General features: G+C 43.0%; 5 protein-coding genes across 15 annotated transcripts in view; 3 read left to right on the top strand and 2 right to left on the bottom strand.

The window, feature by feature from the left end:
• The window catches only part of LOC124010172 (laminin subunit alpha-3-like), a 117,136-nt gene extending 88,507 nt beyond the window's left edge, over positions 1 to 28,629 (bottom strand). For 2 of the 5 annotated variants that reach the window (XM_046322562.1, XM_046322564.1), the window contains exons 1-3: positions 28,085 to 28,626; positions 27,966 to 27,992; positions 27,072 to 27,224 (exon numbers count right to left, since the gene is read on the bottom strand). In XM_046322562.1, the coding sequence (XP_046178518.1) occupies positions 27,072 to 27,224; positions 27,966 to 27,992; positions 28,085 to 28,348 (444 nt within the window). In that variant the 5' untranslated portion in view covers positions 28,349 to 28,626. Of the gene's footprint in view, positions 1 to 27,071; positions 27,225 to 27,965; positions 27,993 to 28,084 lie in introns of all 5 variants that reach the window. The other 3 variants (XM_046322563.1, XM_046322566.1, XM_046322565.1) reach the window with 2 other exon arrangements.
• Positions 28,630 to 40,012: 11,383 nt separating this feature from the next.
• Positions 40,013 to 71,122, top strand: LOC124009524 (vacuolar protein sorting-associated protein 4B-like). Of its 2 annotated transcripts, XM_046321384.1 has the most exons (14): positions 40,013 to 40,365; positions 40,948 to 41,059; positions 42,139 to 42,239; positions 42,601 to 42,645; positions 63,273 to 63,384; positions 63,557 to 63,707; positions 63,991 to 64,049; positions 64,286 to 64,405; positions 64,663 to 64,819; positions 65,096 to 65,244; positions 67,208 to 67,289; positions 69,897 to 70,116; positions 70,248 to 70,388; positions 70,492 to 71,122. In XM_046321384.1, the coding sequence occupies exons 1-14, from the start codon at positions 40,333 to 40,335 to the stop codon at positions 70,591 to 70,593; spliced, it is 1,584 nt and encodes a 527-aa protein (XP_046177340.1). In that variant the 5' UTR covers positions 40,013 to 40,332; the 3' UTR covers positions 70,594 to 71,122. The 2 variants fall into 2 exon arrangements, with proteins under 2 accessions (XP_046177340.1, XP_046177341.1); XM_046321385.1 differs by lacking the exons at positions 40,013 to 40,365; positions 40,948 to 41,059; positions 42,139 to 42,239; positions 42,601 to 42,645 and adding an exon at positions 49,322 to 49,679.
• Positions 71,123 to 72,646: 1,524 nt separating this feature from the next.
• Positions 72,647 to 80,264, top strand: kdsr (3-ketodihydrosphingosine reductase). Its single transcript, XM_046321846.1, has 10 exons — positions 72,647 to 73,063; positions 73,560 to 73,649; positions 75,063 to 75,119; positions 75,299 to 75,364; positions 75,465 to 75,560; positions 76,393 to 76,584; positions 76,710 to 76,793; positions 76,893 to 76,976; positions 77,146 to 77,247; positions 77,506 to 80,264. Exons 1-10 carry the CDS (start codon positions 72,875 to 72,877, stop codon positions 77,623 to 77,625), a joined length of 1,080 nt encoding a protein of 359 aa, XP_046177802.1. The 5' UTR covers positions 72,647 to 72,874; the 3' UTR covers positions 77,626 to 80,264.
• A 972-nt stretch (positions 80,265 to 81,236) lies between these two features.
• LOC124009817 (apoptosis regulator Bcl-2-like) lies at positions 81,237 to 130,769 on the top strand. The gene is made up of 2 exons (XM_046322005.1): positions 81,237 to 82,375; positions 129,592 to 130,769. Exons 1-2 carry the CDS (start codon positions 81,836 to 81,838, stop codon positions 129,724 to 129,726), a joined length of 675 nt encoding a protein of 224 aa, XP_046177961.1. The 5' UTR covers positions 81,237 to 81,835; the 3' UTR covers positions 129,727 to 130,769.
• Positions 130,770 to 136,239: 5,470 nt separating this feature from the next.
• LOC124009151 (5'-AMP-activated protein kinase subunit gamma-2-like) overlaps positions 136,240 to 144,179 on the bottom strand; it is a 37,545-nt gene continuing 29,605 nt past the window's right edge. For 5 of the 6 annotated variants that reach the window (XM_046320668.1, XM_046320669.1, XM_046320670.1 and 2 more), the window contains 11 exons: positions 144,045 to 144,151; positions 143,547 to 143,628; positions 142,843 to 142,901; positions 142,683 to 142,728; positions 142,545 to 142,599; positions 142,290 to 142,416; positions 139,719 to 139,884; positions 139,568 to 139,605; positions 139,303 to 139,449; positions 138,932 to 139,025; positions 136,240 to 138,133 (listed from right to left, as the gene is read on the bottom strand). In XM_046320668.1, the coding sequence (XP_046176624.1) occupies positions 138,102 to 138,133; positions 138,932 to 139,025; positions 139,303 to 139,449; positions 139,568 to 139,605; positions 139,719 to 139,884; positions 142,290 to 142,416; positions 142,545 to 142,599; positions 142,683 to 142,728; positions 142,843 to 142,901; positions 143,547 to 143,628; positions 144,045 to 144,151 (953 nt within the window). In that variant the 3' untranslated portion in view covers positions 136,240 to 138,101. Of the gene's footprint in view, positions 138,134 to 138,822; positions 139,026 to 139,302; positions 139,450 to 139,567; positions 139,606 to 139,718; positions 139,885 to 142,289; positions 142,417 to 142,544; positions 142,600 to 142,682; positions 142,729 to 142,842; positions 142,902 to 143,546; positions 143,629 to 144,044; positions 144,152 to 144,179 lie in introns of all 6 variants that reach the window. The other variant, XR_006834232.1, reaches the window with a different exon arrangement.

Raw genomic sequence — 144,179 nt, 5'->3', positions numbered from 1 at the left:
ATAAAAAAGTGAACTCTGTCTTTGTACAGGTATAAAACATGGATTACTTCATAGAATAAAAGCAAATCCTGTCTGTGGATTGGCATCAGGGTTGGGCTCAATTCAGAATTTTGGAATTGAATCACGGAATCAGTAGGCTATTAAACAAACATATATCGCTACAGAAATAAGGCCGATCCTGCTTCTGTTTGAATGTTTGTTAATGTTAATAGCCTACGGAATCAATAGGCTATTAAACAAACGTTCAAACAGAAGCAGGATCGGTCTTATTTCTGTAGCAACATGGTCTAGGAAAAGGCATCAATTCAACAGCACACTGATGTGTTTCAGAACCGTGGACAGCGACCGCTATCCAACGTGGGAGAAACGCATGTTATAAAATAATATTATTTTTTTATTAGTGTTGAACCATTGTTCTTACGTAATATAACCCTATACAACTTCAGTAGCACGTGTCTTAGTGATGGAATGTGCCATCCCCATGACCTCCACAATGGATTAGTCCACTAAGACTGGCATGAATCAGACAGGTGTCTTAGTGATGGACTGTGCCATCCCCATGACCTCCACAATGGATTAGTCCACTAAGACTGGCATGAATCAGACAGGTGTCTTAGTGATGGACTGTGCCATCCCCATGACCTCCACAATGGATTAGTCCACTAAGACTGGCATGAATCAGACAGGTGTCTTAGTGATGGACTGTGCCATCCCCATGACCTCCACAATGGATTAGTCCACTAAGACTGGCATGAATCAGACAGGTGTCTTAGTGATGGACTGTGCCATCCCCATGACCTCCACAATGGATTAGTCCACTAAGACTGGCATGAATCAGACAGGTGTCTTAGTGATGGACTGTGCCATCCCCATGACCTCCACAATGGATTAGTCCACTAAGACTGGAATGAATCAGACAGGTGTCTTGTACTAAAGAAATCTCGGTCGACCAACAGCCTATCAACCAAACAATCAAACAGTCAACCAATGAGGTATAAAGAAGTCAAGTCTGACCGTTGTTTTTTTTTAATCATCTACTCACGTTCGCATATGCCAATTCATGGACTGTCTATAAACGGGTTGCATCCGGTTTTGACAGACCAACATCGCATTTGTGTCATCACGTCATCCAAAAACATGGCAGACATTGGGTGAATATCAAATGTTAATGGGTGATGAAGAAAAAAAAACTGCCTCAGCAACAATTATTTGAATTATTATGTATTTTTGGTGCACAAAGATGACAACTAAAGTGTTTTATTAGGAATTTTCTAATCTGACTTCTCTATGTGATCATCTATGGAAATAGTTTTTCTGAGCCAGGCATCACTTAAACTGCAATACCTGTATATATCAATGATGATGCTCTTACTGCGGGCGATTCCCTGATCCACCTCTACGCAGACGACACCATTGTATACACTTTCGGCCCGTCATTGGACACTGTGCTATCTAACCTCCAATCGAGCTTCAATGCCATACAACACTCCTTCCGTGGCCTCCAACTGCACTTAAACGCTAGTAAAACCAAATGCATGCTTTTCAACCGATCGCTGCCTGCACCCGCATGCCCGACTAGCATCACCACACTGGATGGCTCCAACCTTGAATATGTGAACACCTATAAGTACCTAGGTGTCTGGCTAGACTGCAAACTCTCCTTCCAGACTCATATCAAACATCTCCAATCGAAAATCAAATCAAGAATCGGCTTTCTATTCCGCAACAAAGCCTCCTTCACTCACGCTGCCAAGCTTACCCTAGTAAAACTGACTATCCTACCGATCCTCGACTTCGGCGACATCATCTACAAAATTGCTTCCAACACTCTACTCAGCAAACTGGATGCAGTTTATCACAGTGCCATCCGTTTTGTCACTAAAGCACCTTATACTACCCACCACTGCGACTTGTATGCTCTAGTCGGCTGGCCCTCGCTACATATTCGTCGCCAGACCCACTGGCTTCAGGTCATCTACAAGGCCATGCTAGGCAAAGCTCCGCCTTATCTCAGCTCACTGGTCACGATGGCAACACCCATCCGTAGCACGCGCTCCAACAGGTGTATCTCATTGATCATCCCTAAAGCCAACACCTCATTCGGCCGCCTTTCGTTCCAGTACTCTGCTGCCTGTGACTGGAACGAATTGCAAAAATCGCTGAAGTTGGAGACTTTTATCTCCCTCACCAACTTCAAACATCAGCTAGCTAAGCAGCTAACCGATCGCTGCAACTGTACATAATCTATTGGTAAATAGCACACCCATTTTCACCTACCTCATCCCCACAGTTTTTATTTATTTACTTTTCTGCTCTTTTGCACACCAATATCTCTACCTGTACATGATCATCTGATCATTTATCACTCCAGTGTTAATCTGCAATATTGTAATTATTCGCCTACCTCCTCATGCCTTTTGCACACATTGTATATAGACTCCCCTTTTTTTCTCTGTGTTATTGACTTGTTAATTGTTTACTCCATGTGTAACTCTGTGTTGTCTGTTCACACTGCTATGCTTTATCTTGGCCAGGTCGCAGTTGCAAATGAGAACCTGTTCTCAACTAGCCTACCTGGTTAAATAAAGGTGAAAAAAAATAATAATAAAAAATAAAAAAAATACAGAAGCAAGACTGTAGGGGCAGTTGAAACCGTGCTTCTAGAGCGGAACCCTGGCCCCTTGCATTCAACCAGAGAGGAAGAGGCGAAGCGAGAGGGGAAACTCAGTCCAAAATCTGTCTCCTCCAGCATGTGGTGTTTTTTTGTTTTACACCCACCAAACAATCAGGTTTTGTTTTGAGGTCAATGAGAGAGTGTTGAATTTAGTTTTTAAAAAACACTATGGTTTATTTGTAACATGAGACTAATTTGATATAATAGAAGTTTCGTAAGGCTTAGGTTGTGACGAGTGTACTGATATAAGTAGGACACGTGACATCCCGCCAACGTTAATAAAAAACACTTTATATTGGAGATGCGTTTGGGGTTGTGCCTGTTGTTCACAGGCCTATCTGCCCTCTCAATGGCTAGAATTGTCCCACCTGATCTCACCTCCTCCCAATGAGGTCATGTATTTCCATTGTTAGAGTGGCCACTCAAACATCTGGTCAATCAATATGATGGATAATCTGTGATTCATTCGATTCAAACTGGCCACACCCCAAAAGATATAGAATTTGAATATGAGTTTGAGTGACGGGATGTAGAATTTAACTCAGTGCAATTCAAAGAAATTCCACTCAGTCATAGAACATTTTCATTTCATTAAATCTGACAGGACACATTTCCAGATACCAAAGAATATATCACTTTTCTCTGTAAACAATGTTCATATACTCTTTTAACCTTAGTGCTTAGAATAGCAAATTATATTTCCACCAACCATGTAATTTGCTTTGCTTCTTTTTGAAGGCCTCGGGGTCAACTTGAGGATGTTATGCATTCTGAAAAAAGTGATTCATGAAATATAATAACTTTGAAAAATTGCATACAGGTTTTGCTTTACTTGATCATTTAAGGGGTTTGCCCTGAAAATCAACTGTTCCAACAATAGTTTAGATGCATGTACAGTACCAGTCAAAATTGTATTTTTACTATTTTCTACATTGTAGAATAATAGTGAAGACATCAACATTATGAAATAACACATTTGGAATCATGTAGCAACCAAAAAAATTGTTAAACAAATCTAAATATATTTGAGATGGAATCATGTAGTAACCAAAAATATATTTTAGATTTTAGATTCTTCAAAGTAACCACCCTTTCCCTTGATGGCACACTCTTTGCATTCTCTCGACCATGTTCATGAGGAATGCTTTTCCAACAGTCTTGAAGGAGTTCCCACATATGCTGAGCACTTGTTAACGGCTTGTCCTTCACTCTGCAGTCCAACTCATCTCAAACCATCTCAATTGGTTGAGGTCGGGTGATTGTGGAGGCCAGGTCATCTGATGCAGCACCATCACTCTCCTTCTTGGTCAAATAGCCCTTACACAGCCTGGAGGTGTCGTTGAAGTCATTGTCAACTAACATCAAGGCGGTGGCCCGTTCCTGTAGGTTCATGCTCTACAACATCCGCAGAGTACGACCCTGCCTCACACAGGAAGCGGCGCAGGTCCTAATCCAGGCACTTGTCATCTCCCGTCTGGATTACTGCAACTCGCTGTTGGCTGGGCTCCCTGCCTGTGCCATTAAACCCCTACAACTCATCCAGAACGCCGCAGCCCGTCTAGTGTTCAACCTTCCCAAGTTCTCTCACGTCACCCCGCTCCTCCGCTCTCTCCACTGGCTTCCAGTTGAAGCTCGCATCCGCTACAAGACCATGGTGCTTGCCTACGGAGCTGTGAGGGGAACGGCACCTCAGTACCTCCAGGCTCTGATCAGGCCCTACACCCAAATAAGGGCACTGCGTTCATCCACCTCTGGCCTGCTCGCCTCCCTACCACTGAGGAAGTACAGTTCCCGCTCAGCCCAGTCAAAACTGTTCGCTGCTCTGGCTCCCCAATGGTGGAACAAACTCCCTCACGACGCCAGGACAGCGGAGTCAATCACCACCTTCCGGAGACACCTGAAACCCCACCTCTTTAAGGAATACCTAGGATAGGATAAAGTAATCCTTCTCACCCCCCCCCCCCCCTTAAAATATTCCACTGTTCCACTGGATGTCATAAGGTGAATGCACCAATTTGTAAGTCGCTCTGGATAAGAGCGTCTGCTAAATGACTTAAATGTAAATGTAATGTAAAAATTGTCTTGTTGAAAAACAAATGATAGTCCCACGAAGTGCAAACCAGATGGGATAGCATACCGCTACAGAATGCTGTGGTAGCCATGCTGGTTAAGTGTGCCTTGAATTCTAAATAAATCACTGAGAGTGTGACCAGCAAAGCGCCCCCACACCATCACACCTCCTCCTCCATGCTTCAGAGTGGGAACCACACATGCGGAGATCATGGTGGACACAGTGGTTGGAACCAAAAATCTCTGATTTGGACTCATCAGACCAAAGCATAGATTTCCACCGGTCTAATGTCCGTTGCTCGTGTTTCTTGGCCCATGAAAGTCTCTTCTTATTATTGGTGTCTTTTAATAGTGTTTTTTTGCAGCAATTCAAAAATGAAGGCCTGATTCATGCAATCTTCTCTGAACAGTTGATGTTGATATGTGTCTGTTACTTGAACTCTGTGAAGCAGTTTTCTGGGCTGCAAATTCTGAGGCGGGTAACTCTAATGAACTCTGCAGCAACGGTAACTTTGTGTCTTTCTTTCCTGCGGGGGTCCTCATGAGAGGCAGATTCATCATAGTGCTTGATGGTTTTTATGACTGACTGACTTTATTGTCTTAAAGTAATGATGGACTGTCATTTCTCTTTGCTTATTTGAGCTGTTCTTGCCATAATATGGACTTGTTCTTTTACCAAATAGGGATATCTCTATATACCACCCGTACCTTGTCAAAACACAACTGATTGGCTCAAACGCATACTTCTGGCGCTGACAGAGATGGTCGCCTTGCTTCGCTTTCCTAGGAAACTATGCAGTATTGTCACGCCCTGACCTTAGAGATCTCTGTTTTCTATATATTTTGATTAGGTCAGGGTATGACTAGGGTGGGTACTCTAGGTTTTTGCATGTCTAGGTTTTTTTTGTATGTCTATGTTGGCCTGATATGGTTCCCAATCAGAGACAGCTGTTTATCATTGTCTCTGATTAGGGATCATATTTAGGCAGCCCTTTTCCCCCACTTTCTGGTGTGGGATCTTGTCTACAGTTAGATGCCTGTGTGCACACTAGTAGCGTCACGTTTCATTTGGTTGTTTGTTGTTTTGTTTTGGTGAGTTTAAGTACATTAAAAATATGTGGAACTCTATTCATGCTGCGCCTTGGTCTCACTCATACGACGATCGTGAAAAGTATTTTGTTTTCTTATGTATTACTTATTATATTGTTACCCCATGAAATCTTAAGTTCTATTACTGGAGAGGATCTCAGCCGGTGACCCAAAACAATGGCGCCGCAGAAGGGGCAGACTGAGCGGTCTTCTGGTCAGGTTCCATAGACGGGCACATCGCTCACCGCTCCCGAGTATACTACTCACCAATGTCCAGTCTCTTGACAACAAGGTAGAAGAAATCAGAGCAAGGATTGCCTTCAAGAGACACAGAGATTCTAACGCTCTTTGTTTCAAGGAAACATGGCTCACTTGGGATACGTTATCAGAGTCGGTACAGCCACCTGGTTTCTTCACGCATCGCGCCGACAGATACAAAAATCTCTATGGTAGGAAAAAGGGCGGGGGTGTATGCCTTATGATTAACGAGAAGTGGTGTGATCATAACAACATACAGGAACTCAAGTCCTTTTGTTCACCTGACCTAGAATTCCTTACAATCAAAAGCCGTCCGTATTATCTACCAAGAGAATTCTTTTAGATTATAATCACAGTCGTGTACATCCCCCCGCAAGCAGACACATCGACGGCCCTGAAATAAATTATTGGACTCTATGTAAACTGGAAACCACATATCTCGAGGCTGCATTTATTGTATCTGGGGATTTTAACAAGGCTAATCTGAAAACAAGGCTCCCTAAATTTGATCAGCATATCAAATGTATTTTTTTATTTCACCTTTAGTTCACCAGGTAGGCAAGTTGAGAACAAGTTCTCATTTACAATTGCGACCTGGCCAAGATAAAGCAAAGCAGTTCGACACATACAACGACACAGAGTTACACATGGAGTAAAACAAACATACAGTCAATAATACAGTATAAACAAGTCTATATACTATGTGAGCAAATGAGGTGAGATAAGGGAGGTAAAGGCAAAAAAAGGCAATGGTAGCAAGGTAAATACAATATAGCAAGTAAAACACTGGAATGGTACATTTGCAATGGAAGAATGTTCAAAGTAGAAATAAAAATAATGGGGTGCAAAGGAGCAAAATAAATAAATAAATTAAATACAGTAGGGAAAGAGGTAGTTGTTTGGGCTAAATTATAGGTGGGCTATGTACAGGTGCAGTAATCTGTGAGCTGCTCTGACAGTTGATGCTTAAAGCTAGTGAGGGAGATAAGTGTTTCCAGTTTGAGAGATTTTTGTAGTTCGTTCCAGTCATTGGCAGCAGAGAACTGGAAGGAGATGCGGCCAAAGAAAGAATTGGTTTTGGGGGTGACTAGAGAGATATGCACGACACTGGCAGGTAAAACCCTGGATCATTGTTACTCTAACTTCTGTGACGCATACAAAGCCCTCCCCCGCCCTCCTTTTGGAAAATCTGACCACGACTCCATTTTGTTGCTCCCAGCCTATAGACAGAAACTAAAACAGGAAATGCCCATGCTCAGGTCTGTTCAACGCTGGTCCAACCAATCAGATTCCACGCTTCAAGATTGCTTCGATCACCTGGACTGGGATATGTTCCGCAAAGCATCGGACAATAACATTGATAAATACGCTGATTCGGTGAGCGAGTTTATTAGCAAGTGCATTGGTGATGTTGTACCCACAGCGACTATCAAAACCTTCCCCAACCAGAAATCGTGGATTGATGGCAGCATTCGTGCAAAACTGAAAGCGTGAACCATTGCTTTTAATCAGGGCAAGGCGACCGGAAACATGACCAAATACAAACAATGTAGCTATTCCCTCCGCAAGGCAATCAAACAAGCTAAGCATCAGTATAGAGACAAAGTAGAGTCGCAATTCAACGACTCAGACACAAGAGGTATGTGGCAGGGTCTACAGTCAATCACGGACTACAAAAAGAAAACCAGGCCAGTCGCCGACCACGGTGTTTTGCTCCCAGACAAACTAAACAACTTATTTTCTCACTTTGAGAATAATACAGTGCTACCGACACGGCCCACTACCAAAACCTGCGGCTTCTCCTTCACTGCAGCCAACGTGAGTAAAACATTTAAACGTGTTAACCCTCGCAGGGCTGCCGGCCCAGACGGCATCCCTAGCTGTGTCCTCAAAGCATGCGCAGACCAGCTGGCTGGTGTGTTTACGGACATATTCAATCAATCCCTATCCCAGTCTGCTGTTCCCACATGCTTCAAGAGGGCCACCATTGTTCCTGTTCCCAAGAGAGCTAAGGTAACTGAGCTAAACGACTATCGCCCTGTAGCACTCACTTCTGTCATCATGAAGTGCTTTAAGAGACTAGTCAATGACCATAGCACTTCCACCCTACCTGACACCCTAGACTAACTCCAATTTGCTTACCGCCCCAATAGGTCCACAGATGATGCAATCGCAATCGCAATCACACTGAACACTGCCCTAACCCATCTGGACAAGAGCAATACCTATGTAAGAATGCTGTTCATCAACTACAGCTCAGCATTTAACACCATATTACCCTCCAAACTCGTCATTAAGCTCAAGACCCTGGGTCTCGACCCCGCCCTGTGCAAATGGGTCCTGGACTTCCTGACGGGCCGCCCCCAGATGGTGAGGGTAGGAAACAACATCTCCACCCCGCTGATCGTCAACACTGGGACCCAACAAGGGTGCTTTCTCAGCCCTCTCCTGTACTCCCTGTGGCCATGCATGCCTCCAACTCAATCATCAAGTTTACAGGCGACACTACAGTGGTCGAATATATTACCAACAACGATGAGATTGCCTACAGGGAGGAGGTGAGGGCCCTCGGAGTGTGGTGTCAGGAAAATAATCTCACACTCAATGTCAACAAAACAAAGGAGATGATCGTGGACTTCAGGGAACAGCAGAGGGAGCAGCCCCCTATCCACATCGACAAGACAGTAGTGGAGAAGGTGGAAAGTCCCTCGGCGTACGCATCATGGACAAACTGAAATGGTCCACCCACACAGACAGCGTGGTGAAGAAGGCGCAGCAACCTCAGGAGGCTGAAGAAATCCGGCTTGTCACCAAAAACACACACAAACTTTTACAGATGCACAATCGAGAGCATCCTGTTGGGCTGTATCATCGCCTGGTACGGCAACTGCTCCGCCCAGAACCATAAGGCTCTCTAGAGGGTAGTGAGGTCTGCACAACTCATCACCCGGGGCAAACTACCTGCCCTCCAGGACACCTACACCACCCGATGTCACAGGAAGGCCAAAAAGATCATCAAGGACAACAACCACCCGTCCCACTGCCTGTTCACCCCGCTATCATCCAGAAGGGGAGGTCAGTACAGGTGCATCAAAGCTGGGACCAAGAGACTGAAAACCAGCTATATCAAGGCAATCAGACTGTTAAACAGCCATCACTAACATTGAGTGGCTGCTGCCAACATACTGACTCAAATCTCTACCCACTTTAATAATTAAAAATTGGATGTAATAAATATATCACTAGCCACTTTAAATAATGCCACTTTATATAATGTTTACATCCCCTACATTACTCTTCTCATACAGTATGTGTATACTGTACTCTATACCATCTACTGCATCTTGCCTATGCCGTTCGGCCATTGCTCATCCATATATTTTTATGTACATATTCTTATTCATTCCTTTACACTTGTATGTATAAAGTAGTTGTTGTGAAATTGTTAAGTTACTTGTTAGATATTACTGCATGGTCAGAACTAGAAGCACAAGCATTTCGTAACACTCGCATTAACATCTGCTAACCATATGTATGTGACAAATAGAATTTGACTACTACATGATTCCATAAGTGTTATTTCATAGTTTTGATGTCTTCACTATTATTACAAAATGTAGAAAATAGTAAAAATAAAGAAAAACCCTTGAATGAGTAGGTTGTCCAAACTTCTGACTGGTACTGTATATAACAACATGTTTGATGTTTTATCTACAAAATATTTGTATAGACTACACCAAATATAAAATACAATTTCACTGAATTCAAATTCAAATTGCAATTCTGTATCCTGTTTACTACTTCAATTCAAATTCAAGAATTGGAATTTGAGGCATTCTCAATTCAACTGAGCCAAACCCTGATTGGGGTTTAAACCACGATGACTCAACCTCACAACCTCACAAGAAACCAACCCTTCAGAAAGACAGAACAAGAGTTAGGTCTAGTGGCTGAGGCTGCTGCCTCAAACACACATACAGTACACAGTATGTGCCCCTACCTGTGCTACCTGTGTGGGATCGAATCCTGGCCCCACTGGCCTTCTTTAAACAAGTATTTTCCCTCTGTCTCTCTCTCCCTATTAATAAAACAATAAAATACGAAAGGACAGAGTGTATAATCCATAGAAAAAGTATAATGACTGAGAAAAGGCTTAGAGACAACCTGTCAGAAGAATACAACTGTCTCCTGGCAGACAGAGAGAGAGAGCGAGAGAACAAGAGAGAGAGAATGGCCTGGCAGTGCTCTGTTCTTTTCTGTCTCAGGGCTCTGTTCCATCCCCCCGTCCTGCCAGTCTAAATATTCATACTTGACTGCTATCCAGCACTTTCTGTTTGGAACAGCCTGAAATATCTTGGTGACATGATAACAGTACCGGTCCAGACTCCTGGTATGTGCTGCAAAGACATGAAGCAGAATTGAATAGACAAGCCCCGTGAACAATAAAACTCAACGTAAACTGGGATATTGGTCTTATTCATCATAACACTTGAAGTGATCTCCACCCTAAATCTAAAGGCCTGGGCCACAGGAACAGGAGTGTTAGTCATATCTATGGAGGACGGTGGGTGTGGAGGGTCAAAAAGGTTGAGTTGTCACATCTCACTCCTTCGGCTTTTAGCCCCAGTCCAAATTCCTGCTGGTGACTCCCATAAACAAGCCATATACACAGGGCGTTAAGTGTCCAGATCTCTCATCTAAACTCCAGTTATCACCCCAGAGAATAGAGCAGGCAGAGGCCTCAGCAACCTCCAACCATTAAACCGTTCTCACCATCACTCCCCAGTGTTGTCGCCTTCCTCTCACTGCATGTTTACTGAGTGTTTGCACCATCATGCCTAGGCTTGGGCGGTATACCGTAAATGCCGTTTCCAAATACCAGGGTATTTGGAAAAAGACACAGGATGGTTTTTCAACCACGTCAAAACCATCAAAACTATTTATTTGAAGTTTTTCAAAAAATGTGAATATTTGTAGCTTTTTAAGTTAATTCCGGCAGTCAACTTGGGCAATACATCAGGAGATGAAGCAGATTGCGTTCTTCATTTCACCTGTCACATTATTTTACAATATGAAGCTTATCGTAGTTCCACAGAACAGTTGAGCCTGTCACGTGTTTGTTTGTACATAGCAGACGTCGGGAGCTGGTGAGTCCATAGCTGTCTATATCCATCAGCGAGTCTCTATTGTGACACGAGATGATGAAGTTACTCTTGTATTCTCTCATTCACTTTTACTTGTTAATGTCCACTCACCGAAAATGACATTCAGTAGCTACTAGCTATGCTTGTGTAACTTTATGAGCTGGATTTGCCTGTCTTTACAATTAGTTTCTGTTCGTTTTCGCTTGTTAGCATTTAGCTAACAGCATCTATGTGATTGTTAGTTTGTGTAACAGAGGTCCAATGGGCTTTCCTTGCATTTTAAGCGCCCACTCATGAGCCATGCCGTTAATACCGTAAATCCCGAGGAGGGTATGAAGGAGGGAATGACCATATGAAAATCTGGATACCGGCCAAGCCTAATCACACCCTCGTGTTCTCACTTTCCTCTCACTGCATGTTTACTGATAAAAAAAATACAGTTCTGATAAATGTAACACAATGGAGTGAGATACTCAATGTTTAATTGAGAGAAAAAAATATTGACTGAATTATAGCACATTAACAATTGTATAATGACGGACAACTGCCGTGTTGTTGGCTCCATGCAGAATTCCTGCCCCGACTTCACACATGCCTGTGCTTCAGGTAATGGAGCCTGGCAGTCAGGGTTATACTCCCACTGAACAAATAGTCTACACTTAGAAACTAATACAGTATTATAGCCTATGGAAAATAGGCTGGTTGCGTGACTTTATGACTTAATGCCATGTCTGCCTTGTGGACCTGTCCAATCATACTGTAATCTAACCATGTTGATCAAATGAACTCAATGAACTGGGTTGATATAGTCTTTCATTCATTTAATACTGAGTACTCTGTGAGATTGTTACATTAAGACACCACCTACTACGATGTCTGCTGCCAATAGGTCTATTACTGGGCTTAAAGAAGTTCAATTAAATGAACTAATAGAGTTGAAATCCTAACGTCTATGGTCTCTAGATAACATTGTTTGTCATTACATGTGCTTGTTATTCTAAAAATGTAGGACAGACAGGTGTTCAATTGCAGCCCAGAAACAAATCATCTCCAAGTCTTAGGCAGGAAGGAGCCAGTGAGCCAGGAGGGTTCAGGAGGGCTACTGTCAAAAGCAAAAGCCTAACAGATACAGTAGAATCTATCTGACAGAGATCTCTTTGTGTCTGATGTTAGGGCAGAGGAATGCACCACGGCAGAGCTAGGAGCCATCGCCTTCTGTTGGAGCGGATCAGGCCCTGCCTGCCAGCCTGCCTGCCAGCCTGCCAGACAGACAGACAGACAGACAGACAGACAGTTGCAGCGCAATGGGGCTGGGGTGTTTTTAGTCTGGATTGAAACAATGCAATCTACAACTGTTTGTCTGAAGTGGAACAGGTGGTGATAGTGGCGAGGGGGGTGGGTCATGGGGGTATTTCTCTCTGTCTCCATGGTGGGCATACATTCCACCTCTTTCCAGGGACTCAATGATCCTTTTTAAAGCTATATACTCAAAATAGTCTCTCCAAACATGTGGGCTTGGCCCAAAGATAGTCACAAGAGGTAATTGTATGCACTGTGAAAATGTGACGAATGCAAGTTTATACAAGCAAGGAACCTATTGTAAAAGGTACAGCTGCTGCTCTGCAATTGACTGAGAATGTTTCCTGTATGTTTGTTCAGTAGGTATGATTGTGTTGGTGGCTTACCCATTATAACGGCTTGTTCAGAGTTCACGTTTAGTAAATGGATTACATTTAAACACCTGATTACAACATATTGTGTTTGTAACCAGCACCACAATAAAACTATAACAACCGATCAAAATTAGAACAAACAGGACGCATCAGTGATCGTGTATCAAGAATACATATCGGAGAAATCTTTGCCCACACCTGCGTCAATGACTGTATCAGTAGGTCTACAACCTCTGATAAGCATTTCTATGTAACACTATGTATACCGCCTCCACGGGCATTGAAAAGGTGGGTTAAGATAAACCCATTCTGCTTTTCCACAATGGAGCTCCAGGTTTAGGAGGTAGTGGCATTCCTGTCCAACAATGTGATCCAGACATGAAGCCAGGGTGAGGTTGCTAACCAGACTGTGTGGGCTGCCTGCAAGGCCGAGCCCAGGGAGCGGGGCTGTAAATATGTTCAACAGACACCCGACTGCAGCTGGCATGGCGCCCACCACAGAGCGGAGCAGAGCAGAGCCCACCAGCTAAACACAGCTACTTACATCACCTCCATCATCACCACAGCAACAGCTAGGGAGCCAAACATGTGTCCCAAGAGTTAAGACTATGCCAGCTATACAGTAAACACTGACAAAGGTATAGGAATTATATTGGAAGCCTATTTAGACAATGTATCATCAATATTACCACCACCGACATAAGGAAAGGATATTCAATTTAAGATTTTGTTAAGAACCAAATAATGATGACACTGTATTTGAACAAAATTGGTAACATGCCGTAAGTGGTAACACAAGTTATTCCATTCCAAATATGTTTTTGATTATTTTGATTCTTGCTTTTTATGATCTACGTTCTGATTCCATTCCATGTATGATGGAGTACTTGCGCCTAAAAGTATTCTGTGGTTTGATAAGCACCTGGTTCTTTCCAGGGCCTAATTGTGAAGTTCTGCTGCTGATATATGCATGTTGAGTCAGTACCAAGGCTGTCAGGGAAATAGACTGTAGGAGCGGTCAGTGAGAGAACAAAACCCTGCTCAACTCAGCCCTGTACGCTCACCTTAGCAACACAACAAACACATATACAGTTAATACTGCAGGCTGCTGTTGCAACAACATCACACTACACATATCTATATATCTGCTATAACACAATCCTCTGAACAATCCATTTGATCACTGTCTATGTATCATTTTGACTGTTAGCATTAGCTGTTTGCTACTGCATCGCATTAGAAGGCATTTGCACCATGAATACTCAAACACAGAACCAGACACACAGGGAATCATATTTTATTCCATCATATGCAGCTATCATGGAAGGTGGGTAGGTATTCAGGGTGGGGTGGGGATGAAGAATTCTGTATGAAGTTGTGTGTGTGTGTGTGTGTGTGTGTGTGTGTGTGTGTGTGTGTGTGTGTGTGTGTGTGTGTGTGTGTGTGTGTGTGTGTGTGTGTGTGTGTGTGTGTGTGTGTGTGTGTGTGTGTGTGTGTGTGTGTGTGTGTGTGTGTGTGTGTGTGTGTGTGTGTGTGTGTGAAGACGGGGAGGCAGACAGGAGGGTCTTTTCCACACAGTCTGCCCAATTCACTGCACCTCCTCAATCCATTTACCCACTGTAAAGAAAAGGCCAGATCACTTTCAGAGAAGCCTTGAAAAGAACCAACCCTTTGTGAAAACAGCACAGATGTCACACAATACAGCCTACATCAGCCTACTTCGATTCCAGGACAAATGTGGGTATAAAACAATCAGACAAAACTTCAGTGGGAGGCAGCAGGGTCTGGAAAGATAGAGAGTGGATTAAGTTCGACAGGAAGTCTTCATAACTTACAATAAATTAACCACTACTAGCAAGCTTCAGAAATGCGGTCATCCTAAACTATATACAGTGGGGAGAACAAGTATTTGATAATGTGCAAAATCGGCAGTGAAATAGTTGTTCTCCCTACTGTATATATATCCTGATATAGTACTTTCTTATCTTACCATCAAGTTACTCAGCCATCCAGCAATAAGTACCACACACTCATTACCAAACCCTACAGAGTAGAGAACAAGTACAGCATCTGTCATGTTTTGTCTTATATTGTCTTGTCATTTTGCTTTCCCTTCTGTTCGTTTTCCCCCTGCTGGTCTTATTAGGTTCGTTCCCTTTTTTCTCTCTCCCTCCCTCTCTCTCTTCTCTCTATCGTTCCGTCCCTGCTCCCAGCTGTTCCTATTCCCCTACTCAATCATCTAATCTTTTCACACCTGTTCCGTATCTTGCCCTCTGATTAGAGTCCCTATTTCTCCCCTTGTCTTCCGTTTCTGTCCTGTCGGATCCTTGTATATTGTTCGCCGTGCTGTGTCTTTGTCTCGCCCTGTCGTGTCTTGTTTCCCTCAGATGCTGCGTGTGAGCAGGTGTCTGAGTCTGCTACGGTCGGTGCCTTCCCGAGGCAACCTACAGTTTATGGTCGAGTCTCCAGTCTGTCCTCGTCACTACGAGTGGAATTAGTTTTTTATGTTTTGTTTTCTGCTCTGATTTGTCTAGGAGTATTGCCTATTTCCTTTACTGGAATAAAGACTCTGTTTTCGCCAAGTCGCTTTTGGGTCCTCATTCACCTGCATAACAGAAGGATCCGACCAAGAATGGACCCAGCGACTACAGATGCTCGTAACACTGCCGTCGAGATCCAAGGAGCCATGCTCGGCAGACACGAGCAGGAATTGTCTGCTGCTCGTCATGCCGTGGAGAACCTGGCCGCTCAGGTTTCCGACCTCTCTGGACAGTTCCAGAGTCTTCGTCTCGTGCCACCTGCTACTTCCTGGTCTGCCGAGCCTCCGGAACCTAGGGTTAATAACCCACCTTGTTACTCCGGGCAGCCCACGGAGTGCCGCTCCTTTCTCACCCAGTGTGATATTGTGTTCTCTCTCCAACCCAACACATACTCTAGAGAGAGAGCTCGGGTTGCTTACGTCATATCACTCCTTACTGGCCGGGCTCGAGAGTGGGGCACAGCTATCTGGGAGGCAAGGGCTGATTGTTCTAACAATTACCTGAACTTTAAAGAGGAGATGATTCGGGTTTTTGATCGTTCAGTTTTTGGTAGGGAGGCTTCTAGGGCCCTGGCTTCCCTATGTCAAGGTGATCGATCCATAACGGATTACTCTATAGAGTTTCGCACTCTTGCTGCCTCTAGTGACTGGAACGAGCCGGCGCTGCTCGCTCGTTTTCTGGAGGGACTCCACGCAGAGGTTAAAGGTGAGATTCTCTCCCGGGAGGTTCCTTCCAGTGTGGACTCTTTGATTGCTCTCGCCATCCGCATAGAACGACGGGTAGATCTTCGTCACCAAGCTCGTGGAAGAGAGCTCGCGTTAACGGTGTTTCCCGCTCCGCATCGCAACCATCTCCCTCCTCTGGCTCAGAGACTGAGCCCATGCAGCTGGGAGGTATTCGCATCTCGACTAAGGAGAGGGAACGGAGGATCACCAACCGCCTGTGCCTCTATTGCGGACTTGCTGGACATTTTGTCAATTCATGTCCAGTAAAAGCCAGAGCTCATCAGTAAGAGGAGGGCTACTGGTGAGCGCTACTACTCAGGTCTCTCCATCAAGATCCTGTACTACTATGTCGGTCCATCTACGCTGGACCGGTTCGGGTGCTACATGCAGTGCCTTGATAGACTCTGGGGCTGAGGGTTGTTTTATGGACGAAGCATGGGCTCGGAAACATGACATTCCTTTCAGACAGTTAGGGAAGCCTACGCCCATGTTCGCCTTAGATGGTAGTCATCTCCCCAGTATCAGATATGAGACACTACCTTTAACCCTCACAGTATCTGTTAACCACAGTGAGACTATTTCCTTTTTGATTTTTCGTTCACCTTTTACACCTGTTGTTTTGGGTCATCCCTGGCTAGTATGTCATAATCCTTCTATTAATTGGTCTAGTAATTCTATCCTATCCTGGAACGTTTCTTGTCATATGAAGTGTTTAATGTCTGCTATCCCTCCCGTTTCTTCTGTCCCCACTTCTCAGGAGGACCCTGGCGATTTGACAGGAGTGCCGGAGGAATATCATGATCTGCGCACGGTCTTCAGTCGGTCCAGAGCCAACTCCCTTCCTCCTCACCGGTCGTATGATTGTAGTATTGATCTCCTTCCGGGGACCACTCCTCCTCGGGGTAGACTATACTCTCTGTCGGCTCCCGAACGTAAGGCTCTCGAGGATTATTTGTCTGTGTCTCTTGACGCCGGCACCGTAGTGCCTTCTTCCTCCCCTGCCGGGGCGGGGTTTTTTTGTTAAGAAGAAGGACGGTACTCTGCGCCCCTGCGTGGATTATCGAGGGCTGAATGACATAACGGTTAAGAATCGTTATCCGCTTCCCCTTATGTCATCAGCCTTCGAGATTCTGCAGGGAGCAAGGTTCTTTACTAAGTTGGACCTTCGTAACGCTTACCATCTCGTGCGCATCAGAGAGGGGGACGAGTGGAAAACGGCGTTTAACACTCCGTTAGGGCATTTTGAGTACCGGGTTCTGCCGTTTGGTCTCGCCAATGCGCCAGCTGTTTTTCAGGCATTAGTTAATGCTGTTCTGAGAGACATGCTGAACATCTTTGTTTTTGTCTACCTTGACGATATCCTGATTTTCTCACCGTCACTCGAGATTAATGTTCAGCACGTTCGACGTGTACTCCAGCGCCTTTTAGAGAATTGTCTCTACGTGAAGGCTGAGAAGTGCTCTTTTCATGTCTCCTCCGTCACTTTTCTCGGTTCTGTTATTTCCGCTGAAGGCATTCAGATGGATCCCGCTAAGGTCCAAGCTGTCAGTGATTGGCCCGTTCCAAGGTCACGTGTCGAGTTGCAGCGCTTTCTAGGTTTCGCTAATTTCTATCGGCGTTTCATTCGTAATTTCGGTCAAGTTGCTGCCCCTCTCACAGCTCTTACTTCTGTCAAGACGTGTTTTAAGTGGTCCGGTTCCGCCCAGGGAGCTTTTGATCTTCTCAAAGAACGTTTTACGTCCGCTCCTATCCTCGTTACTCCTGACGTCACTAAACAATTCATTGTCGAGGTTGACGCTTCAGAGGTAGGCGTGGGAGCCATTCTATCCCAGCGCTTCCAGTCTGACGATAAGGTTCATCCTTGCGCTTATTTTTCTCATCGCCTGTCGCCATCGGAACGCAACTATGATGTGGGTAACCGCGAACTGCTCGCCATCCGCTTAGCCCTAGGCGAATGGCGACAGTGGTTGGAGGGGGCGACCGTTCCTTTTGTCGTTTGGACAGACCATAAGAACCTTGAGTACATCCGTTCTGCCAAACGACTTAATGCACGTCAAGCTCGTTGGGCGTTGTTTTTCGCTCGTTTCGAGTTTGTGATTTCTTACCGTCCTGGTAGTAAGAACACCAAGCCTGATGCCTTATCCCGTCTCTTTAGTTCTTCTGTGGCTTCTACTGATCCCGAGGGGATTCTTCCTTATGGGCGTGTTGTCGAGTTGACAGTCTGGGGAATTGAAAGACAGGTTAAGCAAGCACTCACGCACACTGCGTCGCCGCGCGCTTGTCCTAGTAACCTTCTTTTCGTTCCTGTTTCTACTCGTCTGGCTGTTCTTCAGTGGGCTCACTCTGCCAAGTTAGCTGGTCATCCCGGCGTTCGAGGTACTCTTGCTTCTATTCGCCAGCGCTTTTGGTGGCCTACTCAGGAGCGTGACACGCGCCGTTTCGTGGCTGCTTGTTCGGACTGCGCGCAGACTAAGTCAGGTAACTCTCCTCCTGCCGGTCGTCTCAGACCGCTTCCCATTCCTTCTCGACCATGGTCTCACATCGCCTTAGACTTCATTACCGGTCTGCCTTTGTCTGCGGGGAAGACTGTGATTCTTACGGTTGTCGATAGGTTCTCTAAGGCGGCACATTTCATTCCCCTCGCTAAGCTTCCTTCCGCTAAGGAGACGGCACAAATCATCATCGAGAATGTGTTCAGAATTCATGGCCTCCCGTTAGACGCCGTTTCAGACAGAGGTCCGCAATTCACGTCACAGTTTTGGAGGGAGTTCTGTCGTTTGATTGGTGCGTCCGTCAGTCTCTCTTCCGGGTTTCATCCCCAGTCTAACGGTCAAGCAGAAAGGGCCAATCAGACGATTGGTCGCATACTACGCAGCCTTTCTTTTAGAAACCCTGCGTCTTGGGCAGAACAGCTCCCCTGGGCAGAATACGCTCACAACTCGCTTCCTTCGTCTGCTACCGGGTTATCTCCGTTTCAGAGTAGTCTGGGTTACCAGCCTCCTCTGTTCTCATCCCAGCTTGCCGAGTCCAGCGTTCCCTCCGCTCAAGCGTTTGTCCAACGTTGTGAGCGCACCTGGAGGAGGGTGAGGTCTGCACTTTGCCGTTACAGGGCACAGACTGTGAGAGCCGCCAATAAACGTAGGATTAAGAGTCCTAGGTATTGTTGCGGCCAGAGAGTGTGGCTTTCCACTCGTAACCTTCCCCTTACGACAGCTTCTCGTAAGTTGACTCCGCGGTTCATTGGTCCGTTTCGTGTCTCCCAGGTCGTCAATCCTGTCGCTGTGCGACTGCTTCTTCCGCGACATCTTCGTCGCGTCCATCCTGTCTTCCATGTCTCCTGTGTCAAGCCCTTTCTTCGCACCCCCGTTCGTCTCCCCCCCCGTCCTTGTCGAGAGCGCACCTATTTACAAGGTACGTAGGATCATGGACATGCGTTCTCGGGGACGGGGTCACCAATACTTAGTGGATTGGGAGGGTTACGGTCCTGAGGAGAGGAGTTGGGTTCCGTCTCGGGACGTGCTGGACCGTTCGCTGATTGATGATTTCCTCCGTTGCCGCCAGGAGTCCTCCTCGAGTGCGCCAGGAGGCGCTCGGTGAGTGGGGGGGTACTGTCATGTTTTGTCTTATATTGTCTTGTCATTTTGCTTTCCCTTCTGTTCGTTTTCCCCCTGCTGGTCTTATTAGGTTCGTTCCCTTTTTTCTCTCTCCCTCCCTCTCTCTCTTCTCTCTATCATTCCGTCCCTGCTCCCAGCTGTTCCTATTCCCCTACTCAATCATCTAATCTTTTCACACCTGTTCCGTATCTTGCCCTCTGATTAGAGTCCCAATTTCTCCCCTTGTCTTCCGTTTCTGTCCTGTCGGATCCTTGTATATTGTTCGCCGTGCTGTGTCTTTGTCTCGCCCTGTCGTGTCTTGTTTCCCTCAGATGCTGCGTGTGAGCAGGTGTCTGAGTCTGCTACGGTCGGTGCCTTCCCGAGGCAACCTACAGTTTATGGTCGAGTCTCCAGTCTGTCCTCGTCACTACGAGTGGAATTAGTTTTTTATGTTTTGTTTTCTGCTCTGATTTGTCTAGGAGTATTGCCTATTTCCTTTACTGGAATAAAGACTCTGTTTTCGCCAAGTCGCTTTTGGGTCCTCATTCACCTGCATAACAGCATCAAAACCCACCTATCACAACAAACTCTTACTTATCAGAGACACTCTCCAATCAGATACCTACGCTCACCATTCAGAACCATGAGTACCTCACACCTAGCCAATCGCAGCCCACCTCACATCAGTGTTGTTCATATATGACAAATACCAAATCTCACACAAACAAATCCTAACCCCCTGAAATAGCAACCAATCAGGGTTCAATCAGAGCTTCACACAAACCAATTAGTGTCCATTCAATGGGATAGCGCCCACCAATCAGAGGCCTTTCAGTAATGTGGTATGACAGACAGCAGTAAGCCCAGGCATCTCTGTCTCACATGGTCCAGGGCACTCAGGCAGATAAGCACATGTGGTCAGGGCTCCTAAAATACATTCCCCAGAAAAAACTGCATGGGCGGCTGTGGGGCCGATCCATCCGTGGTGCCAATGTTCACTAGGACAAAGAGTCGCCACAACACCCTGTAAATAGTTTTAACAAGGGAGGGCAAGTCTCGCTGTACAGGTAGACAGGCTGTTTTGTGGAGAGGATTTCATTGTGTTCGTTTGTGGAGGACATATGTGGTTTTGAAGAGTTTTAATTTATATTGTAATTAAGAAAATGTGCCTCCATTAAGTCAATAAAAAATGAACAAGATGTTGAATTAGATTTATTGGGTCAAATCTACTGCATCATGAAACTCACAGCAGAAGGCTCTAATCAACGTGTTGACTGTCTTTCTGGGTGAGCTGCTCCAATGCCCTGAAGACAAACTGACTAAGGCAATACCCTCCACCAGATCCAGTTACTGTAGAGTACACAAATCAAGAAGCGCCCCTACACCCAGGATCTGCCCATAGTAGGAGGGAGTTGAAAGTCACCTCCTGATTTATGGCAGGCTTTGTCACGGGTCACAGGTCAAAAGCCCACAAGATAACACAGGCAGGCGGCTACTTAAGTGTGAGAGCTGTTCGCCTCAGTCAACATAATCCAGTGGTGTGGTTGGGTTGATTTGCACAAGGAGCTACAACCAAGGGAGTTGTACTCTTTCACACTGACTGACTGACTACAAGATTTATAGCAAGTAAATACAAAAGACATACTGTATTTTGTCTAAAACAAAGTTCCAGGCCAATTCGGACTCTTTCCTTTTCTAAAAACTTCAAACGTATGACCATGTTAATCCACAAAGGAAATGGGTTCACCTTTCTGTGCTATTATTATATCATTCAACATTCCACAAAAGCTTAGCTGGAATCAGCCCTTGACAGATTGGTGCTGCTTCAAACGTGCCACTGCTTTACAGAACCGTCAGAAATGGCCACGTCAAAAACCACCCGGCTTCCCTTTGAACTTGGTTGGTTTGACATAAACAATGACGGTGCCATTGTCTAATTTATCCGCTTGGAGAGATGGAGGTAAGACTGGCAAAGGGAGGGAAGGAGGGAGCAAGCACCTGTGTTAGTCTTGGAAGAGACCACAAAGACCATTCATTTAACTGGATCCAGCCCTTACAGATATCAGTGACCACATCGTATGTTCCGTGCCTTAACTGAATCTACAAAGGCTTTGCACTGCTTCTATCAGGCAACATAAATCTGATCAATTCTATCCAAGCATTAAATAAACCTGAGCAGAAGGGCGAAAGGGATCTGGCAAGTTAGTCTGAAATAAACTTGACATTCTTTATCTTTCTGTTTCTTGGAGGTACATTTACTTATTTTGACAAATGCTTTATTATGACTGTAAAATCATCAAAGGGTTATAGGAACCAACACTATTTGACAGACATCTGTGCTGAAAGCACATGGAAGTGTGTGGTTGACTGAATTCTGACTGAGGCATCGACAACACCTTTCCTTATCTACATACACCTCTGATGTGAACACATGGCCTACACAAGCATGCATACCCAGAGTTAATAACCACAAAATAACATTGTACAACTTTACCAAACGTAATTATTCTATGGGATACAGTATTTAACAATTATCATGGAAGAATACTGCTTTAAACTTTGTTTTTCAGTTTTCAGCTGTTTCAATATTTAGGTGGGATGATTTTGTGAAGAACATAATATCTATGCAGTTTAACAAATTAGCATAGATTGGCAGCCTCGCATTGAATTGATAAGTCTCAGGTCAATGCTGCCAAATCAGTCTGCTCTAATTTGTGAAATGATAACCTTGGAAGGCAACACTCCAATAAAACCAGCTGTTTTAAAGCTGCAAGCTTTTTAATAAAAGCAGATTGAATCTCAGCACGCACAGCCTCATAAATACATTCTTGGCATTGACGAAAGACTTAGTGGAAGCTAAAAACAAATGGATGACATAAGGGGGGAGGGGCCAGGTGAGCTTGGTCTGAAGCCTCACTGGATCACAGTTGAGTGACTCCTCATGGACAAAAAAAAGATGTAATCCATGGAATGGTCCTTTGGAAGGTTGTTAACATATCTTAAAGAATAATTGAGAAATAATTAAAGTTGGCATATTTATGACAGACCTCCTTTAAGACTCCATAATGTTTAATCTGTAGGTGCGACAAAGAAAAAATAGTTGAAAATAATATTCTCTATGGACATATCAAAATTTCAAAGTGGGATCTTTGCTACGTTTAGAGATATGATCCAATTTGTAAGCATTTCCAACTAAATGAATGTGAAAATGTATTCAAAATGGTCACCCTCTGCTGCTAATTTGCAGGATGTGCAATGATACAAGTAAAAGGAGGGCTGTTATTGGTTACATTGCCTACTGCGCCAATTTCTCTGTATAAAATGGGCCATAACTTTTAAGCTAGCAGAGATCCCACTCTGGAACTTTGATATGCCTGTAGAGTATATTATATTCAACAATTAATTGCCAAATTTGCTAAATCAAAAATGGTTTATTTTCAATATGCATGTTTATATTTGTCAATATTCATAATAAATATAAGTAAATTATTATTGAGATCATAATGCAACTTATATTACAGAGCAAGCATAAAACTTTTTAGCACCTACAGATGAAACACTATGGAGTTTTAAAGGAACTTTTCAATTCCAAACTTTTATTAATTATTTCTCAATTATGCTTTTATATACAAATGTCAAATATATGTCAACAATATTTCACCAAAGGACCATTTTATGGGTTAAATCTCGTGAAAATACCAAAAAGCATGGTCGTTTTGTTTTGTCCAGGCTTCGTGAGGAATCAGTCAGTTGCTGTTTGGGTGGGACAAATGGGGAGGGGGGAGCCGTGTGGTTGGTAGTTTCTGAGAATACTTCATCCCTGTGCCCTTTATAGCACGCCTTAATGCAGTAATGCCACTTTCCCCGCTTCCAAATAAACTGAGCATTACCACATCTTAAACGCAGACGTCCCTCGCTTTTTCAAGCCATGCGGGCACTATATTTAGCCTCTCTCAAGCCCCGCTGCTCCGCACAACTCAGCTCAACCCAGCTAAAAACAGATATGGAAGAATTCGCCACTGCTACCCATTCTCTTCCCACAGTGCTCCTGGGGAACATGGATGAAGTGTGGTACTCACTTTTAGGAAGATTTACTTTATAGGTGTCTCCATTTGGTTCCCACCCCTTAACCGCAGACAAAACCTGTTTCCAAATCAAGACAGGTCCAGCCCTGAACCCACTCCACCCACCCAACCCAGACCTACTCCCCCAGATCAGACTTTAAAATCCCCCTGATCCCTAATCCCTGGACACAATTTCTCCCTTTTCCCCCTCACCGTGGACAATTGAGCGTAAGGTGCAATTTCATGGGCTGTGAGCCAAACTCCTGCTGCAGCCACAGGTCCTAATGGTTACCTATCCTCCAGCCACAGGAGCATGATCTGAGTCTGCTTCCTGGCACGCAGCCAGCTGTGGGACATCACTCACATGACTACAGCTACCCGTCTTTCTCAGACAGGTTTACTTACACTTGTAACTTAAAGCATAAGCAGACTGACAGAAGATAACCCACCATTGACGGCTGCACCGCTTCCCCAGGACTGCCACACAGAAGAAATAACAGCCCATGGAGAGAAGCACAAGATTGAACTTCACTCCACTTTCTAGACCTGTGGTCACCAACCGGCGTATCGATCTCCAAGGCATTCCTAGTCGATCGGCAAACATTTGTGCAAAAAAATAATGATAAATGATAAAGCCTTGTTAAAGGTAGGTGAACTGTTGCCATGTTGAACCATTTCATGTGTCTGAAGGTACAAACTCTGCCTTCCTGGCAGGCCTAGAGAGAAAATCAAATCAAATCACTGGCCAATTGGATGTCTCAGATTAATGTGTCTGCAGTAATGTAGCAGGCATAAAAGAAAGCTACAGCAAGGTTGATACTGTGAGATTTCAAAACGTTTAAAACCATGACTAGAGAGAGTATGTCAACGAATACAGCAAAGAGCTGCTGTTTTTATGAGTGAGTTCATGTTTAAATTCCTACTCAGCACTGTCAACACTTTTATAAGCCATAAAATGCCCGATATTCCTATTTCCACTCAGCGCTACAACAAGCACTGCAGCAGTAATGAATGAGTAGGAAAATGTATTGATGTGCTTGCGTTGTTGTATAATCAGCGGCTTGGGTATTTTTTAATATCAAGGAATATCTCACTTTCCTTGTTCAAAGGAGTAACATGAATTTGTGCATGAGGCAGAAATAATGCAGTGAGACTCAAGTTCCGCCATCAGCTGGAAGACGGTGTATCTTTTTGTTCAGTGTCAGTATCAGTGTACCCTCAGTCTGCTGCTCTCTCCCTCCGCTGAGACTGACCACCAGATGCAGGCATCATCAGCCCACTAAAATATAAATTATTTAAATGTATGCTCACTCAGTTGTGCCTCACAAGTAATACAACAACAGATCTATTACCGGTGTGATCATATAGCCTACCTTGTTGAAAAAAATACATAATTAAAAAAAAAAATGGTCCGAACAACAATGCATTGGCAGGGCATCTTCCAGCAAAGCTAATATGCGGTGATAATGTATTGGGCCTATTAGCTTACTGCACAAACCTCATTGCTACAGTACTGTTTTATTTGGTTAATGTTGCATAGGCTTACGTTTATAAAGTCATGGTAAAAAAAAAGGTAGATCTCGGGTTGCATTTTGACTCAGAAAGTGATCATGACCTCAGTTTTCCCTGAGTTTTCCCTGTTAACACTATCAACATTTCCCTTTATTGTGGCAATTGTGATCGAATAAATGCAATGTTAGCTTTCAATCCAACATACCAAAACAAAACAAATGATGCAAGATATTTTGTTGTAGGCATAATGGATCGGAGTAGGATTATATTGCATTGACATGCACAACTCAGCCCGTACTCTACACAGACGGTGCGGAATAACCAATCAAAGCTGCAGTAGGCCTATTTGCAAATAGATCATTGCCATATATGGATCTGTGCCATTTACATTGAACTGGACTGTGTTTACAACATGAGCTGTCGTGAATAGATGCGCTTGTTTTGAGATTAAAGCTAGAGCTGCATGTTGCCACATGTGCACATTTTGTTCATATCATTTGCTAGTTAGTGAGTTGTTAGCCCAGGTATATTTTTATTTATTTTACCTTTATTTAACTAGGCAAGTCAGTTAAGAACAAATTCTTATTTTCAATGACGGCCTAGGAACAGTGGGTTAACTGCCTGTTCAGGGGCAGAACGACAGATTTGTACCTTGTCAGCTCGGGAGTTTGAACTTGCAACCTTCTAGTTACTAGTCCAACGCTCTAACCACTAGGCTAGATCATTTGTAGTCAGCAATAGGGAAGTGTTTGCTTCCTACAAGAGAATAAAACGTGTACATTTCTAGACATCTTGAAAAGCAAGTCAGGTGAAAAGCGTTTTTTCCCTTAAAGAGGCAGTGCTGTATTTAGAGACTTGCTTGAATAAGCTAAGTAGCCAATAGGCTGAGGGTAGCATAATTTGTCAGATTCTCTGTAAGAATTGTATGAGAATAATAATGCATTTTATTTTGTAATGTGGTTTCTTTCATCAAAACACAACAACATTTTCAGTTGTAATAGCTAGAATGGAATAAATGGAATGGAGTCAAACATGTGGTTTGATACCATTCCATTTATTCCATTCCAGCTATTACAATGAGCCTGTCCTCCTATAGCTCCTCCCACCAGCCTCCACTGAAAACCAGAGTAGCCTACTTGGCCAATGTTAAAACTATAACTTAAAGCGGGTACAGCCTCAGTGTTCACAGTAAATGCGTGCTGGAAGTTGCACAGAATTTTCACAATGTTCAAGTTTGCGCTGCGCAGACCTGAAATTTGCTCAGTGCCAAAAGAAATTGCACACAGCCACTCTGCTTCACATCAGCATTCAGCAAATTATCTCCACACACTCATGTCGACGATGGCTAGAATCAACTCTGAACTCAACTCAACTGAACTCAACTCTCAACTCAAACACTGAACAGTGCACTGAAGAAGCCGAAAAACTAACTTCCCACTCATTGCCATTCATCCTCTCAGTCCCTCTTTAAGATGACCACTAGGTAGTGTGATGTCTGTCTACATCACTGAAGGCAGGTTGCCATCTCACACCAATGACATAATGCACCTCGAATTAGCTGAGAAAGGGAAAACCTTGTCTCTATTCACCCCATGACATCCCACTGTCACATTTCATACTCTCACCATGGTAACGTTGTCAACGTTGTCAATCAATCAACAGCTACCGTGAAGGTAGAGCACTTGGCTGAGTAGGAACCAATGTAAGACCACCAGGGTTTCTCACTCACCTGTCCAAGGTCCAAGGTTACATTAACCTCATTGTACATGGGTCCACGGGAGAGAGGTGGGCTCTGCCACCAGCGCTCGGTGCCATCGATTGCGCTGCTCACCGGGTGGGCCTTGTTAGGCTCGTTGGAGTTGCATCGGTCACAATACTGTCCCTGCAGGGAAAGGGCAAATTAAATGGTGTTACTCTGAGCCCAAAACACATAAAAACATATAAAGAGTCCAGATGTATTCAAGTCCATGAATAGGCCAGTCACAATGTACATAAAAGTTACACAAAATACAAAACATGCAAGTAATCACATGCATAGTGTGAACAACGGTAAAAATGATATCTGAAATTACTGTAACAGTCTTTCTATACAATAATGGTAAAAAGCTATATATAGGCCCTGTTTGTGTAGGTTCTAAAGCCCCTGGGCCTTAAGTGTCCCAAAGGTATTCAAACTCCTGAAGGGGCAAGTTTATTAAGAGGGCATTCGCTTTAGAGACCTCAGAAGTTAAACACAATGGTGTAAACATGGTTAGAGCAGGCAGAATTGCCATGTTTCCCATAGTGCTATAGTGACTCATTCTGGAGCCTGGGCGCAAGAGAAAGGAAGCAAGGAGCATTGACTCAACTGTAATAACAGTGCAACTAAATATGGTAGTTCACATGGGAATATATATATATGTATGGAAGGCAAAATCATAAGAAAATCACTAGTTTGCAAGGAACCAACTTGATTCCAATTCGATTGGATAATACAAATACGATTTTATGGATTGTTGTTTCTCTGTTGGTAGGCTTTCCATTCACTTCATGTTCAGAACAACTCTATTAACACATGCGCATTAATATTTAGTATTTTACGCACGCACTCATCATGCCAATTTCTTGCATACTTGCAACTTACATTTGAACTGTAAACATTATTAGCTGTCTGAAAAAGCAAAGGCAGAAAAGTTGTCAACAATATTAACGTTTCAAAATGAAAGCACAATCATAAAACTGTCAATTTTGTTCACTCTTCACCTGTATGGTTTGACTAGGAAGTCCGAATGTAGGTCCCCCGACAAGTTTACAGTACAAATCCGATCTCGGTCTCCCCGTTTCATCTTGACCGCACGTTGCAGTGGCGGAGATCCGTGACCCCTCCGCGAGGTTGAAGTACGGAGGACTCAAACTAAACCCCGTTATTTCGTTAAAAGACACTTGCGCGTAAACGTCCCCCCAAAGCAAGAGCGTAAAAGTACATAATAAAGCGGCGGGACGAGCTCCCTTCATCCCCCTCGCCATGTTCCACCTCAACAATCCCTGTAGATGCTGAATTCAAATAGTAACTCGCAGTTCAAGTTCATGTTTTCTAGATCATAATGGAATAATATGCACTCTCCACGCATGAAACACTGCGGATCCTTTGATCCTGGCAATGGAACGACTCGTGCGTCCTGTGTGCGGCTCTTGATGTAAAAGTTAGACTTGTTGCTCTGCTGCTGTTGCCTCTGTGATCCCCTTCGACAACATGTTTCTTCGTGAAAAAGAGCTTGTTCACGTTTCTCCCTGACCAAACTCTGCCACCCAGAGCCGTATCAGGTGTCAACAGTGACTACTTCGGTCCAAAGGTCTCTAGAAATGTCAGCACTGAATCGCAGCCAAAATGAAAATAATTCAGAGTAGACATTTTAGAGGACAATTCCACGATAATGGAATTATGCGTTGACTCCGTTTTTTTACTTTAAAATGTTTACCAAACACAAAACCTTGATTTCAAAGTTTAACAAACCATACAAGTCTATGCACAATGACTACTTGTAACAACTTATACTTAAAAATGTACAAAACAAATTTAGTGGAATAACTTTGAAGATGAAAACTTTGGTAACAGAATTATGGTAAAATCTCCCCTCAGGTTTTAATGCGACCATGTTTTCCAAACACTCAAATATCTCCTCCAAATTAAGTTTAAAAGATGTCTGCAAAAAGGAGTGTGTCAGCTATGATATCAAAACTAATTGTATTAGTCACATGTGCCAAATACAACAGGTATTTCACCTTACAGTGAAATGCTTACTTACATGCCCCTAACCAACAATGCAGTTTAAAAAATATGAATAAGAATAAGAAATAAAAGGAACAGGTAATTAAAGAGCAGCATTAAAATAACAATAGAGAGACTACATACAGGGGGTACCGGTACAGAGTCAATGTGCGGGGGCACCAGTTAGTTGAGGTAATTGAGGTAATATGTACATGTAGGTAGAGTTATTAATAAAATGACTATGCATAAATAATAACAGAGAGTAGCGTAAAAGACAGGATGGGCGGGTGGGGAAAATTCAAATAGTCTGGGTAGCCATTTGATTAGATGTTCAGGAGTCTTATGGCTTGGGGGTAGAAGCTGTTTAGAAGCCTCTTGGACCTAGACTTGTCTATGACTAGGGTGGCTGGAGTCTTTGACCATTTTTAGGGCCTTCCTCTGACGCTGCCTGGTATAGAGCTCCTGGATGGCAGGAAGCTTGGCCCCAGTGATGTACCGGGCTGTACGCACAACCCTCTGTAGTGCCTTGCGGTCAGAGGCTGAGCAGTTACCATACCAGTCGGTGATGCAACCAGTGATGCAACCATGCTCTTGTTGGTGCAGCTGTAGAACCTTTTTAGGATCTGAGGACCCATGCCAAATCTATTAAGTCTCATTCTCTCTTCCCAGCTGTCTTGGTGTGCGTGGACCATGTTAGTTTGTTAGTGATGTGGACACCAAGGAACTTGAAGTTCTTAACCTGTTCCATTACAGCCCCGTCGATGAGAATGGGGGTGTGCTCGGTCCTCTTTTTCCTGTAGTCCACAATCATCTCCTTTGTCTTGATCTTGTTGAGGGAGAGATTGTTGACGTGGCACCACACGGCCAGGTCTCTGACCTCCTCCCTGTAAGTTGGCTCGTCGTTGTCTGTGATCAGGCCTACCACTGTTGTGTCATCAGCAAACTTAATGATGGTGTTGGAGTCGTGGCTGGCCGTGCAGTCATGAGTGAACAGGGAGTACAGGAGGGGACGGAGTACACACTCCTGAGGGACCTGTGTTGAGGATCAGCGTGGCGGATGTGTTGTTACCTAACCTTACCACCTGGCAGCGGCCCATCAGGAAGGCCAGGATTTAGTTGCAGAGGGAGGTGTTTAGTCCCAAGGTCGTTAGCTTATTGATGAGATTTGAGGGCACTATGGTGTTGAATGCTGAGCTGTAGTCAATGAATAGCATTCTCACATAGGTGTTCATTTTGTCCAGGTGGGATAGGGCAGCGTGGAGTGCAATAGAGATTGCATCATCTGTGGATCTGTTGGGGCTGAATGCAAATTGGAGTGGGTCTAGGCCTAGGGTTTCTGGGATAATAGTGTTGGTGTGAGCCTTGACCAGCCTTTCAAAGCACTTCATGACTACAGACATGAGTTCTACGGGTCAGTAGTCATTTAGACAGGTTACCTTTGTGTTCTTGGGCACAGGGACTATGGTGGTCTGCTTGAAACATGTTGGTATTACAGACCCGGACAGGGACAGTTTTAAAATGTCAGTGAAGACACTTGCCAGTTGGTCAGCACATGCTCGCACACAACATGTGAATGTTGACCTGTTTAAAGGTCTTACTCACATCGGCTGCGGAGAATGTGATCACACAGTCATCTGGAACAGCTGGAACTCTCATGCATGTTTCAGTGTTATTTGCCTCAAAGCGAGCAAAGAAGTAGTTTAGCTCGTCTGGTAGGCTTGGGTCACTAGGCAGCTCTCGGCTGTGATTCCCTTTGTAGTCTGTAATGGTTTGCAAGCCCTGCCACATCTGATGAGCATCAGAGCCGGTGTAATACCATTCGATCTTAGTCCTATATTGATGCTTACGTCGGAGGCCATAGCGGGATTTCTTATAAGCTTTCGGGTTAGAGTCCCGCTCCTTGAAAGCGGCAGCTCTCGCGTTTAGCACATTGAGGATGTTGCTTGCAATCCATGGTTTCTGGTTGGGGTATGTACGTACGGTCACTGTGGGGACGGCATCGTCGATGCACTTATTGATGATGCCAGTGACCGATGTGATGTACTCCCTCATTGGAAGAATCCCAGAACATATTCCAGTCTGTGCTAGCAAAACAGTCCTGTAGCTTAGCATCTGCTTCATCTGACCACTTTTTTTATTGACTGAGTCACTGGTGCTTCCTGCTTTATTTTTGTGCTTGTAAGCAGGAATCAAGAGGATATAATTATGATCAGATTTGCCAAATGGAGGGGGAGGGAGAGCTTTGTACGGGTCTCTGTGTGTGGAGTAAAGGTGGTCCAGAGTTTCTTTCCCTCTGGTTGCACATTTAACATGCTGATAGAAATTTGGTAAAAATGATTTAAGTATCCCTTCATTAAAGGTAATGCTTTGTGCAGACCTCACTACCCTCTGGAGAGCCTTACGGTTGAGGGCGGAGCAGTTGCCGTACCAGGCGGTGATACAGCCCGCCAGGATGCTCTCAATTGTGCATCTGTAGAAGTTTGTGAGTGCTTTTGGTGACAAGCCAAATTTCTTCAGCCTCCTGAGGTTGAAGAGGCGCTGCTGCGCCTTCTTCACGACGCTGTCTGTGTGAGTGGACCAATTCAGTTTGTTTGTGATGTGTATGCCGAGGAACTTAAAACTTGCTACCCTCTCCACTACTGTTCCATCGATGTGGATAGGGGGGTGTTCCCTGAAGTCCACAATCATCTCCTTAGTTTTGTTGACGTTGAGTGTGAGGTTATTTTCCTGACACCACACTCCGAGGGCCCTCACCTCCTCCCTGTAGGCCGTCTTGTTGTTGTTGGTAATCAAGCCTACCACTGTTGTGTCGTCCGCAAACTTGATGATTGAGTTGGAGGCGTGCGTGGCCACGCAGTCGTGGGTGAACAGGGAGTACAGGAGAGGGCTCAGAACGCACCCTTGTGGGGCCCCTGTGTTGAGGATCAGCGGGGAGGACATGTTGTTGCCTTCCCTCACCACCTGGGGGCGGCCCGTCAGGAAGTCCAGTACCCAGTTGCACAGGGCGGGGTCGAGACCCAGGGTCTCGAGCTTGATGACGAGCTTGGAGGGTACTATGGTGTTGAATGCCGAGCTGTAGTCGATGAACAGCATTCTAGCTGCACTGAGAAACTATTACTATTACACTCAACTGAACGACTTGATTAGTTTAGTGTTAGCTACCTACATAGCTGTCTTTGCTGTCTTCGTATCATCGTATCATCGTATCCAAGATAATTGTGTTGTTTAGGTTTAGAGTGTGTAGTCTTAGAGTGATTATCTTAATTTACAGAGGTTAGCTAGCCAGCTATTTGTCGTCCTTAACGTAGGTGACTCTGCTAGCTAGCCAACTCTGCTAGCTAGCCAACAGCTAGCCAACGTCTTCTGTATAGAACTCAACTACCCGGTCGCATTCACAGGTTGTATCACTTTTTCACTTCATTTCATTACAGTACAACGGTTTGATTTGTTTGATCGTAGCTAGCCTGTCAACTATGTGTCTGTTTATCCCTGTTCTCTCCTCTCTGCACAGACCATACAAACGCTCCACACCGCGTGGCCGCGGCCACCCTACTCTGGTGGTCCCAGCGCGCACGACCCACGTGGAGTTCCAGGTCTCCGGTAGCCTCTGGAACTGCCAATCTGCGGTCAACAAGGCAGAGTTCATCTCAGCCTATGCCTCCCTCCAGTCCCTCGACTTCTTGGCACTGACGGAAACATGGATCACCACAGACAACACTGCTACTCCTACTGCTCTCTCTTCGTCCGCCCACGTGTTCTCGCACACCCCGAGAGCGTCTGGTCAGCGGGGTGGTGGCACCGGGATCCTCATCTCTCCCAAGTGGTCATTCTCTCTTTCTCCCCTTACCCATCTGTCTATCGCCTCCTTTGAATTCCATGCTGTCACAGTTACTAGCCCTTTCAAGCTTAACATCCTTATCATTTATCGCCCTCCAGGTTCCCTCGGAGAGTTCATCAATGAGCTTGATGCCTTGATAAGCTCCTTTCCTGAGGACGGCTCACCTCTCACAGTTCTGGGCGACTTTAACCTCCCCACGTCTACCTTTGACTCTTTCCTCTCTGCCTCCTTCTTTCCACTCCTCTCCTCTTTTGACCTCACCCTCTCACCTTCCCCCCTACTCACAAGGCAGGCAATACGCTCGACCTCATCTTTACTAGATGCTGTTCTTCCACTAACCTCACTGCAACTCCCCTCCAAGTCTCCGACCACTGCCTTGTATCCTTTTCCCTCTCGCTCTCATCCAACACCTCCCACACTGCCCCTACTCGGATGGTATCGCGCCGTCCCAACCTTCGCTCTCTCTCCCCCTACTCTCTCCTCTTCCATCCTATCATCTCTTCCCTCCGCTCAAACCTTCTCCCACCTATCTCCTGATTCTGCCTCCTCAACCCTCCTCTCCTCCCTCTCTGCATCCCTTGACTCTCTATGTCCCCTATCCTCCAGGCCGGCTCGGTCCTCCCCTCCCGCTCCGTGGCTCGATGACTCATTGCGAGCTCACAGAACAGGGCTCCGGGCAGCCGAGCGGAAATGGAGGAAAACTCGCCTCCCTGCGGACCTGGCATCCTTTCACTCCCTCCTCTCTACATTTTCCTCCTCTGTCTCTGCTGCTAAAGCCACTTTCTACCACGCTAAATTCCAAGCATCTGCCTCTAACCCTAGGAAGCTCTTTGCCACCTTCTCCTCCCTCCTGAATCCTCCGCCCCCTCCCCCCTCCTCCCTCTCTGCAGATGACTTCGTCAACCATTTTGAAAAGAAGGTCGACGACATCCGATCCTCGTTTGCTAAGTCAAACGACACCGCTGGTTCTGCTCACACTGCCCTACCCTGTGCTCTGACCTCTTTCTCCCCTCTCTCTCCAGATGAAATCTCGCGTCTTGTGACGGCCGGCCGCCCAACAACCTGCCCGCTTGACCCTATCCCCTCCTCTCTTCTCCAGACCATTTCCGGAGACCTTCTCCCTTACCTCACCTCGCTCATCAACTCATCCCTGACCGTTGGCTACGTCCCTTCCGTCTTCAAGAGAGCGAGAGTTGCACCCCTTCTGAAAAAACCTACACTCGATCCCTCCGATGTCAACAATTACAGACCAGTATCCCTTCTTTCTTTTCTCTCCAAAACTCTTGAACGTGCCGTCCTTGGCCAGCTCTCCCGCTATCTCTCTCTGAATGACCTTCTTGATCCAAATCAGTCAGGTTTCAAGACTAGTCATTCAACTGAGACTGCTCTCCTCTGTATCACGGAGGCGCTCCGCACTGCTAAAGCTAACTCTCTCTCCTCTGCTCTCATCCTTCTAGATCTATCGGCTGCCTTCGATACTGTGAACCATCAGATCCTCCTCTCCACCCTCTCCGAGTTGGACATCTCCGGCGCGGCCCACGCTTGGATTGCGTCCTACCTGACAGGTCGCTCCTACCAGGTGGCGTGGCGAGAATCTGTCTCCTCACCACGCGCTCTCACCACTGGTGTCCCCCAGGGCTCTGTTCTTGGCCCTCTCCTATTCTCGCTATACACCAAGTCACTTGGCTCTGTCATAACCTCACATGGTCTCTCTTATCATTGCTATGCAGACGACACACAATTAATCTTCTCCTTTCCCCCTTCTGATGACCAGGTGGCGAATCGCATCTCTGCATGTCTGGCAGACATATCAGTGTGGATGACGGATCACCACCTCAAGCTGAACCTCGGCAAGACGGAGCTGCTCTTCCTCCCGGGGAAGGACTGCCCGTTCCATGATCTCGCCATCACGGTCGACAACTCCATTGTGTCCTCCTCCCAGAGCGCCAAGAACCTTGGCGTGATCCTGGACAACACCCTGTCGTTCTCTACTAACATCAAGGCGGTGGCCCGTTCCTGTAGGTTCATGCTCTACAACATCCGCAGAGTACGACCCTGCCTCACACAGGAAGCGGCGCAGGTCCTAATCCAGGCACTTGTCATCTCCCGTCTGGATTACTGCAACTCGCTGTTGGCTGGGCTCCCTGCCTGTGCCATTAAACCCCTTCAACTCATCCAGAACGCCGCAGCCCGTCTGGTGTTCAACCTTCCCAAGTTCTCTCACGTCACCCCGCTCCTCCGTTCTCTCCACTGGCTTCCAGTTGAAGCTCGCATCCGCTACAAGACCATGGTGCTTGCCTACGGAGCTGTGAGGGGAACGGCACCTCAGTACCTCCAGGCTCTGATCAGGCCCTACACCCAAACAAGGGCACTGCGTTCATCCACCTCTGGCCTGCTCGCCTCCCTACCACTGAGGAAGTACAGCTCCCGCTCAGCCCAGTCAAAACTGTTCGCTGCCCTGGCCCCCCAATGGTGGAACAAACTCCCTCACGACGCCAGGACAGCGGAGTCAATCACCACCTTCCGGAGACACCTGAAACCCCACCTCTTTAAGGAATACCTAGGATAGGTTAAGTAATCCCTCTCACCCCACCCCCCTAAGTTTTAGATGCACTATTGTTAAGTGACTGTCCCACTGGATGTCATAAGGTGAATGCACCAATTTGTAAGTCGCTCTGGATAAGAGCGTCTGCTAAATGACTTAAATGTAAATGTAAATGTTCTCACATAGGTATTCCTCTTGTCCAGATGGGTTAGGGCAGTGTGCAGTGTGGTTGAGATTGCATCCTCTGTGGACCTATTTGGGCGGTAAGCAAATTGGAGTGGGTCTAGGGTGTCAGGTAGGGTGGAGGTGATATGGTCCTTGACTAGTCTCTCAAAGTACTTCATGATGACGGTATTTTCAAGAAATACAGATACAAAAATACAAAACTCTCTAGGTAATAGTGTGGTCTACAGCATATCATGAGATACTCTTCCTCAATTGAGCAATACCTCAATAATTCCTTAGATATCGTGGCACCTTGAGTTTGAAAAAAAAAACATTTTGGTTATTGAACTACTGTAAGTGAAGTGGATTTACACCCGGTAATGGAATTACATCATGGATCCCTGATCGGTACTACACAGAAATACATAATTATGGATATGAATGTCATTCTCCTCATGTTTCACAAGTTTGGACAGCACAGCTGAGCACAGTATAGTACAGAGCAGTACAATACAGCACAGCAGAGTAGGTTAGAGTTCAGTACAGTACAGTATAGTTCAGTACAATAGAGTACAGTACAATAAACGTTACTATACTCTACTTTTCTTTACTGTATGGTATTGTACGGTACTGTGCCCTATTGACTGTACTATATTGTACTGTATTGTACAGTACTGTGCTCACTGTACTGTACTGAGCTATCCAAATTGATAGGTTCAGATTTGGCACAGTCTGGTCTGTCTGTGGACATTAACATCAATGCCAGGGTGGACTGAGCCTGACCAAATGTCAACCACTTTTCAATGTCCATGGACATCTGGTGTCGTTCGATGCTCATTCGGTGAGGTTGCTGGTTACAGTAAATGGAATGGAGAGGGGGCTCATGGGTAGGTGTCAGTAAGATCCAGGAGAGGTTACATTAACTGGAGAGTGAGAGAGATGGATGGGTTGTCCAGATTCAGACTGTTTTAACACTCTTGGTTTGACCACATTTAAAAATGTTGTCATTTAGCAGACACTCTTATCCAGAGAGATTTACAGTCTAAAAACAGTTATGAGTTTAACATAACAGTATGCCAGTGGAAGGCAGGACTGTAGCAAGTGACCCAACTGTGGCTTGTGACTATTATGATTTCCCATTGTAGCCAATTCAGTTGAAGCAATTCCGTTACTCACTATCTTGGTAGTTCCGTTACCAATTTGGTATCGGAATTACGAGTTTCAATCACTTAATAATTCATAAACAAAATTGATATCAGTAAAATCACTATAACTAATTGATATGTCTACCATTACTTGTTACTTCTGTGAACTTTAGAAAATATATTGTGAGTTTTTGGTAAACAGAATTACAAGGCACACGGCAATATTTCTTAAATTTACATAAGGTAAACAATTTCTCAAACTAAATATGAGTGTTGATATTAGTTGGCAGGGGTCTTTATGTCAACATTATTGCTTTTTAATGCATTTCTGATACCTTTTATAATACTTTAACTGATAGATGTTTTTAAAAACTTTGTTCCATCTGTTTATCCGGAAATCTGTCCCTTTACTTATGCCTAATTTTAAGAAGGAAAATTGTTGCAAAATGTATCTTTGCCTTCATATCCCCAAAATATAGACTCTTAGCTTTCATTTCACACCAAATTCGGTATGCTCCCATGAACTTCACATGTTGGCTCCTTTGATGGAAATGCTCTAGACAAAGTTGACAATTCTTTCAAAATACAGCATCATACAATAATTGTGATTCCTGAATGATGTCCATTCTTCAACTGACCACTGATTTGTTTCACAGCAAAATGTAATATTGCATTAAGGTCACGGTAATAAGACCACACAAACAGTATATGAATGTGCAGGGATCCACTGAATCTTGATTTAATTAGCTGCAAATAAAGGAGGCTGTATGAGCATTTGTTGACAGAGAGAAAAAGTGGAATGTAACCGGCAGATCACAGTGTTTGAAAACACATCCATCCATCTCATCCAAAAACAGACTCCCCACACCCCAGCAGGCCATTTTGTGCCACACCCAACCCGAGCAAACATAACCCAGATTCATCCAGAGATACACTCCTTTCTCTTGCATACCATTGCTATTTCCAGTGCCATAGTCAGGGATTATGTGCAGGATGTAAACATAGTGGATTATAAGCAGATTAAATACCACCCAAAGGTAGTTACAGAATTTGTTAAATTACACATTGGGCGTATATATTCAATTGGGCAACATAAATAATGTGCTGTTTAGATTGTTTGTGTTATCAGCTCCCACCTTTGTGAACTATTCGTTGCAAGTACAATATTCACTCACTGATATTACATTTGCAGTTCAGATACACTATACGTTTATACAAAGGTATGTGGACACCCCTTCAAAATAGTGGATTCGGGCATACAGCCATGCAATCTCCATAGACAAACATGGGTAGTAGAATGGCCTTACTGAAGAGCTCAATGACTTTCAACGTGGCACTGTCATAGGATGCCACCTTTCCAACAAGTCATTCAAATGTCTATCCTGCTGGAGCTGCCCCGGTCAATTGTAAGTGCTGTTATTGTGAAGTGGAAACATCTAGGAGCAACAATGGCTCAGCCACGAAATTGTAGGCCATACATGCTCACAGAACGGGACTGCCGGATGCTGAAGAGCATTTTGAGTAAACATTGTCTGTCTTCGGTTGCAACACTTACTACACAATTCCAAACTGCCTCTGGAAGCAATGTCAGCACAAGAACTGTTTGTTGAGAGCTTCATGAAGTGGGACAGTGGACGAGCTGCTGCACACAAGCCTAAGATCCCCATGTGCAATGCCAAGCATCGGCTGGACTGGTGTAAAGGTCACTGCCATTGGACTCTGGAGCAGTGGAATCGCATTCTCTGGAGTGATGAATCACGATTCACCATCTGGCAGTCTGACGGACAAATCTGGGTTTGGCGGATGCCAGGAAAAATGATACCTGCCCAAATGTATAGTGCCAACTGTAAAGTTCAGTGGAGGAGGAATAATGGTCTGGGGCTGTTTTTCATGGTTTGGGCTAGGCCCCTTAGTTCCAACGAAGGGAAATCTTAACGCTACAGCAAACGACGATTCTGTGCTTCCAACTTTGTGGCAACAGTTTGGGGAAGGCCCTTTCCTGTTTCAGAATGACAATGCCCCGGTGCACAAAGCGAGGTTTGTCGAGATCGGTGTAGAAAAACTTGACTGGCCTACACAGAGCGTAAACTTCAACCCCACCAAACACCTTTGGGATGAATTGGAAACACTGACTGTGAGCCAGGCCTAATCACCCAACATCAGTGCCTGACCTCACTAATGCTCTTGTGGCTGAATGGAAGCAAGTCCCCCCAGCAATGTTCTAACATCTAGTGGAAAGCCTTCCCAGAAGAGTGGAGGATGTTATAGCAGCAAAGGGAGGACCAACTACATATGAATGTCCATGATTTTGGAATGAGACGAGCAGGTGTTCAAATACACTTCATGATCAAAAGTATCTTAAAAATACATGGTCTACTCACATGGGGTGGCAAGTAGCCATGTGGTTACAGCGTTGGACTAGTAACTGAAAGGTTGAAAGATCGAATCCCCGAGCTGATAAGGTAAAAATCTGTCGTTTGCCCCTGAACAAGGCAGTTACCCCACTGTTCCTAGGCTGTCTTTGAAAATACAAATTTGTTCTTAACTGACCTAGTTAAATAAAAGTGTATATATATATATATATATATATATATATATATATACTGTACTACCTAATAAGTCCACCTGTGAGGCAGTAGATTCCACATTATCCCAATGTAAACCACTGGTCCTAGGGGGACACCTTGTGGGGATCAACACCACTGCATGAGGGAGTTTTGCAAGAGAGGAATTTACAATATTCCTGAGCAAAAAAACTCACACCAGTGCTGTTGCTGACCTCATACCGGTAGATCATATTATGTACTTGCACTTTATCTAGATTTGATGTATACTTTTTTCTGATTTATATCCCCTCGAGGGGAGTTTCAAACTGGAGGACAGATATGGGAGAAAGATATTAGCCTAAAGTGAATGCCTACCGCGAATGGCGCTTCTCATGTTTTCCTGGACTGCTGACTATACTTACATAACAAGCCATGAATAATGATAGATGCCTCTAGTGACCAAAAGGCCGTGTACCATGGGCAGAGCCATTGAGCTTCAATGGCAATTTCCAAGCTGTCACATACGCTTTAACGGCACAGACATAAAGTTGAGTCCTCTATCTATCTCAATGTAACAATTTTATCATCATGACTCACAGGCAGGCGGATTCTCATGCCTTGTTCAAAACAACTGGAAACTCTCAAATCGTCGACTTCCGTCTTCAGTGCATTCAAGACAACTTATAACTTGGGAAAAAACAAGCTCCGACTGCGAAAAAATAATTTGAACGGTAAATCGAACTCGGAATTCCAAGTCAGAAACTCTGGCATCTTTCTAGAGCTCCGACGCACTAAAGTCGCATGTTGGAGGATTCCGAGTTCCGAGTAGTTTTGAACGCGGCACTAGTCTCAGCGCTCAGCATTATGATCATTATTTTCTACAGGCAAGTCTCTGACGCATGTGTGCTGTGAGATGAGCAACAAGGAAATAGCTGTGTAAACGAAACAGTAATATCAAGGCAAGGGGTTCAGACTGTGTTGGTTCTCAGGAGCAACTGACCGTATGAAACTTCCCATGGAGCCAACAAATCTACAGGTATAGAGTAACTGACAATTTATGTGATTAGCTTGGTAGGCTGATGTACGTTTTATTGTAAATGATTAATACATGTTTATGGGCCTATGGGTTTGATTCCACTTGTCAGAATGAGACGGTCAAGCTGTCTTGGGGATAGCGCCAACATAGAACTCTAGTCAGGCAAATGTCGCTTGTGTTCGTGCTGTTGTCACTTTTGATCAGCTAATCAACTTGTTTATAGAGTAATAGAGCACAATGCGTTATAAATAGGTCTAAATGAAAAACATGCAAACATGTAAAAGCCATTGTCAGCTACTTAATAAAATAGTGTTTAACTTTCACATAGCTAAGAGAAATTCCATAGTGGCTTGTGATGCTGATGCTCCATCCCATGTATTCTATTATCTAATCAGAGCATAAGAATTGTGTGAGTCTGTCTCATTCAAATGAAGCAATGTAGACATTATAGGAAAATATGTGATGAACAATGACAGGTAATGATGTTGTGACTGAGTGCAGCAGTTCCCAACTCATCCCTCTCTTCCACCCAACTCATCCCTCTTTCCTTCTCTTTTCTACCCAACTCATCCCTCTCGTCAGAAAGCTATCGCTGTAGCACAGAAAGCCTCCCAAGAGGACCAGGCTGGGAACTACCAGGAGGCTATCAAATCTTACCAACATGCTGTCAAGTACTTCCTGCACATTGTAAAATGTATGTAACCATGACTCCTGAGGAAATGTCATACAGACATGATGACAGTCTAGTCTCTGTCTGTGAATATTACATTTTAACAGATGCTCTTATGTCAATGCATGCTGATTAAGGAAATGCATATCGTTTAGCCTACAGCTCGTACTTGCATGCAGCAGCAACAGGTAGCCTAGCGGTGAACAGCATTGGACCAGCAACCAAAAGGTTGCTGGTTCAAATCCCCAACATGAATAGGTGAAAAATCTGTCACTGTTCCCTTGAGCAAGGCACCCAACCCCAATTGCACATGCAAGTCACCCTGAATAAGAGCATCTGCTAAATTACAAAAAATATACTATTTAGGCCTAAGCCTACTGATAAATTGTAGCCTAATTTAGGTAATGGTCACTTTCTGGTACCCAGGGAGCCAGTGACAAACAAGGAGTCAATACAATTAACTGATATACAAAATGGTGTAAAGATGCTTTTGTTTTATGAATCACAAGTTAAACAAAATAGTTTTGTAAAAGGCTCATGTTTATTACAGTCTTGACAGACAGGCCACAAAAAAAGGAATTTCACTACAGAAATCAAAATCAGGGTTTGGCCTTAGGCAGCAGCCTACTGTGAAACAAAGGGGGCTTACAGTTTACCCATAGATATAAGCCTACTCTCCCCTTCTTCTACACCTATTAGGTATATCACCTACTACCAAAGATGGTGGATAATTGAAGATCGTTCACTCAGGCCATTGAAAAACAATGTCCAGTCTGCTTATTGGATGACTTTCCCATAGACAACCGCTGGCTCTGATCTGCTTAGTGTATTGACTTTGACCCACAACAAATTAGGGAGTGGGATATCTCACTTCCATCTCTGCTACTACTCTAGCCTTGAGTTTACAGGCTACTGATATTTCCTTGTGGTTCAGTTTGTAAAGCATGACACCAGGGTTGTGGGTTTGATTGCCACTGGAGAACTAGTAAGAAAAATGTAAGTTGTTCTGGACAAGAGCATGTGATAAAATGTAAAATACCTGGGCAAAACCATTACCTAAACACAAAGTGTTAACCATCTCTTCCAACTTCTCTCCCTCTCAGGTCAACCACAGGGTAAAGAGGGCAACCAGAAGATCCGGGACAAGTGCAAACTGTACCTGGACAGAGTGGAAGAACTACAGGAGTATCTAGAAAAGAAAGAGGTTATTAGACAGTTGAACATTTTATAAATAATGTAGTCTAACAAGTAGGTCCAATGTTATGCCTACTATATATATTTATCATGAATCTGACCGGCAACTCTGTGGTAAGGATAAAGCTAATAGAAGATGTGCATATCCTTCACACCACGTCCTTCTGTAGCTCAGTTGGTAGAGCATGGCGCTTGTAACGCCAGGGTAGTGGGTTCGATCCCCGGGACCACCCATACGTAGAATGTATGCACACATGACTGTAAGTCGCTTTGGATAAAAGCGTCTGCTAAATGGCATATATATATATTATATATATACAATGTCAACATGAATCATCCTTATTTGACATTTCATCCCTCTACAATCCAAGGTTGGATCCCAACCAACAATAAACCCCACTGAAGAAGAATACAAGGTGAGTGAAAAGATACTGATAACTAACCGCTTTTGTATATGAATGTCTTAAAGAGCAACCGCCCCTAACAACTTCTCATTTAGAAAACAGCCTATGCAGCATCGATATGTGTCAAACATTTAGTCTACTGACAAAATTTACTAAAAATAATTTTGGTTATAAAGTCAGTGTTGAGTTTTGTGAGAGTTGTGGTAAATGAAGGTTGGGTTTCAATCCTGGCTGGAAGCACACAATTAATAATCAATTCAGAGTACAGCTTCACTTGACAATCTTAATGCCTGTGGTAAAATTTGGTTTGACTTTGGATAACCCTATGGGGCTAGTTAGGGACCATCTGTCCCTAAATGACACAATGACCATGGGACAACCTCAAACCAACTATAAATTGTAGAAATGCATAAACAAATATTGAAATTATTTAATGAGAACTAAAAGGTGTGCAACATAAATATTGCCTCCTTTACATTGTGTAATTTATTGGTAGTCGCTAACTAGCTCCTCAGATAGGCTATCAAAAGTCACCAATTTTGCCTGGGGTGCACACCAGCCAGCTGAAGCTAATTTGACAAATCATTTGTGTAACTCTTCCCACCTGTGAACACACACAAGAGACACCCACATCAAACCACACCCCCAAACCAACTCACCTTTGATGATCGAAAGCAAAGTCAAATCAGAAAGTGCAGTCGCCCTTTATTTATTTTTATTTAACCAGGTAGGCTAGTTGAGAACAAGTTCTCATTTACAACTGCGACCTGGCCAAGATAAAGCATAGCCGTGTGAACAGACAACAACACAGAGTTACACATGGAGTAAATGATTAACAAGTCAATAACACAGTAGAAAAAAAGAAAAAAAGAGAGTCTATATACATTGTGTGCAAAAGGCATGAGGAGGTAGGCGAATAATTACAATTTTGCAGATTAACACTGGAGTGATAAATGATCAGATGGTCATGGACAGGTAGAGATACTGGTGTGCAAAAGAGCAGAAAAGTAAATAAATATAAACAGTATGGGGATGAGGTAGGTAAATTGGGTGGGCTATTTACCGATAGACTATGTACAGCTGCAGCGATCGGTTAGCTGCTCAGATAGCAGATGTTTGAAGTTGGTGAGGGAGATAAAAGTCTTCAATATAAGGGGTTGTCACTGGTTATATCTTAAGAAATCATGAAAACAAAAATGAGCTTTTTGGTCTTAATTTAGGGTTAGGTATAAGATTATCAGCGTGGTTATGGTTAGGTTTATAATCAGATGTTAAAAGAGAAATGTTAGAAATAAGCGGGGTTTAGCCATAATTATGACTTTGTTGCTGTGGTAACAGGGCTGTGTGATGTTTTAACATTCTGGGACGTTCAATTGAACGGAAACGGTGCTGTACTGAACGACCAGTTGAAAAACGGAGAGGAGTTGAGGAACACTGTCAGCATGGCCACTGCCCTTTAAAAACTACACTTACAGCTTCAAGTCACACCCACCAAACATACCTCAAAGCCTGTTCAACAATGTTTTGCGGAAACGTGTTGTTCAGTACAAGTCGTTCCACAATGTAACAAAACTTTTTTTAAACAACAAATCAATACAGGAAGTATGTGGGAACACAAGTGTATATATAAATAATATACAAAGGACAATTGGGCTAGGGGGTACAATATCGCATTACACAAGGTCTTTAAGGGACATACATACACTTACAATTTTAACCGCTTTTTTTGTTAGAGTATTTAATTGTCTTAAAATATAGTTCGAAATGTGGTGTTTTGGATGTAAATTTACATTTGTGAATATGAAATTTGGCCTATTGAAATGAAATACATAAAATTGTTTCACCTTATTTCTATCGTAGGTAAAGAATCCAAGCAGTACATCTCTCCACAATAGTGTAAAATCTTCATAAATGTGTTCAATTATATATCTCCTGATGTCTTGCCACAGTTTCCTTAAATTAATACAATGCCAAAAAAGATGCAACATCGCTTCTGGGTGGTCATTACAAAAGGTACAATTTGAGTTGATGTTTTCCTTAAACTTCTTCATATAGTGGTTGGCAGGATAATATTTATGAACAATTTTAAAGGAAACTTCCTTAATTTTGTTAATAGGATGTTGCCACACACATACCTACTAACTTTTTTCCAACAGATGTTATCAATCAAACCATTCCAATAATGCATGACATAAGGTATACAACATACTGCTGAAACAAGGTCTTTGACTGGACCAAAAGAGAAACAAATCTTTCCTACTGATGAGTCAACAGGGTCAACGGAAGGTAAGCTCAGAGGGTCAGGTCCTGACACGTTCCTGAATAATAAAGCAACACCTGAGGGAATGGCATCTAAAGCAATTGAAAAATCTTTAGGTGTTACAGGGACCTTGTAAAGTGATAAGAATTCCTTACAACTAAGTAAAAAACCCTCTGCATTTACAAATTGGCTCACCAATAGGATATTATTTCAGAACCTCTAAAACCTTTCATTCTAAAAACAAAGTATTTTTATTCAATATCCCTATTATTCCATATACAGTTGAAGTCGGAAGTTTACATACACTTAGGTTGTAGTCATTAACTAGTTTCTCAACCACTCCACAAATTTCTTGTTAACTATAGTTTTGGCAAGTCGGTTAGGATATTTACTTTGTGCATGTGTAAAAGTATAGCTTTCATCCGTCCCCTCGACCCTACCCGGGCTCGAACCAGGGACCCTCTGCACACAGAGACAACTGACACCCACAAAGCATCGTTAACCATCGCTCCACAAAAGCCACGAACCTTGCAGAGCAAGGGGAACAACTACTTCAGGTCTCAGAGTGAGTGACATCACTGATTGAAACGCTATTAGCGCGCACCACCACTAAATAGCTAGCCATTTCACATCAGTTACACATGACACAAGTCATTTTTTCAACAATTGTTTACAGACATATTATTTCACTTATTCACTGTATCACAATTCCAGTTGGTCAGAAGTTTACATACTAAGTTTACACACTAAGTTGAATGTGCCTTTAAACGGCTTGGAAAATTCCAGAAAATGAGGTCATGGCTTTAGAAGCTTCTGATAGGCTAATTGACATCATTTGAGTCAATTGGAGGTGTACCAAGGCCTACCTTCAAACTCAGTGCCTCTTTGCTTGACATCATGGTGAAATCAGCCAAGACCTCAGAATATAAATTGTAGACCTTCCCAAATCGGGTTCATCCTTGGGAGCAATTTCCAAACGCCTGAAGGTACCATGTACGCCTGAAGGTACCATGTTCATCTGTACAAACAATAGTACGCAAGTATAAACACCATGGGACCATGTAGCCATCATACCGCTCAGAGAGGAGACGCGTTCAGATGAACATTCTTTGGTCGCAAAAGGGTCTTTTCAAATGGACAATGACCCCAAGCATACTTCCACAAGTTGTGGCAAAATGGCTTAAAGACAAAGTCAAGGTATTGGAGTGGCCATCACAAAGCCCTGACCTCAATCCTATAGAAAATTTGTGAGCAGAACTGAAAAAATGTGTGCGAGCAAGGAGGCCTACAAACCTGACTCAGTTACACTAGCTCTGTCAGATGGAATGGGCCAAAATTCACCCAATTTATTGTGGGAAGCTTGTGAAAGGCTACCTGAAACGTTTGAACCAAGTTAAACAATTTGAAGGCAATGCTAGCAAATAGTAATTGAGTGTACGTAAAAGTCTGACCCACTGGGAATGTGATGAAAGAAATAAAAGCTCAAATCAATCGTTCTGCTTACTTTTTTCTGACATTTCACATACTTAAAATAAAGTGGTGATCCTAACTGCCCTAAGACAGGGAATTTTTACTAGGATTAAATGTCAGGAATTGTGAAAAACTGAGTTTAAATGTATTTGGCTAAGGTGTATGTAAACTTCCGATTTCAACTGTGTAATATCTGTGTGGAGAAATTATGCATATAAATTAAGGACCATGACAAGAAACCCTGCCGATGAAAGGCAGAACGTTTCACTGGAACTTTGTCAATATTATAATTGCAAACCAACATGAAGTTAAGGCCACCAAAAGTATAGAAGACATGATGAGGAATACAATTTGACATAGAAGTGGGTCTTCTTAGGAATTGTTTTATCCAATTGATCTTGAAAGTATAATTTAAGGTAGTAAAGTCCAGAAAATTCAGCCCACCATAATCATAAGTGTTCATTGGAAGTTTTCCTAATGTAATGAGTACGGTTTCTCCACAAAGTTGAAAATCATCTAGTCTATCTCTTTGCTTATTTTACCATCAAGATATAAAGATAGAGCGCCATAGAGATACCTTCAGCCTGGGTTATTACGACTCTAATTTTTTAAAGAAGTCCCTCTTTAGCCATTGATTTAGCTTCTTCTGGGTTTTTTAAATAAAAGGGTTACAATTTAGTAAGCCTCTAGACTTCTGATCCTTAGTAATCATTAAGCTTAAATATGTAAGTTCTTCTTTCACTGGAAAACCATAATATGAAGGTGTCACACAAACTTTGACAGCCATGAGTTCACATTTATTCATGTTTAGATATAGACCAGTTGCTTTGAAAAAGGATTGTATCACATTGATCAATATGAGAATTTGGTTAGAGTCTTTCAGAAAAAGTGTAGTATCGTCAGCCAGCTGGCTTAAAATCATTTATTTACCAGCTATGGAAATACCTTGTACAGGACCATTATTTAAAGAATGTAAGAATTTGGGTGATTAATAAAAACAGATACGGAGAGATAGGACAACCTTGCCTAATTCCTCTCTTTAACTCAAATCTAGGCGAGGTGCCATATTTCAATTTGATAGAGCTATTACCATTTGTATAGAGAGTCTTAATAGCCTTACAGAAAAAATCCCCAAAACAAATTTCTCAAGGGAGTGGAAGAGGAACTAATGACCTACTGTGTCAAATGCTTTATTTAAAATAATAATAAACTCAGCAAAAAAATAAACTGTCTTTCAAAGATCATTTGTAAATATCAAAATAACTTCACAGATCTTCACTGTAAAGGGTTCAAACACTGTTTCCCATGCTTGTTCAATGAATCATAAAAATGAATGAACATGCACCTGTGGAACGGTCATGAAGACACTAACAGCTTACAGATGGTAGGCAATTAAGGTTACAGTTATGAAAACTTAGGACACTGAAGAAGCCTCTACTGACTCTGAAAAAAACCAAAAGAAAGATGCCAGGGTCCCTGCTCATCTGCGTGAACGTGCCTTAGGCATGCTGCAAGGAGGCATCAGAACTACAGATGTAGCCAGTGCAATAAATTGCCATGTCTGTACTGTGACACACCTAAGACAGCGCTGCAGGGAGACAGTAAGGACAGCTGATCGTCCTCGCAGTGGCAGACCACGTGTAACATTGGTACATCCGAACATCACACCTGCGGGACAGTTAAAGGATGGCAACAACAACTGCCCGAGTTACACCAGGAACGCACAATCCTTCCATCAGTGCTCAGACTGTCCGCAATAGGCTGAGAGAGGCGGGACTGAGGGCCTGTAGGCCTGTTGTTAGACAGGTCCTCACCAGACATCACCTTCAACAACGTCGCCTATGGGCACAAACCCACCGTTGCTGGACCAGACAGGACTGGCAAAAAGTGCTCTTCACTAACGAGTCGCGGTTTTGTCTCACCAGGGGTGATGGTCGGATTCGCATTTATCATCGAAGGAATGAGCGTTACACCGAGGCCTGTACTCCGGAGCGGGATCGAGGTGGAGGGTCCGTCATGGTCTAGGGCGGTGTGTCACAGCATCATCGGACTGAGCTTGTTGAAATTGCAGGCAATCTCAACGCTGTGCGTTACAGGGAAGACATCCTCCTCCATGTGGTACCCTTTCTGCAGACTCATCCTGACATGACCCTCCAGCCTGACAATGCCACCAGCCATACTGCTTGTTTTGTGCGTGATTTCCTGCAAGACAGGAATGTCAGTGTTCTGCATTGGCCAGCGAAGAGCCCAGATCTCAAACCCATTGAGCACGTCTGGGACCTGTTGGATCGGAGGGTGAGGGCTAGGGCCATTCCCCACCAGAAATGTCCAGTAACTTGTAGGTGCCTTGGTGGAAGAGTGGGGTAACACCTCACAGCAAGAACTGGCAAATCTGGTGCAGTCCATGAGGAGAGATGCACTGCAGTACTTAATGCAACTGGTGGCCACACCAGATACTGATTGTTACTTTTTTTTTATACCCCCCCCCCTTTGTTCAGGGACACATTATTCAATTTCTGTTAGTCACATGTCTGTGGAACTTGTTCAGTGTATGTCTGTTGTTGAATCTTATGTTCATACAAATATTTACACATGTTAAGTTTGCTGAAAATAAATGCAGTTGACAGTGAGAGGACGTTTCTTTTTTCGCTGAGTTTATGAACCTATCCTTGGTTATTAGTTCTGAGTACTCAAGTATGTCTAATACTAGTCAGATCTTTTTAGAAATATGTCTGTTCCTCAAAGCCATACTGTGTTTCATCAATGATTGCAACCAGGACTTCTTCAAATATTTTTGCAAGTAGTAAGGCTAATGTCTTATAGTCACTATTAAGAAGACAAATTGGACGCCAGTTAACAATGTAACAAACATTCAAGTAAACTGAACGCACCTCTGACGACCAGTTACGTTATTTCGTGTTCACGTGAGAGTTCTACGGAAATCAACACACATCTCATAATGTGTCTCACTGGGATAGCACAGCCACAAAGTCAAAAACATGTCTATATCGGGAAAACAAAATGTAGGGTAAAGCATTTACTGTTAGATTTAAAATAATAATTTAATAAGATAAATTGTATAAATGGGCGGGGTTTATGACTGTGGCGACCCCGAGTGCGGATTTCTTTTTAAGCTTCAGTGTTATTCAACGACCTGAAAAAGAAAAACAATCCAGTTGATTTTAAATTAAATAGCGACTGTTGGGCTGTAGTTTTAATTATTAACAAATATAAGGCCTGTTTTGGCGCTTATTATATTTGAAACTATTTTATTGACAAGTAATTAGCCGTTATGGCTGCCAACAACAATTTACAGGTAAGTTGGGAAAGCTGCCTACTATTGTAGCTAGTTAGCAACACACACAGTTTAGCTTTATAACTAACGTTTGTTCGTGATTCGTTTTTGGTTATCTTGTTAATTAGGTAATCAAATGACCAACTTGCCGTTATACCAGTGTTGATGTGCGCTAGCTAGCTTTAGCTATCTGGCTACGGTGAAGTTATGTTAACGTGTTAGGTAACGGTAGCTAACTAGCTGAGTAACGTTAGTTATTTTGTTATTGCGAGTTTCCCGATTTGAGGACAGAGCAGCAACTAACGTTAGTCACTAGAATTCGTTGAAGCCTGTTTAACTATTCAACTTTAACATTAACTGGTACCTGAAACTTGATTGCATGCACGTTTCCTAGAAGCTAGTTACAGTAGCAAGGTTGACATGTTCATGTTGGTGTAAATGTGTACAATAATTGTCCCCTTGCCTTGTTCTCGGTGACTAACGCGCCCCCAGCAAGGCCAAGACAATCTGACATTTCAATAAACTAGTACCATGATAGTGTAATTGACTAGTTAACTGTTAAGCAAATGAACAATGTTTTGATTCGTTTCTAGCTTGTTAGCTAGCTAATGCTAAGTTAGCTGGCTAGCCAGTTAGCTGACGACGTCTTAATTTGAGATAATTAGTATTCATTATTACAGGAAAATAAACTCACATTAAATAAGTGTTAATGCCGAACTAATGACAGAAAATAGATTACCCTTGTGAGTGTGGAAAAAAAGGATATATATAAATAAAAGCAGGGCATTCCCCGGAGGATTTTAACATTTGGGACACTGTCTCGTTGGCCTAACGTTATATCCTAATTTGACTTTGGCGCAGGTCATGTTGTTCTTCACATTACCGTCACTGGTAAACACTATTTCAAATCAAATCGATGTTTGTCACATGAACAGGATACAGAAGGTGTAAACGGTACAGTGAAATGGTTACTTGCATAGTGGTGTCTTGTTTACACGGTTATCTAGCTAGCTAAGCAATGAACCATAATCCTAACTCATTACGTTACTACCCTGCATGAATCTGCTGGCAGCTAATATTAACAAACTAGGTTCAATGTTAGCCAACATTAGGTTATAACTAGCAATGCAGATGGCTCTGAAATACAATTTCACTATACAGATCATACATGTGGTCTTAGTTGGGGAGCCAGCTATCTAACAGTACGCTTTAACTTGAAAAGGGAACTGATTTGACAAAATTAGAAATTTAGAATATCTGAAAAAAGTAGCTAGCTAGACTGTCTTACACGAATACATGGATGAATGCTTCTCCCTCTGTCACGGATGCCATGGTGGCCCTTAGTTTGAAGATAAAATCCGGAGACAGGTGTTTTATACAACAGCCTTTTGTGTGTTCTCTTTTCGACTCCCTCTTCATATTTTCAATCAAACATCAGAATCTTCTCCATCTAATCCTTAGCTATCATACTCTGCTTCCATCGGACATTCCACTGATTTCAAAACTTGATCCTCCAGAAAGCGAATAGCATCTTTAAGAAAAAACATGTTATAAAGGATTACCCACGCATACTGAGCAGCTCATTTTATAGACAAACTTGCTACATGGCAGACCAATCCGAACTCATCTCTCGCCATATCCAGCCCAACCATTATCACAGCTAATCATGGCTAGCAGGAAAGTTCCTGTCTTGTTCTGTGGCTAAACCAACTAGGCTTGTCATTTAACAATTGTTGTATTTACAGATGGCATACAAGTTTGTTATTAAGGCACGTGAATATCGTTCCAGATGGCATTTCTGCCAAACTCATTTTAATTTAAAAAAAGTTTACATTCAAATGCCTCTCCTGTGAAGTAGTGACATGTGACATATGCCTAGTTTCCTGATAATATGTGCATATATACATGCGTGTTTGCCTCATGCAGCGCAACACATTTCCTTCCCGTAAGGTTGATCAGGCTGTTGAATGCTGTCCCACTCCTTCAATGTGTGTTTGAAGTGTCTTGATATTTTCTGGATACACACTGTCGATCCAGGGCGTCCCAAACATGCTCAATGGGTGACATCAATCAAATGTATTTATAAATCACTTCTTACATCTGCTGATGTCAAAGTACTGTACAGAAACCCAGCCTAAAACCCCAAACAACAAGCAATGCAGGTGTAGAAGCACGGTGGCTAGGGAAAAATTCCATAGAAAGGCCAGAACCTAGGATGAAACCTAGAGGGGTTGCCAGTCCTCTTCTAGCTATGCCGGGTGGAGATTATAACAGAACATGGCCAAGATGTTCATAGATGACCAGCAGGGTCAAATAATAACAATCACAGTGGTTGTCGAGGGTCCAACCGGTCAGCACCTTAGGAGGAAATGTCAGTTGGCTTTTCATTGCCGATCATTCAGAGTATCTCTACCGCTCCTGCTGTCTCTAGAGAGTTGAAAACAGCAGGTCTGGGACAGGTAGTACGTCCAGTGAACAGGTCAGGGTTCCATAGCCACAGGCAGAACAGTTGAAACTGGAGACTCAGCACGGCCAGGTGGACTGGGGGACAGCAAGGAGTCATCAGGCCAGGTAGTCCTGAGGCATGGTCCTAGGGCTCAGGTCCTCCGAGAGAGAATTAGAGAGAACATACTTCAATTCACACAGGGGACTGGATAAGACAGGAGAAATACTCCCGATATAACAGACTGACCCTAGCCCCCTGACACAAACTACTGCAGAATAAATACTGGAGGCTGGAACAGGAGGGGTCGGGAGACACTGTGGCCCCGTCCAACGATACCTCCGGACAGATCCAAACAGGCGGGATATAACCCCACCCACTTTGCCAAAGCACAGCCCCCACACCACTAGAAGGATATCTTCAACCACCAACTTACCATCCTGAGACGAGGCCCGAGTATAGCCCATAAAGATCTCTGCCACGGCACAACCCAAGGTGGGGGCTACGTCAGAGACCACGTCAGAGACACAAGCCACTCAAATTGCGCACCCCTCCTAGGGACTAAGCGAGTGACTCAGCCCCTGTAATAGGGTTAGAGGCAGAGAATCCCAGGTAGAGACAGCAAGGGCAGTTTGTTGCTCCAGTGCCTTTCCATTCACCTTCACACTCCTGGGCCAGACTACACTCAATCATAGGACCTACTGAAGAGATAAGTCTTCAATAAAGACTCAACTGTCAAATCTGTCAGACCGCTTGAAAGCTGCTGCTACAGTGGTGTTCTCCCATTAATTGCATTATGGAACGAACATTCACTCGTAGGCTACTACCTTGTACGCTTATGTGGATAAATAAATAGTTTAACATTTTTAAGATAACCGTTATCTGTTGCATCAGCCTCATTTGCTTTTTTATGTGTTTTTTCTATGCATCCTGGGCCTACTGGTTGTATGCATTTGGGATCTATTGTCTAACTAAATTTGTTCTCTAATTCACGGAAGATCTGATGGGCTACATATTCACCCATTCGGGTGGCTCTCTCATTCAGCAGGTTCCCGCTAATAAATATCTGGGTATTTGGATTGCTAAAGATATAATGTTTAAAAATATATACTGATAAGCTAGTTAAAATGCTAAGGTTTTAAAGTGGGCTTCTTTTTTTAGAAATAGATGTTGCCTCTACATGAACAGAAGGAAACAGATTGTGCAGTCAACTTTCCTGACAGTTCTTGACTTTGGTGACACCATTTACCAGAATGCGGCAGCCACTACTCTTAAACCATTGGGTGCTGTCTGCCATAGCGCTCTTCACTTTATTACAGGTGACAGTTTTAGTACTCATCACTGCATCCTGTATCAGAATGTCGCCTGGACCTCACTAAAGTCCTGTCGATCACTTAATTATTCCCTTGTTTACAAAGCCGTGCTCCACAAGCTTCCAACATACCTCACTTCCCTTTTGAAATATAAAATATGAGATACCAAAAATCGATTCGCAAGGTTGGTTAATTAACTCTTCAGGTCCCGCTTGTTTCTACAACGTTTAGTAAATCTGGCTTTAGGTGTAACGCACCACAGTTATGTAATAGAGGTCGACCGATTATGATTTTTCAACGCCGATGCCGATTATTGGAGAACCCCCAAAAAAAGCCGATACCAATTAATCGGACGATTTTAAAAAAAAAAAAAAAATAGTATTTGTTTAATAATGACAATTACAACAATACTGAATGAACACTTATTTTAACTTAATATAATACATCAATAAAAATCTATTTAGCCTCAAATAAATAATGAAACATGTTCAATTTGGTTTAAATAATGCAAAAACAAAGTGTTGGAGAAAAAAGTAAAAGTGCAATATGTGCCATGTAAAAAAGCTAACGTTTAACCTTTCTAGTGCAGGCGTTGTGCTAGCGGAACTCCTCGACAACATTCCACTGAAAAGGCAGCGCGCGAAATTCAAAAATACTTTTTTTGAAATATATTACTTTCACACATTAACAAGTCCAATACAGCAAATCAAAGAAAAGCTTCTTGTTAATCTACCCATCGTGTCCGATTTTCAAAAAGGCTTTCCAGCGAAAGCACAACATATGATAAGTCATAGCCAAGTCAAAAAAACACACAGCCATTTTTCCAGCCAAAGACAGGAGTTACAAAAAGCAGATGTATAGATCAAATTAATCACTAACCTTTGATGACCTTCATCAGATGAAACTCATAGGACATCATGTTACACAATACATGTATGTTTTGTTCGATAATGTGCATATTTATATCCAAAAATCTCAGTTTACATTGGCGCGTTACATGCAGTAATGTTTTGATTCCAAAACATCCGGTGATTTTGCAGAAATACTCATAATAAACATTGATAAAAGATACAAGTGTTATTCACAGAATTAAAGATATACTTCTCCTTAATGCAACCGCTGTGTCAGATTTCAAAAAAACTTTACGGAAAAAGCATAATCTGAGAACGGTGCTCAGAGCCCAATCCAGCCAAAGAAATATCCGCCATGTTGGAGTCAACAGAATTTAGAAATAACACTATAAATATTCACTTACATCAGAAGGCACTCCCAGGAATCCTGGTTTGACAATAAATGACTGATTTGTTCCATAAAGTCCATCATGGCTGGTCATGGCTCACGTCAACAACATTATCCCAGAAACTCTAGACCACATATGTCAGAGTCAAGGCCCGCGGGCCACATCCGGCCCGCGAGAAGGTTTTTTACGGCCCCTGGGATGATCTTGATTTATTATTAGAACCGGCCCGCAGACCGCAGCAAGCCGGCAGCCCGCAGATCTTTTACACGCACCAATACTACATTTCCCACAATGCAACGGTGACGCACCGAGCAGTAGGCTGCGATTACACCAGCATTTCAATATTTATTGGCACAGCAGTTGTCAGCATCACAGTAAAATTAACTTTCAGATACCCATCAAAAATGGCAAAACGGAGGGTGGACACTGAGAACCGGGGTTTCAAACAAGGTGGGAGTCGGAGTATTTGTTCACGGAGGTAGCTGGAAAACCTGTGTGTCTTCTGTGTGGAGAAAGTGTGGCGGTACTGAAAGAGTATAATCTGAGACGACATTATGAAACGAAACACGCGGACAAAAACAAGAATATGGACATGGAACAAAGGCTACAAAAGGCAGAGGAATTAAAACGAGGCCTCAAATCTCGACAGGCTCTGTTCAAAAAAGCCAAATCACAAGGCCAGGCTGCTGTCAAGGCCAGTTTTATTTTGGCAGAAGAGATCGCTAAATCAGCCCGGCCATTTACGGAGGGGGATTTCATCAAAAACTGCATGATTAAAGTTTGTGACGAAGTTTGCCCAGAAAAAAGGCAACTCTTTTTAAATGTGAGTCTGAGCAGAAACACCATTGCCGAGAGAGTAGACCAGTTGTCCATCAATCTAAAAGAGCAGCTTGTGAAAAAGGGAAAAGATTTCATTGCATATTCCTTGGCTGTGAATGAGAGCACCGACATTTCTGACATTGCCCAGTTGTCAATTTTCATCCGCGGAGTGGACTCCAGCCTAAGCGTGACAGAGGAGTTTTTGGCTTTACGTCCTATGCATGGCACAACTACGGGGCATGATTTGTATGAAGAGGTGTCAAGATGTGTAAATGAGATGGAGCTGCCTTGGGAAAAACTTGTGGGTTTGACAACCGACGGAGCACCTGCGATGTGTGGACACGGGAGCGGACTGGTGGTGAAGATACGGGAAAAGATGCAAGAGGAAAACGCGACAGGTGAGCTGACAGCTTATCATTGTATCATACACCAGGAAGCGTTGTGCGGTAAAGCCTTGAAAATGGAGCATGTAATGAGCATCATCACGCGCACAGTTAACTTTATCAGAGCCAAAGGTTTGAATCACCGCCAGTTCAAGGCATTTCTGACGGAGTTAGAAACGGAGCATGGTGATTTGCCTTATCACACAGAGGTGCGATGGCTAAGCCAGGGAAAGGTGCTTCAAAGATGTTTCGAGCTTCGTGAGGAGATTTGTCTGTTCTTGGACAGCAAAGGGAAAGACACAACACAACTCCGAGACGAAATGTTTCTGTGTGAAATGGCTTTTCTGTGTGACATTACGAGTCATCTGAATGCAATGAACTTGCAGCTGCAGGGTCGGGATCGTGTCATCTCTGATATGTACAGTACAGTGAAGGCATTTAAAACCAAACTGACTCTGTGGGAGACGCAGATGCGGAAAGAAAATTTGAGCCACTTTCCCAGCTGCCAGACCATGAAAGAGAAGCTCTCTACCAGTGCGTTTCCGAGCGCACAGTTGGCTGATAAAATAGGTATGCTTGCCGCTGACTTTCGACGCCGATTTGCTGACTTTGAAGCACAAAAAAGCAGGTTGGAACTGCTCGGTAACCCATTTGCTGTTGACGTGGAAAGCTCACCACCAAACCTCCAAATGGAGTTGATTGACCTCCAATGCAATGATGCACTGAGGGCAAAATATGCGGCAGTGGGTGCTGCGGAGTTCGCCCGTTTCCTCCCCGACACAATGCCCCAGCTGCGCATCCAGGCTGCTCAAACGTTGTCTATGTTTGGCAGCACATACCTGTGTGAACAACTGTTTTCTTTGATGAACTTGAACAAAACATCACACAGAAGTCGACTTACTGCTGAACACCTCCACTCAATTCTGAGGATTTCCTCAGCTCAGAGCCTTACCCCGAACATTGATGAACTTGTGGAAAAGATGGGACACCACCAAGTATCACCCTCAACCTCAAACAAGTGAACATTACTGTGCAATCACATATTTAGAGTTTTTACTCAGTTCAAGTTTAAAAGTTAAAGTTTAATATTTGTTTTCACTGCATGTTACTTCTCCTTAAACAAAGTGTTGTTTTTGATTAATAGATTTTTGCACTTTATTTTATTGTATTTCAATCCAATTATATTTTAAAAATATTTCAGTTGAGTGGATGATAGAAAATTGCTATTGTTTTTTTTTCTTTGAAGTAAATTTAGCCCACTTTTGCTAAAATAGAAAATATAGGCTACTGATGGTGCCTTGAATACCGGTTTCTTTCATTTAATGTTCATGTTATGGGGATTTTTATATAAAGGAAATTTGTCTTTTGTGTCTGTTGAAAATTAAAGATTACTGACAGAGCCATAAGAAAATATTGCTTTATTTATCTGATCATATTGGAATATATTTGTTAGGTTTTCAGTAGGTTCAATTAGGTTCACTAGACTATATGCGTCATTTAAAAAATTTTCAATGAACATTCGAACAGTCCGGCCCTCGGCTTGTAGCTAAATTTTTTATTTGGCCCTCCGTCCATTTGACTTTGACACCCCTGCTCTAGACCCACTCCAATGTGCATACTGCCCCAACAGATCCAAAGTTAATGCAATTTCTATTGCACTCCACACTGCCCTTTCCCACATGGACAAAAGGAACACCTGTGAGTATGCTATTCATTGACTACAGCTCAGCATTCAACATCATAGTGCCCTCAAAGCTCATGAATAAACTAAGGACCCTGGGACTAAACACCTCCCTCTGCAACTGGACCCTGGACTTCCTGGCGGGCTGCTCCTACCTAGGGGTAGGTAACAACACATCCGCCACGCTGATCCTCAACACGGGCCACTCGGATGCATGCTCAGTCCCCTCGTGTACTGCCTGTTCACTCATGACAGCACAGCCAGGCACGACTCCAACACCGTCATTAAGTTTGCCGATGACACAACAGTGGTAGGCCTGATCACCGACAACGCAGATAAATCCTATTGGGGGGAGGTCAGAGACCTGGCCATGTGGTGCCAGGACAACAATCTCTTCCTCAATGTGATCATGACAAAGGAGATGATTGTGGACTACAGGAAAAATAGGACCGAGCATGCCCCCATTCTCATCGACGGGGCTGTAGTGGAGCATGTTGAGAGCTTCAAGTTCCTTGGTGTCCACATCACCAACAAACTAACCAAGCACACCAAGACAGTTGTGAGGGCACATCAGAACCTATTCCCCCTCAGGAGACTGAAAAGATTTGGCATGGGTCCTCGGATTCTCAAAAGGTTCTATAGCTGCACCATCGAGAGCATCCTGACTGGTTGCATCACTGGTTGGTGTAGCAACTGCTCGGCCTCCGACCGCAAGGCACTACAGAGGGTAGTGCACACGGCCCAGTACATCACTGAGGCCAAGCTGCCTGCCATCCAGGACCTCTATACCAGGCGGCGTCAGAGGAAGGCCCAAAAAATGATCAGCCATCCTAGTCATAGACTGTTCTCTCTGCTACTGCACGGCAAGCGGTACTGGAGCACCAAGTCTAGGTCCAAGAGGCTGTTAATAAGCTTCTACCCCCAAGCCATAAGACTCCTGAGCATCTAATCAAATGGCTACCCAAACTATTTGCATTGTCCCCACCCCCTATTTTATGCTGCTGCTATCCTCTGTTTATTGTCTATGCGTAGTCACTTTAACTCCATGTACATATTGCCTCAATTACCTCAACTAACCAGTGCCCCCGAACATTGACTCTGTACCAGTACCCCTGTATATAGTCTCGTGACAGTTATTTTACTGCTGATTTGTTACTTAACCAACAATGCAGTTGGTAAAGTAAGCATTTCACTGTAAGGTCTACACCTGTTGTATTCGGCGCATGTGACAAATAACATTTGTTTTCACCAATAGAATAGGTATACTTTTCTACTAAGGGCAATATTAGGTTGACATAGGCTGGTGATTTTACTGTTTGTTACTAGTCTTGTTTCCAGAGGGAAAAGTAAATGTGGCAGTCAGCATCAAAATTAGGTAAAGATGTGTAACCATTATCTAAATCCGGTTACGCACCCAATGCGTATGGGTCTGGTAAATTTCTCAAATGTCGGTTAACAAAAAATTCTGCCGGTCAAATATCCAGCGCCACGTTTTCCTAACGGAAATTCTGCTTCAAACCAAGTTTTTCAGTTGATTTGTTCACATAATTTTGCTAAGCTTTGCAGTAGCATTTGAAACAAAACAAAGCGGTGCATTAGTCTCTCCTGGCCCCATATACCTTTTTTTCAGGGTACATGAAAAATGGAAGTCCAAAAAAACAAAACATCCTTCACATTTTATTTGGGCCACTCAAAACACTAATTTAAACATCTTAGTTTTGGAACAATATTTTTCATACCCTCAGCATTTTATAAAATAATGTGCTTTAATTTTAGCAGGCCTTTATCTGAATGTGCAGCCTGTTCTCATAGACTAGAAATAACATAGTAACACCAGTATCTTTGGGCTCCCGTGTGGCGCAGCAGTCAAGGCATTGCATTTGTGCAAGAGGCGTCACTGCAGTACCTGGTTCAAATCCAGGCTGCATCACATCCGGCCGTAATTGGGAGTCCCATAGGGCAGCGCACGATTGGCACAGCGGTGTCCGGGTTTGACCTGGGTAGGCCATCATTGTAAAATAATTTGTTCTTAACTTGACTTGCCTCGTTTTAATAAAGGTTTAAAAAAAACAACACTCAAATTAGTATGATATGTTAAGTTTGGTATGGTTACATACCTCGAATGTCTAGCAACCCAAAGGTTGTGAATTTGAGTCTCATCATGGACAATTTTAGCTCATTTGCAACTTTTCAGCAACTTACTACTTTTTAGCAACCTTGCAACTACTTGGCATTTTAGCTAACCTTAACCTTAAAACCCTTTAACCTAACTCCCAAATGTAACCCTAACCCCTAGCTACCTAGATTATTATTATTATTATTTTTTTTTTTTTTAACATTTAATAGGAATTTTAATTAGTAACATATCATACTAAATGGAGTGTCTTGGATTTACACTACCGGTCAAAAGTTTTAGAACACCTACTCATTCAAGGGTTTTTCTTTATTTTATCCCCAAAAAATGTACATTGTTGAAAAATAGTGACGACATCGAAAGTTTGAAATAATACATGGAATCAAATATATAGTTGTGATTCTTCAAATAGCCACCCTTTGTCTTAACAGCTTTGCACACTCTTGGCATTCTCTCAACCAGCTTCATGAGGTAGTCACCTGGAATGCATTCAAATTAACATGTGTGCCTTAAGTTGTGGAATTTCTTCCCTTAATGCGTTTTGAGCCAACCAGTTGTGCTGTGACAAGGTGGGGGGGTATACAGAAGATGGCCCTATTTGGTAAAGGACAGCTCAAATAAACAAAGAGAAATGACAATCCATCATTACTTAAAGGTCAGTCAATCTGGAAAATTTCATGAACTTTGAATGTTTCTTCAAGTGCAGTCGCAAAAACCATCAAGCGCTATGAAGAAACTGGTTCTCATGGGGACCGCCACAGGAAAGGAAGACCTAGAGTAACCTCTGCTGCAGAGGATAAGTTCATTAGTCATCAGCCTCAGAAATTACAGCCCAAATAAATGTTTCACAGAGTTCAAGTAACCGACACATCCCGTCATCAACTGTTCAGAGGAGACTGCGTGAATCAGGCCTTCATGGTCGAATTGCTGCGAAGAAACCACTACTAAAGCACACTATTAAGAAGACTTGCTTGGGCCAAGAAACACAAGCAAATGGACATTAGACTGGTGGAAATCTGCCCTTTGGTTTCACAAATTGGAGATTTTTTGTTTCCAACCGCCGTGTCTTTGTGAGATGCGGTTCGGGTGAACAGATGATCTCTGCAAGTGTATTTCCCACCGTGTAGCATGGAGGAGGAGGTGTGGGGGCTCTTTGCTGGTGATACTGTCAGTGATTTTTATTTAGAATTCAAGGTACACTTAACCAGCATGGCTACCAGGGCATTCTGCAGTGATACGACATCCCATCTGGTTTGGGCTTAGTCCCACTATCATTTGTTTATCAACAGGACAATGACCCAACACACCTCCAGGCTGTGTAAGGGCTATTTTACCAAGAAGGAGAGTGATGGAGTGCTGCATCAGATGACCTGGCCTCCACAATCCCCCTCGACCTCAACCAAATTGAGATGGTTTGGGATTAGTTGGACCGCAGAGTGAATGAAAAGCAGCCAATCTTTGCTCAGCATTTGAGAACTCCTTCAAGACTATTGGAAAATCATTCCAGGTGAAAATGGTTGAGTGTTTTAAAGCTGTCATCAAGGCAAGGGGTGGCTATTTGTAGAATCTCAAATTTAAAAATATATAAACTATTTTTTTTAGGGGGGGTGGGGGTTACTACATGATTCCATATGTGTTATTTCATAGTTTTTATGTTTTCACTATTATTCTACAATGAAGAAAAATAGTTAAAATAAAAATAACCCTTTTAATGACAAGGTGTTCTAAAACTTTTAACCGGTGGTGTATGTATATACGTATTCATACACACACACAAGTATGTGGACAGCTCTTCAAATTAGTGCATTCAGCTATTTCAGCCACACCCGTTGCTGATGGGTGTGTTAAATGTAGCACACAGCCATGCAATCTCCATAGACAAACATTGGCAGTAGAATGACCTTACTGAAGAGCTCAGTGACTTTCAACATGGCACTGTTATAGGATGCCACCTTTCCAAGTCAGTTAATCAAATTTCTGCCCTACTAGAGCTGTCCTGGTCAACTGTAAGTGCTGTTATTGTTAAGTAGAAACTTCTAGGAGCAACAACAGCTCACCTGTGAAGTGGTAAGCCATACAAGTTCGCAGAACGGAACTGCCGGGTGCTGAAACACGTAGCGCGAGCGCGTAAAAAATAATCTGTCCTCAGTTCCAAACTGCCTCTGGAAGCAACTTCAGCAAAATTAATTATTTGTCGGGGGCTTTATGAAATGGGTTTCCATGGCTGAGCAGCCATGAAAACCCAGATCACCATGTGCAATGCCAAGTGTTGGCTGGAGTGGTGTAAAGTTTGTCGCCATTGACAGCAGTGGAGACGCGTTCTCTTGAGTGATGAATCAAGCTTCACCATCTGGCAGTCCGACGGATTAATCTGGGTTTGGCGGATGCCAGGAGAACACTACCTGCCCCAATGTGCAGTGCCAAATGTAAAGTTTGGTGGCGGAATATTGGTCTGTGGCTGGAATTATCTTAACGCTACAGCATACAATGATATTCTAGATGATTCTGTGCTGTACAGAGCCCTGCCCTCAACCCCATCAAACACCTTTGGGATGAATTGGAGCGCCGACTGTGAGCCAGGCCTAATCGCCCAACATTAGTGCTTGACCTCACTAATGCTCGTGGCTGAATGGAAGCAAGTCTCCACAGCAATGTTCAAACATCTAGTGGAGGCTGTTATAGCAGCAAAGGGGTGGACCAACTCCATATTAATGATGCTCGACGAGCAGGTGTCCACATACTTTTGATCGTGTAGTGTAAATGCATAATAATTCGAAAGGCTCTGAGACCAGGTTGAAAGGAGGAGTTCCTGGCTGATTCATGTCATTGAAGATGCATTTTGTGATGATATTGGTCTATCACCTTTGACAAGCCCCTTTTTATTAGAGCTCTGATTGATAACCACTCTTTAGGGATGGTGAAAGCCAGCAGCAGATGTGACAGGCCTTTTAAATCAAATCAAATTGTATTGGGCACATACACATGGTTAGCAGATGTTAATGGGAGTTTACTGAAATGATTGTGCTTCTAGTTCCGACCATGCAGTATTATCTAACTAGTAATCTAACAACTACCTTATACACACATTGTAAGGGGATGGAATAAGAATATGTCCATAAAAATATATGGATGCGCGATGGCTGAGCTGCATAGGCAGGATGCAGTAGTGATAAGTAGTGATACATTTATTACATCCAATTTTTTTATTATTAAAGTGGCTAGAGATTTTAGTCAGTATGTTGGCAGCAGCCACTCAATGTTAGTGATGGCTGTTTAACAGTCTGATGGCCTTGAGATAGAAGCTGTTTTTCAGTCTCTCGATCCCAGCTTTGATGTACAGTACGTTCCTCTGAATACTAAGTGTTTTCTGTGTTATGTTACTTGTATTATATTAAATGCTAGCACCAAATTCATAGAAAGAAGATTACAATTGCATTAAATTCATGACATGTCCCCCTGTCCCTAGTGAAAGTCCCATAGCTTTGAAGAGTCAATTAATTCTGATTAGCAAAATCAAACTTCCTGCAGCTAATCCTCTTTCAATTTGTTGCTTTCCTTATGTATTTGCTTTTTAATAACTTTCTTGTTTCTGTTTTTTCAGAAAGCCATAGATCTGGCCAGCAAGGCAGCCCAGGAGGATAAAGCTCAGAACTACGAAGAGGCCCTGCGTCTATACCAACACGCTGTTCAGTACTTCCTACACGTAGTAAAATGTACGCTTCAAGACCATGAGATATTTGCATGCTGCTCTTTCATCTTGTCAGCAGAATGCATTTTTCCATTTCACACAGTCCAGGGGGATTACTGTAATTGTGATTATTTTCTAAATAAAAACCGATACTTTAGACCGAATTTAATACAATCCTTGCATTCCTCTCCTTCCAGATGAAGCCCAGGGTGACAAAGCCAAACAGAGCATCAGGGCCAAGTGTGCTGAGTACCTTGACAGAGCAGAGAAGCTCAAAGATTATCTGAAGAAGAAAGAGAAGGCTCCACCCGCCAAGCCTGTGAAGGAGTCCCAAGCTGACGACAAGGGGTGTGTGTGTGTGTGTGTGTGTGTGTGTGTGTGTGTGTGTGTGTGTGTGTGTGTGTGTGTGTGTGTGTGTGTGTGTGTGTGTGTGTGTGTGTGTGTGTGTGTGTGTGTGTGTGTGTGTGTGTGTGTGTGTGTTTGCTTTGCTCATGCAATGAGGGTTGGCTGTGTGTGTGTGGGGGGGGGGTTATTGGAATGTGATGAGTCAATTAGTTGGATCAAAAACATCTTGTGGTTCTGTGTACACTTGTGCTCTTCAGCATAATTGAGATGGATTATTATTGTGCAGAAATGAGAGCGATGAAGGAGATGACCCAGAGAAAAAGAAGTTCCAAAACCAACTTTCAGGTTAGTTGGATCACTGACATACTGTGTGAAAGTTTTACTTTTGAATTGCATTACAACGCTCTGTCACAATTTTATAGGAGGTTATTTGGCTCAGTTTCACTTTACTTTTACCTCACCCGGTTGAGGTGTCTAATAAATCCGTTTATTATTAGGTTTTCACATGAATGTATCTGAATATTTTCCTTTACTGTCAAATTATTTGTATGTTCCCTTCATACTGGATTTTGTTTTTTTAGGCGCCATCGTTATGGAAAAGCCAAACATTAAGTGGAATGATGTTGCCGGTTTAGAGGGAGCCAAAGAGGCACTGAAAGAAGCTGTTATTTTGCCAATTAAATTCCCACATCTTTTCACAGGTAATGCATTCTTACTGCCTCAGATCTCCAGAGAATTAATGATGATGTAATATCAGAATGTATGAGAAACATGCTGAAACTTCCACTATTGGCTAATTTGTTGGGCCTTTGGAACATACTGAAAATGCGTCTATCCAACAACATTGTATAGAATCAATTGATTATTACCGTTCAGTCATTTGAAAATGAGAAGCTTCGCCTATTTCTTCCCCACTGTTATTCACGACCACACCCAAAGACATGTGTCTGTCTGTCAGGTAAAAGAACGCCATGGAGGGGGATCCTGCTCTTTGGTCCTCCTGGTACAGGAAAGTCCTACCTGGCTAAAGCTGTGGCCACAGAGGCCAACAACTCCACCTTTTTCTCTATCTCCTCCTCTGACCTGGTGTCCAAGTGGCTGGGAGAGAGTGAAAAGTGAGATTTTACTCTTAATCCAGGGAAACATTGGTGATTATTTGTAGATGTAAATCCAATGATGCTGTTTTAATGGTTGTAAATTAGGCCTAGATTAAGCCTAGTCCTAGACTAAAAAGCAAACTCGATAGAGATTATATTCCCCGTTCGGGGAGAAAGCATTTTTAGTCCTGGATGTAAATTTAATCTGTGTGTGGGACACCAGCTCCATGTGTCTATTGGGGAAAATAATATGACCAGCTTTATGTTTCTTTGAGCCTCCTTTCTCCTCTCCAGGTTAGTAAAGAACTTGTTCACTCTTGCACGGGAGCACAAACCCTCCATCATCTTCATAGATGAGATAGACTCACTGTGCGGCTCCAGGAGTGAGAACGAGAGTGAGGCAGCTCGCCGCATCAAGACAGAGTTTCTGGTTCAGATGCAGGGTGAGAGCGACAGAGAACAATTTACATACATATACACACACACACATACATACATACATACATACATACATGCATGCATGCATGCATGCATACATACATACATACATACATACATACATACATACATACATACATACATGCATGCATGCATGCATACATACATACATACATACATACATACATACATACATACATACATACATACATACATACATACATACATACATACATACATACATACATACATACATACATACATACATACATACATACATACATACATACATACATACATACATACATACACTTGTTCTAAAATTGATGAAATTTTTTTCCCCCTCAATCTACACACAATGCTCCATAATGTTAAAGCAAAAACAGGTTTTTAGTTAAAAAAAATGGAAAATGGAAATGTCACATTTACATAAGTATTCAGACCCTTTAACTCAGTACTTTGTTTATGCACCTTTGGCAGCAATGACAGCATTGAGTCTTCTTTGGTATGACGCTATAAGCTTGGCACACCTGTATTTGGGGAGTTTCTCCCATTCTTCTCTGCAGATCCTCCTGTCATAGCAAAGGATCTGAATACTTATGTAATTGTATATTTTAAACATTTGCTTACATTTATAAACCTGTTTTTGCTTTGCCATTATGGGGTATTGTGTGTAGATTGCTGAGGATTTTTTATTTATTTTTAATCCATTTTTGGAGTAAGGCGGTAATGTCACAATGTGGAAAAAGTCGAGGTGTCTGAATCATTTCCGAAGGCATTGTGCACACACACAAATACACAACCAGTCAAAAGTTTGGACACCTACCCATTCATGTTTTTTTAAATGTAAACTATTTTCTACATTGTCGAGTAACAGTGAGGACATCAAAACTACGAAATGGCACATATGGAATCGTTTAGTAACCAAAAAAGTGTTTAAACAAATTAAATTATATTTTTGATGGTCAAGTGTGCCTTTAATTCTAAATAAATCACAGACGTTGTCACCACCATCACACCTCCTCATCCACACTTCACAGTGGGAACCACACGTGGAGATCATCCTTTCACCTATTCTGCGTCTCACTAAGACATGGCGGTTGGAACCTAAAATGTCAAATTTGGACTCATCAGACCAAAGGACAGATTTCCACCGGTCTAATGTCCATTGCTTGTGTGTCTTGGCCAAAGCAAGTCTCTTCTTAATGTCCTTTTTTGTAGTGGTTTCTTTGCAGCAATTTGACCATGAAGGTCTGAGTCATGCAGTCTCCTCTGAACTGTTGATGTGTCTTTTACTTGAATTCTGAAGTATTTATTTGGGCTGTAATTTGAGGCTGGTAACTCTAATGAACTTGTCCTCTGCAGCAGAGGTAACTCTGGGTCTTCCTTTCCTGTGGAGAGACAGTTTCATCACAGCGCTTGATGGGTTTTGCGACTGCACTTGAAGAAACTTTCATAGTTCTTCATTTTCCGTATTGACTGACCTTTATGTGTTAAAGTATTGATGGCCTGTCATTTCTCTTTGCTTATTTGAGCTATTCTTACCATAGTATGAACTTGGTCTTTTACCAAATAGGGCTATCTTCTGTATACCACCCCTACCTTGTCACAACACAACTGATTGACTCAAACACATTAAGAAGTGTTTACATTTTTAAGAAGGCACACCTGTTAATTGAAATGAAGCTTGTTTAGAGAATGCCAAGAGTGTGCAAAGCTGTCAAGGCAAATGGTGGCTACTTTGAGATCTCAAATTGGGTTACTACATGATTCAATGTGTTTATTTAATTGTTTTGATGTCTTCACTATTATTCTGCTGTCTAGAAAATAGTAAAATCAAGAAAAACCCTTGAATGAGTAGGTGTACCCAAACTTGTGTGTGTATGTAGATTATAGTGGACTGTATTGGTGTTTTGGTCATATTAAGTTAAACTGGTTTTGAAATGTTAATAAGATATTCTTCCTCAGGAGTGGGGAATGACAACGATGGGGTACTGGTATTAGGGGCCACCAACATCCCTTGGACATTGGACTCTGCCATCAGAAGACGGTAATGACACATTCTTAATGGCTTAGCCTACCTTCTCAACTGTGTACCAAATAACTTGTTCTTTATGGTTGACCTGTGACACAACAGCCTTACAAATGTATGATAAGATGTACCACCCTGCTTTAACTCGTTTGGGTAATAATAATGTGAAATCTCTGAAGTTAGAATACTGTGACTCCGCACCACTGCTTCTTATCTTTGTGTTGCTGCTCAGATCTACCCTGTCTGTATGGGATGTACATGTATTCTTCTTTCTGTAGAGTATGTGATTTCCTTGTGATTTTATATATTTTTCCACACCGATGAGGTTGGAATAATATTGTGAACATTATGATAAGGACCTTTTAGTGTAAGAGCTGTTTGAAAAGACTGCCTGAGATATCAGCCTGTTTTGGTAGGATGGAGTTTTGTCCTGCCTGGTGACATCACCAGTTGGTAAATCATTGATAGACCAATACAATAAAAGGAGATACAAACTACCCACCAATAACAGCTAGTTTTCAGTTTTCCACCTCCCCACTAGGGTTGTTGCGGTGACCACATTACCGGCAGTCATGACCACAGTAAAATTCTATGTGACATTTGAGTCATGGTAATCTCCTTTTATGCACTCTGGAGATAGTACCCAGATCGCTAATGATCATCAGATCGCTAATGGCCTAGTACTCAGGGCTCTATTGTCCCTCTAACCACTCTGACATCAATGCAAATGAAATTGAAAATCACATCAAACACTTGAATGTGCTTTTAAAACTCACCTTGCTGTGATTGATCATTTGAAAAAAAGTTCAACAACGGGTTGAAACGAAGTGGAGAATATGGTCGTTGTGGATGTTGTTTCAAAGCCTAACGCAACGAAATGGACAGTGCTTTCTAAGGTGATGATTCATTCAAAACACCCATATGCATGTTATCTTAAATCTGCATTTTTTAAAAGCTATCTTTCATGCATAATTGGTCTTGCCTAAATTAAACAAATTCAGAGTTGGCCAACAATTATAATGTATTGATGTTGATCGGTCGGAACTAGAAGCACAATCATTTCACTATACTCTCATTAACATCTGCTAGCCATGTGTCTGTGCCCAATAAAATAGGTATTTTTTTTATTTTTATAATAGCCTGACACGTGACCTTTTTAGCTAGAGAATTTCTCGCCGCCATGCATTTCCATCTCCACTCCTTCATTCCGTTCTCCAGCGCGCAGAGGGAGGAGCTGTCAACAGTTTAATGAAACATGTTTCTATTGATGTTCCTGAACAGATTTCACTTGGTTTCCAAAATTAAGCACTGGGTAGCTGCAGGAACAGAGTTGGAGAGCTCATGGCATACAGAGTTTGGGTGGAATATCACCTGTACCACTGTGAAATAACTGGAGTAGCCTACCCAACATGAGTGAAACGAACCAGTGGGAATGTGGCCTCCATTCGCTATTCAAGTGCATATAGGTTACATGTCTTTTTTTCTCTTGCCCTTTTCCTGCCCATTTGATAATTCTAAATCTAAACTCATTTAACATATTGGTGAAGACTAGATTAAATTGAGAATAGTCTGCTGGGTGAAAGTATGATCACTTGATGAGAGAACAGCATGTGCAGCCTGAGGCAAGGAACAGAGCTTCAGCTTTTTTTGCGACTTTCTCATATCCTCAATAGCCTATAGTCTCATCATGCAGCCCAAATATATTGATTTTCAAAGGAATTCTATGGTTTGTGTGATTCACAACTGAAGTTGTCAAATAACTGTAAATCTAGCGTATAGGACCTGTTTCAAATTTTCACTTTTACGCTCAACTTAGCCACTTCATATGTACACTCTCGCTCTGGGATCAGAAAAATATCCTTTCTATTTTATTCCGCTAAGTTCTGTTATATTCTTCTCACAGAATGCTGCCTGAGGAAGACTAGTAGTCAAAACGCATTGCAGTTGTGCGTCCTGATGCACTATGCTGGCTGTTCCCATATGCATTATTTTGTAAATATATTCTGTTAGTAGTTGAGTCAAGTTCATTGCAATGTACTGGCAACCTACTCCTTTGGATTCTTCTTACTATGAAATCCTATAATATAAAATAATGGCACTGGACTTATAAGCATATCCTGTCTGCTAAATGAACAAGCCTATGGCATGGCGCATAGCCAGATAACATGCAGCAGGACAACTCATATTCTGTTCTTCTGAAATCCATTTTCTTCATATCATAATGTTTCTTTAGACCTACCTAAAGTAATGGATTTATTGTGATGGTGTATATTTAACTGATTTATTAGACTTTTTGAAATATAGACGATACCAAGGGCGCACATCAGCAGCTTGTATGTGTGGAGGCCCGGAGATGCTAAACATGTTTGTTAATTAATGGTCAATTATCGTGTGACCGGCAGTCTTTTCCATGGCAGTAACTGACTGACAAAATGTCAGAACCACCAACTGCCCTTCTCTCCACTCAGACCACTCCCAGACAGTCCTAACAAAATTCTTGCTTGAGAAATTGCTCTTTGCTAATAAGCCATTTTTGTTTATTTTTGACCAATCACAGTAAGGTACTTAGTTGTTACCCAGAAATGATTTGATATTGAGATAACTGCATTGGAACTTTTATCTCAGGTTTGAGAAGAGGATCTACATCCCCTTGCCAGAGGAACACGCCCGCACCTTCATGTTCAAGCTCCACTTAGGCACCACCCCCACCAGCCTCAACGACTCTGACTTTGTCACCCTCGGAAAGAAGACAGACGGGTACTCGGGGGCCGACATCAGCGTCATCGTCAGAGATGCGCTTATGCAGCCCGTCAGGAAAGTTCAATCAGCCACTCACTTCAAACGGGTACGTCGCCATATTGACGCCCAGTTAACAACGTCTGTGTATTCTTCAGTGTTAATCTTTATATCAAGCTAGGCCATTGTTCTATTGAGTTTTGTTATTTTTAACACAATAAATTGCGTTTGTTATTGAAGGTACGAGGGCCATTGAGAGACAACCCCAAAATCCTGGTAGATGACTTTTTGACCCCGTGCTCCCCGGGAGACCCGAACGGCGTCGAGATGACATGGATGGAGGTCCCTGGGGAAAAGCTGTGTGAGCCAGTCGTTTGTATGGTGAGTGTGCAAAATGATCTGTTTCTCTTTCTCAATGGTAATGTTTTTGGGAAAACAAGACTGTTGAATAACCCTTGATCATGTCTCTCTTTATTCTTTGTAGTCTGACATGCTGAGGTCCCTGTCCAGCACGAAGCCAACTGTCAACGATCATGATTTGGACAAACTGAGAAAATTCACAGATGACTTTGGACAGGAGGGCTAAACGTGGCTTTTTTTTAAACCAAAACAAATATTATATCAGTGTTCATTCTCCCCTTCATGCTCTGTTGGCTCATCAGAAGTGTGCCACATGACTGCTCTACTCATAGAATTACTAGAACCGATATCCCCATTTAAGTCCATTTCTATGGCTAATGAGCTTGACTATTGGCCACATAAGGGGTTAAACAAAGGTGGATATTTTCTTAGATGCCCCCCATGTCCAAAGAATTGCGGATCACTTCACTGCTGCAAGATGTCTGAGGTAGACTTGATTGGTGGATGGAACGCTGCATAGAAATGAAGAACCTTGGTGTTACATAGGCATATGTTCTGTGGAATCTGTTTAGCAGCATCTTGGCCCGAATCCTAACTTGAGAACAATGCTCAACTCAAACATTTGCATATGTCATGCTTTGAAGTCAATGGGAGTTTGATTCGAGTTACCGATACAAGCTTGTTAACCAAATTAAGATGCTGCTTATTGTGCAGAGTGCTTATCTAACTTCCCCAATAAATATCTATGCTCAGTTTTCAAGTACCACTTGCCATCAATCAAATTGCACCTCACTTGTCATTGTAAGCACCCATATACTCTACTTATTTTTGTACACAAGAGAGAACTCAATTTATAGTAGATACTTTATGGAGATGTATGGCTCTTTGGTCTGGAGAGAATGAAACTTACAATGCATGCCATTTGTACTTTCAAAAGCCTTTGTAGTCTCAAGGTGGTGTAAAAGACATGGGTTTGGGTAGCTGAAGCACTGCAAGTGCATGTAGAATGACATACATAAGATATTTGTGGGGCTTCGGCTAGGGTTAAAAGAACTACCGACAACAATCTGGGTGGAAACTACTTTGGGACATTTATATGCCATTTAGCAGACGCTTTTATCCAAAGCGACTTACAGTCATGTGTGCATACATTCTACGTATGGGTGGTCCCGGGGATCGAACCCACTACCCTTTACAAGGGCTCTACTGAGCTATATTGTGTATATGTACTTTTTCTCAAGAAGGCTTCTCTGTGGTTTGTTCATTGTCATTCTGACTAAACTGTCAGGATCACCAAAAGTACTGGACCAGACACCTTATAGACCAGGATTCAGTACTTTCCCCCCTGACCATCCACATTTCCCTGTTACATATTGCTTATCTTCCCAACATGAACTACTGAAAAGCGATGCCTTATGGAGATCCAGTCACACTGTCTAACAGTGCTGAAGAAACAACGGGCTGATACTTTTATGAATGGAATTGTAGAGGTAACCTGAAAATGACATGTTAGGCACATAACAGCATCATGTCCTTTTTTCTGTTATGGCATTGGTGGAATGCAGCTCGCTTGAACTTACAGTACTACATTTTAAGACGTGGCAATGCGCACCATGTGCCTTCTGAAACAAGTTTAGGTAGTAAAAACATATACATTGTTATTTTGTTTGGTTCATTTAAAAACGTGGAAGTTGATATCCAGAGGCACAGCTATATTGTGTTGTCATCGTTGTATTGAAATGTAATATATTTGCACATTTCATGTAAACTCTTATCTTATAGAGATTGTATTCTGAAGACGCCATCTTTCAAAGTGTTGGACATCTTTTGTGTTATCTTTTTAACTCACTATAAAAGTGTAGAGAATGATACCTTATATATCAGTGAGTGGAAAAGTCAATGTATATGGTTCTTTCCCATGCATATGTAAATAAAAGTAATATTGAGAACTTGACTTTTTAATTAACAAAGTATTGTCTCATGGTCCAGGTTGAGGATTCAAATGAATCTTTACAAATGCCAATATCCGTCACTGTAAATAAGACTGTGTTCTTAACTGACTTGCCTAGTTAAATAAACAAATATCTAATTTCACAGATCAAGATCTGGCGATGGAGATAGTTATGTCGGTAGAATAAAATGGGTGCACCAACAATAAGGAAGTATATCATTGCATTTTGGGAAGTGCTGTCCTTAATATGAGCAAACCTCGGTTAGGTGGCAGTTTGCTTCATGGTTTAAAAACTACAAATACCTAGAACGGTGGTAAAATCGTCGCATCCGTTCAAAGTGCACATTACGACTTGTTTTGGTTCATATTGCAGCTAGGCAGGAAAATATCGTAGATCCAAGGTCCACCACGGCATTTTATCTTGGAAGTAAACCCGCTGCCAAATATACTGCTAGAAAACTCCTCTGTGTTTAATCGCCACCCCTTTTGACAAGGGCAAGCCCCCGCGATTCGCTCCTACTGAGTCTAGAAGCTAACCGAACTGCCAGCTTCACCCATGTCCTCTGAGGAAGAATTGAGTTCAACGATCACGGATTGGCTTTTCTTCAGTTCCTGGTGGCTCCTTTTGCCTTTCATTATGCTTCTAGTCGTTGTTGCATTCGTCGTTGCTTTCGTGTTGCTGTTATACATGATATCCCCTTTGATTAGCCCCAAACCTCTCAAATTAAATGGGGCCCACGTCGTGGTAAGTGCTTATTGTCCTAACTAGACAACGGTATCATATTCAGACGTGCTAGTTAGAAACAAGGTACTGTGTTAGCTACGTTGCATTGCATAACCATTGCACCGTAGATTTTATAGGGTGTTGCAGGTGAAGATGTTTCGTAAGTAAAGGCGCTTGCACGCAGCAGATCATCTACAAGTACGACACGCCCACAATTAATTAACAGCTTGTAACAGAGTTGACAATGTATTGTCTTTTGCAACGTGTTGCAAGCTTAAAGTGAAAACTCTAGTATGGCAATAAGTAGGCCAGCCAGTCAATGACACTCAATTTCATAGAAATGACTACACATTTTAGCAGAAACACATGTACTAACTTTGGAAAAAAAAGCAACATTCTAATGACCTACTGTATTTACTGTAAGTTGGACTTTGACCCTAGGGGACCATCCCGTGTATTTAACTTTTTAAAGGGAATGACCCTCCTCTCTCGCCTACCACCACCTTTCAACCCACAGGTCACTGGAGGTTCCAGTGGAATAGGGAAGAGCATCGCTATGGAGTGCTACAGACAAGGAGCCTTCATCACACTAGTGGCAAGAGACGAGGTAAGTAGAAATCCACTTCAAATCAACATCCTTGCAGGGCTCTACAGTGCAACCATTTTACTTGTATATGCAGCTAAATATTTTGCTGTGACCTGGAACTTTTATTTAGGAACACTAGTGCGTCTACAAAATGTGCTCCAAAATGTCTTTGTGCGCGCCTACATTTCCCAATTTAGGCGTACACATGCTTCTTATAATTATATACACTACCGTTAAAAAGTTTGGGGTCACTTAGAAATGTCCTTGTTTTTGAAAGAAAAGCACAAAAAAATGTGTCCATTTAAAATAACATGAAATTGATCAGAAATACAGTGTAGAAATTGTTAATGTTAAACATGACTATTGTAGCTGGAAACGGCAAAATTTTATGGAATATCTACATAGGCGTACAGAGGCCCATTATCAGCAACCATCACTCCTGTGTTCCAATGGCACATTGTGTCAGCTAATCCAAGTTTATCATTTTAAAAGGCTAATTGAACATTAGAAAACAATTTTGCAATTATGTTAGCAGAGCTGAAAACTGTTGTTCTGATTAAAGAAGCAATAAAACTGGCCTTCTTTAGACTAGTTGAGTATCTGGGCCATCAGCATTTTGTGGGTTTGATTACAGGCTCAAAATGTCCAGAAACAAATAACTTTCTTCTGAAACTCTTCAATCTATTCTTGTTCTGAGAAATGAAGGCTAATCCATGTGAGAAATTATGAAGAACTGTGCAAACTGTCTTTAACCAGAGTAGAAAGAGGAGTGGGAGGCCCTGGTGCACAACTGAGCAAGAGGACAAGTACATTAGAGTGTCTAGTTTGAGAAACAGACACCTCACAAGTCCTCAACTGGCAGCTCATTAAATAGTACCCGCAAAACACCAGTCTCAACATCAAGAGTGAAGAGGCGACTCCGAGATGCTGGCCTTCTAGGCAGAGTTCCTCTGCCCACTGTCTGTGTTATTTTGCACATCTTAATATTTTCTTTTTATTGGCCAGTCTGAGATATTGCTTTTTCTTTGCAACTCTGCCTAGAAGGCCAGCATCCCGAGTCGCATTTTCACTGTTGACGTTGAGACTGGTGTTTTGCGGGTACTATTTAATGAAGCTGCCAGTTTATGACTTGTGAGGCATCTGTTGGAACACAGGAGTGATGGTGGCTGATAATGGGCCTTTGTACGCCTATGTAGATATTCCATAAAAAAACTACCGTTTCCAGCTACAATATTCATTTACAACATTAACAATATCTACACTGTATTTCTGATCAATTTGATGTTATTTTAATTGACAAAAAAATAGCTTTTCTTTCAAAAACAAGGAAATTTTGAAGTGACTCCAAACTTTTGAAGTGTATTGTGCATATATATATTTTTCAGAGCATCACTCAGTCAGCACATTTATCAATCATTCTTTAATTTCCTTTAGAGTAAATTGGTTCAAGCGAAAAAAGAAGTGGAGAAATGTGCCATTAATGACAAGCAGGTATGTATATCGTTGCTACAGTACACGTTTTGGGACAACGTGGAAGAGATACAATGTTTTTGTTGTTCTCGCTTTTTGGGGGGGGTGCAAGCAAATCATTGAATGTTGACCTGGATGATCTCATTAGCAACTCACTTGACCGCTGACTGTTTTGGTATTTGTATTCCTCTTCCACTCAGGTGGTGCTCTGCATATCAGTTGACGTGTCCAAGGACTACAGACAGGTGGAAAGTGTGATTAAGCAGGTAAATCACAAGTGATAGGGGCCTTTTCCATCATATAAATTCCTAACTTTTATAATAATTCTCTGCAAGTAACAATATCAATATAATTTCATCCATCTAGTGCCAAGAAAAGCTTGGTCCGGTGGACATGTTGGTGAACTGTGCTGGGACGTCCTTCTCTGGGAAGTTTGAGGAGGTGGAGGTGGAGCGCTTCAGAGTAAGTACTGTAACTAATGAGGGGAATAGACCGACAGGTCTGGAAGGGAGAACGCAGAAACCCAACTCCTTAGTGTGTGCCTCAGAACCTTGATGTTGTGCCAAAATGAACATAATTTGAAACTAACTCTGAATAGGCAATGAGACAAGATGTTTCCCAGATTGAAGATTCAAAGGGTTTGATGTCTGTCCAAGGTGGAACCAAGGGTTCAGTTTTCAGTTTAGAGGTAGCTAGTGAGCCAGAAGGTTAGATTCGGTTGCAGTCTAGGTCTGCTGCAGATTTAATTGCAGTGGAAGAATGAGAGAGCGGTTTAATTCCAGGCTGAAGAGGTGGCTGGTTTTTTCACTCTCTGACAGTGAAGGGATGGTACCAATACCGCAATAATGACCCAGGGAAATTAGGATGTGTGTACACATTGCAAGTGTGTGTGCATGAAGGGATTATTCTGATACTAAGATAATAATCATGACCAATGGAAAATGTGATTGTGTGTGTGTTCCCCACACCCTAATGTATTTAATGTACTTAATTAGATTTCCTGGAGGGAGCTAGGCTGTGCTGGTGCTGCTAGCTAGTTCCTTCTCATCCTGGCATTCAAATGCTGGTCACATGCCTCGTTAAGGGTCTGAAGTCATTAGACCTCACCCCATAGAAACGCTATTACCATGGAAACTGCTCAGAAATATAACAATTACCATGTTAGGAGGCTGTTTTTTCTCAAGTGAATACTCTTTGATAGTATGTATATTATTCAGTCTGAGTAGTAATATACCTTTTTTATTAATAATAATACATTCATTACTTTTTGTGATCCTTCCCTTGTCTATAACAGAGTATGATGGAGGTGAACTACCTGGGCAGTGTGTATCCCACACGGGCTGTAATCACCACAATGAAGGAGCGTATGATGGGACGCATACTGTTTATCTCCTCCCAGGCTGGCCAGATCGGCCTGTTCGGCTACACAGCCTACTCTCCATCCAAATTTGCCCTGCGTGGGCTGGCTGAGTCCCTGCAGATGGAGGTGAGTAGTATCCAATTGTTCCTTTTCCTGCCCACATTGGGGGCCAATAGGTCAAATTCTCAACATAAAATTTGGATAAGTCTTTTTAAGGCTGAGAGCACTCTTTCCTCTACTCGTCCCTGCAGATGAAGCCATATAACATTTATGTAACGGTGGCCTACCCCCCTGACACTGACACTCCAGGACTAGCAGAAGAGAATAGGACAAAGGTGAGTCTCCTCATGAAAAGGGGAAAGTGTAAACTCTCTCACATTTTGTATTTTATTCTAACGCCTCAAGTTATATTGTGTCTCTTGGTCCTTCCATAGCCTTTAGAGACTAGGCTGATCTCTGAGACATCTGGGGTGACTCAGCCGGAGCAGGTGGCTAAGATCGTTGTCAAGGATGCAGTGGTAAGACGTTGCATTCTCAGCAAATGTCACTATGAAATTCACCAGGCCTCAGGCCTACATAAAAACCTTCATCAATAAATAACTTCTATTCAGAAACACAGAGAAATTTGCTCTCTACATGTGTGATAGAGCAGTTTTTCTGACGGTCATGTCTTTGTGCCCCCCACAGCAGGGGAACTTTAACAGCTCTGTGGGGCCTGACGGCTACATGCTCTCAGCTCTCACCTGTGGAATGTCACCTGTCACCTCCATCACAGAGGGCCTCCAGCAGGTAACTACACGACAGGACAGGAACAGCACTGTCACTGTCTCACTACAACACACCCCAAATATTACTATTTTCGTAAACATGTGTTAACTGAACCTTAACTACCAACTTACCAAAGCCATTTTGTATCTTACACATCTATTGTAACCATAGAGCTAGAAATAGGACAATTCTATGGTTATAACATAATAATAGATTGTCCCAAAACTGTCTTACTGTCTAGAGCCCAAATTGTTAATGTGGCCTCTGATCTCTGTGCAGATTGTAACCATGGGGCTGTTCCGGACCATTGCTCTGTTCTATCTGGGGAGTTTCGACAGCATTGTGCGTCGCTGTATGATCCAGAGGGAGCAGGCCAAAGCAGCGGACAAGAGGGAGTAACAACCATCCCCCATCCTCCACTATTATTGCCACTGGAGAACTCTCCCCAGCCAGCCCTCATCTCCTCTTCCTCTCCCCTCCATTCCTTAGAGGGCACAACCCTGGACAGGCTAAATGGCCAGATATCTTGTGCGCCAGTGATAATACCGAAGTAAAGAAAATGGCAGGTGTCCTGTTACTTATTATTAACACATACAATTCTTGGCAGTTATTTTGTTTGTCTACTGTTTTTCATCATTCCAGTGATATTGTTTACTCAAGTGCTCTGTGAAACGTTTTAATTGTAACTGTATACCTGCTTTTATTGTTAAGGCTGCTTTACCCAAGGGTCTATGAGGGCAGACTAAACACTACTAGCTTGCTGTTAAAGTAGGTCTTGTCAACACCTGAAACTTTAGCCTACTTTTGGGCCACCCTATCCTCCTATTTTTTTCCATGCAGAGAGGAAAGTAAGGGATTGCCAGTCTGACTGGTTATGTCAGCATGTTGACCTGCAATCCCAAGAATCAGAAGAAACAAGAACACTAACAAACCATGTGTCATACAGACCATTCTGAGTAAGCTATCTTTATCACGTCAAACTACTGTTATTTTCACCAAATGTGTTCCTCCTTCCTTCCCAAGCTTTGCAGGCAAAGCTTCTCTTTATTCACTCTGTGTCACCCGGTGCCCTTCCATGTGCTGTTAATGTAGAGTGGCGTATTGGCCCGTGCTGTGGATGCATTAACGGAGCTTAGATGTGATTTAACAGTGATGAGAGAAGGCAAAGCAAAAATGTAAATTTACTTCCTGGAAATGATCATCCAAGGCATTTTTAGGTAAAATGATTGTATGTGCAAGTACGAGAGAATGCGTGTGCTGTGTAGGAGCCGTGTGAAGAAGCCGAGGGGAAAGATTTTAATTCAGTGTTGTTACAATGTGTTTAAATGACTGTACATTGACCAAACCTACTCCAGGGAGAGAGAGAAGCCCTTGGACACTGGTGGGGGCTGGGGAAAAAAGAAAAACCTCTATTCCTCTTATTTGCATGCCACTTTCACATTTTACTTGCGTTTCTTACCTGAGGTAGAAGCGGTATGTAAAAGGTAGGCATAGGACAGTCGTGCGATGTAGTATGAGAACAAATCCGCTAACATCTGATGCCAGCCTCATTCACTCTTTCCTGTCTTCCTATGATGTCTTATCAGTTGTTGATCTCTGTGTATGTGTGACCTGTGCACATATTTTGCTACGTAGCATCCAAGTGGGCTCTGTGATTAAAGTGATGGGGTAGTGACTGGACAAGGTGTGGAGGTGTGACTCGCAGGTTCCAGCAAAGACCCTTCAGGCCTTGAGAGGGCACTAGAGCTCTATTTTATATAGAGGCCAAGAGATTAAGAGGACCTGGCAAGCTCTGTCTGTGCAGAGCAACATAAAGGAGCTATGTGTGCTATTGTATTGTCTAATTTTCCATTTCATCCAAGTCACGGTGGACACTGTCCTATACTCTCTTAACTGTGTAATTTGTCTCCGTAAGTATTCACAGTTCCTTCCCGAAGTCCTCTAACTCCAAGCCTTTTAAACATGCCGTACATCCCGGTACCTTCTTACCTTCTCAATATTCTGCTTAATGGGGAGAGAAAAGATCAAATGTGAACTCATGCAAGTCTTCCATCCATCAACTGTGGGGAGAATGTACTGACCTTTAATGCAAACCATAGGCTCCGAATCAGAAAGTATACTTTTTTTTAATCCACCAACATTTGAATGCCAAAATGTATTAAGAGACCATTTCTGTAAATGCAATGCAACTACTTGTGATTTATTTTGTTTGATGTTGCTGGTCTGTACTATCCTATAAACCGTTTGTAGTTCAGCCAAGCACTACAACTGTGGGGACCCATTCCAAGCCTTAAGAGAGAACTACGAATGATGTTAATGATAAAATAATAAATTTCTTCACAGAAAATAATGTGGCTTAAGCCACTTGTGGTTTACCAGTTAATTAGATTTTTCTGCGAAAATGGCAACTCTTTTGGTGTGTTTTGTTCGTCAATTTCAGATGAGTTTTTGTTCAAAAAGGCCTTACTCAAACCCAAAATAAGAACGTGAGAATGGATGACTCAACTCGGAGGTTCTCATTTAACATCGGTTCAAGGCACATTGTCACTGTCCAGCGCTTAGTGTGTCGATACCTGTCATTTCCTCATCTGTACATTGTTAGCTCTGACTCTCTGTCATCTTTAGGTAGCAACACATATGGTGACGTTTATAGACATTTGATATCATATGTAGCTCATGGGAAAAGCTCTTTTGTTTGAACACATTTTAAGCTTTGCAAATCAAGCCTATGCTTACAATATGTTAAAACACTACAACCAAGTTGTACCATTGTTAAAATGCTCAGTCACGCTCTAGTTTTCCCATTCATTGGTGTTGTCCAGAGATATTTAAAATAAGATTATAAAATGTTTAAGTACAGTGCTACTGAATATCATTCCTATCTTATTGGTTGTTTCGTTTTGGCCAAATGTGTACGAATTTCACCTTGTGTGCCATTGAAAAGAAAAATGTAAGGAGTAGAACAATGTTGCTTTGTCTTATTTTCTTACATGATAACTAAATAAATAACCTTGGAAAATGACATTTCCTCTGCTAAATGCCCTCTTATGTTTTTGTCTGCTCTCAGTACTGTTGACACAGGCCTTTTAAAACACAACTATGGTTAGTCTCCTATTTTAAAGAACTGTTAAGTGATTCTGTATAACCTATACTGTACGTGTAGCTGTGTTTGCTGGATTCTGAGCTTACATTATTCAGTTGCTGAGGGTTGGACTATGGCTACAGTTGATCCATCCGGACTCCTGTCTATTCAGAAGCTGAGTGGAGTGGGTGTTCTGTGCCACTCCATACCATTGTACAGTTTATGTACAGTAGGTGCTTGTGGCCGGGCAGTTGTTGGGGGGGGGGGGGTATTCTTTAATCTTCCATGATGGGAACAGACCAGCCTGGGCAGACAGTAGCTATGGTATAGTGCCCTCAGATCAGCAGGAAGACTGCATGGGGATTTAGAGGCTGCGTTGCCCTGTCCGAGAGTGTGTAGAAGATATAGGCAGGTAGAGACTGAGCGAGATATACACAGACACACTGGAAGAAAGAGAAAAGCACAGAGAACATCAAAATATATGTCCACCAATGAGATGGATGGATGTCCATAAGGATGCTAGGTAAAAGCAGTCCCCTCATGGGGAATCGGAATGGTGTATTCCTGTCTAGTAAAGGCTCAGCAATTGTTAATCAGGCAGAGCTAAAGAAAGCAAGCTTGAAGCTTCTAATTCTTCAAATAAGGAAAGGTTCACCTATTTGTACAACTTGATCCGAATTGATAGAATACGGTGAATAGTTGAAATGGCTATTCACCGTATTTCGACCCATAAAATATTGGGGAAATGTTAGGGTTATTGCAACATTTTCTGCATTAGATAAGAAGTAAAGGTTAAAATCCTATCATGGCAAACCTTTCTCTACAGATCAAACGTAACCAAATAGGAACGACACATAGGCCTACGTGGAGTTTCCAAATGCTCAAGTGATAACTTTCTATGGGTGACGTAAGAAATACCTCACCAGCAAAGCAGCAAAGAATGTTCAACCAACCCACAGTGTGTAGCTGGAACAGACAGCAATATGATTGTGGGATACAGTCTTCACTGCACAGTCCCTCGAAACGGCTCTCCGTACGCGTAACAATATTCTGGATGCATGCGACGTTGATCTTCTGTGGTTTTTCGGTCATGTATTTTTTTTTGTAGTGTGGACTACATTATGTGCACATCGAGAATATTTTAATCTCTTCCGTATTTCTGTCTGTCTGGATTTGGGAGTCTACAGATAACTAGCCACTTTTTGACCAAGGCTTCGAATATTTCATTTTGATAGCACAATTGGGGAAACATTTTGATATTCTTACGTGGATATACTTGGACTTTTTCACGGTTTCAGTCTAGTTGGGTGAAGGGACCGTTTTTCAATCCACGCACATCGCTCCCGTTGCAGTGTTTCGTTCTGCACGGTTCGATAGTAAATCCTATAAACTTGACCAGAGCATTTTCTCAGAAATACACTTTTCGTCTGATCTGATGTATTGCGCGGCGCAGTGCATGTTGATAAGTACGATGTATTATTCTTAAAAAACGAGGATTGTGGAGGTCATTAATCAGTGCCAATCATAATGGCAAACGACGACAACCGCTGTATAGTGGAAAAGTACATTTGTCACAAACTCTTGAAAAGGGGATATGCGTGGGATTTCGAGAATGCCCAGGAAGATGCTGATAATAATGGGTCGATGATTTCTCCTCCGCCTGGTTTGGCACGGCGGTGCCACGGAGCCAATAACGCCAGACCGGGCAGCGTCCCCCATCTTTCCAAACGGCTCTCCCAAACGGACCCGCATGCAGCTATTCACAGAGTTTTGCGTGAGGCCGGGGACGAACTCGAACGACTGTACCAGCCCGACTTTGCGGAGATGTCACACCAATTGTATCTCACGTCTTCTATGGCAGAAAGGAGATTCAGAGAGGTGATAGACGAGCTGTTCAGGGACGGGGTTAACTGGGGACGAATTGTCGCCTTCTTCGAGTTCGGTGGCACAATATGTGTGGAATGCGTGCACAAGGAAATGACGTCGCAGGTTGACCACATCGCCGGGTGGATGACGGAGTATCTAAATGGACCGCTGCACAACTGGATTCAAGAGAACGGGGGTTGGGTAGGTGTAATCTCTGTTTTGAATTGCCCGATATCACGTTGATTTATCCATAGGCTAGGCTACATTACGTATGAAGCGGTGGGAATGTCTGGATATTAACGACATCATATTTTAGTGTTGCTGATTTGATGTTCAGGCTGTTTGTCTAGCATGTCTGGCCAATAAGATAGTACAGTATCTGTCACACCTCCCCACGCTCTAAAGCCCGCCTCAGCCGACTGTAGCCGACTGAAGGCAGAACACCTTGCAAATATCGAGTTACACCCCCCATTTTGCCCTCAGAACGGACTAAATTCGTCGGAGCATGCTCTATAAGGTCTGAAAGAAGATGCTGGCCCATGTTGACTCCAATGCTTCCCACAGTTGTGTCAAATTGACTGGAAGGCCTTTTGGTGGTGGACCATTCTTGATACACACAGGAAACTCTTGAGCTTGAAAACCCAGCAGCATTGTAGTTTTTAAAACAAACCTGTGCACCTGGCACTTACTACCATACCCCATTCAAAGGCACATACATATTGTATCTTGCCCATTCACTCTCTGAATGGCTCACATATACAATCCATGTCTCAATTGTCTCAAGGCTTAATAATCCTTCTTTAACCTGTCTCCTCCCCTTCATCTACACTGATTGAAGTGGATTTAACACGTGACATCAATAAGGGATCATAGCTTTCACCTGGATTCACCTGGTCAGTTTGTCATGGAAAGACCAGGTGTTCATAATGGTGTATATTATTCGGTGTATATTATTATTATTATGTTTATTATTCTATCTATCTATCTATCTATCTATCTATCTATCTATCTATCTATCTATCTATCTATCTATCTATCTATCTACAGTTAAAGTCGGAAGATAAAATACACTTTGGAGTCAGTAAAACTCATTTTTCCACCACTCCACAAATGTCTTGTTATCAAACTATAGTTTTGGCAAGTCGGTTAGGACATCTACTTTGTGCATGACACAAGTAATTTTTACATCAATTGTTTACAAACAGATTATTTCACTTATAATTCACTGTATCACAATTCCTGTGGGTCAGAAGTGTTTACTTACACTAAATTAATTGTGCCTTTAAACAGCTTGGAAAATTCCAGAAAATGACTTCATGGCTTTAGAAGCTTCTGATAGGCTAATTGACATCATTTGAGACAATTGGAGGTGTACCTGTGGATGTATTTCAAGGCCTACCTTCAAACTTAGTGCCTCATTGCATGACATCATGGGAAAATCAAAAGAAATCAGCCAAGACCTCAGAAAATAAATTGTAGAACTCCACAAGTCTGGTTCATCCTTGGGAGCAATTTCCAAACGCTTGAAGGTACCACGGTCATCTGTACAAACAATAGTATGCAAGTATACACACCATGGGACCACGCAGCTGTCAAACCGCTCAGGAAGGAGACGTGTTCAGTTTCCTAAAGATGAACGTACTTTGGTGCGACAAGTGCAAATCAATCCCAAAACAACAGCAAAGGACCCTTTGAAGATGCCGGAGGAAACAGGTACAAAGGTATCTTTATCCACAGTAAAGCGAGTCCTATATCAACAAAGAGCAAGGAAGAAGCCACTGCTCCAAAACCGCCATAAAAAGCCAGACTACGGTTTGCAACTACACAGGGGGACAATGATTGTACTTTTGCAGAAATGTCCTCTGGTCTGATGAAACAAAAATAGAACTGTTTAGCCATAATGACCATCGTTATTTTTAGAGGAAAAGGGGGATGTTTGCAAGCCGAAGAACACCATCCCAACGATGAAGCACAGGGGTGGTAGCATCATGTTGTGGGGCTGCTGTTGAAGCAACATGTCAAGACATCAGTCAGGAAGTTCAAGCTTGGTCGCAAATGGGTCTTCCAAATGGACAATAACCCCAATCATACTTCCAAAGTTGTGTCAAAATGCCTTAAGGACAACAAAGTCATGGTATTGGAGTGGCCATCACAAAGCACTGACCTCAAACCCATAGAAAATTTGTGAGCAGAACTGAAAAAGCGTGTGCGAGCAAGGAGGCCTACAAACCTGACTCAGTTACACCAGCTCTGTCAGGAGGAATGGGCCAACATTCACCCAACTTATTGTGGGAAGCTTGTGGAAGGCAACCTGAAACATTTGACCCAAGTTAAACAATTTAAAGGTCATTCTACCAAATACTAATTGGGTGTATGTAAACTTTTGACCAACTGGGAATGTGGTAAAATAAATAAAAGCTTAAATAAATCATTCTCGCTACTATTATTCTGACATTTCACATTCTTAAAATAAAGTGGTGATCCTAACTGACCTAAGACAGGGAATTTGTACTTGGATTACATGTCAGGACTTGTGAAAAATGGATTTTGAATCTATCTATCTATCTATCTATCTAACTAACTAGCTGACCTTGGTTAAACCTGCTATACTTCTGTTAAACACTGTATTGCTTTCACACATAGATGTCTGTGACACTATCTGCAGAGAACAGTCTGTACTGTAACCAGAGCTGATGAGGCACTAGTAGGACAGGATCATTATACAGTATCTGTCTCGCTCCACATCCGTGGCGGGACAGAGCTGGACAGACACATGTCAGGGGAATGGGTGCCATCAAATTAATAGTATAGGCTACCAACCCTCAGGCAAGACAGGACAAGAGATGAGGACCACTGTCAGAGATTCACATGACCCATAGAATCCTCCAACCAAAACAAAGTTGAGAGCCCCCCCACACACACACACACACACACACACACACACACACACACACACACACACACACACACACACACACACACACACACACACACACACACACACACACACGCACGTGCACACACAATGCATTTATCATCTATCATCAAATAACTGAGCATGCATCACCAACTTCACATCCACAACAACCTCTGCTCTGTTTTTCTTTTGTTACTGTTATTTCCCCTCTGAAGATGAACAGCGTGGCCACTCCTTTACTACTGCTCTCTTCCACAGCTCAGCAGATATTAGGCCCAACTGACAAAAACTAGTCCCTAATTGACAAAAGTACTCTTAATGAGAACATAACATTTGTTTGCACCATTTCAGCTATCTAGCGAAAGGGGGTAAAGGGGGGTGGGTATTGGAGGGGTGGAGGCTAATCAATGATTTATGTGGAGCATTTCATCTCGAAAGGAAGGAGTGTTTAACATTCCCCTTGAGTCTCGTCTGCCCCTGAAGGTGGCAGGTTGTGCCACATATCAAAGGGAAGCACGGAGAGGAGAGAGGGGCCTCCAGGATTACAGAACCACAGACTACAGCCAGCCTGTATGTTTATTTAACATGTAACATGCACTCTCCAGTGCATTTTGGTTCAGTTGAAGCCCTTTTGTCTCTTTTGAAACCTGTGCCTGGGATGACGGGATACGGCTGTGGCTGCCGTGTGTGTCTGTGTGTTAGAGGTCTCTGGAGCCTGTATACCCGACTACCCGTCTCACTATGTACTGTTGTATGTAGGTCAGAATAGACAGTAGTGTTTCAAGGCTGAGGCGACAGGATATTCATGTGCTATATCTATGAGAACTGAAGGGCACGGAATCTTTTAATCCGAAGGTTAATTCCGTATTACGGGAAGGTATATGCAACCAATTTTCTGTGTCATTTTACCAGGGACTTGTGATAAGTGACCAAATTGAACATCCCACCCAAAAATTGTCTGTGATGTGAGGCTCAGATGACATGCCAGAACCAATTAATTAAATGTGTTTGTCACTTAAAATATCAATTAAACGCTGAGTCTCAGATAGCCGCCTGTCCCTTTTAACAGCTGGGCATCGGCACACATTTCAGAAAATAAACACTTGTTTCAAATAAACGCCGGGTCTAAATGAATTGTTCAGGAGTGAACTTCAGTAATCGTGAAGATTGTGCAAAAGAAGAGAAAGGAGAGCAACATCATTGCCATGGATGAAACAGCCCACTGGGCACAGACGTCAGTTCAACGTCTAGTTTTGATTTATATTTGATTGAGTTGCCAACTAACATGAATTCAACGTGAAATCAACCAAAAATGTCACCTGTCATTGGATTTAGGTTAAAAGATGGGTGAAAAAAAGACTAAATTCCCTTACGTTGATGACTTCTTGTAAATCCAATCAGTTTTCTATGTTGATTCAACATCATCACATTGACTTATTTGGTGTAAATTGCATGGAAACAATGTTGATTCAACCAGTTTTTGCCCAATGAGAGCGGTGTGGTTTGAAATGATCAGCTCGACAAGATGGTCTCACGTGAGGAAAGTGCAACATTTGTCCAGGGAGGGATAAACGTCTATGAGTGGAGTGAAAGTAGATAAGGGTGGTTAAAACAGAAAAGGCTTGATGGTTAAGCATTAAAACATGTGCGGTTAACTTGTCCCTGTTGGACGGTATTGAAGGCATCTCCCGAGGTCCTGTGGAAAAGGGACCTGGACAAACGCCGAGTACTGAAGTCTATCTGTTGTGGTTGCACTGCAACAACGGGGGATACAAGGCGCAACAAGGTGCAATGAGTGGAATAATGTATGATAGGCAGCCTTGTCTTTTTTAAGTGAATGTTGTGATTTATTTTTAACCATTCCTGAACCTGTAACCAGAAACAAGCTACATAGGATCAATACCAGAATAAATTATCTAGTGATTCTGTCTCTTCACAGCAAAATCTACAGAGCTGAGATTCTCGTACGCCCCATATATATAGCATTCTGTTGGTGACAAGAATTCTGTATAATAATTTAAATGTAAAAACTCTTAAGTGTAGTTTTTTTGTACCAGTTCATAAACCATGTTCCATGGAATCGGTACATCAAAAATCTCCCATTTATTTTGCAGCCTGTATAGCGCAGCTGTCAACAGTTTTGTCCTCAAATGAAACTACTATATTTTTCTATTTATGCTAATTCCTTTCAGCCAGTTTGTATCTTTAATATATGTCAGGCAAACAACCTTCTCCCTTTCCATTTGCCTCTTCCATTTCTGTGGTAATGTTGCAATCAGTTGGTTATACATTTTGATTGAGCAGACATTCCCATATTATTTCGATAGCTGCTGATGTGACATAACTCCACCGTTTATATTCACAATATAATTAATAAATATACTTTTTTTTATTAATCAGTTTATTTGAGTTTAACAATAATATTTGTTATAATATTTGTTCTATCTTTTCTGGAGGATAAAACTGAAATTGTAGCCAGCTTTGTATGGCTTGTTTAAGAAAGGGCGATACTTTAAACCAAATTTAATTTTCAATCAGTCGGAAATGAGAAATTGTAATCTGTATAAATTAAAAAAGGCAATTTTTGAGCAACGGGATGAGCCTTTCTTAATCATCTACTGGACGACCATTTAGGGTTTAAGTATAACTTATGTATGAGTGAAGCTTTTAGTGAGAGGTTTAAAGCTTTAATATTTAATCATTTTAGCCCCCCAAACTCATATTCATTATATAAATAGGCAAGTTTAATTTTGTTTGGCTTAGCATTCCAAATAAAATGAAATATATTTTGCTCATATGATTAAACATTTTTTTTAAACTTGATTCATCAGTATACATTGACAGTTTTGTTTTTATCCCCTGAATTTCTAACCCCTTGATGTTCTTGTTGGATCTAATTTTAATAGCTAGCATTTCAATGGCCATAATAAATAGATATGTAGACAATGGACAGCCTTGTTTTATTCATCTTAAAAGCTCAATACTTTCTGAGAAGTAACCATTATTTACTATTTTACATCTTCGTTTGCTGTGCATAACTTTAACCCATTGTATAAGAGATTCACCGAAATGAATGTAATCCAGCCATTCATAAATACATTCTAGTCGTACTTTATCAAATGCCTTTTCAAAATTCTATGCTATGCTATGAAGACCAGGCCTGGTATCTTTGATGTTTCATAATGTTCAATTGTTTCAAGTAATTGTCGTATATTATCTCCAATATATCGTCCATGTAAAAAACCTGTCTGATCAGGATGAACAATATCTGGTAAAAAAAACTTTTTTATTCTTTGTGCTATGCATTTCGCCAGGATTTTCACATCCCAACATTGAAGTGGTAGAGGCCTCCAGTTTTTTAAATGGATTGGATCTTTATACTTACAGTACCACCTGGGTCCTGTTTTAGTAGTAATGAAATCAGACTTTCTTGTTGAGTACCTGAAAGTCTACCATTTTTATAGGAGTAATTCAAACATGCCAATAATGCATCTTTGAGTACATCAAAAAAGGTCTGATATACCTCTACTGGTACCATCAAGACCTGGTGTTTTTACAGACTGAAAATATTTAATTGCCTCAAAAAGATCCTCTTCTGTAAGTTGGCCTTCACAGAGGTCTTTCTGAACATTTGTTAATTTTACATTATTATTATTAGGAAAGAAAACCTTACAGTTAACATCATTCGGTGTAAATGGAGGAGACTAGAATGAAAACATATGCTTAAAATATTTTGCTTCCTCTTTCAAAATATAATTTGGTGAATAATGGATGAGTCCATCATTTGTAACAAGATTCTGTAAATTCTTTTTGGTAGCTTTTCGATATGGAAAATTCCAGATTGTGTTGTTGCATTTTACCCCATTTTCCATCCGATTAAACTTTATATTTGTAATACATTACACTTGATCATTCTTGAATAAGTACCTCCAATTATTTTTGTTTTTCTGCTAACTTATTATGTGCCTCTAGTACAGTTTCCATTATCATCTACCTGCGCTGTTATTTCCTCTATTTCCTTTATTAGTCTAATCTCTTTTGACCTAAATTAATGATGAGTATTGAATTGTATTGAATGACTTATAAAAGTACATTTAAAAGTGTCCCATACAATAATGGGATCTGCTGTACCTATGTTGTGGAGAAAAAAGTCAATTATTAATTATTTTGTCTAAGTTATGAACAAATTGTCTCCAATAGGCTTTATCCCAATCCACGTGGAAATGATGTAAGAGTTACTGTGTACAGAGGCCAATTAGATGGTGGTCCGATCGCATTCAGTCTCCTATTAATACTTTAAAAAATTAATAATAATAAATTACTTTTGATGCTAGTTTGTGTCCATAGGCGACGTTGTTGCCAGTGATGTCTGGTGAGGACCTGCCTTACAACAGGCCTACAAGCCCTCAGTCCAGCCTCTCTCAGCCTATTGCGGACAGTCTGAGCACTGATGGAAGGATTGTGCGTTCCTCGTGTAACTCGGGGCAGTTGTTGTTGCTATCATGTACCAGTCCCTCAGGTGTGATGTTCGGATGTACCGATCCTGTGCAGGTGTTGTTACACGTGGTCTGCCACTGTGAGGATGATCAACTGTTCATCCTGTCTCCCTGCAGCGCTGTCTTAGGCTTCTCACAGTACGGACATTGCAATTTATTGCCCTGGCTACATCTGCAGGCCTCATGCCTCCTTGCAGCATGTCTAAGGCACATTTACACAGATGAGAAGGGACCCTGGGTATCTTTCTTTAGGGGCACTTGACCATAATACATAAATATATACAGTTGAAGTCGGAAGTTTACATACACTTAGGTTGGAGTCATTAAAACCTGTTTTTCATCCGCTCCACAAATTTATTGCTAACAAACTATAGTTTTGGCAAGTTGGTTAGAACATCTACTTTGTGCATGACACAAGTCATTTTTACAAGAATTGTTTACAGAGAGATTATTTCACTTATAATTCACTGTATCACAATTCCTGTGGGTCAGAAGTTAACATACACTAGGATGACTGTGCCTTTAAACAGCTTGGAAAATTCCAGAAAATTATGTCATGGCTTTAGAAGCTTCAGATAGGCTAATTGACATCATTTGAGTCAATTCCAGGTGTACCTGTCATGCAGGTGAAAGAGGACCCAAACGCGACTTAACAGAAACAGAGTTTATTAAAGTCCAAAACGGAATAACAGAAATCCTCTAGATTTGTAGAGGGGAAAACAACTGGAGAAGCGGCCACAGACTGCAGGTCGCTTCGGGTAGGCGCAGGCCGTAGTCGACTGAGACACCTGCTCACACGCAGCATCTGATGAAGGCACAAAACACGACAGGACAGGGTGATACACAATCACGGCAAAAACACGACAGGACAGGGCGAAACGCAATCACAGCATGGTGAATACAATACAAGGAACCGACGGCACAGGAACGGATCACAAAGGAATAAATAGGGACTCTAATCAGGGAAAGGATCGGGAACAGGTGTGGGAAGACTAAATGATGATTAGGGAATAGGAACAGCTGGGAGCAGGAACGGAACGATAGAGAGAAGAGAGAGCGAGAGAGTGAGAGAGGGAGGGGAGAGAGAGGGATAGGAGGGAAAGAACCAAATAAGACCAGCAGAGGGAAACGAATAGCATGGGGAGCACAGGGACAAGACATGATAATAAATGACAAACATGACAGTACCCCCACTCACCGGCGCCTCCTGGCGCTCTCGAGGAGGAACACTGGCAGCAACGGAGGAAATCATAGATCAAACGGTCCAGCACGTCCCGAGAAAGAACCCAACTCCTCTCCTCAGGACCGTAACGAAAACGATAAAAAGGAAACTAGGGTACTACTCTAAAAAAAAAAAATGAGAACTAGGGACAGACTGAGACACAGCAAGGGCAGGGACAAGAACAGGAGAGATGCGATGGCAGGGAACAGACTGAGACCCAGCAAGACCAGGAGCAGAAGCAGAAAAAAAATTACCAGACTTCTTCTGCGCGCAGTCTGAACACGCAGCCACGAAACGGCGCGTGTCACGCTCCTGAGTCGGCCACCAAAAGCGCTGGCGAATAGACGCAAGAGTGCCTCGAACACCGGGATGACCAGCTAACTTGGCAGAGTGAGCCCACTGAAGAACAGCCAGACGAGTGGAAACAGGAACGAAAAGGAGGTTACTAGGACAAGCGCCTGTGCGTGAGTGCTTGCTTAACCTGTCTTTCAATTCCCCAGACTGTCAACCCGACAACACGCCCATAAGGAAGAATCCCCTCGAGATCAGTAGAAGCCACAGAAGAACTAAACAGACGGGATAAGGCATCAGGCTTGGTGTTCTTGCTACCCGGACGGTAAGAAATCACAAACTCGAAACGAGCGAAAAACAACGCCCAACGAGCTTGACGGGCATTAAGTCGTTTGGCAGAACGGATGTACTCAAGGTTCTTATGGTCTGTCCAAACGACAAAAGGAACGGTCGCCCCCTCCAACCACTGTCGCCATTCGCCTAGGGCTAAGCGGATGGCGAGCAGTTCACGGTTACCCACATCATAGTTGCGCTCAGATGGCGACAGGCGATGAGAAAAATAAGCGCAAGGATGAACCTTATCGTCAGACTGGAAGCGCTGGGATAGAATGGCTCCCATACCTCTGAAGCGTCAACCTCGACAATAAATTGTCTAGTGACGTCAGGAGTAACGAGGATAGGAGCGGACGTAAAACGTTCTTTTAGAAGATCAAAAGCTCCCTGGGCGGAACCGGACCACTTAAAACACGTCTTGACAGAAGTAAGAGCTGTGAGAGGGCAGCAACTTGACCGAAATTACGAATGAAACGCCGATAGAAATTAGCGAAACCTAAAAAGCGCTGCAACTCGACACGTGACCTTGGAACGGGCCAATCACTGACAGCTTGGACCTTAGCGGAATCCATCTGAATGCCTTCAGCGGAAATAACGGAACCGAGAAAAGTAACGGAGGAGACATGAAAAGAGCACTTCTCAGCCTTTACGTAGAGACAATTCTCTAAAGGCGCTGTAGAACACGTCGAACGTGCTGAACATGAATCTCGAGTGACGGAGAAAAAATCAGGATATCGTCAAGATAGACAAAAACAAAAATGTTCAGCATGTCTCTCAGAACATCATTAACTAATGCCTGAAAAACAGCTGGCGCATTGGCGAGACCGAACGGCAGAACCCGGTACTCAAAATGCCTAACGGAGTGTTAAACGCCGTTTTCCACTCGTCCCCCTCTCTGATGCGCACGAGATGGTAAGCGTTACGAAGGTCCAACTTAGTAAAGCACCTGGCTCCCTGCAGAATCTCGAAGGCTGATGACATAAGGGGAAGCGGATAACGATTCTTAACCGTTATGTCATTCAGCCCTCGATAATCCACGCAGGGCGCAGAGTACCGTCCTTCTTCTTAACAAAAAGAACCCCGCCCCGGCCGGAGAAGAAGAAGGCACTATGGTACCGGCGTCAAGAGACACAGACAAATAATCCTCGAGAGCCTTACGTTCGGGAGCCGACAGAGAGTATAGTCTACCTCGAGGAGGCGTGGTCCCTGGAAGGAGATCAATACTACAATCATACGACCGGTGAGGAGGAAGGGAGTTGGCTCGGGACCGACTGAAGACCGTGCGCAGATCATGATATTCCTCCGGCACTCCTGTCAAATCGCCAGGTTCCTCCTGAGAAGTAGGGAGAGAAGAAACGGGAGGGATGGCAGACATTAAACACTTCACATGACAAGAAACGTTCCAGGATAGGATAGAATTACTAGACCAATTAATAGAAGGATTATGACATACTAGCCAGGGATGACCCAAAACAACAGGTGTAAACGGTGAACGGAAAATCAAAAAAGAAATAGTCTCACTGTGGTTACCAGATACTGTGAGAGTTAAAGGTAGTGTCTCAAATTTGATACTGGGAAGATGACTACCATCTAAGGCAAACATGGGCGTAGGCTTGTCTAACGGTCTGAAAGGAATGTTATGTTTCCGAACCCATGCTTCGTCCATGAAACAACCCTCAGCCCCAGAGTCAATCAAGGCACTGCATGTAGCACCCGAACCGGTCCAGCGTAGATGGACCGACATAGTAGTACAAGATCTAGATGAAGAGGACTGAGTAGTAGCGCTCACCAGTAGCCCTCCGCTTACTGATGGGCTCTGGCCTCTTACTGGACATGAATTAACAAAATGTCCAGCAACTCCGCAAATAGAGGCACAGGCGGTTGGTGATCCTCCGTTCCCTCTCCTTATTCGAGATGCGAATCCCTCCCAGCTGCATGGGCTCAGTCTCAAAGCCAGAGGAGGGAGATGGTTGCGATGCGGAGCAGGGAAACACCGTTGATGCGAGCTCTCTTCCACGAGCCCGGTGACGAAGATCTACCCGTCGTTCTATGCGGATGGCGAGAGCAATCAAAGAATCCACATCTGATGGAACCTCCCGGGAAGAATCTCATCCTTAACCACAGCGTGGAGTCCCTCCAGAAAACGAGCGAGCAGCGCCGGCTCGTTCCACTCACTAGAGGCAGCAAGAGTGCGAAACTCAATGGAATAATCCGTTATGGACCGTTCACCTTGGCATAAGGAAGCCAGGGCCCTAGAAGCCTCCCCACCAAAAACTGAACGGTCAAAAACCCGAATCATCTCCTCTTTAAAGTTCTGGAATCTGTTAGAGCAATCAGCCCTTGCCTCCCAGATAGCTGTGCCCCATTCTCGAGCCCGGCCAGTAAGGAGTGAAATGACGTAAGCAACCCGAGCTCTCTCTCTAGAGTATGTGTGGGGTTGGAGAGAGAACACAATCTCACACTGCGTGAGAAAGGAGCGGCACTCAGTGGGCTGCCCGGAGTAGCAAGGTGGGTTATTAACCCTGGGTTCTGGAGGCTCGGCAGGCCAGGGGTAACAGGTGGCACGAGACGTAGACTCTGGAACTGTCCAGAGAGGTCGGAAACCTGAGCGGCCAGGTTCTCCACGGCATGGCGAGCAGCAGACAATTCCTGCTCGTGTCTGCCGAGCATGGCTCCTTGGATCTCGACGGCAGTGTAACGAGCGTCTGAAGTCGCTGGGTCCATTCCTTGGTCGGTTCCTTCTGTCATGCAGGTGAAAGAGGACCCAAACGCGACTTAACAGAAACAGAGTTTATTAAAGTCCAAAACGGAATAACAGAAATCCTCTAGATTTGTAGAGGGAAAACAACTGGAGAAGCGGCCACAGACTGCAGGTCGCCGGGTAAAATCGCAGGCCGTAGTCGACTGAGACACCTGCTCACACGCAGCATCTGATGAAGGCACAAAACACGACAGGACAGGGTGATACACAATCACGGCAAAAACACGACAGGACAGGGCGAAACGCAATCACAGCATGGTGAATACAATACAAGGAACCGACGGCACAGGAACGGATCACAAAGGAATAAATAGGGACTCTAATCAGGGGAAAGGATCGGGAACAGGTGTGGGAAGACTAAATGATGATTAGGGGAATAGGAACAGCTGGGAGCAGGAACGGAACGATAGAGAGAAGAGAGAGCGAGAGAGTGAGAGAGGGAGGGGGAGAGAGAGGGATAGGAGGGAAAGAACCAAATAAGACCAGCAGAGGGAAACGAATAGCATGGGGAGCACAGGGACAAGACATGATAATAAATGACAAACATGACAGTACCTGTGGATGTATTTCAAGGCCTACCTTCAAACTCAGTGCCTCTTTGCTTGACATCATGGGAAAATCAAAAGAAATCAGCCAAGACCTCAGAAAAAAAATGATAGACCTCCACACGTCTGGTTCATCCTTGGGAGCAATTCCCATACGCCTGAAGGTACCATGTTCATCTGTACAAAAAATATTACGCGAGTATAACCACCATGGGACCACGCAGCCGTCATACCGCACAGGAAGGAGACGCATTCTGTCTCCTAGAGATGAACGTACTTTGGTGTGAAAAGTGCAAATCAATCCCAGAAGAACAGCAAAGGACATTGTGAAGATGCTGGAGGAAACCAGTACAAAAGTATCTACAGTGGGGCGAAAAAGTATTTAATCAGCCAGCAATTGTGCAAGTTCTCCCACTTAAAAAGATGAGAGAGGCCTGTAATTTTCATCATAGGTACACTTCAACTATGACAGACAAAACGAGAATAAAAAATCCAGAAAATCACATTGTAGGATTTTTTATGAATTTATTTGCAAATTATGGTGGAACATAAGTATTTGGTCACCTACAAACAAGCAAGATTTCTGGCTCTCACAGACTTGTAACTTCTTCTTTAAGAGGCTCCTCTTTCCTCCACTCGTTATTAATGGCACCTGTTTGAACTTGTTATCAGTATAAAAGACACCTGTCCACAACCTCAAACAGTCACACTCCAAACTCCACTATAGCCAAGACCAAAGAGCTGTCAAAGGACACCAGAAACAAAATTGTAGACCTGCACCAGGCTGGGAAGACTGAATCTGCAATAGGTAAGCAGCTTGGTTTGAAGAAATCAACTGTGGGAGCAATTATTAGGAAATGGAAGACATACAAGACCACTGATAATCTCCCTCAATCTGAGGCTCCACGCAAGATCTCATCCCGTTGGGTCAAAATGATCACAAGAACGGTGAGCAAAAATCCCAGAACCACACGTGGGGACCTAGTGAATGACCTGCAGAGAGCTGGGACCAAAGTAACAAAGCCTACCATCAGTAACACACTACGCCGCCAGGGACTCAAAATCCTACAGTGCCAGACGCTTAAGCCAGTACATGTCCAGGCCCGTCTGAAGTTTGCTAGAGAGCATTTAGATGATCCGGAAGAAGATTGGGAGAATGACATATGGTCAAATGAAACCAAAATATAACTTTTTGGTAAAAACTCAACTCGTCATGTCTGGAGGACAAAGAATGCTGAGTTGCATCCAAAGAACACCATACCTACTGTGAAGCATGGGGGTGGAAACATCATGCTTCGGGGCTGTTTTTCTGCAAAGGGACCAGGACGACTGATCCGTGTAAAGGAAAGAATGAATGGGGCCATGTATCGTGGGATTTTGAGTGAAAACCTCTTTCCATCAGCAAGGGCATTGAAGTTGAAACGTGACTGGGTCTTTCAGCATGTCAATTATCCCAAACACACCGCCCGGGCAACGAAGGAGTGGCTTCGTAAGAAGCATTTCAAGGTTTTGGAGTGGCCTAGCCAGTCTCCAGATCTCAACCCCATAGAACATTTTTGGAGGGAGTTGAAAGTCTGTGTTGCCCAGAAACAGCCCCAAAACATCACTGCTCTAGAGGAGATCTGCATGGAGGAATGGGCCAAAATACCAGCAACAGTGTGTGAAAACCTTGTGAAGACTTACAGAAAACGTTTGACCTCTGTCATTGCCAACAAGTATATAACAAAGTATTGAGATAAAATTTTTGTTATTGACCAAATACTTATTTTCCACCATAATTTGCAAATAAATTCATTAAAAATCTTACAATGTGATTTTCTGGATTTTTGTTCTCGTTTTGTCTGTCATAGTTGAAGTGTACCCATGATGAATGAAAATTACAGGCCTCTCTCATCTTTTTAAGTGGGAGAACTTGCACAATTGGTGGCTGACTAAATACTTTTTTGCCCCACTGTATATCCATAGTAAAACAAGTCCTATATCGACATAATCTGAAAGGCCTCTCAGAAAGGAAAAAGCCACTGCTCCAAAACCGCAATAAAAAAGCCAGACTACGATTTACAACTACACATGGGTACAAAGATAGTAATTTTAGGAGAAATGTAGGAAAATATAACTGTTTGGCCAGTTAAGGGGGGGGGGCTTGCAAGCCGAAGAGCACCATCCCAACCGTGAAACACGGTGGTGGCAGCATCATGCTGTGGACGTGCATTGCTGCAGGAGGAACTGGTGCACTTCACAAAATAAACGGCGTCATGAGGCAGGAAAATTGTGTGAATATATTGAAGCAACATCACAATGACCTCAAGCATACTTCCAAAGTTGTGGCAAAATAGCTTAAGGACAACAAAGTCAAGGTATAGGAGTGGCCGTCACAAAGCCCTGACCTCAATCCCATAGAAAATTTGTTGGCAGAACTGAAAAAGCCTGTGCGAGCAAGGAGACCTACTAACCTGACTCAGTTACACCAGCTCTGTCAGGAGGAATGGGACAACATTTACCCAACTTATTGTGCGAAGCTTGTGGAAGGCTACCCGAAACATTTGACTCAAGTTAAACAATTTAATGGCGATGCTACAAAATACTAATTGAGTGTAAACTTTGACCCACTGGGAATGTGATGAAAGAAGTAAAAGCTGTAATAAATCATTATCGCTGCTATTATTCTGACATTTCACATTCTTAAAATAAAGTGGTGATCCTAACTGACCTAAAGACATTTTTACTAGGATTAAATGTCAGGAATTGTGAAAAACTGAGTTTAAATGTATTTGGCTAAGGTGTATGTAAACTTCCGACTTCAACTGTATATTTTTAGGATCTCAGTGGGTCCCTCAACTTACTGTTGAGAGTTGGAATAGTAGAATACACAAGTTGCAATTTCAACATTTGGTTGTGCATCAGCAGTTTTTCTCATGTTATGTTAGCCACTGACAGTCACTCAATTAGCAATGTCAGCTAAACATTTTTAGGTTAGTCAGCTATCTAAACGTATAGTAATCATGGCTGAATACTGACTGGTCACACTGGGTATGTGCCGAGGGGCCCTGGCCTACATTGGGCTCCCATTGGTTTTGTTAGTCACTCGCACTCAGACATCATCATCTTATATGTCTTGGATCTTTTTTTAGAATTGCAGAAAATTTGCTTTAAAGCTGTACATTTTCTCTCTCTGCCCTATAGTGTTGAAGGCTGTCTTCCACTCATCCCCTTCGCTTATCCAAACTAGGTGGTAGGCATTCCGCCCCCTGGAGAGGTTCGAAAGCCGAGGAGAGGAGTGGTAAAAGGTGTAGCGATTCTTGATCATTATGTCATAAGGCCCCGGTAGTCAATGCACAGACGCAGGGTGTTGTCCTTCTTTTCCACAAAGAAAAACCCTGCGCCGGCAGGAGATGCAGAAGGACAGATGCCTCCAGTAGCAGGAGAATCCTCATTATACTCCTCCATGGCCTTGGTCTCCGGACCGGAAAACACAGGTATAAATACCCAGGGGATAATGGGGAAGAAGGGTGACACCTGGAGGGGGGTGGAGACAAGAACAAGGACTGGTGAAACAGATCAGGGTGTGACACAGATATTGTATTTTCTGCTTTTTAAAGCTGGTGTACAAAACTGAAATTAAAAGACTCAAAAACGAAAAGCTGTGCAAAGCTGTCATCAAGGCAAAGGGTGGCTACTTTGAAGAATCTCAAATGTTAAATATATTTAGATTTTTTAAACACTTTTTTGGTTACTACATGATTCCATATATGTTATTTCATAGTTGTGATGTCTTCATTATTATTCTACAATGTAAATAGTAAAATAAAGAAAAACCCTGGAATGAGTAGGCGTGTCCAAAGTTTTGACTGGTAGTGTATATACCGCTTTTAAGACTTGCTTTCAATGAGAATGACAGATCTATAACTCACATTTCTATATGAATTTGGTTGGGTCACCCAAAAAGTGACATATTGCAGCTTTAAAGAGATTATCCGGTACTTTGGTAAACTTTTTAGCCAGTAGTTCTGAAAGTAGCACTCATGAGCCAAAAGTGGTCCCAAAGAATTGTGTACCACGTCACATATTGTATGCACAGATATGTGCATCACTTTATTGCTCAATCTCTCTCTGATGTATCCTCTGAGCCATTGGGCCTGCTCTGCAATCTCATTGGATAACGCTGGGCAGGCTTCTCAACTGCGAGGGCCAGGGGGCTGGCCCACGTGTGGGGAAATGTACCAAAAATTGCGCGGCACAGCTTCAAGAAATCAGTCACTGAAGTAATTTACAGGAATTCTGCTCATAGATTATGCACATATGAATGAACATGCACCTGTGGAAAGGTCGTTAAGACACTAACAGCTTACAGACAGTAGGCAATTAAGATCACAGTTATGAAAACTTAGGACACCAAAGAGGCCTTTCTACTGACTCTGAATAACACGAAAAGAAAGATGCCCAGGGTTCCTACTCATCTGCGTGAACGTGCCTTAGGCATGCTGCAAGGAGGCATGAGGACTGCAGATGTGGCCAGGGCAATGATTGCAATGCCTTTACTGTAAGAAGCCTAAGATAGCGCTACAGGGAGACAGGATGAACAGCTGATCGTCCTCGCTGTGGCATCCCACGTGTAACAACACCCGCACAGGGTCGGTACATCGAACATCACACCTGTGGGACAGGTGCAGGATGGCAACAACAACTGCCAGAGTTACACCAGGAACTTTGTTCAGGGACACATTATTTCATTTCTGTTAGTCACATGTCTGTGGAAATGTTTCAGTTTATGTCTCAGTTGTCATTCCGTATATGGCCTGTAGCTCATTGTTATGTTCATAAAAATATTTCCACATGTTAAGTTTGCTGAAAATTAACGCAGGACGTTTCTTTTTTTGTTTAGTTTATGTCAGAGCTGCATTGGACTAAGATACAGTAGCATAGTATAGAATACAGTATATACATATAGTTTAGGGTCACCAGCAGTGAATGGGGAACATTGTGCTATTGTGTGTCTGAGACTAAGGTAATCACAGCTGCATGTTGATGTTTTCCTTTCCTGTAAAAACAGAAAGAAGTGGAAAGCTAATTAACCTAATAGTGACATTAAGACACATGAGGTTGGTGTGGAAAACCTCACCATCAGAATGCTTCCTGTTATTTTGAAGATAGTCTCAAAGCTCTAAATAAGTAAGTCGCTGGCCGCTGTTGAGTCTGGGAATCAGGGAATCACCGGTGCATGAGCCGAGTATAATACTTTTCCCAAAACAAAAACTATCTGTCTCATCAGAAAGAACAAGGTCTCAATTGTTTGTAATCCGTCTGGTTTGGGATGGCTCACATTGTTGTGATGATTACTCCCCCTCACACCAGAACTCCTTAAGACTCACCCTGGTGTCTGTAGGCCTATAGCTCATAACTTTGTGTTTTGTTATCCTGTCCTGTCTGTGTGCCTTTTTTTGTCCTGCTATTTTTTACCTGGATAAATTCACCCATTTCCTGTATTTTGTGGTAAGAGTAATTGCAGCTGGTTGAAAGGGTATATTTTGATAGGATAATAATGTCTCTGAGTGAGACAGACAGTGACACACATAGACATAGTGTTTTGGTTCCATGTCCAGCTACGTGTGACTCCGTGTGGCACACCTGTGTTTATTTGTGGGACGCTTCAAGACAAGTGATTGGATAGTGGCAACCTGGCAGGTAGACAGCTGCCAACTTCCTTCTGAAATTACACACTTGACCTCAAGGAGTAGTCTGGTTGAGGGGGCGAAGGGGGGTCTGGCCAAAATGTACTCTGCTAAAATACAACACTGGTCCCACAGCTTGTCCTGGCCTACAGTTAACACAATTGCAAAAATAATGGCTTAACCTTAACATAAGATTGGTTGCTTTTCTGAAAAAGTCTGGTTCACAAAATATTCAGAGTTTATTTTAAGACACTGAACTCCTCTCTCACTTCTAACCACTTGTTTCTTTTTGAGTGTGTATATGGTAGGTGGAGGGGTAGAGGGAGAAGGGATGAGAGCACCTGGGAAACCATCTGGAGGTTTGGAGCCAGGTGATTGGAGTGTGGGGGGAGACAGACATCCCCCTGGCCAGTCTAAACACCACATACAGGGTAGTCTAGAACGTTGTGAACCAGGTGTTTTTGTCTGAGGGCAGGTGTTTGTCATAATAATGGAGAACAAATATGATTGGGTCAGTCATGAAGAGGGAAATCCCAATTTTACGATAAGGTGGGGTGAGCGGGGGAGGTGTTGCTAGGGCAGTGTGTTGCTGTGGGCATATGGTCTGTCTGCCCCCCTTCTTCTCATGCTCTACCTCTCTGTTCGAGCTGAGGGGAACTGGGACGGTTGGGAAGTCATTAATATCCATCAGGGTGACACGTTTGCACAGGATGAAAGGGAGAACCTGGTTCTCCTGTGCCTGGCTGACATAGTATTCCCTATATAGTGCACAGAGTTCTGGTCAAAAGTAGTGCACTGAATAGGGAATAGGGTGTCATTTGGGAAGCATAGACAGCCATTCCTCCTGAGAGATGTGTTTGTTTATAGAGTCCATCCAAGCCCCAGAAGACTGCAGGGATTGATACTTTTTAGGTTTATATCATGATGGAACGGGAACAAGCAGCCAGTAGCCAGAGATGATCGGTGAGGCTTCAGAAGCCTGATCCAGCTAACCACAAATCATCCCCAAAAAATACTGTTATCACTTCAACCAGAATGTATGGGAGACTCATAGTCTCTGCGGATGTGGCCTATGGGAATGGGGGTTGTATGAGGGAGATTAAAAGCATGTTTGAGCTTAGCCTTAGCCGGAGCAGCCAAGTTTTCCCCCTCTGTTGTACCCCTCTGCAGAGTGGAGTGCAGAAAGCAGAGATGGACTGGGCCTTGGTCGCTCACCATCTGCCACTCTGTTTACACTCGTCAGCGCGAAAGAGAGAAAGAGAGGGAGAGAAAGAGAGAGAGAGACAGAGAGTCAGCCACTGTAATGTCAGAAACATTTCCTACTGGCAGAGCCAGGTCTCTGACTCTCTGACATGAATCCACTCTTTCAGGACCAGGCCTGGTGAAGTCACTTCTCTCCATCCCCTTTCTCAGTGACTACCATTTATTTAGCTATTAGAGTGTTTTTAAGGAGAGGCAACTTGCCTTACTGTGTTTGTTGCTGAGTGATAAAGTTGCATATATCTTCCCTGACATGACTTCACTAGTTTTTATATGACGTTACGCTACCACAGCAGATCAATCAAGATCATAAATATAATACTGTTTGAAGGACACTTTTCTTTTCATTTACGACAATCACCTGAGCTCCAAATTAATTCCCTGAGATGAGCTCTCACTGAGTATACCAAACATTAGGAACACCTTCCTGATTATCAGTGACACCCCACCCCCTTTTGCCCTCAGAACAGCCTCAATTTGTCAGGGCATGGACTCTGTCGAAAGCATTGCTGGCCATGTTGACTCCAATGCTTCCCACAGATGTGTCAAGTTGGCTGAATGTCCTTTGGGAGGTGGACCATTCTTGATACACACAGGAAACTGTTGAGCGTGAAAATCCCAGCAACGTTGCAGTTCTTGACACAAACCGGTGAACCTGGCACCTACTACCATACCCCATTCAAAGGCACTTAAATATTTTGTCTTGCCCATTCACCCTCTGAATGGCACACACATACACAATCCATGTCTCAATTGTCTCAAGGCTAAAAAATTGTTCTTTAACCTGTCTCATCCCCTTCATGTACAATAATTGAAGTGAATTTAACAAGTGACATCAATAAGGGATCATGGCTTTTACCTGGATTCACCTGGTCAGTCTGTGGCAGCAGCATACCACCCTGCATATCACTGGCTTGCTTCTGAAGCTAAGCAGGGTTGGTCCTGGATGGGAGACCAGATGCTGCTGGAAGTGGTGTCGGAGGGCCAGTAGGAGGCACTCTTTCCTCTGATCTAAAAAATATCCCAATGCCCCAGGGCAATGATTGGGGACACTGCTCTGTGTAGGGTGCTGTCTTTTGGAAGGGATGTTAAACGGGTGTCCTGACTCTCTGCGGTCATTAAAGATCCCATGGCACTTATCATAAGAGTAGGGGTGTTAACCCCGGTGTCCTGGCTAAATTCCCAATCTGGCCATCAAACCATCAGTCACCTAATAATACCCAGTTTACAATTGGCTCAGTAATCCCCCTCTTCTCCCCTGTAACTATTCCCCAGGTCGTTGCTGCAAATGAGAATGTGTTCTCAGTCAACTTACCTGGTAAAATAATGGATAAATAAATCAAATGGAAAAAGCCGGTTTTCCTTATGTTTTGTATACTCGGTGTATAACCTACACCTTCTAACTAACTTTGAATGGGTGATACCGTACAAGTGACTTTTTCTGTGTTTCATGTCTAGAGTGAGAGGATATGGCCTATGGTCCTCTCCTCCCCCAGACTCCTACACACCCCTCCTGTCCTGTGCTTATTTCTGTCTCTTCTTAGGAGAGTCCTTGGAATGTCTGCTCAGGAACAGAGACTGTAAATAAATAATGGAGAAGTCCTGGGTATAGCTTTCCTGAGTGACCAGACCAGAACAGCCAAGGGTGTGGACGGCACTGGACGCTTGGCGGTTTGTTATTTCGTGGACAATCGCTTTGGCCAGGCCATGTAGAGTTCATACACAGACCACCAGAGCAGTAGACTGTGTGTCTGTTTCCGTATGGGTGTATAACAGTGTGTTTCTGTTATTGTGGGCCTGTTAGTCCATGGTTGAACTCAGAGATGGGCAGTATTTCTGTTCCATGTATTTGAAAGTTTTTTGTCATTTGTATTACACTGGGCTGAACTACTTTCGAGAGCTGTAATTTATATTTTCAAAATACTTTCTATACTATTTTCTGTAGTGGTTAATAATTTTGCTGTCCCCTGCATTGGTAGAAGTCTAATGACTTTTAGAAGTCTAAAGTCTAATGACACTATGGTGTGATAAGAGCATCTGATAAATTAACTAAATACACATGTTTATGTTCAAATGGACAATTACAAAGCATGCTGAGTATTATTCTAATGTGAATAATACTTAGCAGGTTTAGGAAAACTTACGCAGCAAATTAGGAGAATTATGAATGTATCCCATCTAGACATGACCCCGAAATTAGGCCAATAATAATACCCAGTGTGCTTTGCAGTTCAATTTGGTATGTTCATTTAAGTTAGATAAACAACACATATCCCTGTCATAGCAAGTAAGACGTTTCTATAACGGTTACTGTAAATGTTGTTGCTGTTCGGGCCAGCTACTTGCAAATGTATTTCTGTATTTTAAAATACAAAATGCATGTATTTTAATTAAATATATTTCAAAATACCATGTATTTTGAAGTTTATTTTAATACATTGATATTTATTGTATTTTGTAACTGTATTTTGTAAGTTTTGACCATCCCTGGTTGTATGCTTGCATATACAGCATGAGTGTTGTTCATGTGATTGTACATTGTCACAGTGTGTGCGTTTTAAAAAACCTCTTAGGGCTCGGATCCCACTAGCAGGAGCTAGCTGGAGAGAGCCAAATTCAAATGACAAAATTGTAATATTAAACATTCATGAACATACAAGTGTCGTACATCATTTAAAAGCTTAACGTCTTGTTAATCCAACCTCGTTTTCAGATTTCAAAAAGGCTTTACAGCGAAAGCATACCATGCGATTATCTGAGGACTGCGCCCCACATCAAAATACTTTTCCAACCAGCACCGGCTTCACAAAAATCACAAATAGCAATAAAATAAATCACTTACCTTTGAAGATCTTCCTCTGTTTGCAGTCCCAAGGGTCCCAGCTACACAATGAATGTTCGTTTTTTATATCCAAAAAAGTCAGTTTAGTTGGCGCCATTGGTTTCAGTAATCCACTCCTTTAACATGCATACAAAGTAATCCAAAAAGCTACCGGTAATTTCGTTCAAACAAGTCAAACAATGTTTCTAATCAATCCTCAGGTACCCTAATATGTAAATAAATTATCATATTTCAGACGGAAAGAACGGTGTTCAATAGAAAAGGAAAATAACTAAGAACGCGCCCTCGTTCACGCGCGACAAAATCTACCTGTCCTGATGAGAACACCTTGGATAAACTACAACTACTTGTTAGTTTTTCAAGAAACAAGCCTGAAACCCTTTCTAAAGACTGTTGACATCTAGTGGAAGCCATAGGAACTGCAATCTGGGGCCTATTGTTTTGTCTATCTCATAGGCTAGCATTGAAAAGGCTTGTGACCTAAAAAAATAATATTCCAAATTGATTTTTTTTTTTCGCCTGCAATATAATTTCTGTTATACTCACAGACATTATTTTAACAGTTTTAGAAACTTCAGAGTGTTTCCTATCCAAATCTACCAATTATATGTATATCCTAGCTTCTGGGCTGTTTACATTCAGGCAGTTTACTTTTGGGCATGTCAGTCATCCGGAAATTCAGGATACTGCCCATAGCCCTAAGAGCACTGTATGTATTTGATGTGGTTGTTCATGTTTACCCTGTGCTTGTGTCTATTGACCCATTCTTCCATTATGCTGTACTGTGCGTCTCTTAGGCACTACCATTTCAGAACACATAGATTCGTAATATATGGGCACAATAAACTCTGACACTAAATGGATATCCCCCAAATAGAGCCCCAGGGCTGCTGATGTAGTGATTGGGAGATACCTTACACACACATGCCGAGCATGCGCACACAAACGTACACACACACACACGCATACACACACGCATACACACACACACACACACACACACACACACACACACACACACACACACACACACACACACACACACACACACACACACACACACACACACACACACACACACACACACACACACACACACACACACACACACACACACACACACACACACACACACACACACACACACACAGGCGCACACACACACAGGTGCGTCTGCTAAATGGCATATATATATATATAGGTGCACGCACACGCACTCACACACACACAGGCGCACACACACACACATACACTTACTATCTTGTGACCTGGCTTGCAGTGTCAGGTGACAGTAGAGACCAATGAAAAATGCAGGGCCATGTAAGAGGCCTCTAAATATAGATGTGTTGCTATTACTGGTCCCCTGCGCCCTTTATCTGTCACATTACCGCATGAACAAAACACTGCACGGTATCATGGCACCACCACCACTAACATCCCACATCGTCACATGCTTAGAATAATCTATGTGTCTTTAATGAACTATTTGGAAGTTAGAGATAAAAAGGTTGTTTCATATATCAGTCACACTTGGTAGTAGACAGTCACACTTGGTAGTAGATAATGAGGGGTCCATTGAGACATAAGTTGACTTTGACACTGGGCAAACACCAACGGGTCACAATATATATCAGTGTGGGGAAGGTTGAAAGGTTCGTCCAGTAGCTGGCTTCTAGGGATATTTTGGGACCTGTTCCAAAAAGGCTGGCAGGGAAAAAAATGCCATCTATGTCATTATTTAGAAGGCAACCATGTCTATTGGCTAACGCTGTACAATATACACTCAACGATAAACCCCCCCACCCACCGCCCACTGGAATGTGAACTTACGATCTGAATTAGGAACTGTATCCACGTGTTGTCTGCTGTCGTTCATGTTTGTGATTGATGTATGTATTTATGCACTTATGTGGTGATGACGAGCTGTGATTTGTTGAGATGCAAGACACGTTTCCCGAAAGGGACACAATAAAATAATATTATTACTATTTGTGCCTTATCATTGCCGTACAAAGCTCTCTCAGGGAGACTGTGGCATGGAGAGTAAGCCTAGCAGTTGTTAAGGTTCACTGACCAAATAGTAGCCATGCACGCACACACACACACACACACACACACACACACACACACACACACACACACACACACACACACACACACACACACACACACACACACACACACACACACACACACACACACACACACACACACACACACACACACACACACACACACACACACACACACACACACACACACACACACACACACACACACACAGAAAATACAGTAGTGGACGTGTTTGTGTGAATCAATAATGTTGTGTTGTCACAGTAGCCTTGTGCACTGCAGACACACAAACACACACATACAGTACAGACATACAGAGAGAAGTGGATGTAGTGGTCTGAGTCAATAATGTTGTGTTGTCACAGTAGCCTTGTGCACTGCAGACACACAAACACACACATACAGTACAGACATACAGAGAGAAGTGGATGTAGTGGTCTGAGTCAATAATGTTGTGTTGTCACAGTAGCCTTGTGCACTGCAGACACACAAACACACACATACAGTACAGACATACAGAGAGAAGTGGATGTAGTGGTCTGAGTCAATAATGTTGTGTTGTCACAGTAGCCTTGTGCACTGCAGACACACAAACACACACATACAGTACAGACATACAGAGAGAAGTGGATGTAGTGGTCTGAGTCAATAATGTTGTGTTGTCACAGGGTGACATGGGTGCCATGGAGGGCAGTGGGCAGATGGCCCTGGGCTGCGTAGCTTAGCTTCCTGTTAACCATGCGATACCATGGTGATACAACTACAGCCACAACAGCCCAGCCCAGCCGCCACCCCTGGGAAATCCCACAAGCCACTGGGCACAACACTGGTCATTAACAAACAGCATGGGCATTATCGACATTTCTCTGAAATGCTGAGCAAAGCACAATGTGTCCAAACGAAATTAGGATGATTGGTAAGTAGACTCACAATAATGTTGTGAGTTAGGCATATTTTCTGCTCGTTCTTCATGTGATTTCTTGTAACCGAGGAAACTCCTCCAGACCTTTGATGGTGTGGGGAAAGTGATGCGCATGTCAAAGAGACGAAAGCTCACTGGGGCATCGTTCCCACCTACGGTACTGGGAGGGTACGCCAAAGTGTCCCACATCGATCAAGTAAACTTCACTCACTTAAACTTCTCAAGCAATGAGCCACATATCCTCCTCACACACCAACAAGCAGATCCTGTCAGCTTAAGGGAGAAAACGTTCCATTTTGTCGTTAGCCCTCTGGGGGCACACTCTTCCTCAGGCTCCTAGAAGATGTCTATGCTATTCTGAAGGGTCTACATTATGTTCATCTAGGAATCTTGTCACTGTCAAGGGGATGGTGGAGGAGTATCGGAGATAGACTGCGGTATATCAGGAGGACGGCACACTATCCCTCTATTCTACACTGGTCTGTTTAGCATCATAGTTTTAAGTGAGAAAGTTCAAAAAACCTTGTTATGACTAGATCCAGTTATGAAGTGCTCCTGTTTGCTTGTTAGGACCAAACAAGAAGAATACAAGCAGCCCATAGACACGTCTAGACATGGTTTACGTCCATGAATATTGCCAACACAAGTTCATTAAGTCAGTAATAAGACCCATAAACGGGTTTCATTTATCTTCTCAGCAATTTTATGACACTTGGTGGTGAGCAGCAGCGCTACAAAAGAAAAACACCCAGTGTTATGAAGAAAGAACCACAACACCTTTCTCTTTCAAATGTTGTTGACTCACCATAGGGCCTTCCGTTAGGTCACAAGTACAGAACACTCAGTACAGAACACTCAGTACCGAACACTCAAGAAACTCTTGACACATCTTTTGATTTATATTCTGACGAGGGCAAACCGTTGGCAATTCGTTTGACTTGTTCGATCATCCCTCGATCCATCCATCATACAGTGGCTTCTTGGGCCCTGGTCAAAAGTAGTGCCCTAAATAGGGATTAGGGTTCCATTTGGGACTGACACAGTATGTTCAGTCCAGCCATGTAGAAACAAGATCCTTTGAGCTTCTATCCCTGTCCTTTAATCTAGCTCCAAGTTAATGGATGAAGAATATTGCGCACACGGCGCTCCATTACAAAAAGGGCGTGTGGGTAAAAAAGTGCCACTGGATAAAAACTGCCGACCACAGAAGTAGTGATTAGAATGGCTTTGATCAATAGGTGATGTTAACAGGTGAGGAGAGGAGAGGAAGGGTTGAAAGGTTGGGGAGGCAGGTTGGTAGACGGGTCGGGAGGGAGGGAGGGAAGGGAGGGAGGGAGGGAGGGAGGGAGGGAGGGAGGGAGGGAGGGAGGGAGGGAGGGAGGGAGGGAGGGAGGGAGGGAGGGAGTGAAGGAGGTACATTGGGAGGTTGGGTGAGGAGGGAGAGGTGGGTTTGGAGTGAAGAAGGAGACCGGTTGAAGGTGTGTGTGGGGGGGGGGATCATCAAACTACAAACAGCCTGCTTAATTAAGGACATAGTACAAGACCACAGGCTAAACAGGAGCTCTAGCTCTACCACATCACACAGACACTGTGGTCCTCTGGCATAGCATCAAGCCACACAATCTGCAGGACCAGGAAGAGACAGCTTGTGCTACGCCAGGGTGATGAGTGGCAAGGCCAGTGAAGGATGGATGGCTTAATACCAGGGTAATGAGTGGCAAGGCCAGTGAAGGGTGGATGGCTTAATACCAGGGTAATGAGTGGCAAGGCTAGTGAGGGTAGATGGCTTAATACCAGGGTAATGAGTGGCAAGGCTAGTAAGGGATGGATGGCTTAATACCAGGGTAATGAGTGGCAAGGCCAGTGAGGGATGGATGGCTTAATACCAGGTTAATGAGTGGCAAGGCCAGTGAGGGTAGATGGCTTAATACCAGGGTAATGAGTGGCAAGGCCAGTAAGGGATGGATGGCTTAATACCAGGGTAATGAGTGGCAAGGCCAGTGAGGAATGGATGGCTTAATACCAGGGTAATGAGTGGCAAGGCCAGTGAGGGTAGATGGCTTAATACCAGGGTAATGAGTGGCAAGGCCAGTGAAGGATGGATGGCTTAATACCAGGGTAATGAGTGGCAAGGCCAGTGAAGGATGGATGGCTTAATACCAGGGTAATGAGTGGCAAGGCCAGTGAGGGATGGATGGCTTAATACCAGGGTAATGAGTGGCAAGGCCAGTGAGGGATGGATGGCTTAATACCAGGGTAATGAGTGGCAAGGCCAGTGAAGGATGGATGGCTTAATACCAGGGTAATGAGTGGCAAGGCCAGTGAGGGATGGATGGCTTAATACCAGGGTAATGAGTGGCAAGGCCAGTGAGGGATGGATGGCTTAATACCAGGGTAATGAGTGGCAAGGCCAGTGAAGGATGGATGGCTTAATACCAGGGTAATGAGTGGCCAGGCCAGTGAGGGATGGATGGCTTAATACCAGGGTAATGAGTGGCAAGGCCAGTGAGGATAGATGGCTTAATACCAGGGTAATGAGTGGCAAGGCCAGTGAGGGATGGATGGCTTAATACCAGGGTAATGAGTGGCAAGGCCAGTGAGGGTAGATGGCTTAATACCAGGGTAATGAGTGGCCAGGCCAGTGAGCGATGGATGGCTTAATACCAGGGTAATGAGTGGCAAGGCCAGTGAGGGTAGATGGCTTAATACCAGGGTAATGAGTGGCAAGGCCAGTGAGGGATGGATGGCTTAATACCAGGGTAATGAGTGGCAAGGCCAGTAAGGGATGGATGGCTTAATACCAGGGTAATGAGTGGCAAGGCCAGTAAGTGATGGATGGCTTAATACCAGGGTAATGAGTGGCAAGGCCAGTGAGGGATGGATGGCTTAATACCAGGGTAATGAGTGGCAAGGCCAGTAAGGGATGGATGGCTTAATACCAGGGTAATGAGTGGCAAGGCCAGTAAGTGATGGATGGCTTAATACCAGGGTAATGAGTGGCAAGGCCAGTGAGGGATGGATGGCTTAATACCAGGGTAATGAGTGGCAAGGCCAGTGAGGGTAGATGGCTTAATACCAGGTTAATGAGTGGCAAGGCCAGTGAGGATGGATGGCTTAATACCAGGGTAAAGGGTTGTCACAGCCAGAAAGTAATTGCCTAGGTTAAGGGTAAATTATGACAGAATCTGGATAACTGATGCCAAACCAAGAATTGGAACACACTTGTGTAATGATTTGGATGTACAACTTGTTTTTGAATGTGAAAAGTCATCTGAAACGAGTCATCTGTTTCCCCTCAGTTTCTTCTGCTGATAATAAACTGGCAAAGAAAAACAGTAAAATCGCTAAACATTACATTACAAATGGTTATAATCAGAAAATGGATTATGGGCCCATAGTCTCAAGTCAACTTTTCACTTGTCAAGCAAGTTGAAGTAACTTCTTGGTTTAAGAAAAGCGAACATTTTTAGTTCAGATCTTTTCAGTTGTAGCATTCAGGACATCATGCACTTGTTTATTTGGCCTCTAAATAGACAGCCAATGGGCCGTTTGTTGCCACTCCATTGACATATTCCGCGGATCCTTACATGTGTACCAGGGAGTAAGGAGCTGTTGACAAAAATGCTAGAAGCCTCACTCTATTGTGAAAGTGACACCTAAGCTCTCCACACCTTTTCCACACTAGACTTATAATGTCACAATAGACTATTTATTGGCGTTCATCAGACGGGCTGGGCCTGTTTCCATTTGGACTCTCTGCACATAGACAGTGAAGGTCACAGGCCCAATATGTACAATGTGTTACGCTCTCTCCAATGAGTAGTTCATGAAGAAATGGCTAACCGAACAGAGAAGGCTATTCAGGTCTTTAGTTGCAGCAGGGCTGACGAAATACGAGTCAAAGATGTACTCAGTGTATTCTGTCTTTCTGTCCTTCTGCTTCTCATTGTCTTAACACATCAGACCAGGCAATCGAGGAGTGTTGGCCTGTCCTTAGCGAGGATGTATTATTTTTTATTGTGTAATGCTGGTGGAGTAGTGAGCTATGCTATGTTCTTCATGGGCAGCAAGCTAGCTAGCTCATCTGAGGGAGATAGGCAGTCAGATGAGGCATCTAAGGGTGAAAAGCTGTCATAGCCCCCTCAGTTTAGACACTGAGTGGAGTTGTTTGTCTCCTCACATCAATGCATTCTTCTCATTCCTTCCCCTTGGCCTGGGATGAAAATAAGCTGGTTTCTGAAGACAGAGTGAGAGTGGAGAGAGAGAGAGAGAGGGAGAGGGAGAGGGAGAGAGAGAGAGAGAGAGAGAGAGAGAAGAGAGAAGAGAGAGAGAGAGAGAGAGAGAGAGAGAGAGAGAGAGAGAGAGAGAGAGAGAGAGAGAGAGAGAGAGAGGGGAGGGGAGGATTGGTGAACTTTTACCTTGTTTCCCAGGCAGAAGGGGAGGGGGAGGAGAGGGTCTTTTTTGTTGTTGCTGGAGACATAAAATGAGTTGGTTTTGGCATGACGGACGTTTCTGACAATATTGAACGACTGAAAAAGTATCGTTTTGGTCATGCTTTTGTCAAACTCAGTCTGAAAATGGTTTTGCGTGGAACACATTCGTACTCCCCCCGTTTGACAATGACCTCATGCTCCGAGAAAGAGAGACAGCTTTGTCACGCATTCCAGAATCCCAGTCTGCGGTAAATCAACAACTTCTGTGGGTAGCCCTTCAGCTTTCCCTAATTCCCTTCCTTATTCCTTATATCATGCTCTTCTTGTGACTAGGGGCCCATGCTAAAAAGGGAATAGGGTGCCATTTCAGATGCAGGTTAGTGAATCTCAGCTTCTTTCCTCACCAAAGCCGTTCCAGAGGGAGAGCCTACTTCATGAAGATGATTGTTTTACCTGACAATAAGCAGTCATCTGAGATCCTGCAGCTCCCAGCAGACTGGCCTCTCATTTACATGTCCCAAAAGACGAACCTGAAACCGCAGCCTCATGTACACCAATCACATCACGAAACCTGCTCCCTTCTATCTCGATGCCAAAACTGACGAGAGATCATCACAGGCTCACTCTACATTACAAGACATCGCTGTTATGAAAGGAGAGACTCTGTGATACAGCAGCTGTCAGGCTTTGATGTTCTAGCTAATACTTACTCCTCTGACTTAGATAAGTCTCTCTTGGATGATGATAATGTGGGCTACTACCGAACCTCATAAACTGAGGTGGGGTGTAATTAGCTCACTCTTGAAAAGCTTGATTTCATTTACTAAAGCATATAATGTTAAGTAAGCACCACACTACCTTTTTGGTGTGTATTAAAAGCATATTAGTATTAAAAGCATATTAGTATTAAAAGCATAGAGTGTTGGACTAGTAACCGAAAGGTTGCAAGATCGAATCCCCGAGCTGACAAAAATCTGTCGTTCTGCCCCTGAATAATGCAGTTAACCCACTGTTCCTAGGCCGTCATTGAAAATAAGAATTTGTTCTTAATAATAAATATTAGTATTAAAAGCATGTTAGTATTAAAAGCATATTAGTAGCTCTTTGAATTAAATTGCGTGAGCTATCTTTGAAGTTGAACTGCCTGTGTAGTCTATTGGTTAGCCTTACTGGTTTTAGGTAGGCCTGCAAACATTAAACACTAGCAGATCGAGTTCACTCCAGCTGTGCCTCCACCCTTTCTCCATGGTATTAGTTTGAAGGAGTGTTTGGCTTGTCTGGAGGCCTCCCTTAGTTACAGGAACATACAGCCTCTGTGACTTGGTCATGGATCATGGTTGGCTTTACCACAGCAGAGAAGCCATACAGCCTCAAACCAGACAGTGATGTTATCGTCATCACCACACCCACCCCCACAGGAAGTGATCTCACAACAACTGATCCACTGAGCGTTTAGCCAGGGTAGACAAGGGGGAACTGACGCATGCTTTTCCTAGAGAACACAAACCTTTTCCAATAAGTTTGCGTAAAACTCAGTCAGGGGCCTGGAAACAGTAAAAGCACAAGTATCCACTCCACAGAAAACACAGTAACTCCACAGAAAACACAGTAACTCCACAGAAAACACGGTAACTCCACAGAAAACACAGTAACTCCACAGAAAACTCAGTAACTCCACAGAAAACACAGTAACTCCACAGAAAACACAGTAACTCCACAGAAAACACGGTAACTCCACAGAAAACACGGTAACTCCACAGAAAACACAGTAACTCCACAGAAAACACAGTAACTCCACAGAAAACACAGTAACTCCACAGAAAACACTCTAAGTGCTCATAAGCAGTGTAACACGCACGTCATAATAACCACATGGGAGAAGCCCACGGAGATGGTGTGAGGTGTTGTCTGAAGGACAGACCGGTGGTGCAGCCGCTGTCACAGGAAATGAACCTCTCCCACATGGGGTACTTGTCACAAAAGAAGAGAAGCAACAGGCCACCTGAGAATCTGCCTGTTCCCACAGTCTGTGAGGCTGTATCAGGCCTACAGTGGCACTGGGGCTTGGGCATGGCTGGGGAGCATTGTGTCAATCATTTTGGATCCCACCCCCTTGTTGCACTGATTTCCGTCTGATAGAGTGCTGGCAGTGAATGGGGAATGCAGCACAGGACTGGGATTGAGCAGCTGTGAAACCTGGTTTCTAATCATTGCTTGAACAATTTACCACAGGGTGGTAATCAAGCATTGCGGCATACGTTTTTCCATGTAAGGGGACTTTACTTTGACGTGCTTCAGATACCACACACACCACTAAGTATCTATTTTCAAGATGTCCTTCTCTTGTCCATGATGATTAAATGATTAAAACAAACCAGTTAGGTATAATCTTCTTGTGCACCTAATCCAGGAAAAGAACCCACAGTTGACTCATTTTCAATAAACCCCATGGTATCAGTGTTAAATTGTTAAAGCCAACAGACGTCATCACTAGGATATCTAGCAATCCTATCAGTCCACTCTGCTGGGCATCCAAGGAGAGAACAAAGTGGCAGACTTCCTATCCTCATGCCCAAATGACCCATACCTCACCCTCCCTCCCCACCTCCTTCGGGGTGAGGTACGTGGTGACTCAGCCACCCTGTTCTGTTCCATTCTCTCCTCTCTTACTCACGCGTCATCTCTGGCCTTTTAAACCGCCAGGGCTCTGGAGATGGGGAGATGAGAGAGAGCAGCTTTATTAGATTGGGCAGCAGCAGCTCTGACCTGGCCAGCTAGCCTGCTGTTATTTATAGCAGGGAGAGAGACCAGCAGTGTGTTGTGTTCCTTTCAGCCACTTCCTGCTCCTGCTCCTCTTCTTACCCTGCGTGTACAGACAGACAGCAGAGGCTCGCAGCTGACGCTCTCCTTTTGTTAGCGCACTAAGGGGAGCTTTATATGTGATGGGAGCGCTTTGCTTGTTTGTGTTGCATCGGTGTTATTGAACGCTTGTCTGGAAAGTTGAGGTTAATGTGGAGTTGGATGGTCATCGCGTTACTGAGAGGAGAGCTAGAGAGAAGAGCCGGAGAAGATATCTTTGTAAGGTCAGACAGACTATTAGAGAAGGTATTGTCTGACTTGCCAAGCAGGTCTGTGGCTTTTTGGCCTTTCCTTTGATGTATTTTCTCTGTCATGTTTATTCAGAATGTGCCCCACTGTGCCTGTAAATAATATGCTCTCTGAGCTCTGAGCGTAGACTAAGGTGTGCTGCAGAGCGCCGATAAACTAATCCACCCAGCCTGGACAGGAGGAGGTAGGACGCTAACCAATCAGATAGGAGACGCAGTCTGTCTGCATCCAGCCAGGTCACACTGCTCTTGGTTTGCTTCAGGATCAAAGATGTCTCATACAATGAATTCTGTTACAATACAGGACCGACTATAATCAAATGACACTGGAGTTCAGTCAAGGGTAACAAAGGTTGTTTGTAGAATATGAGAGTTGTTTTTACAATTCAAAGAGTCAACCGTATATGATGTGAACGAGCCAAGGTGTCATACACCCACCTAAATAGGATCTGGTTTCACTCTTGTTTTACTGTCACTGAGGAACATAAATCCAAAATACACTGCAGGCCTACAGTTACTCCTACTCCCTACTCCCGTGGAACAGTGTGTCTGTCACATGCATAAAGAGGTCTGCTGGCGGTGTTAAAAGATGAATAATGGAGATGATCCAGATGTGACCTGTCATGACAGCCTCCGGTGATTTACTGGGCTATCACGTTACATGTTCCAGGGGAGGAGAAGAAGACCCGTGAGAGCTCACTGTTTTGTAAACACACCCATGATGCTGACACATATTAGAATATTTATCAGAAGCAACGGGGCCATTTGCAGGTCATTCTGGAGAGGATAGAGTTCACTTGTTCCGTGGCATATTCCCCCAGCAATAGTGCAGCCTCTGCCTAAAACACAGACATATGGCCAGACAATCCAGCATGATTGCTGATATTACTTCATTTAAACATACAGTCATGTCCTCTTTACAAAGATGATCATGGTCAGACAAGCATTGAAACTTGCCATTAGGTGGAAGCAGGCATATTGTCATGATAATGCATGACATGTTTTTCAGTATGTCCTTGTCCTAAGTAGGCATCTCTACAGTAGCAACGCAACGTACAGTTAAGTGACCTCTCTTCCCATTCGATACTCATTCTCTATGATTTGGTAGCTAGTATGATAAATTAAAAGTTATATTGCTTGTTGTTGTTTTAACCCCCCCCCCCCACACACACACACAAAACGAACATTCCAGATTATCGCTCCCCTTCTCTATTTTCTTTGTGACTGTACAGCCACGCTTTCAGTTTGCTTCTGTGTGTTTCCTAATACCGATGCTATCCAAGGACTCAGGCAGTGTCCCTAGCTTTATCTCCTGAGCCTATGCTGCTGACGCCATGTTTCTTTTCTGGGTAATGAGTGTCTGAAAACGCCTCAGTCATCTGTTTTCCTGCAGGCAGCAGGTCAATGGATTACACTCCAGAGACTCTTAACACACCGAGCGACCTGGTCGCCTCAGACTCGAGGTTGCCGTCTTGTCACCTATTTTGTCTGGAGTGGACAGGATTGTGTGGATGATGTCTGGACGGCATCTGTTTAGGTTGCACATAGGGCTGTGATGGTCACAACATTTCGTCAGCCGGTGATTGTCAAGCAAATAACTGTCGGTCTCACGGTAATTGACCGTTAATTAACATAAACACATTTAGCATCTCCTGGCTTCCACACACTGATGCAGACCTTTGGAACATCTACATTTGAAAAAGTCTAATAAATCCATGTAATACAGCCTACAACTTCACAACAAATCCATGTAATATAACCTACAACTTCACAATAAATCCATGATTTATTTTAAACTGCAGGAAATTAAGAAAATGTATCTATTTCAGAAGAACAGAATAGTTGAGTTGCTCTTATGTTGGGTCCTGATCTGGCCATGGCAAATGGCTGTGGGCTACACTAGTTCTTTTAGCAGACAAGATTTGCTTAGAATCTGTGGCATTATTTTATAGTATGAAGAATAGAATTGAACAAAGCTGAATAAAATAGAAAGGATATTTTCTCCAAACGATTTGAGGGAGTGTGCACATGCGCCTATTCTGTGTTGAGTGGTTAACAAAGAGGGACAATAGAGTGTTGAGTGACAGGCTGTTAGCCAGTTTGGTGAGCTACTAATGACCATCAGCAGCATAAGAGCTTGGAAAAACCTCATTACCGTGACTAAACGGTCACGTGTAATTTGACTGCCTTCATGACTCGTGACCGTCGATGTGGCGGTAATATGGCCACTGCAACAACCCTAGTTGCACATTTTAAACATAAATATGTATAGATACAGGCAGGATTTCCTGCTTGATCAATAAACAAATGTAGCAATATTTACTCAAATGAGAGATTCTCCCCAATAGCTAGCTTATAGTTTTTCTGTTTCTTTAGCCTTCCCTTATCTGCCTCCTTCTTTCTCTCTGCCCACCCTCTTCCCCTCACAGACTTCTTTCTCTCTGCCCACCCTCTTCCCCTCACAGACTTCTTTCTCTCTGCCCACCCTCTTCCCCTCACAGACTTCTTTCTCTCTGCCCACCCTCTTCCCCTCACAGACTTCTTTCTCTCTGCCCACCCTCTTCCCCTCACCGACTTCTTTCTCTCTGCCCACCCTCTTCCCCTCACAGACTTCTTTCTCTCTGCCCACCCTCTTCCCCTCACCGACTTCTTTCTCTCTGCCCACCCTCTTCCCCTCACAGACTTCTTTCTCTCTGCCCACCCTCTTCCCCTCACAGACTTCTTTCTCTCTGCCCACCCTCTTCCCCTCACAGACTTCTTTCTCTCTGCCCACCCTCTTCCCCTCACAGACTTCTTTCTCTCTGCCCACCCTCTTCCCCTCACAGACTTCTTTCTCTCTGCCCACCCTCTTCCCCTCACAGACTTCTTTCTCTCTGCCCACCCTCTTCCCCTCACAGACTTCTTTCTCTCTGCCCACCCTCTTCCCCTCACAGACTTCTTTCTCTCTGCCCACCCTCTTCCCCTCACCGACTTCTTTCTCTCTGCCCACCCTCTTCCCCTCACAGACTTCTTTCTCTCTGCCCACCCTCTTCCCCTCACAGACTTCTTTCTCTCTGCCCACCCTCTTCCCCTCACAGACTTCTTTCTCTCTGCCCACCCTCTTCCCCTCACAGACTTCTTTCTCTCTGCCCACCCTCTTCCCCTCACAGACTTCTTTCTCTCTGCCCACCCTCTTCCCCTCACAGACTTCTTTCTCTCTGCCCACCCTCTTCCCCTCACAGACTTCTTTCTCTCTGCCCACCCTCTTCCCCTCACAGACTTCTTTCTCTCTGCCCACCCTCTTCCCCTCACAGACTTCTTTCTCTATGAGTTTTATGTTTAATGAGCTTTTGGGGAAACAGCAAGATCCTCATTAGACAACACACTTTCATGTCCTGTCTGCAGAGTATGTGCTATACCCTTTGTGTATGTTATGGTAGTGTAGAGCAGACACATCATGGGACACGCTTGCTTTAGTGGATGTTGCTCTGAAGACACAACGTTTAGATGAATGTCATCTTTTATCCTCCTCCTCCTCCTCTCATCCCTCCTTCTCTGTGGCCGTAATAAGGAGAAGAGAACTCCCAGGCTGGCCGTAATTAGCCAGCGAAATGTAAAACAACAAAGATAACTGGCTTAATAATTGATCTGTTTTGGCAAAGGCCCTGCTGCCTGGTGGTGTTTAAATCAACTGCCTCTGTCTGTCTGTCTGTCTGTCTGTCTGTCTGTCTGTCTGTCTGTCTGTCTGTCTGTCTGTCTGTCTGTCTGTCTGTCTGTCTGTCTGTCTGTCTGTCTGTCTGTCTGTCTGTCTGTCTGTCTGTCTGTCTGTCTGTCTGTCTGTCTGTCTGTCTGTCTGTCTGTCTGTCTGTCTGTCTGTCTGTCTGTCTGCCTGCCTGCCTGCCTGCCTGCCTGCCTGCCTGCCTGCCTGCCTGCCTGCCTGCCTGCCTGCCTGCCTGCCTGCCTGCCTGCCTGCCTGCCTGCCTGCCTGCCTGCCTGCCTGCCTGTCTGTCTGTCTGTCTGTCTGTCTGTCTGTCTGTCTGTCTGTCTGTCTGTCTGTCTACTCCTCTTTCACACACAAGGCAAGTGTGGGCTAGTTATCCATTCACACTAACGAACAGGGGAAACCCAGGATACCCAGGACTGGAGAGGAATTTGGGAATTTCCTGTTCCACTCTTAGGGACAGTATAGTTAAACTCCCGCTACACCGAGGGACACTCTACAAGAGACAATGCTGAAGATCTGCATCGTGAGAAAAGCAAACCAGAGGTCAAGAAAGAGAAGACAGTCCTACTGGTGAGAAAAGTAAACCAGAGGTCAAGAGAAGACAGTCCTGCTGGTGAGAAAAGTAAACCAGAGGTCAAGAGAAGACAGTCCTACTGGTGAGAAAAGTAAACCAGAGGTCAAGAAAAGACAGTCCTGCTGGTGAGAAAAGTAAACCAGAGGTCAAGAAAAGACAGTCCTACTGGTGAGAAAAGTAAACCAGAGGTCAAGAGAAGACAGTCCTGCTGGTGAGAAAAGTAAACCAGAGGTCAAGAGAAGACAGTCCTACTGGTGAGAAAAGTAAACCAGAGGTCAAGAAAAGACAGTCCTACTGGTGAGAAAAGTAAACCAGAGGTCAAGAGAAGACAGTCCTGCTGGTGAGAAAAGTAAACCAGAGGTCAAGAAAAGACAGTCCTACTGGTGAGAAAAGTAAACCAGAGGTCAAGAAAAGACAGTCCTACTGGTGAGAAAAGTAAACCAGAGGTCAAGTGAAGACAGTCCTGCTGGTGAGAAAAGTAAACCAGAGGTCAAGAGAAGACAGTCCTGCTGGTGAGAAAAGTAAACCAGAGGTCAAGAGAAGACAGTCCTGCTGGTGAGAAAAGTAAACCAGTGATCCTCTATTTCCCTCATTTTGTTTCTCTCCTTTTTCCCAGAGAGTACTGCTGTGGGTCTCCAAGGGATGTGTTATGTGGCAATGTGAATGTTGTCAAATAAAAAGCAAAAAAGATTTACTGGGCCTGACATAAGGTTGGGATAGATTTGTGTTAGATGCTTGGCACCCGTGTGACTCCTGACCTTTTAAAAAGTGTCAATCAACAAAACACTCTTGGTGATCTTCAGCGCTGAAAGAAAGGTAACCTTGGACTGATTCCCCAGCCAATCACCTACTGAAACTAGAAGATGGTCTTGGTGAAGGGCAAACTACTTGTCTTGTTTTTGTTATTGTGGATAGTGTAATGATATTTCACCATCTCAGCGTAAGCTAAAGGCCACTTCCCTGTCTCCTCGGACCTTGCATTTGGCAAAGGGGAGGGAAGAAGGGTGAGAGGGAGGGAGGGAGAGAGAGGAGAGAGGGAGAGTGGAGGACAGGGAGAGAGAGAGACTAACCTCTAGTTGTTGTTTTTTTCAACAGTAGTCACATGTTATCCTAACTGGTGTCTGGGAGCTGAACTAGAGAGCATGATACAGTACCACACCATGGTCTTATGATATCCACCTGACTGACTGACCCTCTGTAGCCCCTCAACCCCTGGTGCTTCCTGTCCGAAGTTATTTCACACGTCAACCTTCTGGGCTTTTCTAAAAATGGAATGTTAACCCAGTTGTCACATACAAAACATTCAATGTATAGGACCGGAATATATAATAACTCTCTTTAAAAAAATATATATAAGTACAAACATCAAAGCAAAAATGAAACCGAAATAAACTGAAACAACACAAAAACAACACAACTACCACAATTGATACACGACACAACATGCCCACGCCTGTCCACGAACACACAAAAATACACAGTAGCTTCCCCTTTCAATACACATATACATACATCAAATCCCCCTCACATGGAAATGTCACAATCCTCAAGATGGTCAATATAAGACTAACAAACATGTCCCTTCTCTGCCCAGCTTTCAAAAACTCAGAATGGAATGGAATATAACTACATAGTTCAGCCCTCCAGTTCGTCATTGTCACGACTTCTGCCGAAGTCGGTTCCTCTCCCTGTTTGGGCGGCGTTCTAGCCATCATCGATCTATTTTACATGTTCCATTTGTTTTGTCTGGTTGTCGCACTCACCTAGTTTCAATTCCCTAATTAAATGTTGTATATGTTCCCTCTGTTTCCCCCATGTTCTTGTCAGGAATTGTTTGTTGTAAGTACGTGTGCTTTAAGTGACTGGTGCGATACGGGTTTTTGTGCCCATGTGTTTTGTTACTTTTGTATGCCGGTAGTTATGTACGTTCAACTCAAGACTCCGGCTATTTACCAAGTTCTGCTCTCCTGCGTGTGACTTCCATGCCACCAGTTACGAACCCCTTGACAGTTATTGAAGGTGAACATGATGCTTTTCAAATGATAGTTCGATTTTTTTTGCAGCAATTACACGTAGGTTAACAAAACTTTCTTTGGTCACCAATATTTACTTTTCCAAAACATACACAGTTGTGGAGACGGATGGATATAAATGACTAGACACAATATGATAGCACAGACATTAGCCCAAAATGGTGTCACTTTGTCAAAGGACCGCAGCATACGTAGTACGGTTCCTTTTGGGGGTTTTGCATCTCCAACAGCGATATCACATTTCTGGGTGCCTGACAGGCATTCTTTCAGGAGTATAGTAAAATTGTATGGATTATTTTGATAAGGTTGTAGGAGAAAATATTAACATTTTCACATACAGTACCAGTCAAAAGTTTGGGCACACCTCCTCATTCCAGGGTTTTTCTTTATTTGGACTATTTTCTACATTGTAGAATAGTAGTGAAGACGTCAAAAATATGACATAACACATATGGAATCATGTAGTAACCAACAAAGTGGTAAACAATACAAATATATTTTATATTTGAGATTCTTCAAAGTAGCCACCCTTTGCCTTGATGGCAGCTTTGCACAGTCTTGACATTCTCTCAACCTGTTTCATGAGGTAGTCACCTGGAATGCATTTCAATTAACAGGTGTGCCTTGTTAAAAGGTCATTTGTAGAATTTCTTTCCTTAATGCGTTTGAGCCAATCAGTTGTGTTGTGACAAGGTAGGGGTGGTATACAGAAGATAGTCCTATTTGGTACAATACCAAGTCCATATTATGGCAACAACAGCTCAAATAAGCAAATAGAGTAGGTGTGTCCAAACTTTTAACTGGTACTGTATATGCGCACGACTCCAACACCATCAAGTTTGCCGACGACATGAAGGTGGTAGGCCTGATCACCTGCGACGATGATACAGCCTATAGGGAGGAGGTCAGAGACCTGGTAGTGTGTGGTGCCAGGAGAACAACCTCTCCCTCAAGACAAAGGAGCTTATCGTGGACTACAGGAAATGGAGGGCTGAACAAGCCCCCATTCACATCAACGGGCTGTGGTAGAGCGGGTCGAGAGCTTCAAGTTCCTCTGTCCACATCACAAAGGACCTATCATGGTCCAAATACACCAACACAGTCGTGAAGAGGGCACGGCAACGCCTCTTTCCCCTCAGGAGGCTGAAGAAATTTGGCATGTGCACTCAGATCCTCAAAAAGTTATACAGCAACACCAATGAGAGCATCTTGACTGGCTGCATAACGGCTTGGTATGGCAACTGCCTGGCATCCGACCACAAGGAAACTACAGAGGGTAGTGTGTACGGCCCAGTATATCAATGGGGCCAAGCTTCCTGCCATCCAGGACCTCTATACCAGGCAGTGTCAGAGGAAGGACCTAAACATTGTCAAAGACTCCAGCCACCAAAGTCATAGACTGCTCTCTCTGCTAGCGCACGGCAAGCGGTACTGGAGCGCCAAGTCAGTGGCCAAAAGGCACCTGAACACCTTCTACCCCCAAACCATAAGACTACTGAACAGATAATCAAATGCCTAGCCGGAAAATCTACATTGACCCCCTTAACTATTTATTGTTCTGGACTCTCTTGCACTGGCTCTATGCACACTCACTAGACTCTACCCACGCACACGCACACACACACACACACACACACACACACACACACACACACACACACACACACACACACACACACACACACACACACACACACACACACACACACACACACACACACACACACACACACACACACACACACACACACACACACACACACACACACACTTCCCATACGCTGCTGGCTCTGTAGCTCAGTTGGTAGAGCATGGCGCTTGTAACGCCAGGGTAGTGGGTTCGATCTCCGGGACCACCCATACGTAGAATGTATGCACACATGACTGTAAGTCGCTTTGGATAAAAGCGTCTGCTAAATGGCATTTATTATTGTTATATTATTATTATTATTATTATTTATTATTATTACTCTGTTCATTTTACAGTGCATTCGGAGAGTATTCAGACACAGAGACTTATTCCACATTGTGTTACGTTACAGCCTTATTCTAAAATGGATTAAATTGTTTTTTTCCCCTCATCAATCTACACCCCATGATGACAAGGAAAAACATTTATTTTATGTATGTAAAAAAATTAACTGATGATACATTTGCATAACTATTCAGATCCTTTACTCAGCACTTTGTTGAAGCACGTTTGGCAGTGATTACAGCCTTGGGTCTTCTTTGGTATGATGCTACAAGCTTGGCACACCTGTATTTGGGGAGTTTCTCCCATTCTTCTCTGCAGATCCTCGCAAGCTCTGTCAGGTTGGATGGGGAGTGTCGCTGCACAGCTATTTTCAGGTCTCTCCAGAGATGTTTGATCAAGTTCAAGTCCAGGCTCTGGCTGGGCCACTCACAGACATTCGGAGACTTGTCCCGAAGCCACTGCTGCGTTGTCTTGGCTATGTGCTTCAGGTCGTTGTCCTGTTGGAAGGTGAACCTTCGCCCCAGTCTGAGGTCCTGAGTGTTCTGGATCAGGTTTTCATGAAGGAGCTCTCTGTACTTTGCTCCGTTCATTTTTCCCTCTATCCTGACTAGTCTCTCAGTCCCTGCCGCTAAAAACATCCCCACAGCATGATGCTGCCACCACCATGCTTCACCGTAGGGATGGTGCCAGGTTTCCTCCAGACGTGACGCTTGGCATTCAGGCTAAAGAGTTCAATCTTGGTTGCATCAGACCAGAGAATCTTGTTTCTCATGGTCTGAGAGTCTTGAAGTGCCATTTGACAAACTTCAAGTGGACTGTCATGTGCCTTTTACTGAGGAGTGTCTTCCATCTGGCCACTCTACCATAAAGGCCTGATTGGAGGAGAGCTGCAGAGATGGTTGTCCTTCTGGAAGGTTTACCCATCTCCACAGAGGAACTCTAGAGCTCTGTCAGAGTGACCATCGGGTTCTTGGTCACCTCCCTGATCAAGTCCCTTCTCCTCCAATTGCTGTTTGGCATTGTGGCCAGGTCTAGGAAGAGTTTTGGTCGTTCCAAACATCTTCCATTTAAGAATGATGGAGGCCACTGTGTTCTTCGGGACTTTCAATACTGCAGAAATGTTTTGTTACCCTTCCCCAGATCTGTGCCTCGACACAATCCTGTCTCATATCTCTATGGACAATTCCTTCAACCTCATGGCTTGGTTTTTGCTCTGACATGCACTGTCAACTGTGGGACCTTATATATACAGGTGTGTGCCTTTCCAAATCCTGTCCAATCAATTGAATTTACCACAGGTGGACTCTAACCAAGTTGTAGAAACCTCTCAAGGATGATCAATGGAAACAGGATGCACCTGAGCTCAATTGCGAGTCTCATAACAAAGGGTCTGAATACTTATGTAAATAAGGTATTACTGTTTTGTATTTGTAACACATTTGCAAACATTTCAAAAAACCTGTTTTCACTTTGTCATTATGGGGTATTGTGTGTAGATTGATGAGGATTTTTATTTATTTAACCCGATTTTAGAAAAAGGCTGTAACGTAACAAAATGTGGAAAAAGGGAAGGGGCCTGAGTACTTTCTGAATGCACTGTATTTGCAGAAATCCATTCAGGTGTATTTAGTGGATTATGGCGAATGCGTTCTAATGTTCTGCTGTTGTGCTGTTGTGCCACACAGTCCAGTTGAAAGTGAATGATGGCAGGCCTGTGTGGCAAATGGCTTGTTTGCATAAAGGACTTCTAAAAGCTTTGATTGGCTATGGTGCACCGGTCTGCGCAGACACGAGTCCTGGACGAGACAGATTTTTTAAAATGAGGTTTTATTTATTGCAGTGTTAATGAATGATTTAAACGCACGACTGCTTTCCCGCACTATATTGCTGTAGAATTTCAACAAATGCCTTAGTAAACGTCATTCCCACACATTCTAAGAATTTATGACCATATCTAAGTACTGGCTTGTCAGAACATTTTGAAAAATGTATCATATTCCTCCTGGGAGTGTATAAGAACAGATTTGAATAAGATTTAATGTTGTGGAAATGCTGTTAGTTCCACTTGAATTATTTTGACAGGCTGCACATTTCATTGACATTGCATTTTTGGTTTTGCTCAAACATGATGCACATTGTCTCTCTGCCATTGAATCATGTACCTACTGTAGCTGTATCATACTAAGGGCAGTAAGGTGTCATGCTGTTCGAAGCATCCAGTACCAGGTCTGTGTAGTTGTCTCAGCAAACTGTTTTTCCTTTGGTGGGTGGGAAAACAGGGTTATCAGGAAACGTGTGTTTTTGCCAGAGGAGAACATTCCTCACAGTAGGAGGTCTGACGGAGGTACCCTAATTAATACCTGAAAACTGCCTTATAGGATGAAGGGAGAGGGATGGAAGGGTGTGTGTTGGTGGGTGGGTATTATCAGGGAGGGGGAGAGGGAGTATTTTCAGTGTGTTGAATGACCCACAGTACATGCCTTTTCAATTGGTCATTTTTGCATTCGTATATTTTTCTATTAAACTAATTTCAGCAACAACAAAAAAAAGAATTATAACAATGCTAACAATAGGATACATGTCTGTTGGTTAAGTGAATGGTGTCTGACGAGGAATGGTTGTTTCGATACCAGAGGGCCTAACATGAAGACACCGCTGAGCTTATCTTTCTCCTGACTGTGTCAATGGCCTCTGGCCCCAGGAACGCTGCAGGAAAGGAGAGAGAGAGGAGGGAGAGAGAGAGGAGGGAGTCAGGAAATACTTTTCTGTAGCCGTTTGAAACAGATTGCCTTTTTTAGTCATCCTGTGAGGCTTTGCGTTGCTTTTCTGGAAATATTTAATAACAATGTGAATCTTCAAAGAAGATGCCCCAGTTTCTCTCTCAAGGGCAAATTTAAAACAAACATATATTTTGTGTTGCTTTACAAATAGTGCATAACATAATTCATGTAGGTAAATGTAGCCTTGATCTAATCAGGACAGGCTGAAGTAGACTTGGCCCTCAGGGGACTAATAAAGTAGAATTGAATTCAGGTTACCAGTCATAACAGTACTCCACTACTGTGTGTGTTTTGTACCTATAATCCATTGCATCTCAAATGAATTGTTTATTATCTTATATGATTGTCAATGTATTACCAGTTTCGGTTAGGGTTAGTGCTACTGCTGTAACGACAATGTATTACCAGTCTCGGTTAGGGTTCGTGCTACTGCTGTAACGACAATGTATTACCAGTCTCGGTTAGGGTTCGTGCTACTGCTGTAACGACAATGTATTACCAGTCTCGGTTAGGGTTAGTGCTACTGCTGTAACGACAATGTATTACCAGTCTCGGTTAGGGTTAGTGCTACTGCTGTAACGACAATGTATTACCAGTCTCGGTTAGAATTAGTGCTACTGCTGTAACGACAATGTATTACCAGTCTCGGTTAGGATTAGTGCTACTGCTGTAACGACAATGTATTACCATTCTCGGTTAGGGTTCGTGCTACTGCTGTAACGACAATGTATTACCAGTCTCGGTTAGGGTTAGTGCTGCTGCTGTAACGACAATGTATTACCAGTCTCGGTTAGGGTTCGTGCTACTGCTGTAACGACAATGTATTACCAGTCTCGGTTAGGGTTAGTGCTACTGCTGTAACGACAATGTATTACCAGTCTCGGTTAGGGTTCGTGCTACTGCTGTAACGACAATGTATTACCAGTCTCGGTTAGGGTTAGTGCTACTGCTGTAACGACAATGTATTACCAGTCTCGGTTAGGGTTCGTGCTACTGCTGTAACGACAATGTATTACCAGTCTCGGTTAGGGTTAGTGCTACTGCTGTAACGACAATGTATTACCAGTCTCGGTTAGGGTTCGTGCTACTGCTGTAACGACAATGTATTACCAGTCTCGGTTTAGGGATTTACTGTAGGGCAGGGGTTTGAGCAACGGGGCTTCCTTCAGCTCTGAGGAAAAGGCTACACAATCATGTGTCCTGATCCCTCAACCCTCACACCCCTCTTATAGCCAATGGTGCACTCCTTCCCACATTGGCCAGTTTGATACAGAACAATCAACAGCAACCATTTATGGGGTTTTCTGGGGGGGATCTTTGTACTGTAGCTTCCTGTACAGCTGTTTCCACTGTCAAGGCCTGAAGGCTTATAAACGGACGTCTTGATTTCCTCATACAACAAATGGGTCATAAATACATTGAGCCGGGGTGGATATCATACTGTACAATAAAAGGACATACAATATGTGGTGGTTTTATAAAAGGCTGTATTCACTGAGATTAGGGAGAAGCAGTTGCACCTTTAACAGCCTGTTGTAGGACCATGAAGTTCCTAAAGTATTTAGGCAGTGGCACGTGTTGAAATGATACAATGACTATGAGGTTAAAGTGCAGACTGTCAGCTTTCATTTGAGGGTTTTTTCATCCATATCGGGTGAACACTTTCTGTTCTCCCCCATTTTAGGGGACCAAAAGTATTGGGACAAATTCAGTTATATGTGCATTAACGTAGTCAAAAGTTTCATATTTGGTCCCGTATTCCTAGCACATGATGATTACATCAAGCTTGTGACTTTGCTGTTTTGTCTTGGTTGTGTTTCAGATTATTTTGTGCCCAATAGAAATAAATGGTAAATAATGTGTTGTGTCCTTTTTGAGTCACTTTTATTGTAAATAAGAATATAATATGTTTCTAAACACTTCAACATTAATGTGGATGCTACCATGATTATGGATAATCCTGAATGAATTGTGAATAATGATGAGTGAGAAAGTTACAGAGGCAAAACAAACTGCAAATGCATCCAACAAGTTTGTAGAGACACAAGCTTGATGTAATCATTCCATGCTAGGAATAAGGGCCCAAATACTACACTTTTGACTACTGTACTTTAATACACTTACAAGTGAATTTGTATGAGTACTTTCGGTCCCCTAAAATGGGAGGACGAGGTACAATAAGTGCAGTATTTTCAAAACAGTTCACCTGATATGATTGAAAATACCCTCATATTAAAGCTGACGGTCTGCATTTGAACCTCCTAGTCATTGTATCATTTCAAATCCAAAGTGCTGGAGTACAGAGCCAAAACAACAACACATTTCTTACTGTCCCAATAGATTTGGTGCTCACTGTATATGGAGAATCACAGCTGCTATATGGTGTTTGCCATAAATATATTAATGACCCCAACTAGTGGCTTGCGGGCCGAATTTGGCCCGTGGGTGGTTTTATTTGCCCCCTGAGGTTTTCTGAGCATAAAAATAAAATTATTTTTAAATTAATTGTTGGACATAAAAGACTGTAAAAACACCAGTAAATCAGCTCCAATTGATTTTAATTGAAGAAATCTGTTCCCAGGTTTTCCAACACATAATAGAGAGACACGTGATCGTTTACAAATGTATGCAAGATTTGAAATTATTATGTTTGAGTCAAACATTATATGTGTTTGGGATTCTTGTGGTCTCTTTGCAGTCTACAAATGATTTGTAATTATGTTCTGGCCCCCCGACCTCCCTCTCCGCGGCTGAATCTAGTTGATGATCCCTGACATACAGTATACTGTAGGTCCCACCAATACATCAATAGGAAGTAGTGTATCACGTGACATGGGTTTGAGAGTGTGTTTTCATGTGGAGTGTTTGTCTTGGGTTGTTTCCATGAGTATCCCAGGGTTTTTGTGTGTGTGTGTGTGTGTGTGTGTGTGTGTGTGTGTGTGTGTGTGTGTGTGTGTGTGTGTGTGTGTGTGTGTGTGTGTGTGTGTGTGTGTGTGTGTGTGTGTGTGTGTGTGTGTGTGTGTGTGTGTGTGTGTGTGTGTGTGTGTGTGTGTGCATTCGTTCAGGCGTGTGTGGTGTTTATGAAGGGGTAGGCACAAGGGGTGTGAGAGGCGCTGGTTTGAAATGGATCCGGCTTCCTGCATGCATGTAATAACACAGAAGTTGGATGGTGGCCAAGGGCATTTAGATCTGCAGGAGCTTCCAAAAGAGACCCCCCAGCAAGCTTTGAACATGGGAATACACACACTGCTTGTATTAAAGATGCATTATAAAGGTTTTGTATAATGTCAACCAGTAGTTTTCAAAGTTGTGCTCACAAGCCAAAACGGGTCCCCGAATTTTGTGCACAATTGTGTACAATGGCATTAATTTTGTATGATGAGTTACGAATTCAAATTTGTACAATATGTTACACATTTCTAAGTGCTTAAGATCCTGTTCAGTCTCTTTAACTCTGCCTCTCTCACTGTCTATCTTTCAGGAGGCCTTTGTTGAGCTCTATGACAGACAGAGGGACTCCGTGTTCGATTCATGGCCGTCCATCAAGACTGTCTTTGGCCTGGCTGCACTGGGGGCCGCAAGCCTTACCATCGGAGCTTACCTTACACAGAAGTGAAGGAGTCCCCCCCCCCTCTCTCTTTCTTTTTTGTCCTCCCTCCCTCCTGCTCTCACTCCTTTCTCTTTTCAAAGGCCCCCTCCAAGATCCCCAACCTGCCTGTCTTCAAAGCTTCTCTCCCCGTTCTCGGAAAAAACTCCCTATTCCTCATCCCTCACTTAAAAAAACAGACACAAATCAAACAACAGCAGGAAACGGAGTCACTGCCCACACAGAAGAAAATATGTCATGAAAGTCGTGCCATTTAACTGTAATCACAAAAAGTTTGGCTTGAAAAGAGACGAGAGGAAGGGAGGGTTGGTGTCGTTTTTGTTTTGCCTGCTTGAGTACTAGTTGTAGCATGAAACCTTTGTGTGCTCGTGTAGACTTGTGTAGCATGTGTCGGTGAAGCAAAAGAAAGCATAGACACCCTTAGAAGAAGGGTTCCAAAATGGTTCCTCGGTTGTCCCCATAGGAGAACCCTTTTTGGTTTCAGGTAGAACTGTTTGGTGTTCCATGTAGAACCCTCAGTGGAAAGGATTCTACATGAAACCCAAAAGGGTTCTACCTGGAACCAAAAATGTTTTTTCAAAAGGTTCCGCTATGGGGACTCCCTTCAATCCGCCTTCAAAGGACTTCCTCCACACAACAGCTGCTCTGAATGTATAATGGAAGGAGCTCGCTACTAACCAGCACGGTGTGTCTGTCCACCCACCGCTTCTATACTGCAATATACCAGGATACCAGGAGCATCACTGAACTCTGAACACAGAACAGTTAGTAACACACACCAGCTCTGACAACACGTCTTCTAGGCGCCACAGACACAACTTGCTCTGCCTCTCTTAGAGAGATCTGTTGGACAATGCAGTAGAGTCACTTTTTTTGCATTTGACCCATATGAAATGTAATAAGAGAAAGATCGAGGGAGGTATTAAAGAGAAAGATTGCATTGAAGAGAGAATAGAGGGAGGTATTAAAGAGAGAATAGAGGGAGGTATTTATTGAAGAGAGAATAGAGGGAGGCATTGAAGAGAGAATAGAGGGAGGTATTGAAGAGAGAATAGAGGGAGGTATTGAAGAGAGAATAGAGGGAGGTATTGAAGAGAGAATAGAGGGAGGTATTGAAGAGAGAATAGAGGGAGGTATTGAAGAGAGGATAGAGGGAGGTATTGAAGAGAGGATAGAGGGAGGTATTGAAGAGAGGATAGAGGGAGGTTTTAAAGAGAGAATGGAGGGAGGTATTGAAGAGAGGATAGAGGGAGGTATTGAAGAGAGGATAGAGGGAGGTTTTAAAGAGAGAATGGAGGGAGGTATTGAAGAGAGGATAGAGGGAGGTATTGAAGAGAGGATAGAGGGAGGTAATTGAAAAGAGGAGAGAGGGAGGTATTGAAGGCGTGAACAGCAGGTTGTTTAGAGCTTTTGGCAGCCCCAACCGCTGTTTGATCAGATGTTTCTGACAGAAAGTGAGAAATATTATTCCACCTAGCTGGATTTCTGGCTTAGTCGAGATCAGAGGGGGATCGAGGGATAGAGGTAGATACAGAGAAAAAGAGAATATGTGAGAGACAAAAAGAGGGAGAGAAAGTCATAGAATGAGCAGAAATGTGGATACAGACAAAAAGAGATAAAGGTGTTGGGGTCAAACATAAGATGTGGATTCATTCCAAAGGTTCAGTGACAGTGAGCCTCCCTCTCCAGTTGCTAGAGGCGCCTCTACAGCCTGTTCTAAGATGTCTCACTTGGAGGAAGAACTGTGTCCCTGAATGGCCTGGCGTGGTTCTGTTTGGCCTCACGTCACTCCCTCCCCGTCAGATGTCTCTGAAATGCATTTCTTGTACTCTCACTGCCTCTTGTTATTACTCTCTCTCTCGCGCTCTCTCTCTCTTTCTCCCACTCCCTCTCCCTCTCCCTCTCTCTCTCTCTCCCCCCTCTGCCCATATGTATGACCAGAACTCAAGGTCTCACCCACCCAGACCAAGCCACCGCTGAAAGGGGACTGAACCAAACTGCCAAATCTCCCAGAACATATCCTCCAGCTCCCTCTGGGCTCTGATCTAGTGGACAAAGAGGCCCCACATACCCCCAACGGCCTACGCTAATGGTTGATTCCACATCTAGGAGGACCTCCGAATGTGCACCTCTCTCAGTTTCTCAAACCGTAGCAGACTCCAACATGGGATACCCAACAAGAAAAATCCCTATTGGACACAAAGACTCTCTATTGTTTTGAAGTGACATCCATTGTATTCCCAGTAACTGATATATTTGAGCCCCCTTGCTCCGAGTCTGTCGCTGCAATGGCACAGATCACAACATCTCTTTAGAGTAAACAATCATTTCCCAGAATACTTTAGGTGTTTGTCTAGTGTTGGAGATGACATAACCTTCCTGGAAAGGCTTACTATCCATAATATTTACTATTTTGCTCTCTCTTTCTCTCTCTCTCACACACACACACACACACACACACACACACACACACACACACACACACACACACACACACACACACACACACACACACACACACACACACACACACACACACACACACACACACACACACACACACACACACACACACACGTTTATGTAGATAAGTATGTGTCGAGAAAATGTTGTTAACTCATCGCAATGATTTCTCTCACCAAAAAGCTCTCTCTTTGTTTCGGTCTTCTTTTATCAACGCAAAACACATGTCGTCTGAAGTTTTCATAGAATGAGTATTCACTATGTATACCCATATTTATGTTAGATGTTACACAATACCAACTTATGGTTTTTATTTATTGAGAGGTACCAGAACACAGATATTTAAATCATAGACGAGATGAAAAGTTAAGATCACGGAGACACTCAAATGTCTTGAGAAATCGTATCTTTCGTTTTATTCAAGGAACCACATTGTAACAATACACTATTTGGGGCTGCTATTGTATCAACAGTAGAGTAACATTGCTGTGTAAGACATGTTAATGTGTTAATATTGGTTTAACACTGCTGTACTGTATTAGTCCTGATTTAACTTAACTCACAGCTTCAAACTGCCACACAGATACAGTATTGTTATAGAAAGCTGTAAACCAAAGTCAACCTGTAAGTAACATTGCGTAGCATGAAGAGATAAACACATGCCAATTCACTTTCACTTCTTTTAAATATTGTCGGAGTGAGATTTTGCAGGAAAGGTTGTTGTAAAGACAATGTCTGGCAACCTATTCCCTTTATAGTGCACTACTTTTGACCCGGGACCAAAGGATTCCATAGTAAAGTAGTGCACTATGTCAGGAATAGGATGCTATTTGGGAGACAGTAAATATTAGCCTGCTTGGTGTTGTTCATAACATTTCAGTAGATACCGTTGCACCCGAATGCATCCATCTGGACATGTGTTAACCGGTGCTTGATTGATATACATGTATGTCTGGTAATTGTTAACATAGTAATGAATTCCTTCTCAAGCTTATGTAGTGACAGAAAAGTCTCCACGTCTTGTGCTTTGACCTGCTAGATTCTATCATCATAACCAAGGGAACCATTCTGTTTCTATTATAACAGAGGTCAATCCCCCGACTCATGATAAACCCTCCAGTGATATGTTCATATGAAAACAGAAATTAGTATGACATTTTTTTCAGGAGTTTAAACATAAGATTTTAAAAAGTCACTAACTGACTTGTTCATAAATACAATGTGTAAAGGTTTGTATGTGAGGAGGAGTCATTTGAAGTATGAAGTCATTCTCATATTCCTTTCTGTGATTCTGTTTAAATGGGTGGAGCCTACATCACACCATGGTTATAGTGTTGTAAATATAATCCTCAACCTGTGGCACTTAAGAGGTCAAATCAAATGTGTCGCCATTGTTTATGCTATGTATGTATCACAATAAGCTAGATGGGATCGTGCTGTTCCCAATAAACCACATCTTTCCTGCAGTATGAGTTTGCAGTTTGTGATGTGTGTTTTCAGCATGTGGTTTGATATTGTTTTGGGTGGTGATATTCAGCTTGTCAATCAATGTTCTGCTCAAAAGAAAGTCATTCATGTTTAAGATGGGGTTGTTTTATATTGTGTTTATGGAAAAATAATGGACACCAATATTGATCTCAAATATGTCATCCACCCTGTCTGTGCACTACTACATAGAGAAAATGACAGAGAGAGGGATTGGGAGGGAAAAAGGAGAGAGAGGAGGGAGTGGAAGGGAAAGAGAGGGAGGGAAAGAGAGGGAGGGAAAGAGAGGGAGGGAAAGAGAGGGAGGGAAAGAGAGGGAGGGAAAGAGAGCGAGAGAGACCTTTATGAGAAGTGTGATCATAGTGCTTTTCCTCATCTGTGTGGCTGTGTGCTGCTTTCTAGTCAGTCCATACGGGTGGCTGGCTTGACATGGCTGTATGAGTCCCGCAGCCTCCTATTCTAATGAGCTCTGCAGAGGAACCGCAGCCTCCTATTCTAATGAGCTCTGCAGAGGAACCGCAGCCTCCTATTCTAATGAGCTCTGCAGAGGAACCGCAGCCTCCTATTCTAATGAGCTCTGCAGAGGAACCGCAGCCTCCTATTCTAATGAGCTCTGCAGAGGAACCGCAGCCTCCTATTCTAATGAGCTCTGCAGAGGAACCGCAGCCTCCTATTCTAATGAGCTCTGCAGAGGAACCGCAGTCTCCTATTCTAATGAGCTCTGCAGAGGAACCGCAGCCTCCTATTCTAATGAGCTCTGCAGAGGAACCGCAGCCTTCTATTCTAATGAGCTCTGCAGAGGAACCGCAGCTGCACCCCATAAGACATCAAAGCCCCCCCCCCCCTGAAACGCAGAGTTTCTCAGCCCTCGCCCTATCCGACTGCAGATAAATGCAACGTGTAAAAACCAAATGCCCCGAGGTCTGGTTTTTACACCCTCTTTCCTCCTCATTCATATCACACTTGTCTTCAAAGGCAGGGACGTGTGCTGCTTCGCAGAATTAGTGAAAGTCATGATGCAGTAAAACTAATGCTAGAGAGAGAGGGAATAGGATGGAGAGAGAATGAGAGATATGCCTGAGGAGAGGAACAGAGTGAAGTTCATTTGAGTTTGAGCCCCTCTCAAGCCCTTCTCTCCATGCATATAAAATACATGACAAGCTTCGAAGGAGAATTTTGAATCACCCTTACACTTTCAAGGGAACGTCCAGTGTGTGTGTGTGTGTGTGTGTGTGTGTGTGTGTGTGTGTGTGTGTGTGTGTGTGTGTGTGTGTGTGTGTGTGTGTGAGAGAGAGATTGATAAGCAGTCAGATCAGACAGAGGCCAGCAAGCCAATAAGTCCTCCTGCTTTAGGGCTACAAGGTGTTGGGAGATTTCATCCTCACTGCTGATCCAAGACCAGTATCTAGAAAAATCCTAGTTTTTACCTTTGCAGTAGATCCAGATCCATTGAGATTACAGTGCCATTCCTACCCCACATACAGACTGACAGCCTCCTGCTTGTTTATCTTGCCTGTGAATATATGGAATATATCATGCCTATAAATAAATATGATTTTGTTGGTGAATTTGGAGCAGAATATCTGGTGTCATATGAGTGCTATGAAATGACATTCTACTAACCTTCACAGTCTGTCTATATATCATACAATCACATGGTGGTTAGTGACAAATACCACTTGTATTAGACTGTCACCTTGTGGCTGGTGTTCAGAAATCCTTGGAATGGTCTCGGGAAGGTGTTTTCTGAGGATCTCTACCCTTTACTTGAAAGCTGATGTAGAACAGCTTTGGAGGGAGATGTTTGCTGGTATGTGTGTGGCTTGATGACATTTTATTTCCCTGAAATATTCTAATTATAGAAGCAACTCCCTAATGTGTAAACAATTTCAATGTCATAGGAGCACTCCAATAGTTTCTAGCATGGAACTTCAAAAGAGGAGAGGGAGAAACTTCTGTTGGTATGCTCTGAGCCTCAGACTAAATTTACTTAACCTGCTATCTAAATTCGAGTACCCTCAGGACTCCACGTGATGGCCAATCTTAAAATAGCTGCGGATATGCCTGCAGTGCAGCTCTTAACCACTAGTAGGTGGCAGGGTTCAGACATCGAATGTTGCAATAATGATTATCATCAAAAGTCTTTTAGCCATGTCTGTCAAGTAAGGTCTATTAGAGAAGTGCATAAACATGTGTTATACTGTATGAAGGTAAATAATTCATGTGCATGGAAGTCATAAAAAAATTACATCAATTACATTTAAAAAAATTTAACTGGGCAAGTCAGTTAAGAACACATTTGTATTTAGAATGACCACCTAGGAACAGTGGGTTAACTCCCTTGTTCAGGGGCAGGACAACCGATTTTTACCTTGTCAGCTTGGGGATTCAAGCTAGCAACCTTTCGGTTACTGGCCTAACGCTCTAACCACTAGGCAACCTGCCACATTCAGGATTATCATAATAAGCTAATTGATTTACCCAAACAGGTTTCATTTGGATTGCAAAACAGTTAAATATGGTGGTGCAAATCTACAGTCAAAAATACAATTCAATAAACACATTACATAAAAATACATTCAGTGTCATCGTTTATTTTTCTGCATGCAGAAAAATAGAAAAGTAAAGAACATTCACAACTGTTATAGTGTCGTTTCTCATGCTTGCACATGTACATCTTGTTCTGAATAGAAATGATCTTTATTTATATTGGCTCATTTTGCCGCAATATATTTACAAAAATAATATTAAAACTGCAGTTATTTTAACATGATTTCTTTAAAGTTACATAAAAATAAAGCTTTCTCTGGCACATTTCCTGAAAACTTTCTTATTTACAGTGAAACAATAGAGATGAGTTGTCAGAGGTGTGTTCTCTGGACACAGCACAGGAGTCTGGTCAAGAGCAGTTCAGAATCCACCATTTTGATTTATAGATGTTGTAGATGGAAGTGATCCATGTCTCAAGTGCATAAAGCGGACAAAATAAATGGCTCTAAATCTCAACCCAAGTGTCATCGAGAATGAATACAATATATATATATATATATATCCAAAAAATAAAGCCTTTTTCCTGTTCTGTCTCTCTTCACAGCATGTTACTCATATACAAACAAAACCCCTCCAATCATAACCAGATAAAGCATGAACACCTGCAATTTCTCCTTCAGGTTAAATGAGGAAACACATTCTTGACAAGATCTTGCTTATTCTTCAAGAACACTTCGTTTTGATGTATTATGGTTAGAGAATGGCGTTTGCTTCCATGGTCAGGGGCAGGGCAAGCAAAAGGCACTGTGACTAAGAATTGGACAGAGAGACTGCATATGGCCCCTAAAAGGGGTGTGGACAACAACTCATTGTAGCAACATGTGGCTTATCATAGAACATGCTATAATATGGCCACATTTGATACTAAAATGAAGAATGCAATTATATTGTCTAAATGGTCTGTGTTTGACAGCGTAGAATATAGACTGACGTTATTTACTCAACCATCACTTTTAGTGGTCCAGTACATTGCAGCTCCACCTATACAAACAGGTTATTATTTCCCGTGGGGAACTTAGACACATGCTTGTGTGTATCATCAAGTAAGATGCCTTGGCAATATCTGTCAATCTACTTGTTCAGTGACTAGGCACTGTTAACACGACAGAGCAGCATGATACTGAGACAAACACCAAAACGTATATAGCCCTCATATACATACATAACCACAGTTCAGACTGGCTCAGCCCCACAGTGAATCAAGTCCAGTTCCATTCAGACAGAGAGATGCTGGTCCTCCAGTATTAAAGCCATTTACCCCCCAGTAGCAGTCCAATCCAGCCCAGCCCTTTGGTTTCAAAGTCTAGTGCATCAATATGAAGGGCTTTGGACGTAAAGGTAACTGTCCAAATAAAGGAAACACCAATATATTAATAGGGCATTGGGCCACCATGAGCTGCCAGAAGAGATTCCATGCACACTTCAATGCACACTTCAAGTGTCTGGAATTATATAGAAGGGATTTTTCCAAGAGAAATTCCATCATTTGGTGTTTTGTTAATGGTTGTGGAAAGCACTGTCTCAGGCACCACTCCAGAATCTCCCATAAGTGTTCAATTGGGTTGAGATCTGGTCACTGGAGACACACACCCACTTTAAACACTCTATGCTCCTTTGAGACCACTCTCTCAAAGTCACTGAGATCTCTTATTTTAACGGTAAGAAAATAATGGGCAACTGTGCATTTTTATACATGACCCAAAGCATGATGGGATGTCAACTGCTTAATTAACTCAGGAACCACACCTGTTTAGAAGCACCTGCTTTCAATAGACTTTGTATCCCTAATTTACTCAAATGTTTCCTTTATCTTGGCAGCTACCTGTAAAATACAAGTTATATATTGTAGGACAGCCTCTGTGATTCCAGCAGCAGTAGCCCCCGTCTCACTCCAGGAGGCCCTCCTCTCTGCAGGCATCTAGGGGAGGGAAGAATAGACATGTGAAGTAAGGACACAAGAATACATCCCACTAGCCTGGTCCCAGATCTGTTTGTGCTGGCATTATAATGACCATAGGTGTTGGCTATAGCGACAGATCTAGGACTAGGTTCATGTCCAACATAAACAATAGTAGGCTTATTTGCATCAGGGAGATAGTTGTGCAAGATGCTTCATGTTTCTTTCACGCTCACATCGGAGTTGATGAGTCTGCTCACTGCAGTTTTCAAATCTGGGAAATGATGCACCAGCCAATTCAAAATGCAATTTCTAAATGCATTATGACTGCACCAGCAAAGGCATTTCCTACCAAAAAACAAACATGCAAACTCATTATCTTACATTATTCTACATTCTTTGTTACATCATTCTTCTTCATTATTCAAAACTATAAGCAGATAGACAAAATACCAAGACAACAAAGAAAGGCTACCAAGCATAATGTCAAGTAAGACGTTGACATTAACATTCTATTAGAATCTGAGGGTAGCACGAGAGGAAAGGACATGGTCCTGAGTCAGGACACAGACACACAGCCAAGCCCACACCAAACTGTCACGAGCTGGCATACAGGATGGCTCAAGGGCACAGGCAGCCTGGCATCAAGCCCATGCCATCCGCATGTGGGAGCCAACCAGCAAATGCCTGAGTGTGTGTTTGTGTCCTACCTGTGTGAGGAGGGCGAGGCAGGGCAGGACAGGGCAGGGCAGGGTGGGGAGGGAGCTCAGGGTCCAAGAGTCGTATTAGGAGGGGGTTAGGAATGTTGAGCATCTATACCTGCTGGGCTGAGCACCAGGGCCTGCAGAATGTCAGACAGGGAGATGATGCCCTCGATGGCCGAGCGATCATCAACCACTACCAGCCGGTGGACCTGGCACACACACACACACACACATATAGGGACACGCGTACAAAGAGACACACACACACACTTTTTTAAAAACTTTAACTATATCAGTTAAGAACAAATTCTTATTTACAATGACGGCCTACCCCGGCCAAATCCCGGACGGCGCTGGGACAATTGTGCACCGCCCTATGGGACTCTCAATCACGGCCGGATGTGAATCCTTCGGGACAGTGAGCATTTTGTGTCTCTGTTGAGTTTACGTGTTATTGTTGTGTTGTATGTATGTGTTTGAACACACCTCAGCTTTGACAATCTTGTCCACGATGGTCTCCAGTGTATCCAGCTTGTGGCATTGCATGACCCCCTCAAAGTACTGGCAGCGATGCCTCAGAGCCTGGGTCACGGTGATGTCCAGGTTATTATAAGTCTTCTCTGCTGCCAGGTTCTATACACATGATAAACAGACACTCATGGCTTTTTAAAAGGAAAAAAATTCACACAATATATTTTTTGAGGGGGAAGTAACAGGATTACCAAGCTGTATTTTGAAAATCATAACTTACTATGACATCAAATTTGGAGTAAATATCCACCACTTTCCCTGTGATGAGATTGAAACATAACCAGAGTTGAGCTGAATCTCAATCAGTCAAATGTACCTATGAAGTATATTTTAACAACAGTTGTCACAAAGTGTTTTACAGTAACACGTACCAGATACGTCCACCACAGGCAGGGCAGACACCCTCCTCTCTACGAAGATCTGCAGGGCCTTGATGATGGGTGTGTCAGGGTGGATGAAGGCTATGTTCTTGTAGGTGCCGATGCCCAGCTCGCCGAGAGTCTGCTTCATAAAAGCCGGCTTGGGCATCTCACGCACCTGGAACACATAAGATAAAATATAACACCTATCGATCTATCTATGACTGGAACACAAGAGAGGATCACTTTGTTGCCTTGGAATCAACTCCAATTCCAATGTTAGTCCGTTATAGTTTGTTAAACAGCTTACAGAAACAAGCGAACAACATGTAGACCTATCCCATCTATTATAAATATGTTAACTTGAACCTGTTTACAGTCCACCTTGTTCTAAGTAATTGCATGGCTTCAATGTGGAAATATATAAATATCATTATCACACTGATATAGGGGCTATGCCAAATGTAGTCAATAAGCAATATCAAATTAATTATTGATTAGGCCTAAAAAGAGTGAATAATTCAAATCAAATTCTAAACCAAATGAAACAACTTGTTTTAAATCGGCCATGTCTAAATACACTTAGACGCCATGACTGGAGGGTTTTATGCACATCCAAGCTTTTCAAAAGTGCATTTTTTATTTAACCTTTATTTAACCAGGAAAAGCCTGTTGAGAACCAGAGCCTCTTTTTCAAGGTGGACCCGACCAAGAAGGCAGCAACAATCAATACATTATATAACTAAAACATACAACAATACAAAACAACATGGTCCAGCCTAAAAAAAGCATTTACACTCCATAACAGAGTCTCCCATCAATATTTTACATTAATTCAGTGGCACTAACATATCTAGATGAAGCGTGGATTGTAGACTATTCCATGCCTCTGGTGCACAAGTAGTTGGACAAAGATCCAATATACAGATAAAAGGGAGAATGTCCACTCATCTTTATACTGCTTATAATATTTTATATATACTGAACAAAAATATAAAAACGCGACATGCAACCATTTCAAAGATTTTACTGAGTTACAGTTCATATAAGGAAATCAGTCAATTGAAATAAATTGATTAGGCCTTAATCTATGGATTTCACATAACTGTGAATACAAGTATGCATCTGATGGTCACAGATACCTTTAAAAAAGTAGGGGTGTGGATCAGAAAAATCAGTCAGTATCTGGTGTGACCACCATTTGCCTCATGTAGTGCGACACATTTCCTTCACATAGAGTTGAGCAGGCTGTTGATTGTGGCCTGTGGAAGGTTGTCCCACTCCTCTTCAATGGTGTGCAAAGTTGCTGAATATTGGCGGGAACTGGAACACGCTGTCGTGCATGTCGATCCAGAGCATCCCGAACATGCTGAACGGGTGACATGTCTGGTGAGTATGCAAGCTATGGAAGAACTTAGACATGTTCCAGGAATTGTGTACAGATCCTTGCGTCATGGGACCATGTATTATCATGCTAAAACATGAGGTGATGGCAGGGGATGAATGGCACGACAATGGGCCTCAGGATGTCGTCATGGTAACTCTGTGCATTCAAATTTCCAATGATAAAATGCAATTGTGTTCATTGTATGTAGCTTATGCCTGCCCATACCATAACCCCACTGCTACCATGGGGCACTCTGTTCACAACGTTGACATCAGCATTCCGCTCGCCCACGACGCCATACATGTGGTCGGCGGTTGTGAGGCCGGTTGGACGTACAGCCAAATTCTCTAAAACAAGGTTGGAGGCAGCTTATGGTAGAGAAATGAACATTCAAATAGCTGGCAATAGCGCTGGTGGACATTCCTGCAGTCAGTATGCCAATTGCCAGTTCCCTCAAAACTTGAGAAATCTGTGGCATTGTGTTGTGTGACAAATCTGCACATTTTAGTGGCCTTTTATTGTCCCCAGAACAAGGTGCACCTGTGTAATGATCATGCTGTTTAATCAGCTTCTTGATATGCTCACTGTTTTGCCCCTTTCAAAATTGATATATTGATTAAAGCTTTGGTGAATTAAGATTTATTTCCAAGCAGTCTCATGACGACCCAAACACTACTTGACTAGCCTACTTGATCACATTGAGCAGGACAAAAACAAAACAGACTTCATTGACTGGAGGGGAGGCTATGATTGGTTTTTAATCAAATAAAACAAAATGGGGAAAAAACATGACTGCTTTATGTTTCTAAATACGAAGTATACAGTCACCAAATCACATCTCGCTCCATGCGGCTATGGGCAGTGTGCATCACGGCTGGATAGGCTGTGTTTCCACTGTCAAAATTCAAACCATATCTAACGGTGTTACCGCTAAAACCAGATTTGAGTTGGTCTTAAATATCCCTATCAGTGCTGCCTGAAATTAGCACTTTGGATCATGTTTTTAAGGAAACGCCTCAAATATTTCCACCCCTCCCATCTGGGCGGAAGTGTGCTAATGTTAGGTAAATTGCAGAACCTGGCGTTAGGGCTGGGAAACGCCAGTGCGCACATGACAAAATGACAAACTAATGTGCGTTTGACAGTAGCGCCGCCTTAACGCCATCCGAAAATTGAGCCCATGGTTTTAGACTTACAAAGAGCTGTAGGAACTTGAGGATCCTCTTGTGTGTGAGGATGTAAAGTGGGTTCCCCGTCACAGGGTCGATGACAGGCAGCCGGTGGATCTTGTTTTTAATGAGGGAATACACTGCATCAAATATGCTGCAAAGACAGAGATAAAGCGCAAATGAAAAGACAATTGTGGAATTGTCTTCACATCCACGTATATTCAAGATAGATACACACACTCTTACCTGTATAATAACCTTTGTTATGTTATGAGAACGTACCTTGATTCGGGTGATATGTTCACTAAAGGCTTGAATGTCTCTTGCAAATATACTTCTGTGGAGAGACAAAACAATGTGAGTTAAATGTTTTGTACATGTCATTTAATGTCATCATTTAAACCAAAGCTCGTTACATACCTCTCCATGTCTCAAGCTTATGATCTTCCAACTCATATATTTGCACCTATAAACAATAAAACTATATTGACATCTAAAGAATAAACTACAGAAATCCAACATAGGAATTTTCATGGTAAACAAATGTTTTGCTAAAATCGGTTCGTCCACTCAAACTTACCAACGGTGACTTGTAGTATCTGTGTAGTATGATGATGAAGTCTGTGATTGTCAACATTCCTGAAATGAGAAATGCATGCCTATAGATAATAGATTGACTAACAGTTGTCATAGAGCCGTCATAAAGCATTAGGTTGATAACTGACCTCTAGCCAACAAACCATGCTCCACTGGCCATGGCTATTACAAGTATTCTCAACAACATTTTTTTATTTTTATTTTTAATTTAAGAAATGTGACAAATATTGTACTTATTCTGGAGATAATTGTTATCTACCAGCATCTACAGTTGAAGTCGGAAGTTTACATACACTTATGTTGGAGTCATTAAAACTCATTTTTCAACCACAAATTTCTTGTTGAAAAACTGTAGTTTTGGCAAGTCTGTTAGGACATCTACTTTGTGCATGACACAAGTAATTTTTCCAACAATTGTTTACAGACAGATTATTTCACTTATAATTCACTGTATCACAATTCCAGTGGATCAGAAGTTTACATACACTAAGTTGACTGTGCCTACAAACAGCTTGGAAAATTCCAGAAAATGAAGTCATGGCTTTAGAAGCTTCTGATAGGCTAATTGACATCATTTGAGTCAACTGGAGGTGTACCTGTGGATGTATTTCAATGCCTACCTTCAAACTCAGTGCATCTTTGCATTACATCATGGGAAAATCATATTACACGAAGGGTGTGCCTTACCCACAAAACACTGCCTCTCTGAATCCCATAGTGGGGCAGCACGCACCCCATTGGCCACTAAGGCAAAGAACGCCTTCTTCACCTGTGAAAAGGGATCATAATCCGAGAACCAAAAAATATATTGATGGTATTCCACACCTTGTAAAATGTTTAGTGTAAATCCTAAATAAAACAATAAAGCTTTCTGGTTTGATGGGTTTCATATAAGGAAACTGGAACCATGAGGTTAATGGATTTGGTGGCTGAGCTCCTAAACATCAGTGTTTCTGTTCTTCCTTATGATTACTGTTTAACCTTTTATGAGTCAATAGTAATGCTCTCCTCATGGAACATTAACCATGCAATTTTCAATGCCTTTAGACCAAGGATGCACTTCAATACCCATAAGAATGTTCCTCAGTGGACACACCCTGTTAGATAAACAGATACTGTCAAACTTAGGTCAAAGTTAGTTAGTGCTTCTCAAAGTTATGTATACATCTTGTGAGCAGGGCTTACCTGTAGGCCAGTGTCGAACACAACCAGCTTGGAGCTGGTGGGAACGATGTCATAGCAGCAGTGGGACTTCATAAAGCGCATGTAAATATCTCTGTCTGGTTCAGCAGCTGGAAAGATGGGTAGAAAAATATATAT

Source organism: Oncorhynchus gorbuscha, linkage group LG22 (genome assembly GCF_021184085.1).
Source record: "Oncorhynchus gorbuscha isolate QuinsamMale2020 ecotype Even-year linkage group LG22, OgorEven_v1.0, whole genome shotgun sequence".
NCBI classification, from domain to species: domain Eukaryota; kingdom Metazoa; phylum Chordata; class Actinopteri; order Salmoniformes; family Salmonidae; genus Oncorhynchus; species Oncorhynchus gorbuscha.
Note: the sequence above shows the minus strand (reverse complement) of the source record. Positions and strands in the feature narration are given on the sequence as shown.

Coding starts and splice junctions, on each gene's coding strand:
- kdsr (XM_046321846.1), top strand. CDS start 72,875: ATGTCCTCTGAGGAAGAATTGAGTTCAACGATCACGGATTGGCTTTTC. Junction 75,561..76,392: donor TGGAGGTGGAGCGCTTCAGA/GTAAGTACTGTA, acceptor TGTCTATAACAG/AGTATGATGGAGGTGAACTA. Junction 76,585..76,709: donor CTGAGTCCCTGCAGATGGAG/GTGAGTAGTATC, acceptor TCGTCCCTGCAG/ATGAAGCCATATAACATTTA.
- LOC124009524 (XM_046321384.1), top strand. CDS start 40,333: ATGAAACTTCCCATGGAGCCAACAAATCTACAG. Junction 42,240..42,600: donor AGTATCTAGAAAAGAAAGAG/GTTATTAGACAG, acceptor CTACAATCCAAG/GTTGGATCCCAACCAACAAT. Junction 65,245..67,207: donor GTTTCTGGTTCAGATGCAGG/GTGAGAGCGACA, acceptor ATTCTTCCTCAG/GAGTGGGGAATGACAACGAT.
- LOC124009817 (XM_046322005.1), top strand. CDS start 81,836: ATGGCAAACGACGACAACCGCTGTATAGTGGAAAAGTACATTTGTCAC. Junction 82,376..129,591: donor TTCAAGAGAACGGGGGTTGG/GTAGGTGTAATC, acceptor TCTATCTTTCAG/GAGGCCTTTGTTGAGCTCTA.